General features: G+C 45.8%; 2 protein-coding genes across 3 annotated transcripts; both read right to left on the bottom strand.

Moving 5' to 3' along the window:
- Positions 1-65,540: 65,540 nt before the first annotated feature.
- On the bottom strand, positions 65,541-93,833 carry mdm4 (MDM4 regulator of p53). Of its 2 annotated transcripts, none has more exons than XM_072461881.1 (11): positions 93,703-93,833; positions 86,127-86,212; positions 84,788-84,862; positions 81,118-81,251; positions 79,171-79,211; positions 73,986-74,047; positions 70,201-70,279; positions 69,389-69,549; positions 66,988-67,164; positions 66,609-66,677; positions 65,541-66,259 (listed from the first exon to the last, which is right to left on the bottom strand). In XM_072461881.1, exons 2-11 carry the CDS (start codon positions 86,199-86,201, stop codon positions 65,687-65,689), a joined length of 1,446 nt encoding a protein of 481 aa, XP_072317982.1. In that variant the 5' UTR covers positions 86,202-86,212; positions 93,703-93,833; the 3' UTR covers positions 65,541-65,686. The 2 variants fall into 2 exon arrangements, with proteins under 2 accessions (XP_072317982.1, XP_072317981.1); XM_072461880.1 differs by having other exon boundaries at positions 65,549-66,259; positions 66,988-67,179; positions 93,703-93,831.
- Positions 93,834-108,244: 14,411 nt separating this feature from the next.
- Positions 108,245-138,001, bottom strand: LOC140375599 (sortilin-like). The gene is made up of 15 exons (XM_072461876.1): positions 137,996-138,001; positions 137,876-137,954; positions 137,685-137,812; positions 136,034-136,178; positions 131,603-131,758; positions 130,316-130,422; positions 128,369-128,471; positions 121,142-121,310; positions 119,505-119,689; positions 116,780-116,981; positions 115,246-115,362; positions 111,959-112,067; positions 111,445-111,557; positions 110,547-110,682; positions 108,245-108,934 (listed from the first exon to the last, which is right to left on the bottom strand). Exons 1-15 carry the CDS (start codon positions 137,999-138,001, stop codon positions 108,920-108,922), a joined length of 1,770 nt encoding a protein of 589 aa, XP_072317977.1. The 3' UTR covers positions 108,245-108,919.
- Between the last annotated feature and the right edge of the window lie 6,178 nt (positions 138,002-144,179).

Here is a 144,179-nt window from a genome sequence, read left to right as displayed (position 1 = left end):
TACCCATGTGCAATACTGTCATACCCATGTGCAATACTGTCATACACATGTGCAATACTGTCACACCCATGTGCAATACTGACATACCCATGTGCAATACTGACATAACCATGTGCAATACTGTCATACACATGTGCAATACTGTCACACCCATGTGTAATACTGTCATACCCATGTGCAATACTGTCATACCCATGTGCAATACTGTCATACCCATGTGCAATACTGTCATACACATGTGCAATACTGTCACACCCATGTGCAATACTGACATACCCATGTGCAATACTGACATAACCATGTGCAATACTGTCATACACATGTGCAATACTGTCACACCCATGTGTAATACTGTCATACCCATGTGCAATACTGTCATACCCATGTGCAATACTGTCATACCCATGTACAATACTGTCATACCCATGTGTAATACTGTCATACCCATGTGCAATACTGTCATACCCATGTGCAATACTGACATACCCATGTGCAATACTGTCATACCCATGTGCAATACTGTCATACCCATGTGCAATACTGACATACCCATGTGCAATACTGTCATACCCATGTGCAATACTGTCATACCCATGTGCAATACTGTCACACCCATGTGCAATACTGTCATACCCATGTGCATTACTGTCATACCCATGTGCAATACTGTCATACCCATGTGCAATACTGTCATACCCATGTGCAATACTGACATACCCATGTGCAATACTGTCATACACATGTGCAATACTGTCACACCCATGTGTAATACTGTCATACCCATGTGCAATACTGTCATACCCATGTGCAATACTGACATAACCATGTGCAATACTGTCATACACATGTGCAATACTGTCACACCTATGTGTAATACTGTCATACCCATGTGCAATACTGTCATACCCATGTACAATACTGTCACACCCATGTGTAATACTGTCATACCCATGTACAATACTGTCATACCCATGTACAATACTGTCATACCCATGTGTAATACTGTCATACCCATGTGCAATACTGTCATACCCATGTGCAATACTGACATACCCATGTGCAATACTGTCATACCCATGTGCAATACTGTCATACCCATGTGAAATACTGACATACCCATGTGCAATACTGTCATACCCATGTGCAATACTGACATACCCATGTGCAATACTGTCATACCCATGTGCAATACTGTCATACCCATGTGCAATACTGACATACCCATGTGCAATACTGTCATACCCATGTGCAATACTGACATACCCATGTGCAATACTGTCATACCCATGTGCCATACTGTCACACTCATGTGTAATACTGTCATACCCATGTGCAATACTGTCATACCCATGTGCAATACTGACATAACCATGTGCAATACTGTTATACACATGTGCAATACTGTCACACCCATGTGTAAGACTGTCATACCCATGTGCAATACTGTCATACCCATGTACAATACTGTCACACCCATGTGTAATACTGTCATAACCATGTGCAATACTGTCTTACCCATGTACAATACTGTCATACCCATGTGGAATACTGTCATGTGCACAACTGTCATACTCATGTGCAATACTGTCATACCCATGTGCAATACTGTCATACCCATGTGCAATACTGTCATACCCATGTGCAATACTGTCACACCCATGTGCAATACTGTCATACCCATGTGCAATACTGTCATACACATGTGCAATACTGTCACACCCATGTGCAATACTGTCATACCCATGTGCAATACTGTCATACCCATGTGCAATACTGTCATACCCATTTGCAATACTGTCATACCCATGTACAATACTGTCATACCCATGTGCAATACTGTCATACCCATGTGAAATACTGACATACCCATGTGCAATACTGTCATACCCATGTGCAATACTGACATACCCATGTGCAATACTGTCATACCCATGTGCAATACTGTCATACCCATGTGCAATACTGACATACCCATGTGCAATACTGTCATACCCATGTGCAATACTGACATACCCATGTGCAATACTGTCATACCCATGTGCAATACTGTCACACCCATGTGTAATACTGTCATACCCATGTGCAATACTGTCATACCCATGTGCAATACTGACATAACCATGTGCAATACTGTCATACACATGTGCAATACTGTCACACCCATGTGTAATACTGTCATACCCATGTGCAATACTGTCATACCCATGTATCATCAAATCAAATCAAATCAATTTATTTTTGTAAGGCCCAAAATCACAACAACAGTTGCCTCTGAGGGCCACAGGGAGAAATTAATCAACAATGTCTGTGGTGGCGATGAAGTCAGACAATGTCTGTGGTGGCGAGGGACGATGTCCCAGGGTCCTCTGTCCTTAGACTCTCCTTCTGCAGGAAAAACTACAAAAAAAACCTCTTTGGGAAAAAAGCGTAGAAACCTGGAGGAGTTCCAGTGAAGGAGAGATCCCACTCTCACAGACGGACAGACGGACACGAGGAGACTGGAGCTGGAGCCACTCTTCAGGCAGATGAGGGACCGTCGGAGGCGAGCTGGACCCACTCTTCAGGCAGATGAGGGACCGTCTGAGGCGAGCTGGACCCACTCTTCAGGCAGAAGAGGGACCGTCTGAGGCGAGCTGGACCCACTCTTCAGGCAGATGAGGGACCGTCGGAGGCGAGCTGGAGCCACTCTTCAGGCAGATGAGGGACCGTCCACACAGGGCAGGGACCACTTCACCAGGGGAGGGGCATCTGGGTCCACAGGTCCTCAGAAGTGAGAGAAAGAAAAGAAGGCGGTGAACAGTTTGCAAGTGGAATCAAAAAATAAATATTGTTTGATAGCATAAGTAGTCAGAAGAAGAGGATAGTGCTCAAGCTGTCATACTTCCCCCAGCATAGTTACTCCTAGGGCAGCGTAGCTGAAGCTGTGGGTTTATCTTTATGTTCCTAACTACTCTGACCATAAGCGATTTCGAAGAGGAACGTTTTAAGCCTGGACTTAAATGAAGAGACTGTGTCAGCATATTTAACATGGGTCGGGAGCTGATTCCATAACACAGGAGCTTGGTAGCTAAACGCTCTACCTCCTACAGTACTTTTAGAGACTCTTGGCACCACCAGAAGGCTCTACCTCCTACAGTACTTTTAGAGACTCTTGGCACCACCAGAAGGCTCTACCTCCTACAGTACTTTTAGAGACTCTTGGCACCACCAGAAGGCTCTACCTCCTACAGTACTTTTAGAGACTCTTGGCACCACCAGAAGGCCAGCATTCTGAGAGTGAAGAGCTCTGTTTGGATGATATGGTTCTATAGCATCTTTGAGGTAGGATGGGGCCATGTCATTTATGGCTTTGTAGGTCAAGAGTAGAATTTTGAATTTGATTCTAGACTCGACGGGGAGCCAGTGAAGAGACTTCAGCACCGGCGTAATGTGCTCTCTTCTTTTTGTTCCTGTTAGTAATCTTGCTGCTGCATTTTGAACCAGTTGAAAGCTTTTTATGGAGCTTTTAGGACACGCTGCAAGCAGGGAGTTACAGTAGTCTAATCTAGTCGTTACAAATGCATGGATAAGTTTTTCGGCATCACTTTTAGGCAGGATTCTTCTGATTTTGGCTCTTGTTGCGCAAATGGAAATAGTCTGTTTTACAAGCTTGATTGATATGAGCTTTAAATGAGAGCTCCTGGTCAAATAAGACTCCAAGATTTCTTACAGTAGAACTGGAGGCTACACTGACATTGTCCAGTGTGAATGTGCAATACTGTCGTACCCATGTACAATACTGTCATACCCATGTGGAATACTGTCATGTGCAATACTGTCATACTCATGTGCAATACTGTCATACCCATGTGCAATACTGTCATACCCATGTGGAATACTGTCATACCCATGTGCAATACTGTCACACCCATGTGCAATACTGTCATACCCATGTGCAATACTGTCATACACATGTGCAATACTGTCACACCCATGTGCAATACTGTCATACCCATGTGCAATACTGTCGTACCCATGTACAATACTGTCATACCCATGTGGAATACTGTCATGTGCAATACTGTCATACTCATGTGCAATACTGTCATACCCATGTGCAATACTGTCATACCCATGTGCAATACTGTCATACACATGTGCAATACTGTCACACCCATGTGCAATACTGACATACCCATGTGCAATACTGACATAACCATGTGCAATACTGTCATACACATGTGCAATACTGTCACACCCATGTGTAATACTGTCATACCCATGTGCAATACTGTCATACCCATGTGCAATACTGTCATACCCATGTACAATACTGTCATACCCATGTGTAATACTGTCATACCCATGTGCAATACTGTCATACCCATGTGCAATACTGACATACCCATGTGCAATACTGTCATACCCATGTGCAATACTGACATACCCATGTGCAATACTGTCATACCCATGTGCAATACTGTAATACCCATGTGCAATACTGTCACACCCATGTGCAATACTGTCATACCCATGTGCATTACTGTCATACCCATGTGCAATACTGTCATACCCATGTGCAATACTGACATACCCATGTGCAATACTGTCATACCCATGTGCAATACTGTCATACCCATGTGCAATACTGACATACCCATGTGCAATACTGTCATACACATGTGCAATACTGTCACACCCATGTGTAATACTGTCATACCCATGTGCAATACTGTCATACCCATGTGCAATACTGACATAACCATGTGCAATACTGTCATACACATGTGCAATACTGTCACACCTATGTGTAATACTGTCATACCCATGTGCAATACTGTCATACCCATGTACAATACTGTCACACCCATGTGTAATACTGTCATACCCATGTACAATACTGTCATACCCATGTACAATACTGTCATACCCATGTGTAATACTGTCATACCCATGTGCAATACTGTCATACCCATGTGCAATACTGACATACCCATGTGCAATACTGTCATACCCATGTGCAATACTGTCATACCCATGTGAAATACTGACATACCCATGTGCAATACTGTCATACCCATGTGCAATACTGACATACCCATGTGCAATACTGTCATACCCATGTGCAATACTGTCATACCCATGTGCAATACTGACATACCCATGTGCAATACTGTCATACCCATGTGCAATACTGACATACCCATGTGCAATACTGTCATACCCATGTGCAATACTGTCACACTCATGTGTAATACTGTCATACCCATGTGCAATACTGTCATACCCATGTGCAATACTGACATAACCATGTGCAATACTGTTATACACATGTGCAATACTGTCACACCCATGTGTAAGACTGTCATACCCATGTGCAATACTGTCATACCCATGTACAATACTGTCACACCCATGTGTAATACTGTCATAACCATGTGCAATACTGTCATACCCATGTGCAATACTGTCACACCCATGTGCAATACTGTCATACCCATGTGCAATACTGTCACACCCATGTGCAATACTGTCATACCCATGTGCAATACTGTCATACCCATGTGCAATACTGTCATACCCATTTGCAATACTGTCATACCCATGTACAATACTGTCATACCCATGTGCAATACTGTCATACCCATGTGAAATACTGACATACCCATGTGCAATACTGTCATACCCATGTGCAATACTGACATACCCATGTGCAATACTGTCATACCCATGTGCAATACTGTCATACCCATGTGCAATACTGACATACCCATGTGCAATACTGTCATACCCATGTGCAATACTGACATACCCATGTGCAATACTGTCATACCCATGTGCAATACTGTCACACCCATGTGTAATACTGTCATACCCATGTGCAATACTGTCATACCCATGTGCAATACTGACATAACCATGTGCAATACTGTCATACACATGTGCAATACTGTCACACCCATGTGTAATACTGTCATACCCATGTGCAATACTGTCATACCCATGTATCATCAAATCAAATCAAATCAATTTATTTTTGTAAGGCCCAAAATCACAACAACAGTTGCCTCTGAGGGCCACAGGGAGAAATGAATCAACAATGTCTGTGGTGGCGATGAAGTCAGACAATGTCTGTGGTGGCGATGAAGTCAGACAATGTCTGTGGTGGCGAGGGACGATGTCCCAGGGTCCTCTGTCCTTAGACTCTCCTTCTGCAGGAAAAACTACAAAAAAAACCTCTTTGGGAAAAAAGCGTAGAAACCTGGAGGAGTTCCAGTGAAGGAGAGATCCCACTCTCACAGACGTGAGGGAGACTGGAGCTGGAGCCACTCTTCAGGCAGATGAGGGACCGTCTGAGTCGAGCTGGACCCACTCTTCAGGCAGAAGAGGGACCGTCTGAGGCGAGCTGGACCCACTCTTCAGGCATAAGAGGGACCGTCTGAGGCGAGTTGGACCCACTCTTCAGGCAGATGAGGGACCGTCCACACAGGGCAGGGACCACTTCACCAGGGGAGGGGCATCTGGGTCCACAGGTCCTCAGAAGTGAGAGAAAGAAAAGAAGGCGGTGAACAGTTTGCAAGTGGAATCAAAAAATAAATATTGTTTGATAGCATAAGTAGTCAGAAGAAGAGGATAGTGCTCAAGCTGTCATACTTCCCCCAGCATTGTTACTCCTAGGGCAGCGTAGCTGAAGCTGTGGGTTTATCTTTATGTTCCTAACTACTCTGACCATAAGCGATTTCGAAGAGGAACGTTTTAAGCCTGGACTTAAATGAAGAAACTGTGTCAGCATATTTAACATGGGTCGGGAGCTGATTCCATAACACAGGAGCTTGGTAGCTAAACGCTCTACCTCCTACAGTACTTTTAGAGACTCTTGGCACCACCAGAAGGCTCTACCTCCTACAGTACTTTTAGAGACTCTTGGCACCACCAGAAGGCCAGCATTCTGAGAGTGAAGAGCTCTGTTTGGATGATATGGTTCTATAGCATCTTTGAGGTAGGATGGGGCCATGTCATTTATGGCTTTGTAGGTCAAGAGTAGAATTTTGAATTTGATTCTAGACTCGACGGGGAGCCAGTGAAGAGACTTCAGCACCGGCGTAATGTGCTCTCTTCTTTTTGTTCCTGTTAGTAATCTTGCTGCTGCATTTTGAACCAGTTGAAAGCTTTTTATGGAGCTTTTAGGACACGCTGCAAGCAGGGAGTTACAGTAGTCTAATCTAGTCGTTACAAATGCATGGATAAGTTTTTCGGCATCACTTTTAGGCAGGATTCTTCTGATTTTGGCGATGTTGCGCAAATGGAAATAGTCTGTTTTACAAGCTTGATTTATATGAGCTTTAAATGAGAGCTCCTGGTCAAATAAGACTCCAAGATTTCTTACAGTAGAACTGGAGGCTACACTGACATTGTCCAGTGTGAATGTGCAATACTGTCGTACCCATGTACAATACTGTCATACCCATGTGGAATACTGTCATGTGCAATACTGTCATACTCATGTGCAATACTGTCATACCCATGTGCAATACTGTCATACCCATGTGCAATACTGTCATACCCATGTGCAATACTGTCACACCCATGTGCAATACTGTCATACCCATGTGCAATACTGTCATACACATGTGCAATACTGTCACACCCATGTGCAATACTGTCATACCCATGTGCAATACTGTCATACCCATGTGCAATACTGTCATACCCGTTTGCAATACTGTCATACCCATGTACAATACTGTCATACCCATGTGTAATACTGTCATACCCATGTGCAATACTGTCATACCCATGTGCAATACTGTCATACCCATGTGCAATACTGACATACCCATGTGCAATACTGTCACACCCATGTTCAATACTGTCATACCCATGTGCAATACTGACATACCCATGTGCAATACTGTCACACCCATGTGCAATACTGACATACCCATGTGCAATACTGTCATACCCATGTGCAATACTGTCACACCCATGTGTAATACTGTCATACCCATGTGCAATACTGACATACCCATGTGCAATACTGTCACACCCATGTGCAATACTGTCATACCCATGTGCAATACTGACATACCCAAGTGCAATACTGTCACACCCATGTGCAATACTGACATACCCATGTGCAATACTGTCATACCCATGTGCAATACTGTCACACCCATGTGTAATACTGTCATACCCATGTGCAATACTGTCATACCCATGTGCAATACTGACATAACCATGTGCAATACTGTCATAAACATGTGCAATACTGTCACACCCATGTGTAACACTGTCATACCCATGTGCAATACTGTCATACCCATGTACAATACTGTCACACCCATGTGTAATACTGTCATACCCATGTGCAATACTGTCATACCCATGTACAATACTGTCATACCCATGTGGAATACTGTCATGTGCAATACTGTCATACTCATGTGCAATACTGTCATACCCATGTGCAATACTGTCATACCCATGTGCAATACTGTCATACCCATGTGCAATACTGTCACACCCATGTGCAATACTGTCATACCCATGTGCAATACTGTCATACTCATGTGCAATACTGTCATACCCTTGTGCAATACTGACATACCCATGTGCAATACTGTCACACCCATGTACAATACTGCCATGTGCAATACTGACATACTCATGTGCAATACTGTCATACCCATGTGCAATACTGCCATACCCATGTACAATACTGCCATGTGCAATACTGACATACTCATGTGCAATACTGTCATACCCATGTACAATACTGTCATACCCATGTGCAATACTGTCATATTCATGTGCAATACTAAATTAACCATGGGCAATACTGTCATATTCATGTGCAATACTGTCATACCCATGTGCAATACTGTCATACCCATGTGCAATACTGTCATATTCATGTGCAATACTAAATTAACCATGTGCAATATTGTCATACCCATGTGCAATACTGCCATACCCATGTACAATACTGCCATGTGCAATACTGACATACTCATGTGCAATACTGTCATACCCATGTACAATACTGTCATACCCATGTGCAATACTGTCATATTCATGTGCAATACTAAATTAACCATGTGCAATACTGTCATATTCATGTGCAATACTGTCATACCCATGTGCAATACTGTCATACCCATGTGCAATACTGTCATATTCATGTGCAATACTAAATTAACCATGTGCAATACTGTCATATTCATGTGCAATACTGTCATACTCACAAGCAATTAAGGCCATATTCATGTGCAATACAACTGATGTAAATAAGAGTGTTCTATTTTGTTCTATTTTGTTTACTTACTTACTATTTGCATTACCTAGTCTTATGCTAGCTTTTTTACTTTATTTTATTCTATAATCATTATTTTATTATCTTATTTTTATCTTTTTCTTTTTATTATCTATTTTATTCCCCCTCCATTTCCTGTTGAGATATGAGAGGAGTTTTGTTCATAAGAGTTTTTCTTCTATTAAGAGTGTTTTTCTTAAACTTCCTATAATTTGTCCTTTTCCTCTGTTTCTACTGCAACAACCACATGTCCCTGTGGGACAATAAAGGATCTTATATTATCTTCTCTTATATCGGGAACCTTATATTTATGTTACAGAATACCTACCTGATAAAACAAATTTAAAAAAAGTGATTTAAGACGACCTCAGCAGTTGTGTTTTATTTGTTCTTATAAAGACAGTGCAGTTTGAAGTGAACGTTGAATAATGAAATACCACAAAGTTTTCCTTTGATAGAGTTTAACGACTGCTCAGATCAAACTACAGTGAGAGTCACAGAGAAGGCTCCTTTAAGACACCTTTAAATCCTTAAATTAGACCTTTAAATTCTTTGTCTTTTAGTGTAATTCTTCCTCATAAAGTCATAAAAATCATAAAACATCTTCTCACATGTTCTGGGAGTCTATATATTGTATTATTACTCCAGATGATCTCATCTCCAAACTAGTTGACAATTATTTTAAAAAATACATTCGTTGCAATGAATCGACGAACTTGCAATATTATAATTATAATTGCAACTATTAACTATTCACATTTTGTGCAACACTTTCCTGTTGAGTCTGAATATTATTATTGAGATAATGAAAAAAACAAAACAAGATATTAGTTTTTGTCATTATGGCCCAAACCTGTGCTGTATTATGCAGTTTTATTGTATGACTTACTTTATCACACTCCGTTTCTCCTTTAGAACCAGACATGACATCACACGTATGATTGACATCACACGTATGATTGACATCACACACGTATGATTGACATCACACGTATGATTGACATCACACGTATGATTGACATCACACACGTATGATTGACATCACACGTATGATTGACATCACACGTATGTTTGACATCACACACGTTCACTTCAAACAGGCAGAACAAAGAAAAAGCTTCATCTTTTGTAGAAAAAGAGTCCGTTGTTTCATCTCATCCAAGAGTCATTGTCAATCTGTGAATCAAGACTGGGAACTCAGATATTTATCCTCTTCTGAGTTAGCCCCGCCCACCGGCCGCCCTGTTGAAACCAACAACACCTGATGAAAAGGTGTTGTTGGTTTCAACACAAACTTCAATGGTAAATGGTCACATTTATATAGCGCTTTTCTACCGTCAAGGTACGACTGCAGTATTCACATGAGGCAGCACCGCCAACCTGCGGGTCAGTGGATCTGACCGCTCTGACCGAGCGAGGAGTCGAACGGCCGACCTTTGGATCAGAAGACGAGCACTCACTCTGCGCTACCACGCCCTTAAACTTAGACCTCTTTGTTTTCTATCAGTCCTTTAATGGGCCACCAGCCTCCTATTGTCCCTGTCTCACTCTCTCTCTCTTCCTTGAGGACCTGATGACATCAGAATGCTCTGGGCGTCGACCTCTCCAGAGATTCAAAATTCCATTGTAAACAACAGGAAGGTTGAATCTTAACCCTCCTGTTTGAAGAAGGTCTTTCTTTCTTTTTGAACAAAAATAGCCGCTTTTTTAACTCTTTCTCTTCATCTTTTGTCCTGCTCAGAATCTTCTCTCTGTCTTTGATCCAGTGTTTTGTGTCTTTAAGATGAAGCTGCACGAGGCTCTGTGGTCCTGAACTCTAGTGTCTGACGTGTGAGAGAGCCTCTTGTACAGTGGCTCTATAGTCTCACTATGTGGCTCTTTAGTCTCACCATGTGGCTCTTTAGTCTCACTATGTGGCTCTCTTTAGTCTCACTATGTGGCTCTTTAGTCTCACCATGTGGCTCTTTAGTCTCACTATGTGGCTCTCTTTAGTCTCACTATGTGGCTCTCTTTAGTCTCACTATGTGGCTCTTTAGTCTCACTATGTGACTCTTTAGTCTCACTATGTGGCTCTTTAGTCTCACTATGTGGCTCTCTTTAGTCTCACTATGTGGCTCTTTAGTCTCACTATGTGACTCTTTAGTCTCGCTATGCGGCTCTATAGTCTCACTATGTGGCTCTCTTTAGTCTCACTATGTGGCTCTCTTTAGTCTCACTATGTGGCTCTTTAGTCTCACTATGTGGCTCTTTAGTCTCACCATGTGGCTCTCTTTAGTCTCACTATGTGGCTCTCTTTAGTCTCACTATGTGGCTCTCTTTAGTCTCACCATGTGTCTCTCTTTAGTCTCACCATGTGTCTCTCTTTAGTCTCACTATGTGGCTCTCTTTAGTCTCACTATGTGGCTCTTTAGTCTCACTATGTGGCTCTTTAGTCTCACCATGTGGCTCTCTTTAGTCTCACTATGCGGCTCTTTAGTCTCACTATGTGGCTCTCTTTAGTCTCACCATGTGTCTCTCTTTAGTCTCACCATGTGTCTCTCTTTAGTCTCACTATGTGGCTCTCTTTAGTCTCACTATGTGGCTCTTTAGTCTCACTATGTGGCTCTCTTTAGTCTCACTATGTGGCTCTTTTGTCTCACTATGTGTCTCTCTTTAGTCTCACTATGTGGCTCTCTTTAGTCTCACCATGTGTCTCTCTTTAGTCTCACCATGTGGCTCTCTTTAGTCTCACTATGTGGCTCTCTTTAGTCTCACTATGTGTCTCTCTTTAGTCTCACTATGTGGCTCTTTTGTCCCACTATGTGGCTCTCTTTAGTCTCACTATGTGGCTCTTTTGTCTCACTATGTGGCTCTTTTGTCTCACTATGTGTCTCTCTTTAGTCTCACTATGTGGCTCTTTTGTCTCACTATGTGTCTCTCTTTAGTCTCACTATGTGGCTCTTTAGTCTCACTATGTGTCTCTCTTTAGTCTCACTATGTGGCTCTTTAGTCTCACTATGTGGCTCTCTTTAGTCTCACTATGTGGCTCTTTAGTCTCACTATGTGGCTCTCTAGTCTCACTATGTGGCTCTCACTATGTGGCTCTTTAGTCTCACCATGTGTCTCTCTTTAGTCTCACTATGTGGCTCTTTAGTCTCACTATGTGGCTCTCTTTAGTCTCACTATGTGGCTCTTTAGTCTCACTATGTGGCTCTTTTGTCTCACTATGTGGCTCTCTTTAGTCTCACTATGTGGCTCTCTTTAGTCTCACCATGTGTCTCTCTTTAGTCTCACTATGTGGCTCTTTAGTCTCACTATGTGGCTCTTTAGTCTCACTATTTGGCTCTTTAGTCTCACTATGTGTCTCTCTTTAGTCTCACTATGTGGCTCTTTTGTCTCACTATGTGGCTCTCTTTAGTCTCACTATGTGGCTCTTTAGTCTCACTATGTGGCTCTCTAGTCTCACTATGTGTCTCTCTTTAGTCTCACTATGTGGCTCTTTAGTCTCACTATGTGGCTCTCTTTAGTCTCACTATGTGGCTCTTTAGTCTCACTATGTGGCTCTTTTGTCTCACTATGTGTCTCTCTTTAGTCTCACTATGTGGCTCTTTAGTCTCACTATGTGGCTCTTTAGTCTCACTATGTGGCTCTCTAGTCTCACTATGTGGCTCTCACTATGTGGCTCTTTAGTCTCACCATGTGTCTCTCTTTAGTCTCACTATGTGGCTCTTTATTCTCACTATGTGGCTCTCTTTAGTCTCACTATGTGGCTCTTTAGTCTCACTATGTGGCTCTTTAGTCTCACTATGTGGCTCTTTAGTCTCACTATGTGGCTCTTTAGTCTCACTATGTGGCTCTTTAGTCTCACTATGTGGCTCTCTTTAGTCTCACTATGTGGCTCTCTTTAGTCTCACTATGCGGCTCTTTAGTCTCACTATGTGGCTCTCTTTAGTCTCACCATGTGTCTCTCTTTAGTCTCACCATGTGGCTCTCTTTAGTCTCACTATGTGGCTCTCTAGTCTCACTATGTGGCTCTCTTTAGTCTCACCATGTGTCTCTCTTTAGTCTCACTATGTGTCTCTCTTTAGTGTCACTATGTGGCTCTCTTTAGTCTCACTATGTGGCTCTCTTTAGTCTCACCATGTGTCTCTCTTTAGTCTCACCATGTGTCTCTCTTTAGTCTCACTATGTGGCTCTCTTTAGTCTCACCATGTGGCTCTCTTTAGTCTCACTATGTGGCTCTTTAGTCTCACTATGTGGCTCTCTTTAGTCTCACTATGTGGCTCTCTTTAGTCTCACTATGTGGCTCTCTTTAGTCTCACTATGTGTCTCTCTTTAGTCTCACCATGTGTCTCTCTTTAGTCTCACTATGTGGCTCTTTTGTCTCACTATGTGGCTCTTTTGTCCCACTATGTGGCTCTTTAGTCTCACTATGTGGCTCTTTAGTCTCACTATGTGGCTCTCTTTAGTCTCACTATGTGGCTCTTTTGTCTCACTATGTGGCTCTTTTGTCCCACTATGTGGCTCTTTAGTCTCACTATGTGGCTCTTTAGTCTCACTATGTGGCTCTCTTTAGTCTCACTATGTGGCTCTTTAGTCTCACTATGTGGCTCTTTAGTCTCACTATGTGGCTCTTTAGTCTCACCATGTGTCTCTCTTTAGTCTCACTATGTGGCTCTTTTGTCTCACTATGTGGCTCTTTTGTCCCACTATGTGGCTCTCTTTAGTCTCACTATGTGGCTCTTTAGTCTCACCATGTGTCTCTCTTTAGTCTCACTATGTGGCTCTTTTGTCTCACTATGTGGCTCTTTAGTCTCACTATGTGGCTCTCTTTAGTCTCACTATGTGGCTCTCTTTAGTCTCACTATGTGTCTCTTTAGTCTCACCATGTGTCTCTCTTTAGTCTCACCATGTGTCTCTCTTTAGTCTCACTATGTGGCTCTCTTTAGTCTCACCATGTGGCTCTCTTTAGTCTCACCATGTGGCTCTCTTTAGTCTCACTATGTGGCTCTCTTTAGTCTCACTATGTGGCTCTTTTGTCCCACTATGTGGCTCTTTAGTCTCACTATGTGGCTCTTTTGTCTCACTATGTGGCTCTTTTGTCTCACTATGTGGCTCTTTAGTCTCACTATGTGGCTCTCTTTAGTCTCACTATGTGTCTCTCTTTAGTCTCACTATGTGGCTCTTTTGTCTCACTATGTGTCCCTCTTTAGTCTCACTATGTGGCTCTTTTGTCTCACTATGTGGCTCTTTAGTCTCACTATGTGGCTCTCTTTAGTCTCACTATGTGTCTCTCTTTAGTCTCACTATGTGGCTCTTTTGTCTCACTATGTGTCTCTCTTTAGTCTCACTATGTGGCTCTTTAGTCTCACTATGTGGCTCTTTAGTCTCACTATGTGGCTCTCTAGTCTCACTATGTGGCTCTCACTATGTGGCTCTTTAGTCTCACTATGTGGCTCTTTAGTCTCACTATGTGGCTCTCTAGTCTCACTATGTGGCTCTCACTATGTGGCTCTTTAGTCTCACTATGTGGCTCTTTAGTCTCACTATGTGGCTCTCTTTAGTCTCACTATGTGGCTCTTTAGTCTCACTATGTGGCTCTTTAGTCTCACTATGTGTCTCTCTTTAGTCTCACTATGCGGCTCTTTAGTCTCACTATGTGGCTCTCTTTAGTCTTACCATGTGGCTCTCTTTAGTCTCACTATGTGGCTCTCTTTAGTCTCACCATGTGGCTCTTTTGTCCCACTATGTGGCTCTTTAGTCTCACTATGTGGCTCTTTTGTCTCACTATGTGGCTCTTTTGTCTCACTATGTGGCTCTTTAGTCTCACTATGTGGCTCTCTTTAGTCTCACTATGTGGCTCTCTTTAGTCTCACTATGTGTCTCTCTTTAGTCTCACTATGTGGCTCTTTTGTCTCGCTATGTGGCTCTTTTGTCTCACTATGTGGCTCTCTTTAGTCTCACTATGTGTCTCTCTTTAGTCTCACTATGTGGCTCTTTTGTCTCACTATGTGTCTTTCTTTAGTCTCACTATGTGGCTCTTTAGTCTCACTATGTGGCTCTCTTTAGTCTCACTATGTGGCTCTTTAGTCTCACTATGTGGCTCTTTAGTCTCACTATGTGGCTCTTTAGTCTCACTATGTGGCTCTTTAGTCTCACTATGTGGCTCTTTAGTCTCACTATGTGGCTCTTTAGTCTCACTATGTGGCTCTCACTATGTGGCTCTTTAGTCTCACTATGTGGCTCTTTAGTCTCACTATGTGGCTCTCTTTAGTCTCACTATGTGGCTCTCTTTAGTCTCACTATGCGGCTCTTTAGTCTCACTATGTGGCTCTCTTTAGTCTCACCATGTGTCTCTCTTTAGTCTCACCATGTGGCTCTCTTTAGTCTCACTATGTGGCTCTCTAGTCTCACTATGTGGCTCTCTTTAGTCTCACCATGTGTCTCTCTTTAGTCTCACTATGTGTCTCTCTTTAGTGTCACTATGTGGCTCTCTTTAGTCTCACTATGTGGCTCTCTTTAGTCTCACCATGTGTCTCTCTTTAGTCTCACCATGTGTCTCTCTTTAGTCTCACTATGTGGCTCTCTTTAGTCTCACCATGTGGCTCTCTTTAGTCTCACTATGTGGCTCTTTAGTCTCACTATGTGGCTCTCTTTAGTCTCACTATGTGGCTCTCTTTAGTCTCACTATGTGGCTCTCTTTAGTCTCACTATGTGTCTCTCTTTAGTCTCACCATGTGTCTCTCTTTAGTCTCACTATGTGGCTCTTTTGTCTCACTATGTGGCTCTTTTGTCCCACTATGTGGCTCTTTAGTCTCACTATGTGGCTCTTTAGTCTCACTATGTGGCTCTCTTTAGTCTCACTATGTGGCTCTTTTGTCTCACTATGTGGCTCTTTTGTCCCACTATGTGGCTCTTTAGTCTCACTATGTGGCTCTTTAGTCTCACTATGTGGCTCTCTTTAGTCTCACTATGTGGCTCTTTAGTCTCACTATGTGGCTCTTTAGTCTCACTATGTGGCTCTTTAGTCTCACCATGTGTCTCTCTTTAGTCTCACTATGTGGCTCTTTTGTCTCACTATGTGGCTCTTTTGTCCCACTATGTGGCTCTCTTTAGTCTCACTATGTGGCTCTTTAGTCTCACCATGTGTCTCTCTTTAGTCTCACTATGTGGCTCTTTTGTCTCACTATGTGGCTCTTTAGTCTCACTATGTGGCTCTCTTTAGTCTCACTATGTGGCTCTCTTTAGTCTCACTATGTGTCTCTTTAGTCTCACCATGTGTCTCTCTTTAGTCTCACCATGTGTCTCTCTTTAGTCTCACTATGTGGCTCTCTTTAGTCTCACCATGTGGCTCTCTTTAGTCTCACCATGTGGCTCTCTTTAGTCTCACTATGTGGCTCTCTTTAGTCTCACTATGTGGCTCTTTTGTCCCACTATGTGGCTCTTTAGTCTCACTATGTGGCTCTTTTGTCTCACTATGTGGCTCTTTTGTCTCACTATGTGGCTCTTTAGTCTCACTATGTGGCTCTCTTTAGTCTCACTATGTGTCTCTCTTTAGTCTCACTATGTGGCTCTTTTGTCTCACTATGTGTCCCTCTTTAGTCTCACTATGTGGCTCTTTTGTCTCACTATGTGGCTCTTTAGTCTCACTATGTGGCTCTCTTTAGTCTCACTATGTGTCTCTCTTTAGTCTCACTATGTGGCTCTTTTGTCTCACTATGTGTCTCTCTTTAGTCTCACTATGTGGCTCTTTAGTCTCACTATGTGGCTCTTTAGTCTCACTATGTGGCTCTCTAGTCTCACTATGTGGCTCTCACTATGTGGCTCTTTAGTCTCACTATGTGGCTCTTTAGTCTCACTATGTGGCTCTCTAGTCTCACTATGTGGCTCTCACTATGTGGCTCTTTAGTCTCACTATGTGGCTCTTTAGTCTCACTATGTGGCTCTCTTTAGTCTCACTATGTGGCTCTTTAGTCTCACTATGTGGCTCTTTAGTCTCACTATGTGTCTCTCTTTAGTCTCACTATGCGGCTCTTTAGTCTCACTATGTGGCTCTCTTTAGTCTTACCATGTGGCTCTCTTTAGTCTCACTATGTGGCTCTCTTTAGTCTCACCATGTGGCTCTTTTGTCCCACTATGTGGCTCTTTAGTCTCACTATGTGGCTCTTTTGTCTCACTATGTGGCTCTTTTGTCTCACTATGTGGCTCTTTAGTCTCACTATGTGGCTCTCTTTAGTCTCACTATGTGGCTCTCTTTAGTCTCACTATGTGTCTCTCTTTAGTCTCACTATGTGGCTCTTTTGTCTCGCTATGTGGCTCTTTTGTCTCACTATGTGGCTCTCTTTAGTCTCACTATGTGTCTCTCTTTAGTCTCACTATGTGGCTCTTTTGTCTCACTATGTGTCTTTCTTTAGTCTCACTATGTGGCTCTTTAGTCTCACTATGTGGCTCTCTTTAGTCTCACTATGTGGCTCTTTAGTCTCACTATGTGGCTCTTTAGTCTCACTATGTGGCTCTTTAGTCTCACTATGTGGCTCTTTAGTCTCACTATGTGGCTCTTTAGTCTCACTATGTGGCTCTTTAGTCTCACTATGTGGCTCTCACTATGTGGCTCTTTAGTCTCACTATGTGGCTCTTTAGTCTCACTATGTGGCTCTCTTTAGTCTCACTATGTGGCTCTTTAGTCTCACTATGTGGCTCTTTAGTCTCACTATGTGGCTCTTTAGTCTCACTATGTGGCTCTCTTTAGTCTCACCATGTGTCTCTCTTTAGTCTCACTATGTGGCTCTCTTTAGTCTCACTATGTGGCTCTCTTTAGTCTCACCATGTGTCTCTCTTTAGTCTCACCATGTGTCTCTCTTTAGTCTCACTATGTGGCTCTCTTTAGTCTCACCATGTGTCTCTCTTTAGTCTCACTATGTGGCTCTTTAGTCTCACTATGCGGCTCTTTAGTCTCACTATGTGGCTCTTTAGTCTCACTATGTTTCTCTTTAGTCTCACTATGTGGCTCTTTAGTCTCACTATGTGGCTCTTTAGTCTCACTATGTGGCTCTTTAGTCTCACTATGTGGCTCTTTAGTCTCACTATGTGGCTCTTTAGTCTCACTATGTCTCTCTTTAGTCTCACTATGTGGCTCTCTTTAGTCTCACCATGTGTCTCTCTTTAGTCTCGCTATGTGGCTCTTTTGTCTCACTATGTGGCTCTTTTGTCTCACTATGTGTCTCTCTTTAGTCTCACTATGTGGCTCTTTTGTCTCACTATGTGTCTCTCTTTAGTCTCACTATGTGTCTCTCTTTAGTCTCGCTATGTGGCTCTTTTGTCTCACTATGTGGCTCTTTTGTCTCACTATGTGTCTCTCTTTAGTCTCACTATGTGGCTCTTTTGTCTCACTATGTGTCTCTCTTTAGTCTCACAATGTGGCTCTTTAGTCTCACTATGTGTCTCTCTTTAGTCTCACTATGTGGCTCTTTTGTCTCACTATGTGTCTCTCTTTAGTCTCACTATGTGGCTCTTTAGTCTCACTATGTGGCTCTTTTGTCTCACTATGTGGCTCTTTTGTCTCACTATGTGGCTCTTTTGTCTCACTATGTGGCTCTTTAGTCTCACTATGTGTCTCTCTTTAGTCTCACTATGTGGCTCTTTTGTCTCACTATGTGTCTCTCTTTAGTCTCACTATGTGGCTCTTTAGTCTCACTATGTGTCTCTCTTTAGTCTCACTATGTGGCTCTCTTTAGTCTCACTATGTGGCTCTTTAGTCTCACTATGTGGCTCTATAGTCTCACTATGTGGCTCTCTAGTCTCACTATGTGGCTCTCTTTAGTCTCACTATGTGGCTCTTTAGTCTCACTATGTGGCTCTCTAGTCTCACTATGTGGCTCTCTTTAGTCTCACTATGTGGCTCTTTAGTCTCACTATGTGGCTCTCTAGTCTCACTATGTGGCTCTCTTTAGTCTCACTATGCGGCTCTTTAGTCTCACTATGCGGCTCTTTAGTCTCACTATGTGGCTCTCTTTAGTCTCACTATGTGGCTCTTTAGTCTCACTATGTGGCTCTTTAGTCTCACTATGTGGCTCTCTTTAGTCTCACTATGCGGCTCTTTAGTGTCACTATGTGGCTCTTTAGTCTCACTATGTGGCTCTTTAGTCTCACCATGTGTCTCTCTTTAGTCTCACTACGTGGCTCTCTTTAGTCTCACCATGTGGCTGTCTTTAGTCTCACCATGTGGCTCTCTTTAGTCTCACTATGTGGCTCTTTAGTCTCACTATGTGGCTCTTTAGTCTCACCATGTGGCTCTCTTTAGTCTCACTATGTGGCTCTTTTGTCCCACTATGTGGCTCTTTAGTCTCACTATGTGGCTCTTTTGTCTCACTATGTGGCTCTTTTGTCTCACTATGTGGCTCTTTAGTCTCACTATGTGGCTCTCTTTAGTCTCACTATGTGTCTCTCTTTAGTCTCACTATGTGGCTCTTTTTTCTCACTATGTGTCTCTCTTTAGTCTCACTATGTGGCTCTTTAGTCTCACTATGTGTCTCTCTTTAGTCTCACTATGTGGCTCTTTAGTCTCACTATGTGGCTCTCTTTAGTCTCACTATGTGGCTCTTTAGTCTCACTATGTGGCTCTCTAGTCTCACTATGTGGCTCTCACTATGTGGCTCTTTAGTCTCACTATGTGGCTCTTTAGTCTCACTATGTGGCTCTTTTGTCCCACTATGTGTCTCTTTAGTCTCACTATGTGGCTCTTTTGTCTCACTATGTGGCTCTTTTGTCTCACTATGTGGCTCTCTTTAGTCTCACTATGTGGCTCTTTTGTCTCACTATGTGTCTCTCTTTAGTCTCACTATGTGGCTCTTTAGTCTCACTATGTGGCTCTTTAGTCTCACTATGTGTCTCTCTTTAGTCTCACTATGTGGCTCTTTAGTCTCACTATGTGGCTCTCTTTAGTCTCACTATGTGGCTCTTTAGTCTCACTATGTGGCTCTCTAGTCTCACTATGTGGCTCTCACTATGTGGCTCTTTAGTCTCACTATGTGGCTCTTTAGTCTCACTATGTGGCTCTCTTTAGTCTCACTATGTGGCTCTTTAGTCTCACTATGTGGCTCTTTAGTCTCACTATGTGGCTCTTTAGTCTCACTATGTGGCTCTTTAGTCTCACTATGTGGCTCTTTAGTCTCACTATGTGGCTCTCTTTAGTCTCACCATGTGTCTCTCTTTAGTCTCACTATGTGTCTCTCTTTAGTCTCACTATGTGGCTCTCTTTAGTCTCACTATGCGGCTCTTTAGTCTCACTATGTGGCTCTCTTTAGTCTCACCATGTGTCTCTCTTTAGTCTCACCATGTGGCTCTCTTTAGTCTCACTATGTGGCTCTTTAGTCTCACTATGTGGCTCTTTAGTCTCACTATGTGTCTCTCTTTAGTCTCACTATGTGGCTCTTTAGTCTCACTATGTGGCTCTTTAGTCTCACTATGTGTCTCTCTTTAGTCTCACTATGTGGCTCTTTAGTCTCACCATGTGGCTCTCTTTAGTCTCACTATGTGGCTCTCTTTAGTCTCACTATGTGTCTCTCTTTAGTCTCACTATGTGTCTCTCTTTAGTCTCACTATGTGGCTCTTTAGTCTCACTATGTGGCTCTCTTTAGTCTCACTATGTGTCTCTCTTTAGTCTCACTATGTGGCTCTTTAGTCTCACTATGTGGCTCTCTTTAGTCTCACCATGTGTCTCTCTTTAGTCTCACTATTTGGCTCTCTTTAGTCTCACCATGTGTCTCTCTTTAGTCTCACTATGTGGCTCTTTAGTCTCACTATGTGGCTCTCTTTAGTCTCACCATGTGGCTCTCTTTAGTCTCACTATGTGGCTCTTTAGTCTCACTATGTGGCTCTTTTGTCTCACTATGTGGCTCTTTAGTCTCACCATGTGGCTCTCTTTAGTCTCACTATGTGGCTCTCTTTAGTCTCAATATGTGGCTCTTTTGTCCCACTATGTGGCTCTTTAGTCTCACTATGTGGCTCTTTTGTCTCACTATGTGGCTCTTTTGTCTCACTATGTGGCTCTTTAGTCTCACTATGTGGCTCTCTTTAGTCTCACTATGTGTCTCTCTTTAGTCTCACTATGTGGCTCTTTTGTCTCACTATGTGTCTCTCTTTAGTCTCACTATGTCTCTCTTTAGTCTCACTATGTGGCTCTTTAGTCTCACTATGTGGCTCTCTTTAGTCTCACTATGTGGCTCTTTAGTCTCACTATGTGGCTCTCTTTAGTCTCACTATGTGGCTCTTTAGTCTCACTATGTGGCTCTCTAGTCTCACTATGTGTCTCTCTTTAGTCTCACTATGTGGCTCTTTAGTCTCACTATGTGGCTCTTTAGTCTCACTATGTGGCTCTTTAGTCTCACTATGTGGCTCTTTAGTCTCACTATGTGTCTCTCTTTAGTCTCACTATGTGGCTCTCTTTAGTCTCACTATGTGGCTCTTTAGTCTCACTATGTGGCTCTCTAGTCTCACTATGTGTCTCTCTTTAGTCTCACTATGTGGCTCTTTAGTCTCACTATGTGGCTCTTTAGTCTCACTATGTGGCTCTTTAGTCTCACCATGTGTCTCTCTTTAGTCTCACCATGTGTCTCTCTTTAGTCTCACTATGCGGCTCTTTAGTCTCACTATGTGGCTCTCTTTAGTCTCACCATGTGTCTCTCTTTAGTCTCACTATGTGGCTCTTTAGTCTCACTATGTGGCTCTTTAGTCTCACTATGTGGCTCTTTAGTCTCACTATGTGGCTCTTTAGTCTCACTATGTGGCTCTCTTTAGTCTCACTATGTGGCTCTTTTGTCTCACTATGTGGCTCTTTTGTCCCACTATGTGGCTCTTTAGTCTCACTATGTGGCTCTTTAGTCTCACTATGTGGCTCTCTTTAGTCTCACTATGTGGCTCTTTAGTCTCACTATGTGGCTCTTTAGTCTCACTATGTGGCTCTTTAGTCTCACCATGTGTCTCTCTTTAGTCTCACTATGTGGCTCTTTTGTCTCACTATGTGGCTCTTTTGTCCCACTATGTGGCTCTCTTTAGTCTCACTATGTGGCTCTTTAGTCTCACCATGTGTCTCTCTTTAGTCTCACTATGTGGCTCTTTTGTCTCACTATGTGGCTCTTTAGTCTCACTATGTGGCTCTCTTTAGTCTCACTATGTGGCTCTCTTTAGTCTCACTATGTGTCTCTTTAGTCTCACCATGTGTCTCTCTTTAGTCTCACCATGTGTCTCTCTTTAGTCTCACTATGTGGCTCTCTTTAGTCTCACCATGTGGCTCTCTTTAGTCTCACCATGTGGCTCTCTTTAGTCTCACTATGTGGCTCTCTTTAGTCTCACTATGTGGCTCTTTTGTCCCACTATGTGGCTCTTTAGTCTCACTATGTGGCTCTTTTGTCTCACTATGTGGCTCTTTTGTCTCACTATGTGGCTCTTTAGTCTCACTATGTGGCTCTCTTTAGTCTCACTATGTGTCTCTCTTTAGTCTCACTATGTGGCTCTTTTGTCTCACTATGTGTCCCTCTTTAGTCTCACTATGTGGCTCTTTTGTCTCACTATGTGGCTCTTTAGTCTCACTATGTGGCTCTCTTTAGTCTCACTATGTGTCTCTCTTTAGTCTCACTATGTGGCTCTTTTGTCTCACTATGTGTCTCTCTTTAGTCTCACTATGTGGCTCTCTTTAGTCTCACTATGTGGCTCTTTAGTCTCACTATGTGGCTCTCTAGTCTCACTATGTGGCTCTTTAGTCTCACTATGTGGCTCTTTAGTCTCACTATGTGGCTCTCTAGTCTCACTATGTGGCTCTCACTATGTGGCTCTTTAGTCTCACTATGTGGCTCTTTAGTCTCACTATGTGGCTCTCTAGTCTCACTATGTGGCTCTCACTATGTGGCTCTTTAGTCTCACTATGTGGCTCTTTAGTCTCACTATGTGGCTCTCTTTAGTCTCACTATGTGGCTCTTTAGTCTCACTATGTGGCTCTTTAGTCTCACTATGTGTCTCTCTTTAGTCTCACTATGCGGCTCTTTAGTCTCACTATGTGGCTCTCTTTAGTCTTACCATGTGGCTCTCTTTAGTCTCACTATGTGGCTCTCTTTAGTCTCACCATGTGGCTCTTTTGTCCCACTATGTGGCTCTTTAGTCTCACTATGTGGCTCTTTTGTCTCACTATGTGGCTCTTTTGTCTCACTATGTGGCTCTTTAGTCTCACTATGTGGCTCTCTTTAGTCTCACTATGTGGCTCTCTTTAGTCTCACTATGTGTCTCTCTTTAGTCTCACTATGTGGCTCTTTTGTCTCGCTATGTGGCTCTTTTGTCTCACTATGTGGCTCTCTTTAGTCTCACTATGTGTCTCTCTTTAGTCTCACTATGTGGCTCTTTTGTCTCACTATGTGTCTTTCTTTAGTCTCACTATGTGGCTCTTTAGTCTCACTATGTGGCTCTCTTTAGTCTCACTATGTGGCTCTTTAGTCTCACTATGTGGCTCTTTAGTCTCACTATGTGGCTCTTTAGTCTCACTATGTGGCTCTTTAGTCTCACTATGTGGCTCTTTAGTCTCACTATGTGGCTCTTTAGTCTCACTATGTGGCTCTCACTATGTGGCTCTTTAGTCTCACTATGTGGCTCTTTAGTCTCACTATGTGGCTCTCTTTAGTCTCACTATGTGGCTCTTTAGTCTCACTATGTGGCTCTTTAGTCTCACTATGTGGCTCTTTAGTCTCACTATGTGGCTCTCTTTAGTCTCACCATGTGTCTCTCTTTAGTCTCACTATGTGGCTCTCTTTAGTCTCACTATGTGGCTCTCTTTAGTCTCACCATGTGTCTCTCTTTAGTCTCACCATGTGTCTCTCTTTAGTCTCACTATGTGGCTCTCTTTAGTCTCACCATGTGTCTCTCTTTAGTCTCACTATGTGGCTCTTTAGTCTCACTATGCGGCTCTTTAGTCTCACTATGTGGCTCTTTAGTCTCACTATGTTTCTCTTTAGTCTCACTATGTGGCTCTTTAGTCTCACTATGTGGCTCTTTAGTCTCACTATGTGGCTCTTTAGTCTCACTATGTGGCTCTTTAGTCTCACTATGTGGCTCTTTAGTCTCACTATGTCTCTCTTTAGTCTCACTATGTGGCTCTCTTTAGTCTCACCATGTGTCTCTCTTTAGTCTCGCTATGTGGCTCTTTTGTCTCACTATGTGGCTCTTTTGTCTCACTATGTGTCTCTCTTTAGTCTCACTATGTGGCTCTTTTGTCTCACTATGTGTCTCTCTTTAGTCTCACTATGTGTCTCTCTTTAGTCTCGCTATGTGGCTCTTTTGTCTCACTATGTGGCTCTTTTGTCTCACTATGTGTCTCTCTTTAGTCTCACTATGTGGCTCTTTTGTCTCACTATGTGTCTCTCTTTAGTCTCACAATGTGGCTCTTTAGTCTCACTATGTGTCTCTCTTTAGTCTCACTATGTGGCTCTTTTGTCTCACTATGTGTCTCTCTTTAGTCTCACTATGTGGCTCTTTAGTCTCACTATGTGGCTCTTTTGTCTCACTATGTGGCTCTTTTGTCTCACTATGTGGCTCTTTTGTCTCACTATGTGGCTCTTTAGTCTCACTATGTGTCTCTCTTTAGTCTCACTATGTGGCTCTTTTGTCTCACTATGTGTCTCTCTTTAGTCTCACTATGTGGCTCTTTAGTCTCACTATGTGTCTCTCTTTAGTCTCACTATGTGGCTCTCTTTAGTCTCACTATGTGGCTCTTTAGTCTCACTATGTGGCTCTATAGTCTCACTATGTGGCTCTCTAGTCTCACTATGTGGCTCTCTTTAGTCTCACTATGTGGCTCTTTAGTCTCACTATGTGGCTCTCTAGTCTCACTATGTGGCTCTCTTTAGTCTCACTATGTGGCTCTTTAGTCTCACTATGTGGCTCTCTAGTCTCACTATGTGGCTCTCTTTAGTCTCACTATGCGGCTCTTTAGTCTCACTATGCGGCTCTTTAGTCTCACTATGTGGCTCTCTTTAGTCTCACTATGTGGCTCTTTAGTCTCACTATGTGGCTCTTTAGTCTCACTATGTGGCTCTCTTTAGTCTCACTATGCGGCTCTTTAGTGTCACTATGTGGCTCTTTAGTCTCACTATGTGGCTCTTTAGTCTCACCATGTGTCTCTCTTTAGTCTCACTACGTGGCTCTCTTTAGTCTCACCATGTGGCTGTCTTTAGTCTCACCATGTGGCTCTCTTTAGTCTCACTATGTGGCTCTTTAGTCTCACTATGTGGCTCTTTAGTCTCACCATGTGGCTCTCTTTAGTCTCACTATGTGGCTCTTTTGTCCCACTATGTGGCTCTTTAGTCTCACTATGTGGCTCTTTTGTCTCACTATGTGGCTCTTTTGTCTCACTATGTGGCTCTTTAGTCTCACTATGTGGCTCTCTTTAGTCTCACTATGTGTCTCTCTTTAGTCTCACTATGTGGCTCTTTTTTCTCACTATGTGTCTCTCTTTAGTCTCACTATGTGGCTCTTTAGTCTCACTATGTGTCTCTCTTTAGTCTCACTATGTGGCTCTTTAGTCTCACTATGTGGCTCTCTTTAGTCTCACTATGTGGCTCTTTAGTCTCACTATGTGGCTCTCTAGTCTCACTATGTGGCTCTCACTATGTGGCTCTTTAGTCTCACTATGTGGCTCTTTAGTCTCACTATGTGGCTCTTTTGTCCCACTATGTGTCTCTTTAGTCTCACTATGTGGCTCTTTTGTCTCACTATGTGGCTCTTTTGTCTCACTATGTGGCTCTCTTTAGTCTCACTATGTGGCTCTTTTGTCTCACTATGTGTCTCTCTTTAGTCTCACTATGTGGCTCTTTAGTCTCACTATGTGGCTCTTTAGTCTCACTATGTGTCTCTCTTTAGTCTCACTATGTGGCTCTTTAGTCTCACTATGTGGCTCTCTTTAGTCTCACTATGTGGCTCTTTAGTCTCACTATGTGGCTCTCTAGTCTCACTATGTGGCTCTCACTATGTGGCTCTTTAGTCTCACTATGTGGCTCTTTAGTCTCACTATGTGGCTCTCTTTAGTCTCACTATGTGGCTCTTTAGTCTCACTATGTGGCTCTTTAGTCTCACTATGTGGCTCTTTAGTCTCACTATGTGGCTCTTTAGTCTCACTATGTGGCTCTTTAGTCTCACTATGTGGCTCTCTTTAGTCTCACCATGTGTCTCTCTTTAGTCTCACTATGTGTCTCTCTTTAGTCTCACTATGTGGCTCTCTTTAGTCTCACTATGCGGCTCTTTAGTCTCACTATGTGGCTCTCTTTAGTCTCACCATGTGTCTCTCTTTAGTCTCACCATGTGGCTCTCTTTAGTCTCACTATGTGGCTCTTTAGTCTCACTATGTGGCTCTTTAGTCTCACTATGTGTCTCTCTTTAGTCTCACTATGTGGCTCTTTAGTCTCACTATGTGGCTCTTTAGTCTCACTATGTGTCTCTCTTTAGTCTCACTATGTGGCTCTTTAGTCTCACCATGTGGCTCTCTTTAGTCTCACTATGTGGCTCTCTTTAGTCTCACTATGTGTCTCTCTTTAGTCTCACTATGTGTCTCTCTTTAGTCTCACTATGTGGCTCTTTAGTCTCACTATGTGGCTCTCTTTAGTCTCACTATGTGTCTCTCTTTAGTCTCACTATGTGGCTCTTTAGTCTCACTATGTGGCTCTCTTTAGTCTCACCATGTGTCTCTCTTTAGTCTCACTATTTGGCTCTCTTTAGTCTCACCATGTGTCTCTCTTTAGTCTCACTATGTGGCTCTTTAGTCTCACTATGTGGCTCTCTTTAGTCTCACCATGTGGCTCTCTTTAGTCTCACTATGTGGCTCTTTAGTCTCACTATGTGGCTCTTTTGTCTCACTATGTGGCTCTTTAGTCTCACCATGTGGCTCTCTTTAGTCTCACTATGTGGCTCTCTTTAGTCTCAATATGTGGCTCTTTTGTCCCACTATGTGGCTCTTTAGTCTCACTATGTGGCTCTTTTGTCTCACTATGTGGCTCTTTTGTCTCACTATGTGGCTCTTTAGTCTCACTATGTGGCTCTCTTTAGTCTCACTATGTGTCTCTCTTTAGTCTCACTATGTGGCTCTTTTGTCTCACTATGTGTCTCTCTTTAGTCTCACTATGTCTCTCTTTAGTCTCACTATGTGGCTCTTTAGTCTCACTATGTGGCTCTCTTTAGTCTCACTATGTGGCTCTTTAGTCTCACTATGTGGCTCTCTTTAGTCTCACTATGTGGCTCTTTAGTCTCACTATGTGGCTCTCTAGTCTCACTATGTGTCTCTCTTTAGTCTCACTATGTGGCTCTTTAGTCTCACTATGTGGCTCTTTAGTCTCACTATGTGGCTCTTTAGTCTCACTATGTGGCTCTTTAGTCTCACTATGTGTCTCTCTTTAGTCTCACTATGTGGCTCTCTTTAGTCTCACTATGTGGCTCTTTAGTCTCACTATGTGGCTCTCTAGTCTCACTATGTGTCTCTCTTTAGTCTCACTATGTGGCTCTTTAGTCTCACTATGTGGCTCTTTAGTCTCACTATGTGGCTCTTTAGTCTCACCATGTGTCTCTCTTTAGTCTCACCATGTGTCTCTCTTTAGTCTCACTATGCGGCTCTTTAGTCTCACTATGTGGCTCTCTTTAGTCTCACCATGTGTCTCTCTTTAGTCTCACTATGTGGCTCTTTAGTCTCACTATGTGGCTCTTTAGTCTCACTATGTGGCTCTTTAGTCTCACTATGTGGCTCTCTTTAGTCTCACTATGTGGCTCTTTAGTCTCACTATGTGTCTCTCTTTAGTCTCACTATGTGTCTCTCTTTAGTCTCACTATGTGGCTCTTTAGTCTCACTATGTGTCTCTCTTTAGTCTCACTATGTGGCTCTCTTTAGTCTCACCATGTGTCTCTCTTTAGTCTCACTATGTGGCTCTTTAGTCTCACTATGTGGCTCTTTAGTCTCACCATGTGGCTCTCTTTAGTCTCACTATGTGGCTCTCTTTAGTCTCACTATGTGGCTCTTTAGTCTCACTATGTGGCTCTTTAGTCTCACTATGTGGCTCTTTAGTCTCACCATGTGGCTCTCTTTAGTCTCACTATGTGTCTCTCTTTAGTCTCACTATGTGTCTCTCTTTAGTCTCACCATGTGGCTCTCTTTAGTCTCACTATGTGTCTCTCTTTAGTCTCACTATGTGGCTCTTTAGTCTCACTATGTGGCTCTTTAGTCTCACTATGTGGCTCTTTAGTCTCACTATGTGGCTCTTTAGTCTCACCATGTGGCTCTCTTTAGTCTCACTATGTGTCTCTCTTTAGTCTCACTATGTGGCTCTTTTGTCTCACTATGTGGCTCTTTTGTCTCACTATGTGGCTCTTTAGTCTCACTATGTGTCTCTCTTTAGTCTCACTATGTGTCTCTCTTTAGTCTCACCATGTGGCTCTCTTTAGTCTCACTATGTGTCTCTCTTTAGTCTCACTATGTGGCTCTTTAGTCTCACTATGTGGCTCTTTAGTCTCACTATGTGGCTCTTTAGTCTCACTATGTGGCTCTTTAGTCTCACCATGTGGCTCTCTTTAGTCTCACTATGTGGCTCTTTAGTCTCACTATGTGGCTCTTTAGTCTCACTATGTCTCTCTTTAGTCTCACTATGTGGCTCTCTTTAGTCTCACTATGTGTCTCTCTTTAGTCTCGCTATGTGGCTCTTTTGTCTCACTATGTGGCTCTTTTGTCTCACTATGTGTCTCTCTTTAGTCTCACTATGTCGCTCTCTTTAGTCTCACTATGTGTCTCTCTTTAGTCTCACTATGTGGCTCTTTTGTCTCACTATGTGGCTCTTTTGTCTCACTATGTGGCTCTTTTGTCTCACTATGTGGCTCTTTAGTCTCACTATGTGTCTCTCTTTAGTCTCACTATGTGGCTCTTTTGTCTCACTATGTGTCTCTCTTTAGTCTCACTATGTGGCTCTTTAGTCTCACTATGTGGCTCTTTAGTCTCACTATGTGGCTCTCTTTAGTCTCACCATGTGTCTCTCTTTAGTCTCACTATGTGGCTCTTTAGTCTCACTATGTGGCTCTTTAGTCTCACTATGTGGCTCTTTAGTCTCACTATGTGGCTCTCTTTAGTCTCACTATGTGGCTCTTTAGTCTCACTATGTGTCTCTCTTTAGTCTCACTATGTGTCTCTCTTTAGTCTCACTATGTGGCTCTTTAGTCTCACTATGTGGCTCTTTAGTCTCACCATGTGGCTCTCTTTAGTCTCACTATGTGGCTCTCTTTAGTCTCACTATGTGGCTCTTTAGTCTCACTATGTGGCTCTTTAGTCTCACTATGTGGCTCTTTAGTCTCACCATGTGGCTCTCTTTAGTCTCACTATGTGTCTCTCTTTAGTCTCACTATGTGTCTCTCTTTAGTCTCACCATGTGGCTCTCTTTAGTCTCACTATGTGTCTCTCTTTAGTCTCACTATGTGGCTCTTTAGTCTCACTATGTGGCTCTTTAGTCTCACTATGTGGCTCTTTAGTCTCACTATGTGGCTCTTTAGTCTCACCATGTGGCTCTCTTTAGTCTCACTATGTGTCTCTCTTTAGTCTCACTATGTGGCTCTTTTGTCTCACTATGTGGCTCTTTTGTCTCACTATGTGGCTCTTTAGTCTCACTATGTGTCTCTCTTTAGTCTCACTATGTGTCTCTCTTTAGTCTCACCATGTGGCTCTCTTTAGTCTCACTATGTGTCTCTCTTTAGTCTCACTATGTGGCTCTTTAGTCTCACTATGTGGCTCTTTAGTCTCACTATGTGGCTCTTTAGTCTCACTATGTGGCTCTTTAGTCTCACCATGTGGCTCTCTTTAGTCTCACTATGTGGCTCTTTAGTCTCACTATGTGGCTCTTTAGTCTCACTATGTCTCTCTTTAGTCTCACTATGTGGCTCTCTTTAGTCTCACTATGTGTCTCTCTTTAGTCTCGCTATGTGGCTCTTTTGTCTCACTATGTGGCTCTTTTGTCTCACTATGTGTCTCTCTTTAGTCTCACTATGTCGCTCTCTTTAGTCTCACTATGTGTCTCTCTTTAGTCTCACTATGTGGCTCTTTTGTCTCACTATGTGGCTCTTTTGTCTCACTATGTGGCTCTTTTGTCTCACTATGTGGCTCTTTAGTCTCACTATGTGTCTCTCTTTAGTCTCACTATGTGGCTCTTTTGTCTCACTATGTGTCTCTCTTTAGTCTCACTATGTGGCTCTTTAGTCTCACTATGTGGCTCTTTAGTCTCACTATGTGGCTCTCTTTAGTCTCACTATGTGGCTCTTTAGTCTCACTATGTGGCTCTCTAGTCTCACTATGTGGCTCTCTAGTCTCACTATGTGGCTCTCTTTAGTCTCACTATGTGGCTCTTTAGTCTCACTATGTGGCTCTCTAGTCTCACTATGTGGCTCTCTTTAGTCTCACCATGTGGCTCTCTTTAGTCTCACTATGTGCCTCTTTAGTCTCACTATGTGGCTCTCTTTAGTCTCACCATGTGGCTCTCTTTAGTCTCACTATGTGTCTCTCTTTAGTCTCACTATGTGTCTCTCTTTAGTCTCACTATGCGGCTCTTTAGTCTCACTATGTGGCTCTTTAGTCTCACTATGTGGCTCTCTAGTCTCACTATGTGGCTCTCTTTAGTCTCACTATGTGGCTCTTTAGTCTCACTATGTGGCTCTCTAGTCTCACTATGTGGCTCTCTTTAGTCTCACCATGTGGCTCTCTTTAGTCTCACTATGTGGCTCTTTAGTCTCACCATGTGGCTCTTTTGTCCCACTATGTGGCTCTTTAGTCTCACTATGTGGCTCTTTTGTCTCACTATGTGGCTCTCTTTAGTCTCACTATGTGTCTCTCTTTAGTCTCACTATGTGGCTCTTTTGTCTCACTATGTGGCTCTTTAGTCTCACTATGTGGCTCTCTTTAGTCTCACTATGTGGCTCTTTTGTCTCACTATGTGTCTCTCTTTAGTCTCACTATGTGGCTCTTTTGTCTCACTATGTGGCTCTTTAGTCTCACTATGTCTCTCTTTAGTCTCACTATGTGGCTCTTTAGTCTCACGATGTGGCTCTCTAGTCTCACTATGTGTCTCTCTTTAGTCTCACTATGTGGCTCTTTAGTCTCACTATGTGGCTCTTTAGTCTCACTATGTGGCTCTTTAGTCTCACTATGTGGCTCTTTTGTCTCACTATGTGGCTCTCTTTAGTCTCACCATGTGTCTCTCTTTAGTCTCACTATGTGGCTCTTTAGTCTCACTATGTGGCTCTCTTTAGTCTCACCATGTGTCTCTCTTTAGTCTCACCATGTGTCTCTCTTTAGTCTCACTATGTGGCTCTCTTTAGTCTCACTATGCGGCTCTTTAGTCTCACTATGTGGCTCTCTTTAGTCTCACCATGTGTCTCTCTTTAGTCTCACTATGTGGCTCTTTAGTCTCACTATGTGGCTCTCTTTAGTCTCACTATGTGGCTCTTTAGTCTCACTATGTGGCTCTCTTTAGTCTCACTATGTGGCTCTTTAGTCTCACTATGTGTCTCTCTTTAGTCTCACTATGTGGCTCTCTTTAGTCTCACTATGTGGCTCTTTAGTCTCACTATGTGTCTCTCTTTAGTCTCACTATGTGGCTCTTTAGTCTCACTATGTGTCTCTCTTTAGTCTCACTATGTGGCTCTCTTTAGTCTCACCATGTGTCTCTCTTTAGTCTCGCTATGTGGCTCTTTTGTCTCACTATGTGGCTCTTTTGTCTCACCATGTGGCTCTCTTTAGTCTCACTATGTGGCTCTCTTTAGTCTCACTATGTGGCTCTTTTGTCCCACTATGTGGCTCTTTAGTCTCACTATGTGTCTCTCTTTAGTCTCACTATGTGGCTCTTTTGTCTCACTATGTGGCTCTTTTGTCTCACTATGTGGCTCTTTTGTCTCACTATGTGGCTCTTTAGTCTCACTATGTGGCTCTCTAGTCTCACTATGTGGCTCTCTAGTCTCACTATGTGGCTCTCTTTAGTCTCACTATGTGGCTCTCTTTAGTCTCACTATGTGGCTCTTTAGTCTCACTATGTGGCTCTTTAGTCTCACTATGTGGCTCTCTTTAGTCTCACTATGCGGCTCTTTAGTCTCACTATGTGGCTCTTTTGTCCCACTATGTGGCTCTTTAGTCTCACTATGTGGCTCTCTTTAGTCTCACTATGTGGCTCTTTTGTCTCACTATGTGGCTCTTTAGTCTCACTATGTGGCTCTCTTTAGTCTCACTATGTGGCTCTCTTTAGTCTCACTATGCGGCTCTTTAGTCTCACTATGTGGCTCTTTAGTCTCACTATGTGGCTCTCTTTAGTCTCACTATGTGTCTCTCTTTAGTCTCACTATGTGGCTCTCTTTAGTCTCACCATGTGTCTCTCTTTAGTCTCACCATGTGTCTCTCTTTAGTCTCACTATGTGGCTCTCTTTAGTCTCACCATGTGTCTCTCTTTAGTCTCACTATGTGGCTCTCTTTAGTCTCACTATGTGGCTCTTTAGTCTCACTATGTGGCTCTTTAGTCTCACCATGTGGCTCTCTTTAGTCTCACTATGTGGCTCTCTTTAGTCTCACTATGTGGCTCTTTTGTCCCACTATGTGGCTCTTTAGTCTCACTATGTGGCTCTTTTGTCTCACTATGTGGCTCTTTTGTCTCACTATGTGGCTCTTTAGTCTCACTATGTGGCTCTCTTTAGTCTCACTATGTGTCCCTCTTTAGTCTCACTATGTGGCTCTTTAGTCTCACTATGTGGCTCTTTAGTCTCACTATGTGTCTCTCTTTAGTCTCACTATGTGGCTCTTTAGTCTCACTATGTGGCTCTCACTATGTGGCTCTTTAGTCTCACTATGTGGCTCTTTAGTCTCACTATGTGGCTCTCTTTAGTCTCACTATGTGGCTCTTTAGTCTCACTATGTGGCTCTTTAGTCTCACTATGTGGCTCTTTAGTCTCACTATGTGTCTCTCTTTAGTCTCACTATGTGTCTCTCTTTAGTCTCACTATGTGGCTCTTTAGTCTCACTATGTGGCTCTTTAGTCTCACTATGTGGCTCTTTAGTCTCACTATGTGTCTCTCTTTAGTCTCACTATGTGGCTCTTTAGTCTCACCATGTGGCTCTCTTTAGTCTCACTATGTGGCTCTCTTTAGTCTCACTATGTGTCTCTCTTTAGTCTCACTATGTGGCTCTTTAGTCTCACTATGTGGCTCTCTTTAGTCTCACCATGTGTCTCTCTTTAGTCTCACTATGCGGCTCTTTAGTCTCACTATGTGGCTCTCTTTAGTCTCACCATGTGGCTCTCTTTAGTCTCACTATGTGGCTCTCTTTAGTCTCACTATGTGGCTCTTTTGTCCCACTATGTGGCTCTTTAGTCTCACTATGTGGCTCTTTTGTCTCACTATGTGGCTCTTTAGTCTCACCATGTGGCTCTCTTTAGTCTCACTATGTGGCTCTCTTTAGTCTCACTATGTGGCTCTTTTGTCCCACTATGTGGCTCTTTAGTCTCACTATGTGGCTCTTTTGTCTCACTATGTGGCTCTCTTTAGTCTCACTATGTGGCTCTTTTGTCCCACTATGTGGCTCTTTAGTCTCACTATGTGGCTCTTTTGTCTCACTATGTGGCTCTTTAGTCTCACTATTTGTCTCTCTTTAGTCTCACTATGTGGCTCTTTAGTCTCACTATGTGTCTCTCTTTAGTCTCACTATGTGTCTCTCTTTAGTCTCACTATGTGGCTCTTTAGTCTCACTATGTGGCTCTCTAGTCTCACTATGTGGCTCTCTAGTCTCACTATGTGGCTCTCTTTAGTCTCACTATGTGGCTCTTTAGTCTCACTATGTGGCTCTCTAGTCTCACTATGTGGCTCTCTTTAGTCTCACTATGTGGCTCTTTAGTCTCACTATGTGGCTCTCTAGTCTCACTATGTGGCTCTCTTTAGTCTCACTATGTGTCTCTCTTTAGTCTCACTATGCGGCTCTTTAGTCTCACTATGTGGCTCTCTTTAGTCTCACTATGTGGCTCTTTAGTCTCACTATGTGGCTCTTTAGTCTCACTATGTGGCTCTCTTTAGTCTCACTATGCGGCTCTTTAGTCTCACTATGTGGCTCTTTAGTCTCACTATGTGGCTCTTTAGTCTCACCATGTGTCTCTCTTTAGTCTCACTATGTGTCTCTCTTTAGTCTCACTATGTGGCTCTCTTTAGTCTCACTATGTGGCTCTCTTTAGTCTCACCATGTGGCTCTCTTTAGTCTCACTATGTGGCTCTTTAGTCTCACTATGTGGCTCTTTAGTCTCACTATGTGGCTCTTTAGTCTCACCATGTGTCTCTCTTTAGTCTCACTATGTGTCTCTCTTTAGTCTCACTATGTGGCTCTTTAGTCTCACTATGTGGCTCTTTAGTCTCACTATGTGGCTCTTTAGTCTCACCATGTGTCTCTCTTTAGTCTCACTATGTGGCTCTTTAGTCTCACTATGTGTCTCTCTTTAGTCTCACTATGTGTCTCTCTTTAGTCTCACTATGTGGCTCTTTAGTCTCACTATGTGGCTCTCTAGTCTCACTATGTGGCTCTCTTTAGTCTCACTATGTGTCTCTCTTTAGTCTCACTATGTGTCTCTCTTTAGTCTCACTATGTGTCTCTCTTTAGTCTCACTATGTGTCTCTCTTTAGTCTCACTATGTGGCTCTTTAGTCTCACTATGTGGCTCTCTAGTCTCACTATGTGGCTCTCTAGTCTCACTATGTGGCTCTCTTTAGTCTCACTATGTGGCTCTTTAGTCTCACTATGTGGCTCTCTAGTCTCACTATGTGGCTCTCTTTAGTCTCACTATGTGGCTCTTTAGTCTCACTATGTGGCTCTCTAGTCTCACTATGTGGCTCTCTTTAGTCTCACTATGTGTCTCTCTTTAGTCTCACTATGCGGCTCTTTAGTCTCACTATGTGGCTCTCTTTAGTCTCACTATGTGGCTCTTTAGTCTCACTATGTGGCTCTTTAGTCTCACTATGTGGCTCTCTTTAGTCTCACTATGTGGCTCTTTAGTCTCACTATGTGGCTCTTTAGTCTCACTATGTGGCTCTTTAGTCTCACCATGTGTCTCTCTTTAGTCTCACTATGTGTCTCTCTTTAGTCTCACTATGTGGCTCTCTTTAGTCTCACTATGTGGCTCTCTTTAGTCTCACCATGTGGCTCTCTTTAGTCTCACTATGTGGCTCTTTAGTCTCACTATGTGGCTCTTTAGTCTCACTATGTGGCTCTTTAGTCTCACCATGTGTCTCTCTTTAGTCTCACTATGTGTCTCTCTTTAGTCTCACTATGTGGCTCTTTAGTCTCACTATGTGGCTCTTTAGTCTCACTATGTGGCTCTTTAGTCTCACCATGTGTCTCTCTTTAGTCTCACTATGTGTCTCTCTTTAGTCTCACTATGTGGCTCTCTTTAGTCTCACCATGTGGCTCTCTTTAGTCTCACTATGTGGCTCTTTTGTCCCACTATGTGGCTCTTTAGTCTCACTATGTGGCTCTTTTGTCTCACTATGTGGCTCTTTTGTCTCACTATGTGGCTCTTTAGTCTCACTATGTGGCTCTCTTTAGTCTCACTATGTGTCTCTCTTTAGTCTCACTATGTGGCTCTTTTGTCTCACTATGTGTCTCTCTTTAGTCTCACTATGTGGCTCTTTAGTCTCACTATGTGTCTCTCTTTAGTCTCACTATGTGGCTCTTTAGTCTCACTATGTGGCTCTTTAGTCTCACTATGTGTCTCTCTTTAGTCTCACTATGTGGCTCTTTAGTCTCACTATGTGGCTCTCTTTAGTCTCACTATGTGGCTCTTTAGTCTCACTATGTGGCTCTTTAGTCTCACTATGTGGCTCTTTAGTCTCACTATGTGGCTCTTTTGTCCCACTATGTGTCTCTTTAGTCTCACTATGTGGCTCTTTTGTCTCACTATGTGGCTCTTTTGTCTCACTATGTGTCTCTCTTTAGTCTCACTATGTGGCTCTTTAGTCTCACTATGTGGCTCTTTAGTCTCACTATGTGGCTCTTTTGTCCCACTATGTGTCTCTTTAGTCTCACTATGTGGCTCTTTTGTCTCACTATGTGGCTCTTTTGTCTCACTATGTGTCTCTCTCTAGTCTCACTATGTGGCTCTCACTATGTGGCTCTTTAGTCTCACTATGTGGCTCTTTAGTCTCACTATGTGGCTCTTTTGTCCCACTATGTGTCTCTTTAGTCTCACTATGTGGCTCTTTTGTCCCACTATGTGGCTCTTTTGTCTCACTATGTGTCTCTCTTTAGTCTCACTATGTGGCTCTTTAGTCTCACTATGTGGCTCTCTTTAGTCTCACTATGTGGCTCTTTAGTCTCACTATGTGGCTCTCTAGTCTCACTATGTGGCTCTCACTATGTGGCTCTTTAGTCTCACTATGTGGCTCTTTAGTCTCACTATGTGGCTCTTTAGTCTCACTATGTGGCTCTTTAGTCTCACTATGTGGCTCTCTTTAGTCTCACTATGTGGCTCTTTAGTCTCACTATGTGGCTCTTTAGTCTCACTATGTGGCTCTTTAGTCTCACTATGTGTCTCTCTTTAGTCTCACTATGTGGCTCTTTAGTCTCACTATGCGGCTCTTTAGTCTCACTATGTGTCTCTCTTTAGTCTCACCATGTGGCTCTCTTTAGTCTCACTATGTGGCTCTTTAGTCTCACTATGTGGCTCTTTAGTCTCACTATGTGTCTCTCTTTAGTCTCACTATGTGGCTCTTTAGTCTCACTATGTGGCTCTTTAGTCTCACTATGTGTCTCTCTTTAGTCTCACTATGTGGCTCTTTAGTCTCACCATGTGGCTCTCTTTAGTCTCACTATGTGGCTCTCTTTAGTCTCACTATGTGTCTCTCTTTAGTCCCACTATGTGGCTCTTTAGTCTCACTATGTGGCTCTCTTTAGTCTCACCATGTGGCTCTCTTTAGTCTCACTATGTGGCTCTTTAGTCTCACTATGTGGCTCTTTAGTCTCACCATGTGGCTCTCTTTAGTCTCACTATGTGGCTCTCTTTAGTCTCACTATGTGGCTCTTTTGTCCCACTATGTGGCTCTTTAGTCTCACTATGTGGCTCTTTTGTCTCACTATGTGGCTCTTTTGTCTCACTATGTGGCTCTTTAGTCTCACTATGTGGCTCTCTTTAGTCTCACTATGTGTCTCTCTTTAGTCTCACTATGTGGCTCTTTAGTCTCACTATGTGGCTCTTTAGTCTCACTATGTGGCTCTCTTTAGTCTCACTATGTGGCTCTTTAGTCTCACTATGTGGCTCTCTTTAGTCTCACTATGTGGCTCTTTAGTCTCACTATGTGGCTCTCTTTAGTCTCACTATGTGGCTCTTTAGTCTCACTATGTGGCTCTCTAGTCTCACTATGTGTCTCTCTTTAGTCTCACTATGTGGCTCTTTAGTCTCACTATGTGTCTCTCTTTAGTCTCACTATGTCTCTCTTTAGTCTCACTATGTGGCTCTTTAGTCTCACTATGTGGCTCTCTTTAGTCTCACTATGTGGCTCTTTAGTCTCACTATTTGGCTCTCTTTAGTCTCACTATGTGGCTCTTTAGTCTCACTATGTGGCTCTCTAGTCTCACTATGTGTCTCTCTTTAGTCTCACTATGTGGCTCTTTAGTCTCACTATGTGGCTCTTTAGTCTCACTATGTGGCTCTTTAGTCTCACTATGTGGCTCTTTAGTCTCACTATGTGTCTCTCTTTAGTCTCACTATGTGGCTCTTTAGTCTCACTATGTGGCTCTCTTTAGTCTCACCATGTGTCTCTCTTTAGTCTCACCATGTGTCTCTCTTTAGTCTCACTATGTGGCTCTCTTTAGTCTCACTATGCGGCTCTTTAGTCTCACTATGTGGCTCTCTTTAGTCTCACCATGTGTCTCTCTTTAGTCTCACTATGTGGCTCTTTAGTCTCACTATGTGGCTCTTTAGTCTCACTATGTGGCTCTCTTTAGTCTCACTATGTGGCTCTTTAGTCTCACTATGTGGCTCTCTTTAGTCTCACTATGTGGCTCTTTAGTCTCACTATGTGTCTCTCTTTAGTCTCACTATGTGGCTCTCTTTAGTCTCACTATGTGGCTCTTTAGTCTCACTATGTGTCTCTCTTTAGTCTCACTATGTGGCTCTTTAGTCTCACTATGTGGCTCTCTTTAGTCTCACCATGTGTCTCTCTTTAGTCTCACCATGTGTCTCTCTTTAGTCTCACTATGTGGCTCTTTAGTCTCACTATGTGGCTCTCTTTAGTCTCACCATGTGTCTCTCTTTAGTCTCACTATGTGGCTCTTTAGTCTCACTATGTGGCTCTTTAGTCTCACTATGTGTCTCTCTTTAGTCTCACTATGTGGCTCTTTAGTCTCACTATGTGGCTCTTTAGTCTCACTATGTGTCTCTCTTTAGTCTCACTATGTGGCTCTTTAGTCTCACTATGTGTCTCTCTTTAGTCTCACTATGTGGCTCTTTAGTCTCACTATGTGGCTCTTTAGTCTCACCATGTGGCTCTCTTTATTCTCACTATGTGGCTCTCTTTAGTCTCACTATGTGGCTCTTTAGTCTCACTATGTGGCTCTTTAGTCTCACTATGTGGCTCTTTAGTCTCACCATGTGGCTCTCTTTAGTCTCTCTATGTGTCTCTCTTTAGTCTCACTATGTGTCTCTCTTTAGTCTCACCATGTGTCTCTCTTTAGTCTCACTATGTGTCTCTCTTTAGTCTCACTATGTGGCTCTTTAGTCTCACTATGTGGCTCTTTAGTCTCACTATGTGGCTCTTTAGTCTCACCATGTGGCTCTCTTTAGTCTCACTATGTGGCTCTTTAGTCTCACTATGTGGCTCTTTAGTCTCACTATGTGGCTCTTTAGTCTCACTATGTGGCTCTTTAGTCTCACTATGTGGCTCTCTTTAGTCTCACTATGTCTCTCTTTAGTCTCACTATGTGGCTCTCTTTAGTCTCACTATGTGTCTCTCTTTAGTCTCGCTATGTGGCTCTTTTGTCTCACTATGTGTCTCTCTTTAGTCTCACTATGTCGCTCTCTTTAGTCTCACTATGTGTCTCTCTTTAGTCTCACTATGTGGCTCTTTTGTCTCACTATGTGGCTCTTTTGTCTCACTATGTGGCTCTTTTGTCTCACTATGTGGCTCTTTAGTCTCACTATGTGTCTCCTTTTAGTCTCACTATGTAGCTCTTTTGTCTCACTATGTGTCTCTCTTTAGTCTCACTATGTGGCTCTTTAGTCTCACTATGTGGCTCTTTAGTCTCACTATGTGGCTCTCTTTAGTCTCACTATGTGGCTCTTTAGTCTCACTATGTGGCTCTCTAGTCTCACTATGTGGCTCTCTAGTCTCACTATGTGGCTCTCTTTAGTCTCACTATGTGGCTCTTTAGTCTCACTATGTGGCTCTCTAGTCTCACTATGTGGCTCTCTAGTCACACTATGTGGCTCTCTTTAGTCTCACCATGTGGCTCTCTTTAGTCTCACTATGTGGCTCTTTAGTCTCACTATGTGGCTCTCTTTAGTCTCACCATGTGGCTCTCTTTAGTCTCACTATGTGTCTCTCTTTAGTCTCACTATGCGGCTCTTTAGTCTCACTATTTGGCTCTTTAGTCTCACCATGTGGCTCTCTTTAGTCTCACTATGTGGCTCTTTAGTCTCACTATGTGGCTCTTTAGTCTCACCATGTGGCTCTTTTGTCCCACTATGTGGCTCTTTAGTCTCACTATGTGGCTCTTTTGTCTCACTATGTGGCTCTTTTGTCTCACTATGTGGCTCTCTTTAGTCTCACTATGTGTCTCTCTTTAGTCTCACTATGTGTCTCTCTTTAGTCTCACTATGTGGCTCTTTTGTCTCACTATGTGGCTCTTTAGTCTCACTATGTGGCTCTCTTTAGTCTCACTATGTGGCTCTTTAGTCTCACTATGTGGCTCTCTTTAGTCTCACTATGTGGCTCTTTTGTCTCACTATGTGTCTCTCTTTAGTCTCACTATGTGGCTCTTTAGTCTCACTATGTGGCTCTCTTTAGTCTCACTATGTCTCTCTTTAGTCTCACTATGTGGCTCTCTTTAGTCTCACTATGTGTCTCTCTTTAGTCTCGCTATGTGGCTCTTTTGTCTCACTATGTGGCTCTTTTGTCTCACTATGTGTCTCTCTTTAGTCTCACTATGTCGCTCTCTTTAGTCTCACTATGTGTCTCTCTTTAGTCTCACTATGTGGCTCTTTTGTCTCACTATGTGGCTCTTTTGTCTCACTATGTGGCTCTTTTGTCTCACTATGTGGCTCTTTAGTCTCACTATGTGGCTCTTTAGTCTCACTATGTGGCTCTCTTTAGTCTCACTATGTGGCTCTTTAGTCTCACTATGTGGCTCTCTAGTCTCACTATGTGGCTCTCTAGTCTCACTATGTGGCTCTCTTTAGTCTCACTATGTGGCTCTTTAGTCTCACTATGTGGCTCTCTAGTCTCACTATGTGGCTCTCTTTAGTCTCACCATGTGGCTCTCTTTAGTCTCACTATGTGGCTCTTTAGTCTCACTATGTGGCTCTCTTTAGTCTCACCATGTGGCTCTCTTTAGTCTCACTATGTGTCTCTCTTTAGTCTCACTATGCGGCTCTTTAGTCTCACTATTTGGCTCTTTAGTCTCACCATGTGGCTCTCTTTAGTCTCACTATGTGGCTCTTTAGTCTCACTATGTGGCTCTTTAGTCTCACCATGTGGCTCTTTTGTCCCACTATGTGGCTCTTTAGTCTCACTATGTGGCTCTTTTGTCTCACTATGTGGCTCTTTTGTCTCACTATGTGGCTCTCTTTAGTCTCACTATGTGTCTCTCTTTAGTCTCACTATGTGTCTCTCTTTAGTCTCACTATGTGGCTCTTTTGTCTCACTATGTGGCTCTTTAGTCTCACTATGTGGCTCTCTTTAGTCTCACTATGTGGCTCTTTTGTCTCACTATGTGTCTCTCTTTAGTCTCACTATGTGGCTCTTTTGTCTCACTATGTGTCTCTCTTTAGTCTCACTATGTCTCTCTTTAGTCTCACTATGTGGCTCTTTAGTCTCACTATGTGGCTCTCTTTAGTCTCACTATGTGGCTCTTTAGTCTCACTATGTGGCTCTCTTTAGTCTCACTATGTGGCTCTTTAGTCTCACTATGTGGCTCTCTAGTCTCACTATGTGTCTCTCTTTAGTCTCACTATGTGGCTCTTTAGTCTCACTATGTGGCTCTTTAGTCTCACTATGTGGCTCTTTAGTCTCACTATGTGGCTCTTTAGTCTCACTATGTGGCTCTCTTTAGTCTCACTATGTGGCTCTTTAGTCTCACTATGTGGCTCTCTTTAGTCTCACCATGTGTCTCTCTTTAGTCTCACCATGTGTCTCTCTTTAGTCTCACTATGTGGCTCTTTAGTCTCACTATGTGGCTCTCTTTAGTCTCACTATGTGGCTCTCTAGTCTCACTATGTGTCTCTCTTTAGTCTCACTATGTGGCTCTTTAGTCTCACTATGTGGCTCTTTAGTCTCACTATGTGTCTCTCTTTAGTCTCACTATGTGGCTCTTTAGTCTCACTATGTGGCTCTTTAGTCTCACTATGTGGCTCTCTTTAGTCTCACTATGTGGCTCTTTAGTCTCACTATGTGTCTCTCTTTAGTCTCACTATGTGGCTCTCTTTAGTCTCACCATGTGTCTCTCTTTAGTCTCACTATGTGGCTCTTTAGTCTCACTATGTGGCTCTTTAGTCTCACTATGTGGCTCTTTAGTCTCACTATGTGGCTCTTTAGTCTCACTATGTGGCTCTTTAGTCTCACTATGTGGCTCTTTAGTCTCACCATGTGGCTCTCTTTAGTCTCACTATGTGGCTCTTTAGTCTCACTATGTGGCTCTTTAGTCTCACTATGTCTCTCTTTAGTCTCACTATGTGGCTCTCTTTAGTCTCACTATGTGTCTCTCTTTAGTCTCGCTATGTGGCTCTTTTGTCTCACTATGTGGCTCTTTAGTCTCACTATGTGGCTCTTTAGTCTCACTATGTGGCTCTCTTTAGTCTCACTATGTGTCTCTCTTTAGTCTCACTATGTGGCTCTTTTGTCTCACTATGTGTCTCTCTTTAGTCTCACTATGTGGCTCTTTTGTCTCACTATGTGTCTCTCTTTAGTCTCACTATGTCTCTCTTTAGTCTCACTATGTGGCTCTTTAGTCTCACTATGTGGCTCTCTTTAGTCTCACTATGTGGCTCTTTAGTCTCACTATGTGGCTCTCTTTAGTCTCACTATGTGGCTCTTTAGTCTCACTATGTGGCTCTCTAGTCTCACTATGTGTCTCTCTTTAGTCTCACTATGTGGCTCTTTAGTCTCACTATGTGGCTCTTTAGTCTCACTATGTGGCTCTTTAGTCTCACTATGTGTCTCTCTTTAGTCTCACTATGTGGCTCTTTAGTCTCACTATGTGGCTCTCTTTAGTCTCACCATGTGTCTCTCTTTAGTCTCACCATGTGTCTCTCTTTAGTCTCACTATGTGGCTCTCTTTAGTCTCACTATGCGGCTCTTTAGTCTCACTATGTGGCTCTCTTTAGTCTCACTATGTGGCTCTTTAGTCTCACTATGTGGCTCTCTAGTCTCACTATGTGTCTCTCTTTAGTCTCACTATGTGGCTCTTTAGTCTCACTATGTGGCTCTTTAGTCTCACTATGTGGCTCTTTAGTCTCACTATGTGTCTCTCTTTAGTCTCACTATGTGGCTCTTTAGTCTCACTATGTGGCTCTTTAGTCTCACTATGTGTCTCTCTTTAGTCTCACTATGTGGCTCTTTAGTCTCACTATGTGGCTCTCTTTAGTCTCACTATGTGGCTCTTTAGTCTCACTATGTGTCTCTCTTTAGTCTCACTATGTGGCTCTTTAGTCTCACTATGTGTCTCTCTTTAGTCTCACTATGTGGCTCTCTTTAGTCTCACCATGTGCCTCTCTTTAGTCTCACTATGTGGCTCTTTAGTCTCACTATGTGGCTCTTTAGTCTCACTATGTGGCTCTTTAGTCTCACTATGTGGCTCTTTAGTCTCACTATGTGGCTCTTTAGTCTCACCATGTGGCTCTCTTTAGTCTCACTATGTGGCTCTTTAGTCTCACTATGTCTCTCTTTAGTCTCACTATGTGTCTCTCTTTAGTCTCGCTATGTGGCTCTTTTGTCTCACTATGTGGCTCTTTTGTCTCACTATGTGGCTCTTTAGTCTCACTATGTGTCTCTCTTTAGTCTCACTATGTGTCTCTCTTTAGTCTCACTATGTGGCTCTTTTGTCTCACTATGTGGCTCTTTTGTCTCACTATGTGGCTCTTTTGTCTCACTATGTGGCTCTTTAGTCTCACTATGTGGCTCTCTAGTCTCACTATGTGGCTCTCTAGTCTCACTATGTGGCTCTCTTTAGTCTCACTATGTGGCTCTTTAGTCTCACTATGTGGCTCTCTAGTCTCACTATGTGGCTCTCTTTAGTCTCACCATGTGGCTCTCTTTAGTCTCACTATGTGTCTCTCTTTAGTCTCACTATGTGGCTCTTTAGTCTCACTATGTGGCTCTTTAGTCTCACTATGTGGCTCTCTAGTCTCACTATGTGGCTCTCTTTAGTCTCACCATGTGGCTCTCTTTAGTCTCACTATGTGGCTCTTTTGTCTCACTATGTGGCTCTTTTGTCTCACTATGTGGCTCTTTAGTCTCACTATGTGGCTCTCTAGTCTCACTATGTGGCTCTCTAGTCTCACTATGTGGCTCTCTTTAGTCTCACTATGTGGCTCTTTAGTCTCACTATGTGGCTCTCTAGTCTCACTATGTGGCTCTCTTTAGTCTCACTATGTGGCTCTTTAGTCTCACTATGTGGCTCTCTAGTCTCACTATGTGGCTCTCTTTAGTCTCACCATGTGGCTCTCTTTAGTCTCACTATGTGTCTCTCTTTAGTCTCACTATGTGGCTCTTTTGTCTCACTATGTGGCTCTTTTGTCTGACTATGTGGCTCTTTAGTCTCACTATGTGGCTCTCTAGTCTCACTATGTGGCTCTTTAGTCTCACTATGTGGCTCTTTAGTCTCACTATGTGGCTCTCTAGTCTCACTATGTGGCTCTCTTTAGTCTCACCATGTGGCTCTCTTTAGTCTCACCATGTGGCTCTCTTTAGTCTCACTATGTGGCTCTTTAGTCTCACTATGTGGCTCTCTAGTCTCACTATGTGGCTCTTTAGTCTCACTATGTGGCTCTTTTTAGTCTCACCATGTGTCTCTCTTTAGTCTCACCATGTGTCTCTCTTTAGTCTCACTATGTGGCTCTCTTTAGTCTCACTATGTGGCTCTTTAGTCTCACTATGTGGCTCTCTTTAGTCTCACTATGTGGCTCTCTTTAGTCTCACCATGTGTCTCTCTTTAGTCTCACCATGTGTCTCTCTTTAGTCTCACTATGTGGCTCTCTTTAGTCTCACTATGTGGCTCTTTAGTCTCACTATGTGGCTCTCTAGTCTCACTATGTGTCTCTCTTTAGTCTCACCATGTGTCTCTCTTTAGTCTCACTATGTGGCTCTCTTTAGTCTCACTATGCGGCTCTTTAGTCTCACTATGTGGCTCTCTTTAGTCTCACTATGTGGCTCTTTAGTCTCACTATGTGGCTCTTTAGTCTCACTATGTGTCTCTTTAGTCTCACTATGTGTCTCTCTTTAGTCTCACTATGTGGCTCTTTAGTCTCACTATGTGGCTCTCTTTAGTCTCACTATGTGTCTCTCTTTAGTCTCACTATGTGTCTCTCTTTAGTCTCACTATGTGGCTCTTTAGTCTCACTATGTGGCTCTTTAGTCTCACTATGTGGCTCTTTAGTCTCACTATGTGGCTCTTTAGTCTCACTATGTGGCTCTTTAGTCTCACCATGTGGCTCTCTTTAGTCTCACTATGTGGCTCTTTAGTCTCACTATGTGGCTCTTTAGTCTCACTATGTCTCTCTTTAGTCTCGCTATGTGGCTCTTTAGTCTCACTATGTGGCTCTCTAGTCTCACTATGTGGCTCTCTAGTCTCACTATGTGGCTCTTTAGTCTCACTATGTGGCTCTTTTGTCTCACTATGTGGCTCTTTTGTCTCACTATGTGTCTCTCTTTAGTCTCACTATGTGTCTCTCTTTAGTCTCACTATGTGGCTCTTTTGTCTCACTATGTGGCTCTTTAGTCTCACTATGTGGCTCTCTTTAGTCTCACTATGTGGCTCTTTTGTCTCACTATGTGTCTCTCTTTAGTCTCACTATGTGGCTCTTTTGTCTCACTATGTGTCTCTCTTTAGTCTCACTATGTCTCTCTTTAGTCTCACTATGTGGCTCTTTAGTCTCACTATGTGGCTCTCTTTAGTCTCACTATGTGGCTCTTTAGTCTCACTATGTGGCTCTCTTTAGTCTCACTATGTGGCTCTTTAGTCTCACTATGTGGCTCTCTAGTCTCACTATGTGTCTCTCTTTAGTCTCACTATGTGGCTCTTTAGTCTCACTATGTGGCTCTTTAGTCTCACTATGTGGCTCTTTAGTCTCACTATGTGTCTCTCTTTAGTCTCACTATGTGGCTCTTTAGTCTCACTATGTGGCTCTCTTTAGTCTCACCATGTGTCTCTCTTTAGTCTCACTATGTGGCTCTCTTTAGTCTCACTATGCGGCTCTTTAGTCTCACTATGTGGCTCTCTTTAGTCTCACTATGTGGCTCTTTAGTCTCACTATGTGGCTCTTTAGTCTCACTATGTGGCTCTTTAGTCTCACTATGTGGCTCTTTAGTCTCACTATGTGTCTCTCTTTAGTCTCACTATGTGGCTCTTTAGTCTCACTATGTGGCTCTTTAGTCTCACTATGTGTCTCTCTTTAGTCTCACTATGTGGCTCTTTAGTCTCACTATGTGGCTCTCTTTAGTCTCACTATGTGGCTCTTTAGTCTCACTATGTGTCTCTCTTTAGTCTCACTATGTGGCTCTCTTTAGTCTCACTATGTGGCTCTTTAGTCTCACTATGTGTCTCTCTTTAGTCTCACTATGTGGCTCTCTTTAGTCTCACTATGTGGCTCTTTAGTCTCACTATGTGGCTCTTTAGTCTCACTATGTGGCTCTTTAGTCTCACTATGTGGCTCTTTAGTCTCACTATGTGGCTCTTTAGTCTCACTATGTGGCTCTTTAGTCTCACCATGTGGCTCTCTTTAGTCTCACTATGTGGCTCTTTAGTCTCACTATGTGGCTCTTTAGTCTCACTATGTGGCTCTTTAGTCTCACCATGTGTCTCTCTTTAGTCTCACTATGTGGCTCTTTAGTCTCACTATGTGGCTCTCTTTAGTCTCACTATGTGTCTCTCTTTAGTCTCGCTATGTGGCTCTTTTGTCTCACTATGTGGCTCTTTTGTCTCACTATGTGTCTCTCTTTAGTCTCACTATGTCGCTCTCTTTAGTCTCACTATGTGTCTCTCTTTAGTCTCACTATGTGGCTCTTTTGTCTCACTATGTGGCTCTTTTGTCTCACTATGTGGCTCTTTTGTCTCACTATGTGGCTCTTTAGTCTCACTATGTGGCTCTCTAGTCTCACTATGTGGCTCTCTAGTCTCACTATGTGGCTCTCTTTAGTCTCACTATGTGGCTCTCTAGTCTCACCATGTGGCTCTCTTTAGTCTCACCATGTGGCTCTCTTTAGTCTCACTATGTGTCTCTCTTTAGTCTCACTATGTGGCTCTTTTGTCTCACTATGTGGCTCTTTTGTCTCACTATGTGGCTCTTTAGTCTCACTATGTGGCTCTCTAGTCTCACTATGTGGCTCTCTAGTCTCACTATGTGGCTCTCTTTAGTCTCACTATGTGGCTCTTTAGTCTCACTATGTGGCTCTCTAGTCTCACTATGTGGCTCTCTTTAGTCTCACTATGTGGCTCTCTCTAGTCTCACTATGTGGCTCTCTAGTCTCACTATGTGGCTCTCTAGTCTCACTATGTGGCTCTCTTTAGTCTCACTATGTGGCTCTCTCTAGTCTCACTATGTGGCTCTCTAGTCTCACTATGTGGCTCTCTTTAGTCTCACTATGTGGCTCTCTAGTCTCACTATGTGGCTCTCTTTAGTCTCACTATGTGGCTCTTTAGTCTCACTATGTGGCTCTCTAGTCTCACTATGTGGCTCTCTTTAGTCTCACTATGTGGCTCTCTAGTCTCACTATGTGGCTCTCTTTAGTCTCACCATGTGGCTCTCTTTAGTCTCACTATGTGTCTCTCTTTAGTCTCACTATGTGGCTCTTTTGTCTCACTATGTGGCTCTTTTGTCTCACTATGTGGCTCTTTAGTCTCACTATGTGGCTCTCTAGTCTCACTATGTGGCTCTTTAGTCTCACTATGTGGCTCTTTTGTCTCACTATGTGGCTCTTTAGTCTCACTATGTGGCTCTCTAGTCTCACTATGTGGCTCTATTTAGTCTCACTATGTGGCTCTCTTTAGTCTCACCATGTGGCTCTCTTTAGTCTCACTATGTGGCTCTATTTAGTCTCACTATGTGGCTCTTTAGTCTCACTATGTGGCTCTCTTTAGTCTCACCATGTGGCTCTCTTTAGTCTCACTATGTGTCTCTCTTTAGTCTCACTATGCGGCTCTTTAGTCTCACTATTTGGCTCTTTAGTCTCACTATGTGGCTCTCTTTAGTCTCACCATGTGGCTCTCTTTAGTCTCACCATGTGGCTCTCTTTAGTCTCACTATGTGGCTCTTTAGTCTCACTATGTGGCTCTTTAGTCTCACTATGTGGCTCTCTTTAGTCTCACTATGTGTCTCTCTTTAGTCTCACTATGCGGCTCTTTAGTCTCACTATTTGGCTCTTTAGTCTCACCATGTGGCTCTCTTTAGTCTCACTATGTGGCTCTTTAGTCTCACTATGTGGCTCTTTAGTCTCACCATGTGGCTCTTTTGTCCCACTATGTGGCTCTTTAGTCTCACTATGTGGCTCTTTTGTCTCACTATGTGGCTCTTTTGTCTCACTATGTGTCTCTCTTTAGTCTCACTATGTGTCTCTCTTTAGTCTCACTATGTGGCTCTTTTGTCTCACTATGTGGCTCTTTAGTCTCACTATGTGGCTCTCTTTAGTCTCACTATGTGGCTCTTTTGTCTCACTATGTGTCTCTCTTTAGTCTCACTATGTGGCTCTTTTGTCTCACTATGTGTCTCTCTTTAGTCTCACTATGTCTCTCTTTAGTCTCACTATGTGGCTCTTTAGTCTCACTATGTGGCTCTCTTTAGTCTCACTATGTGGCTCTTTAGTCTCACTATGTGGCTCTCTTTAGTCTCACTATGTGGCTCTTTAGTCTCACTATGTGGCTCTCTAGTCTCACTATGTGTCTCTCTTTAGTCTCACTATGTGGCTCTTTAGTCTCACTATGTGGCTCTTTAGTCTCACTATGTGGCTCTTTAGTCTCACTATGTGTCTCTCTTTAGTCTCACTATGTGGCTCTTTAGTCTCACTATGTGGCTCTCTTTAGTCTCACCATGTGTCTCTCTTTAGTCTCACTATGTGGCTCTCTTTAGTCTCACTATGCGGCTCTTTAGTCTCACTATGTGGCTCTCTTTAGTCTCACTATGTGGCTCTTTAGTCTCACTATGTGGCTCTTTAGTCTCACTATGTGGCTCTTTAGTCTCACTATGTGGCTCTTTAGTCTCACTATGTGTCTCTCTTTAGTCTCACTATGTGGCTCTTTAGTCTCACTATGTGGCTCTTTAGTCTCACTATGTGTCTCTCTTTAGTCTCACTATGTGGCTCTTTAGTCTCACTATGTGGCTCTCTTTAGTCTCACTATGTGGCTCTTTAGTCTCACTATGTGTCTCTCTTTAGTCTCACTATGTGGCTCTCTTTAGTCTCACTATGTGGCTCTTTAGTCTCACTATGTGTCTCTCTTTAGTCTCACTATGTGGCTCTCTTTAGTCTCACTATGTGGCTCTTTAGTCTCACTATGTGGCTCTTTAGTCTCACTATGTGGCTCTTTAGTCTCACTATGTGGCTCTTTAGTCTCACTATGTGGCTCTTTAGTCTCACTATGTGGCTCTTTAGTCTCACCATGTGGCTCTCTTTAGTCTCACTATGTGGCTCTTTAGTCTCACTATGTGGCTCTTTAGTCTCACTATGTGGCTCTTTAGTCTCACCATGTGTCTCTCTTTAGTCTCACTATGTGGCTCTTTAGTCTCACTATGTGGCTCTCTTTAGTCTCACTATGTGTCTCTCTTTAGTCTCGCTATGTGGCTCTTTTGTCTCACTATGTGGCTCTTTTGTCTCACTATGTGTCTCTCTTTAGTCTCACTATGTCGCTCTCTTTAGTCTCACTATGTGTCTCTCTTTAGTCTCACTATGTGGCTCTTTTGTCTCACTATGTGGCTCTTTTGTCTCACTATGTGGCTCTTTTGTCTCACTATGTGGCTCTTTAGTCTCACTATGTGGCTCTCTAGTCTCACTATGTGGCTCTCTAGTCTCACTATGTGGCTCTCTTTAGTCTCACTATGTGGCTCTCTAGTCTCACCATGTGGCTCTCTTTAGTCTCACCATGTGGCTCTCTTTAGTCTCACTATGTGTCTCTCTTTAGTCTCACTATGTGGCTCTTTTGTCTCACTATGTGGCTCTTTTGTCTCACTATGTGGCTCTTTAGTCTCACTATGTGGCTCTCTAGTCTCACTATGTGGCTCTCTAGTCTCACTATGTGGCTCTCTTTAGTCTCACTATGTGGCTCTTTAGTCTCACTATGTGGCTCTCTAGTCTCACTATGTGGCTCTCTTTAGTCTCACTATGTGGCTCTCTCTAGTCTCACTATGTGGCTCTCTAGTCTCACTATGTGGCTCTCTAGTCTCACTATGTGGCTCTCTTTAGTCTCACTATGTGGCTCTCTCTAGTCTCACTATGTGGCTCTCTAGTCTCACTATGTGGCTCTCTTTAGTCTCACTATGTGGCTCTCTAGTCTCACTATGTGGCTCTCTTTAGTCTCACTATGTGGCTCTTTAGTCTCACTATGTGGCTCTCTAGTCTCACTATGTGGCTCTCTTTAGTCTCACTATGTGGCTCTCTAGTCTCACTATGTGGCTCTCTTTAGTCTCACCATGTGGCTCTCTTTAGTCTCACTATGTGTCTCTCTTTAGTCTCACTATGTGGCTCTTTTGTCTCACTATGTGGCTCTTTTGTCTCACTATGTGGCTCTTTAGTCTCACTATGTGGCTCTCTAGTCTCACTATGTGGCTCTTTAGTCTCACTATGTGGCTCTTTTGTCTCACTATGTGGCTCTTTAGTCTCACTATGTGGCTCTCTAGTCTCACTATGTGGCTCTATTTAGTCTCACTATGTGGCTCTCTTTAGTCTCACCATGTGGCTCTCTTTAGTCTCACTATGTGGCTCTATTTAGTCTCACTATGTGGCTCTTTAGTCTCACTATGTGGCTCTCTTTAGTCTCACCATGTGGCTCTCTTTAGTCTCACTATGTGTCTCTCTTTAGTCTCACTATGCGGCTCTTTAGTCTCACTATTTGGCTCTTTAGTCTCACTATGTGGCTCTCTTTAGTCTCACCATGTGGCTCTCTTTAGTCTCACCATGTGGCTCTCTTTAGTCTCACTATGTGGCTCTTTAGTCTCACTATGTGGCTCTTTAGTCTCACTATGTGGCTCTCTTTAGTCTCACTATGTGTCTCTCTTTAGTCTCACTATGCGGCTCTTTAGTCTCACTATTTGGCTCTTTAGTCTCACCATGTGGCTCTCTTTAGTCTCACTATGTGGCTCTTTAGTCTCACTATGTGGCTCTTTAGTCTCACCATGTGGCTCTTTTGTCCCACTATGTGGCTCTTTAGTCTCACTATGTGGCTCTTTTGTCTCACTATGTGGCTCTTTTGTCTCACTATGTGTCTCTCTTTAGTCTCACTATGTGTCTCTCTTTAGTCTCACTATGTGGCTCTTTTGTCTCACTATGTGGCTCTTTAGTCTCACTATGTGGCTCTCTTTAGTCTCACTATGTGGCTCTTTTGTCTCACTATGTGTCTCTCTTTAGTCTCACTATGTGGCTCTTTTGTCTCACTATGTGTCTCTCTTTAGTCTCACTATGTCTCTCTTTAGTCTCACTATGTGGCTCTTTAGTCTCACTATGTGGCTCTCTTTAGTCTCACTATGTGGCTCTTTAGTCTCACTATGTGGCTCTCTTTAGTCTCACTATGTGGCTCTTTAGTCTCACTATGTGGCTCTCTAGTCTCACTATGTGTCTCTCTTTAGTCTCACTATGTGGCTCTTTAGTCTCACTATGTGGCTCTTTAGTCTCACTATGTGGCTCTTTAGTCTCACTATGTGTCTCTCTTTAGTCTCACTATGTGGCTCTTTAGTCTCACTATGTGGCTCTCTTTAGTCTCACCATGTGTCTCTCTTTAGTCTCACTATGTGGCTCTCTTTAGTCTCACTATGCGGCTCTTTAGTCTCACTATGTGGCTCTCTTTAGTCTCACTATGTGGCTCTTTAGTCTCACTATGTGGCTCTTTAGTCTCACTATGTGGCTCTTTAGTCTCACTATGTGGCTCTTTAGTCTCACTATGTGTCTCTCTTTAGTCTCACTATGTGGCTCTTTAGTCTCACTATGTGGCTCTTTAGTCTCACTATGTGTCTCTCTTTAGTCTCACTATGTGGCTCTTTAGTCTCACTATGTGGCTCTCTTTAGTCTCACTATGTGGCTCTTTAGTCTCACTATGTGTCTCTCTTTAGTCTCACTATGTGGCTCTCTTTAGTCTCACTATGTGGCTCTTTAGTCTCACTATGTGTCTCTCTTTAGTCTCACTATGTGGCTCTCTTTAGTCTCACTATGTGGCTCTTTAGTCTCACTATGTGGCTCTTTAGTCTCACTATGTGGCTCTTTAGTCTCACTATGTGGCTCTTTAGTCTCACTATGTGGCTCTTTAGTCTCACTATGTGGCTCTTTAGTCTCACCATGTGGCTCTCTTTAGTCTCACTATGTGGCTCTTTAGTCTCACTATGTGGCTCTTTAGTCTCACCATGTGTCTCTCTTTAGTCTCACTATGTGGCTCTTTAGTCTCACTATGTGGCTCTCTTTAGTCTCACTATGTGTCTCTCTTTAGTCTCACTATGTCGCTCTCTTTAGTCTCACTATGTGTCTCTCTTTAGTCTCACTATGTGGCTCTTTTGTCTCACTATGTGGCTCTTTTGTCTCACTATGTGGCTCTTTTGTCTCACTATGTGGCTCTTTAGTCTCACTATGTGGCTCTCTAGTCTCACTATGTGGCTCTCTAGTCTCACTATGTGGCTCTCTTTAGTCTCACTATGTGGCTCTCTAGTCTCACCATGTGGCTCTCTTTAGTCTCACCATGTGGCTCTCTTTAGTCTCACTATGTGTCTCTCTTTAGTCTCACTATGTGGCTCTTTTGTCTCACTATGTGGCTCTTTTGTCTCACTATGTGGCTCTTTAGTCTCACTATGTGGCTCTCTAGTCTCACTATGTGGCTCTCTAGTCTCACTATGTGGCTCTCTTTAGTCTCACTATGTGGCTCTTTAGTCTCACTATGTGGCTCTCTAGTCTCACTATGTGGCTCTCTTTAGTCTCACTATGTGGCTCTCTCTAGTCTCACTATGTGGCTCTCTAGTCTCACTATGTGGCTCTCTAGTCTCACTATGTGGCTCTCTTTAGTCTCACTATGTGGCTCTCTCTAGTCTCACTATGTGGCTCTCTAGTCTCACTATGTGGCTCTCTTTAGTCTCACTATGTGGCTCTCTAGTCTCACTATGTGGCTCTCTTTAGTCTCACTATGTGGCTCTTTAGTCTCACTATGTGGCTCTCTAGTCTCACTATGTGGCTCTCTTTAGTCTCACTATGTGGCTCTCTCTAGTCTCACTATGTGGCTCTCTAGTCTCACTATGTGGCTCTCTTTAGTCTCACCATGTTGCTCTCTTTAGTCTCACTATGTGGCTCTTTTGTCTCACTATGTGGCTCTTTTGTCTCACTATGTGGCTCTTTAGTCTCACTATGTGGCTCTCTAGTCTCACTATGTGGCTCTCTAGTCTCACTATGTGGCTCTCTTTAGTCTCACTATGTGGCTCTCTAGTCTCACTATGTGGCTCTCTTTAGTCTCACTATGTGGCTCTCTCTAGTCTCACTATGTGGCTCTCTAGTCTCACTATGTGGCTCTCTAGTCTCACTATGTGGCTCTCTTTAGTCTCACTATGTGGCTCTCTCTAGTCTCACTATGTGGCTCTCTAGTCTCACTATGTGGCTCTCTTTAGTCTCACTATGTGGCTCTCTAGTCTCACTATGTGGCTCTCTTTAGTCTCACTATGTGGCTCTTTAGTCTCACTATGTGGCTCTCTAGTCTCACTATGTGGCTCTCTTTAGTCTCACTATGTGGCTCTCTCTAGTCTCACTATGTGGCTCTCTAGTCTCACTATGTGGCTCTCTTTAGTCTCACCATGTTGCTCTCTTTAGTCTCACTATGTGGCTCTCTTTAGTCTCACCATGTGGCTCTCTTTAGTCTCACTATGTGTCTCTCTTTAGGCAAGGCAAGGCAAGTATATTTGTAGAGCACATTTCATACACAAGGCAATTCAAAGTGCTTCACAGCAGGAAAAATGCATTCAAATCACAAAGAAATTACAGAAACAGAAATACAATAAAATTAACTAAATTAAAAATTATCAATCCAACTGATTTTCTAAACTAATAAAATCACAAACAAAAGAGAAGAGTGCAAAGAAAAAATCCCTTCAGTCATATGCGCAGCTAAACAAAACTGTTTTTAGCTTAGATTTGAACATTGTCAGAGTAGAACCTGTCTCACATCTTCAGGAAGACTGTTCCAGATTTTAGCTGCATAAAACTGAAACGCAGATTCCCCATGTTTAGTCCTGACTCTGGCACCAGCAGGAGGCCGGTCCATGTTTAGTCCTGACTCTGGGCACCAGCAGGAGGCCGGTCCATGTTTAGTCCTGACTCTGGGCACCAGCAGGAGGCCGGTCCCTGAGGTCCTCAGAGTCCGAGATGGTTCATATGGCACTAACATATCCAAGATGTACTTTGGTGCTAGGCCATGGAGAGACTTGTACACAAGCAGAGCTGCTTTAAAGTCTCTTCTCTGAGCCACAGGGGGCAGTGCAGAGACCTGAGAACAGGACTAATGTGATCATACTTCCTGGTTCTAGTCAGGACCCGAGCAGCAGCGTTCTGGATGTACTGCAGCTGTTTTACAGCTCGTTTGGAGAGACCAGTGAGCAGGCCGTTACAGTCTAATCTACTGGAGACAAACGCGTGGATAAGTCTCTCTAAATCTGGTTTTGACACTATATTTTTGATTTTGGTAATGTTTTTTAGATGGTAAAAAGCTGCTGATGTTATTGATTTGACGTGGCTATTAAAGTTCAAGTCTGAGTCCATTATTACCCCCAGATTTCTAATTTGGTTTGTAGGTTTTAGAGCGAGACTCTGGAGGTGACAGCTAACACTTTCTCTTTGTTTCTTTGGGCCAAAAACGATTATTTCAGTCTTGTCTGAGTTCAGCTGGAGAAAGTTGTTTTGCATCCACACACTGATCTGTTTGATGCAGTGACAGAGTGAATCTACTGGTCCATAGTCACCTGCCGATAGTGAAACATAGATCTGAGTGTCGTCTGCATAATTGTGATAGGACACATTTTCACTGCGTATCAACTGACCCAACGGCAGCATGTAGAGGTTGAACAGAAGGGGACCCAGGACTGACCCTTGGGGCACTCCACAGGTCAGGGTCATGTGGTCTGAGACACAGATACCAATTTCAACAAAGTACTTCCTGTCTTCCAGATAGGACCTTAACCAGTTTAGGGCAGTGCCAGTGATGCCCACCCAGTCCTCTAGTCTCTGTAAGAGGATCCCATGATCGACAGTGTCAAAAGCAGCACTCAGATCCAACAGAATTAAGACTGAGGCTTTGCCCGTGTCAGTGTTCAGGCGGATGTCATTTGTCACCTTGACAAGAGCAGTCTCAGTGCTGTGATGAGGTCTAAAACCTGACTGAAAAACATCAAATGAGTTGTTTATTAAGAATAAATCTGTGAGCTGTTGGTAAACAACCTTTTCAAGGACTTTGCCCAAAAATGGCAGATTAGAGATGGGCCGGTAATGACTCAGTACTGCGGCATCAAGACTGCTCTTCTTTAGGAGAGGCTTTATGACCGCAGTTTTCAAAGGCATTGGGAATGTTCCAGATTGAAGCGACATGTTAACTATGTGAGTGAATGGTGCTAACAAACTGTTCAGCACAGACTTTAGAAATCTGGTGGGTAACACATCAAGGCAGCATGTAGATGAACTCAGACTGGTGATGATCTCATGGACAGTTTTGTCAGTTACTGGTGCAAAGTGAGTTAGCTCTAAGTGTCTTGGTGGTTTTAGGGTAATTTTTTGCATTGTGGGATTTATAGCATTTTTAATGCCCTGAACTTTGTCATTAAAGAATAATGCAAAGTCATTACACTTGGATGTGGAAATGAGTTCTAACGGCAGCTGAGCTGGAGGGTTTGTTAATCTGTTTACTGTGGCAAACAGGACACGCGAGTTGTTACTGCAGCTTCCAATTATTTCAGAAAAAATATCTTTCCCTAGTTCTACATAAGATTAGGTTGTACATGTTCAGCTTTTCTTTGTAAATCTCTTTTTGAACCTGGAGCTTTGACTTGCGCCATTTCCGTTCGGCCCTGCGGCACTCCCTTTTCTGTGCCCTGACCGAATCATCATTTCTCCACGGCGCCTTCTGCTTATTTTTAACCATTTTAGCCTTTATAGGGGCGATGGTGTCCAGAACATTCAAAACACTAGATGTAACAGAGTTCAACAAATCATTTACATTAGAACATGAGACATTTTCAAAGTTTATCATTTCCATAAACAGTGCACCTGTGCCATCACTTATGTGTCTCCTCTGAACAACTGCAGGACCAACCGGAGGTTTGGGAGAAACAGACAGGTCAAAGAAGACACAGAAATGATCAGACAGAGCAACATCGATCACATTAACATTTGAAATATTTACCCCCTTTGTAATTATGAGATCTAGAGTGTGTCCTTTGCTGTGGGTGGGGCCTCTCACATGCTGAGTAAGACTGAAGGTTTCAAGGACAGCATCAAGCTCTTTAGCGTTTCTGTCACAAACATTATCAACATGCACGTTGAAATCACCTGTAATGACCAAACCATCAAAGTCTGTGCATACGACTGAAAGCATCTCAGTAAAATCATCAATAAAACTTTGGCAGTGCTGGGGAGGCTTGTATAAAACAATGAAGAGAATGGATGGAGACCGTTTTAGCTCCATTTTAAAGGATACATACTCAAATGATGAAAACACCCCAAAAGACAACCTGCGGGTAATTATTTCATCTCTAAAGACAGCACAGACTCCACCCCCTTTTTTGTTTTCTCGTGTTTCAGATTCAAACTTAAAGTTGGGTGGAGCAGATTCTATCAGAACTACATTTCCTGTGTTTTTGTCAAGCCATGTTTCAGTTAAAAACATAAAATCAAGATTATAAGAATAAATAAAATTATTAATTAAGAGAGATTTGTTACATAAGGATCTGACATTTAGCACAGTAAGTTTCAGACTAGTTTCAGTGGGACTGGGCTTTATCTTTTCACAGGGAATATGAATCACATTTCTCAGATTGGGCCTGACTCGCATTTTGTTTTTCCATCTGTGTGATGATGTGACTACAGAAATAGCACTAGGGGGGGCTCTTTTTACATAGGGCCCCGGGTTGGTTTGATTTTTAATGTGACAATAAGTTCCGGCAACGCTGAGACCCAGTGCATCCTAGCTATGGGAGATACCAGGTGAAAGGCGAGGTTGGATGGGTGGTGGGGCTTTTGTAGCCAAGGAGAGTTTGGGACCAGGTGAGAGGCGAGGGGGGATGGGTGGTATAGCCCTTGCTATATTGGGCGTGAGTGGAGCCATCTTAATGCCTGATTTGATCAGACTTTCAAAATGGCTGGGAAGGCCCATGGGTGAGAGTGGAGATGAGAAGGAGAATGATGAATCTTTAGTGGGAGTAGATGTTGCAGGGGGAACCCAGGGCTGGTGTGAAGGCAGGGGCGATGACAGGGATGTTGTTGGGCTTGTCACAGATGGGTCCAAGGCCTTTGAAGATTGTTCCTTTGCTGGAGGCGGTGGAGGTGAATGTGGAGCAGCTGGAGCTGAATCCTTTGCTGGTGGTGGTGGAGCAGCTGCTGATGAATCCTTTGGTGCAGGCTGAGGTTGTGGTGCTTTTGATGTTGAAACATTGGCTCGGTCTCTGGCTGATGGAGCAGGAATTCTTCTCTCTTTCCTCTCTTCTCTAACTATCTGCTCAGGACCCTGTCCAGGCCCAGTCCAATGCCTCAGAGCGTGGAGCAGGTTCTCTGTCAGCACCCTCACTCCACCTCTGCATAGGTGGGGGCCATTTCTCTTAAACAGGTCCTCTCGTTTCCAGAATAGATAGAAGTTCTCAATGTAGTGTAGTCCTCTCGGGGAACACTCTTTGGACAGCCATGTGTTCAGCTGAAGAAGCCGGCTAAACTTGTTCCTCCTGTCGATGTTTGGAAGAGATCCACTTATGAAAGTTTTGATTTCCATTTTATCAAGCACGTCGAATAACTTCAAGAAGTCTTTTTTCAAAACTTCAGTCTGTTCCCGCCGCATGTCCACTGCACCCACGTGCACAATCAGCTGTTTAGCTCCTCCATGCTTAGCCATAATATTTGGAAGGAGTGGCGTTATCTCAGAAACAGTGGCGCTTGGAAAAGAATGTGTGTTTATCTTTTCATGCGTCACGTGACTTATCGCGCCGTCCCCAACTAAAACAATCTGCGTGACCTTGGAAGATCCTCCTCGCTGTATTTTGGCCACGTCATCTTTCCTTTTTTCATTTAATTACATCTCTGAAAGTGGTAAAAATCTGTTGGTGAGCTGTATTTTAGGTGACTTCACGTTATCTTTGTATCGTTTAGGCTTTGCTCCAAGTTTGTTCCAAGAAACAGCCTGGTCTTTCTGGTTTCTAGACAGTTTTGGAAACGACACAGAGTCACTGCGGTTTAGGTTGAAAGTAGCAGTTTTTCTTGTAAAAAGTGTGCTCTTCTTACCATCGGTTGACACAGGAATGGTATCGTGAAGAACTTTTTCAGATTCCAAAACAAATATCCGTGTTTTCAGCTCATTAATTTCTTGTTGATATTTCCGACAGCGTTCACAGTCTTTCTCCCTTCTTCTCCCGGACATGTCGCTGGCGTCAGATATGTCGTTAAAACTGGAAAAAATGTTCTTAAAATCCTTGGTTTACTTGAAAAAGTCTAAAGCAAAAATGTTTGGAAGACAAAAACTGATTAAAAAGCAAAATAAATAAGGAAAACAGCGATAGCAAGCGGAGCGAGCAAAAAAGCGTGTGCACTCTTCGGATGCAGGAAGTAACAAACCCCTCACTATGTGGCTCTTTAGTCTCACTATGTGGCTCTTTAGTCTCACTATGTGGCTCTCTTTAGTCTCACTATGTGGCTCTCTTTAGTCTCACAATGTGGCTCTTTAGTCTCACTATGTGGCTCTTTTGTCTCACTAAGTGGCTCTTTTGTCTCACTATGTGGCCCTTTAGTCTCACTATGTGGCTCTTTAGTCTCACTATGTGGCTCTTTAGTCTCACTATGTGGCTCAGTTTGTGTCTTAAAGTGTTTCCTGGTTTAAAATAAACAGGGACTTCATGTTGTCTAAAGATTCTCTGCAGTTTTCTGGACAGTCCAGAGACATAAGGGACAGAAACACCCATCTCTGTTCTGTTTCCCTTTTGTCCTGCTTTTTGGTTCTCTTCACCTCTTGCCCTCTGAGCTGGTGGACACCTCTTGTCCTCTGAAGTGCTGTAGTACTTCTATCTGGAGCTTCCTCTCCTCTGATGGTGGAACAATCTAGAAAGGCCAAGTGGTTCTCCTTAGGGTCTTAGGGCTTTAGGATCTTAGGGTCTTAGGGCTTTAGGGTCTTAGGGCCTTAGGGCTTTAGGGTCTTAGGGCTTTAGGGCTTTAGGGTCTTAGGGTCTTAGGGCTTTAGTGTCTTAGGGCTTTAGGGTCTTAGGGCCTTAGGGCTTTAGGGCCTTAGGGTCTTAGGGCTTTAGGGTCTTAGGGCTTTAGGGTCTTAGGGCCTTAGGGCCTTAGGGTCTTAGGGCCTTAGGGCTTTAGGGTCTTAGGGCTTTAGGGTCTTAGGGCTTTAGGGTCTTAGGGCCTTAGGGCTTTAGGGTCTTAGGGTCTTAGGGCTTTAGGGTCTTAGGGCTTTAGGGTCTTAGGGCCTTAGGGTCTTAGGGCTTTAGGGTCTTAGGGCTTTAGGGTCTTAGGGCCTTAGGGCTTTAGGGTCTTAGGGCTTTAGGGTCTTAGGGCCTTAGGGCTTTAGGGCTTTAGGGCCTTAGGGCTTTAGGGTCTTAGGGTCTCTTGTGAACCAGCATTAGGGACGACTCACACTTGTTCAGACATTATACTTTTCAATCCAGTTAAAAAAATCAATTGAAATTAGAGTAAAAATAAAACATGTTAAATCTACTTAAACACACATTTACTCGAGTACAGTTACTTTAGTGGCTCCTGTTTCCAAATGAATTGCGAGTCGGAGAGAAAGAGTGCGGCAGGTGCAACCCTGACGACAGGGAGCAGCTGCTCAGAGACACAAAGACACTGTATTCAGAGGACGCAACTGTCCACGTCAGTTACACACGTGTGTTCAGGAGGAGGACCAATCACAGCGCAGTCAAGCCACAGGAGGACCAATCACAGCGCAGTTAAGCCACTACTACGACTTAAGCTCGTCATTAAAACATGACTTTAAAACTTCATCTACAGATCCTTGTGCACAAAACAAATATTGTATTAGTGCTTATGATTATATATATCTATATATATATATATCTATATGTATATCTATATATATATATCTATATATATATATATATATATCTATCTATATATATATATATATCTATATATATATATCTATATATATATATCTATATATATATATATATATAGATATAAAAACTTCACCATTTCACAAATATTCAGGATGATCAACACCGTAACGCAACAATAGAATAATCTTTCATTTACGTTCACTAGATTTATGAAAACTATTATATACAGCTCTTTGACCGCTGTCCATGGTCCTTATATTTCTCTTTGGATCAGACGATGACGTTACTAGAGGATTTATAAAGTATTTTGTGGTTTTCTTATCCAGACTAAAAACATGACACATTTGGAACATTAAGACCTTTTCAGAAAAGTATGTGGATTCTATCAGAATATACAAGTACGTGTAAGTACTGGGATACGTGTGGTATCACGAGGGTCTTAGCGATATCCAGCCCTAATTCATAATAATACAACATTCATTTAATTCCAACAATATTTATTTCTTGGCAAAAAGAAAACAACTGCAGTGTGTACTTTTAATACACTGTGTACTTTTAAAACACTGTGTACTTTTAATACACCAGGTTTGAACAATAAAGATATTTCTCAGGCATTTGTCTTGATCCAAATAGAACTTCAAACACTTCAAGTGAAAACATGCGTGACGTGAGAACAGCGCCACCTGGTGGTGAAAACAATGAAAGACTTCTAAAAAAACGTTTGGTCAAAGATGAATTTAAAAACAAAAGCAGGATTCATGACGTGGCAGTGAAACGCTCAAATCAACTCCAAAGATGAAGCTCTGCAAAGGCTAAAACAAGAACATTATAAATAAATTAAATAAACACAAATGTTCCGCTTACATTTCAATCACTAGTTGCATTTTGAGGCAGTTTTTACAAGACAAAAAGACTTCAACACTTTAACCCTTTAACGCTGTACAAACATTCACTTTATCATTAAGATATGAAGATATGAAGCGTCCTGTGACAGTCACGACAGCAGCTGGACATTAGTGCCTCACATCGCCCCCTATGGGCCTGAAGTGGCGGCGCTGCATAAACCTTTGTAAGCTTCATTACCATTTATGACTTATTATTATCACGTTTCATTCAATATTTCATTAATAACAATAATTGTATGTACAGGAAATGCATCTGTTGGTTTTCTAATGGCTGAACGGCCCGACACGAGCGGGTGAAGCGCTCTGAGCGGGTGAAGCGCTCTGAGCGGGTGAAGCGCTCTGAGCGGGTGAAGCGCTCTGAGCGGGTGAAACGCTGAGAAACTTGTTTTGCCAGGAACGTTCCACAAAACAGCATCAAATTGTAGCAATAAAAACAGGGCTGAAGCTGAATAAATTAAAAATGTGGGTTTATCCAGGCAAAGCATTTTCAGGAGACAAAAAGGTGACGTAGTTGCACCTTTAACCAAGAACAAGGGCAAAAATATGATCTACATGAGTTTAAATATTTTTTTTTTTTACCCCTGGCAGATAATTTGGCTTGAAATAAAGAAAATATAATCCGATGAGTCATAAAATAAATTGAATATATTAGGATTAAGTCCTTTTTAACTGGTGTAGACATTATGTCAGCAATAGATCTATGTACAAGGATCACAGCAAAATACTCTGCAATATATAAATAAATACGTGTTATTTGAATCCCTTTAACTGTGGAAAGTACACACTTCAATTAGGCACAAACTGCCACAGGAAACGAGACAAACGAGAAGATGAAACGAGCGTCAGAACGAAGAACGCCCAGTTCAATGTCGCTTCAACTTTTGTAACTTGAGTCTTTTTAATGTCATTTAATGCTCAAATTGAACTTCTGACCGTTTTGTTTGTTTTCACGCCCGAATATTCACCATTTATTCATTTCTAGAGCAGCTGAACCTAAATGAAGTGTCTCGTCTCACGTGGCACTGCAGTCGTTACGTTTGGCTTCTTCCACCAGAAAACTGAGCGGCTTCAAGTGCTGAGCGTCCTGCAGCGAGCGTCCTGCAGCGAGCGTCCTGCAGCGCGGGGTTAGAGCGAGCGTCCTGCAGCGAGCGTCCTGCAGCGCGGGGTTAGAGCGAGCGTCCTGCAGCGAGCGTCCTGCAGCGCGGGGTTAGAGCGAGCGTCCTGCAGCGAGCGTCCTGCAGCGAGCGTCCTGCAGCGAGCGTCCTGCAGCGAGCGTCCTGCAGCGAACGTCCTGCAGCGAGGAGTTAGAGCGAGCGTCCTGCAGCGAGCGTCCTGCAGCGAGTGTCCTGCAGCGAGCGTCCTGCAACGAGGAGTTGCAGCGAGCGTCCTGCAGCGAGCGTCCTGCAGCAAGCGTCCTGCAGCGAGCGTCCTGCAGCGCGGGGTTAGAGCGAGCGTCCTGCAGCGAGCGTCCTGCAGCGAGCGTCCTGCAGCGAGCGTCCTGCAGCGAGCGTCCTGCAGCGAGCGTCCTGCAGCGAGCGTCCTGCAGCGCGGGGTTAGAGCGAGCGTCCTGCAGCGAGCGTCTTGCAGCGCGGGGTTAGAGCGAGCGTCCTGCAGCGAGCGTCCTGCAGCGAGGAGTTAGAGCGAGCGTCCTGCAGCGAGCGTCCTGCAGCGAGGAGTTAGAGCGAGCGTCCTGCAGCGCGGGGTTAGAGCGAGCGTCCTGCAGAATCATGTGCCCGTTGCTTGGTTTTCGGAGCCGTTGAAATGTTCCTTCTCTGGAGCAGTGTTTCTCAAACTGTGGTGTGCGTACTTTCAGTGGAACACAGATGTTGCAAGTCCAGATTTAGTCTTGAAATAGTCTTTAAGTGCAAATTTGGACTTGTTATTCCTGGTTTAGTGCCAGTTTACAGTCGTTTAGTCCTGGTTTAGACCTGGTTTAGACCTGCTTTAGTCCTGGTTTAGTCCTGGTTTAAACCTGGTTTAGTCCTGGTTTAGTCCTGGTTTAGTCCTGGTTTAGTCCTGGTTTAGACCTGGTTTAGTCCTGGTTTAGTCCTGGTTTAGTCCTGGTTTAGACCTGGTTTAGTCCTGGTTTAGTCCTGGTTTAGACCTTGTTTGGACCTGGTTTAGACCTGGTTTAGTCCTGGTTTAGTCCTGGTTTAGTCCTGGTTTAGACCTGGTTTAGTCCTGGTTTAGTCCTGGTTTAGACCTTGTTTGGACCTGGTTTAGACCTGGTTTAGTCCTGGTTTAGTCCTGGTTTAGTCCTGGTTTAGACCTGGTTTAGTCCTGGTTTAGTCCTGGTTTAGTCCTGGTTTAGACCTTGTTTGGACCTGGTTTAGACCTGGTTTAGTCCTGGTTTAGTCCTGGTTTAGTCCTGGTTTAGACCTGGTTTAGACCTGGTTTAGACCTGGTTTAGACCTGGTTTAGTCCTGGTTTAGTCCTGGTTTAGTCCTGGTTTAGTCCTGGTTTAGTCCTGGTTTAGTCCTGGTTTAGACCTGGTTTAGTCCTGGTTTAGTCCTGGTTTAGACCTTGTTTGGACCTGGTTTAGTCCTGGTTTAGTCCTGGTTTAGACCTGGTTTAGTCCTGGTTTAGTCCTGGTTTAGACCTTGTTTGGACCTGGTTTAGTCCTGGTTTAGTCCTGGTTTAGACCTTGTTTGGACCTGGTTTAGACCTGGTTTAGTCCTGGTTTAGTCCTGGTTTAGTCCTGGTTTAGACCTGGTTTAGACCTGGTTTAGACCTGGTTTAGACCTGGTTTAGACCTGGTTTAGTCCTGGTTTAGTCCTGGTTTAGTCCTGGTTTAGACCTGGTTTAGACCTGGTTTAGACCTGGTTTAGTCCTGGTTTAGTCCTGGTTTAGACCTTGTTTGGACCTGGTTTAGTCCTGGTTTAGTCCTGGTTTAGACCTGGTTTAGTCCTGGTTTAGTCCTGGTTTAGACCTGCTTTAGTCCTGGTTTAGACCTGCTTTAGTCCTGGTTTAGTCCTGGTTTAAACCTGGTTTAGTCCTGGTTTAGTCCTGGTTTAGTCCTGGTTTAGTCCTGGTTTAGACCTGGTTTTGTCCAGCTCGAGCTCCAGTTTGGGCAAAGTCCGGGTTTAGAACCCATTTAGCACAACTTTCATTCTGAGTTAGTCGTGGTTTAGTCCTTTTCTTTAAGAGTCAAACCCAGTTCCAAACCAGAGACAGTGGATCTAAACTAGGACAAGTCTTGGAAATCTGAAGGTGCAAGTGAAGAATAAGGTCATATATGTCCTTGCCGAGTCTAAACTGGTTTATTCTAGGTTTGGACCTGGTTTAGTCCTGGTTTAGTCCTGGTTTAGACCTGCTTTAGTCCTGGTTTAGTCCTGGTTTAGTCCTGGTTTAGTCCTGGTTTAGACCTGGTTTAGTCCTGGTTTAGTCCTGGTTTAGTCCTGGTTTAGACCTGGTTTAGTCCTGGTTTAGTCCTGGTTTAGACCTTGTTTGGACCTGGTTTAGACCTGGTTTAGTCCTGGTTTAGTCCTGGTTTAGACCTGGTTTAGTCCTGGTTTAGTCCTGGTTTAGTCCTGGTTTAGACCTTGTTTGGACCTGGTTTAGACCTGGTTTAGTCCTGGTTTAGTCCTGGTTTAGACCTGGTTTAGTCCTGGTTTAGTCCTGGTTTAGTCCTGGTTTAGACCTTGTTTGGACCTGGTTTAGACCTGGTTTAGTCCTGGTTTAGTCCTGGTTTAGACCTGGTTTAGACCTGGTTTAGACCTGGTTTAGACCTGGTTTAGTCCTGGTTTAGTCCTGGTTTAGTCCTGGTTTAGTCCTGGTTTAGACCTGGTTTAGTCCTGGTTTAGTCCTGGTTTAGTCCTGGTTTAGACCTTGTTTGGACCTGGTTTAGACCTGGTTTAGTCCTGGTTTAGTCCTGGTTTAGACCTGGTTTAGTCCTGGTTTAGTCCTGGTTTAGACCTTGTTTGGACCTGGTTTAGACCTGGTTTAGTCCTGGTTTAGTCCTGGTTTAGTCCTGGTTTAGACCTGGTTTAGTCCTGGTTTAGTCCTGGTTTAGTCCTGGTTTAGACCTGGTTTAGTCCTGGTTTAGTCCTGGTTTAGTCCTGGTTTAGACCTTGTTTGGACCTGGTTTAGACCTGGTTTAGTCCTGGTTTAGTCCTGGTTTAGTCCTGGTTTAGACCTGGTTTAGACCTGGTTTAGACCTGGTTTAGACCTGGTTTAGACCTGGTTTAGTCCTGGTTTAGTCCTGGTTTAGTCCTGGTTTAGACCTGGTTTAGACCTGGTTTAGACCTGGTTTAGACCTGGTTTAGTCCTGGTTTAGTCCTGGTTTAGTCCTGGTTTAGACCTGGTTTAGACCTGGTTTAGACCTGGTTTAGACCTGGTTTAGACCTGGTTTAGTCCTGGTTTAGTCCTGGTTTAGTCCTGGTTTAGACCTGGTTTAGACCTGGTTTAGACCTGGTTTAGACCTGGTTTAGACCTGGCTCAGTCTTAAGTTAGTGAAGTTAGTCCTGGATGAGTCCTAGACACTTAGGAGTTGACTTCGGTGCTAGTCTTGTGTAGCACTTACTTGACTTGACTTACTTTAGCCGTAGAGCTAGATACTTCCACAGGCGCTCTACAGTTCTAGACCACATATATCTTGATGACTTTCTGGATGATCTTGCCACACCCTGGACACGGGGCGTGGCACTTGTGTAAGCGTTTGGCGCAGTTGAAACACGTTAAGAGATGCGCCGTTTTCCCGTGGATGATGTTCCCGTTCCGCGGCCGAACCCTGCAGAGCTTACACGGCTCCAGCAGCGCTTCAGGCTTCACCTCCACGTCCATGTCCAGGCTCTCCTGACCGTCTCCGCCCGCCGACCCCTGCTGGCCCCTGGGGAGAGCGCACGGGCGCGGCCCCTTACCCTTGGAGCCCGGCGGCGGCAGAGGACGGTCGGCGGTGGAGTGAGACGGGAGGATCACCGGATCGGAGACGGTGCGGCTGCAGTCCGGTACGTCGATTCCCGCGTCGCTGTCGTAATCCTCGTTGTCGTGGGCGGAGAGAGAAGAGGTGCATGCTGGGATGTCGGGCACGGAGAGCGAATGGGCAAGGCGCGGCACGTCCTTGTACCAGTTTTTGCGGAGAGCCCAGCAGCGCACACAGTATTTCTGATGAGGCGTGTTGAACTTACGGCATTCGGAGCACTGCCAAGCATCCTGCGACAAAGGGGAGGGACCAGGGGAGGGACCAGGGGAGGGTAGGGACCAAGGGAGGGGAGGGACCAGGGGGCGGGACCAAGAAATGAAATATTAACTTCATTGTAAAACTGAGCAGCAGCCGACCATCAGTCCAGTCGACATGTCAGCCATTAGAAAAAACAATTTTTTTTTTCAATACATTGAAACCTGTTCCAGAGCCTGTTCCAGAGCCTGTTCCAGAGCCTGTTCCAGAGCCTGTTCCAGAGCCTGTTCCAGAGCCTGTTCCAGAGCCTGTTCCAGAGCCTGTTCCAGAGCCTGTTCCAGAGCCTGTTCCAGAGCCTGTTCCAGAGCCTGTTCCAGGACAAACCTGTGTGGAGACCTCTGTGTCCGTGTCATCGCTCAGACACTGGGATTCGTCCTCTGGCTCCGCCTCCATCTGTGGATGTCAGGATCAAATATGTCAAATCACAAACAAAAGGAACAAAAATGATGAGTTTGATTCAGAGGTGAAACAACGGTCAGGCAGGTTTACGCATGTATAAATCTAGAGATTTGCACCTGACTTGACACAACTTTTGCTATTTGTCTTTTTGTAATATATTGTAATTGTAGGTGTAATTTCCCTTGTGAATCTATCAAATGGTGTTAAGGTTTTAAATCAGTGAATGCTGCCACATGTTCTTGAAGCACGCTCAGCAGACACCATGTCCCTCCGGTTGTTTGGATCATTGTCCTGACTTGGGTACCTGCTTGTGGTCCTTGTCGTCCCGGGCGATGTCCTCATCGTCTGGAGGCGGGTCTGTGTCAGCGCTGTTCTCCTCCAGCGCCGCCTCCTTCATCTCCACACTGCGCTGCTCGCTCTCCGCCTCCGTCAGGAACCACAGGTCGTCGGTGGTGTCAGAGATGATGGCCGTGTCCTCCTCCTGAGCAGGAGACAGCTACAAGTCAAACAACAGTCAGTCATTTGGATTCTTTCATTAGTCTAACATCAACTTTTAAATCAGAGCTGGTTCATATTCAAATGTATTTCTCTAAAGCCTCGTGCTCAGGCCGCACCGGTTTTTAAATGAAATATATTGAACAGGCGAGCGAAATACAAATATAATTTCAATTTTTTTCTCCCAGGTTTTCCCAGAAGGCACCACAGGAGGGGGGGGCACGCTGGAGAAAATGTGCTAAACGGGTTTAAAATGTGCATTTGCGATATAAAGGAGTTGGCGCTGCACGTCACAGTCACGGAAACGGGCGCGTGCGTCTTCTCATGCTCCTCCTCCCGGGGCCCCGCCCAGGGACGGCCCCGCCCGTCACAGACTCCAGCAGGATTTTGAGGAAAAATTGCTTCACGCGCTCTTATCTTTTGACTTAATACCGCCATTTATATTTCATTTAAAGCTATTTTGCGTTGACGGCGGAACTTTATAAAAAAAATGATAATAATTTATTGTATTTATATTGTAGAAATCAATAATCTAAGTGCGGCAGATCCGTAAACCAAGTCATAAAATAACTAAGGCTTAAACACGAATTAAGGCCAAATAAAATAGTGTGTTTCCGGAAACATTCAGGTCGGATTCTTTCTTTTTTAAATCCTGGCACAGGTTTTGCAGTTTTCTTTTGTCAGAAGTTTCGCTTCACATTGAAGTGGCCTTATTGGTGCAGATATGGAATCAAATAGTTCTCTACATCTTTAAACAAATCCAACCACAGGAAAAGAGGAAAAGAGCCACGAGCAGACGACCACAGAGCGGTCAGTCGTACTTGGTTGACCACATGCATCACTTGCTAAAGGCATTTCCAGCAGTAGTTGGAACTTTGAAAGTGGCGATCGAACCCATGACCGGCGCCAGTGTCGGCGCCGCACTATTTTTATTATAGTCACTGCGTGATGTGAGCACTTCGACCGTCACACCAACATGTTTTTCCTACCTAACTTCAGACACGATGCAGATTTCTCAGCCAATTAGAAGGCGAGCAGCTTCTGGGTGGGCGTTGACCTAAAATCTGGTCTACTCCCATTGGCTCCCAGATCACGTGAGGTCATTTATCGTCTCGCAGAGGAAAATGTCAGCTTTGTTGGTCCTGTGGTTAAAGACACGGTGTGGGGCCCTCGAGATCCCGAGTTCCTGTGTTTTCGTACGCTCTCGGCGCTTTGAGCGCGTACGAGGCGCCCGAGGCGCGACATGTTCAGCTTTGGTTAACTTTCTGCTGCAGATGCGCAGCAGCCAATCAGAGATGACGTGCTGCACGACCCGGAAAAAGACCCAAAACAAACCCACAAGATAAAAAAAAAACCTTAAGCTCTTGGAGCAAATAATGATATGGACTAAACTCTGCTCAGCTCTGAAGTATCTGCGGGTCCCAGACGGGCCCCGGGGCCCATCGCCTCCGCTTCTGGACTTTGTAAAGTTAATAAACCAAAGCCATGGTCCTCCATTTACACCTCTGCTGTCGAGTGTATTTACGAACGTGAGTCCGGGGCGTTTGTCTTCAAATGTACAGGCGTCTAACTTCTGCGTCGGGCGTGAATTGGCCGCCGCGGTGTGAACGAGGCTGTATAGTGGTTCTAGTTGACTTTTTTTTATGCTAGTTTTTGTAACACTCTTATTTTACACTGTTAAATAATTATTTACACTAGTTTATTGTCTGTTTGAAGGTTTTTACCAGACTTTTGATGTCGATGGATCGGAGACTGACAGTCAACAATACTCCACATGCTCTTGTTCAGTGTGTTAACTGATAAGCTATAGATTAGCTGCTAGCTCGTAGCTAGTAACTTATGATTTGTAAGTTGTAACTTCTGTTAAAAACGGTGAATAAACCAGACAAGTTGAGTTTATTTCAATCTTCAGTTAAGCCTCATGTTTGATCCTTGTTCAAGTGTCTTGTATTATTTATTTATTTATTTATTTATAGGAGATCTTCTACTGAAAGTGTTTTTCAGACTTCCTATAAGTGATCTGTTCTTCTGTATCTACCTGCGTTGCACCAATGAAATTACCCCATGTGGGACAATAAAGGAATATCTTATCTTATGTCGTTATAACATGATGCAAATATGACATGTGTCATTAGGACCTGAAGGCGGGTTTAGGTCTGCAGTCCTCATCTCAACTAAAGGAGGATGTTACATAACTCAACACCTCTCACCTGGTTAGTGTGAATGTCCGTGGACCCGTTGCTCCGTCTGCTGTAGTTGTTCCTGAGATTACCCAGAAACCACCAGGGCAGGCCGGACAGGTCCCACTCGTCCAGAGACACGTCCAGTTTGGGCCGTTTACAGGCGGAGCGTGGGAGGCCGTCACACGAGTCTGTGGAGAGGGTTTAAGATGTGATCACAGGAATAATGACTGGACCTTGAGTTTATTGTGACACTGGAGAAGAAAGAGAAGAGACTCTGACACCAGAGAATATGCTCCATACCACAAATACATACTGTTTTTACACAATAGACCTTTATGTTACGGATGTGATAAAGCTGAAAAGAATCAAACATCTGATATTGATACTTGTTCAAATGAGTATCTATTTGATACTAGGCCTCGTATGGATTAGTTTGATTTTCAATACTCTTGACAAACTGAAATGTGCATCTACCAAGTCATTTATTAAGTCACTTATTGGAAGTAATCGTTTTTTGTTTACTACTCTTCTTTTTAATCTTGTATCATAATTGCATTCAAAATATATTTTCAGATTGAAGTCAAGTCTAATAGTCCTTTATCTTTATTTTTATTGCATATTCTTTATTCTCCTGCAGTTCTTGTAGCTTGAATTGACAAATACCAAAAAGTAGCCGTGTTACAGAAGGTGTTTATTTCCTTTATGTTACGGCAGGTGAAACGGCAGGTGAAACGGCAGGTGAAACACTTGACAATCTTCTCAAAGTTGCAGTCGTTCTTTTCGTTCTCCACTCTTAATCACGACTTAGACTGTGGCAAGAAACACAAACACGAGCTCACCATCGTCTGGGTCCCGCGGGCGCCGCTGGGAGGGGGTCTGCAGGGGAGGAGCCTCTGCTTTGACCACGCCCCCACAACCCTAAAGAAGAAGTGAGGAGGAAGTAAAGAAAAAGGATCAGGATCTGAGCCAGAACTGGGCACTCGGACCAAACACTGCTCCTCTTACAGACCCACTCATTCTGATCATAGTCCTGGGATAAGAGGGGAGGGGCTGGAGGGGTGGAGCCACAGGGAGGAGCTGGAGGGGTGGAGCCACAGGGAGGAGCTGGAGGGGTGGAGCCACAGGGAGGGGCTGGAGGGGTGGAGCCACAGGGCGGGGGTGGAGGGGTGGAGCCACAGGGAGGAGCTGGAGGGGTGGAGCCACAGGGAGGGGCTGGAGGGGTGGAGCCACAGGGCGGGGGTGGAGGGGTGGAGCCACAGGGAGGAGCTGGAGGGGTGGAGCCACAGGGAGGGGCTGGAGGGGTGGAGCCACAGGGCGGGGGTGGAGGGGTGGAGCCACAGGAGGAGCCACAGGGAGGGGCTGGAGGGGTGGAGCCACAGGGAGGAGCTGGAGGGGTGGAGCCACAGGGAGGGGCTGGAGGGGTGGAGCCACAGGGCGGGGGTGGAGGGGTGGAGCCACAGGGAGGAGCTGGAGGGGTGGAGCCACAGGGAGGGGCTGGAGGGGTGGAGCCACAGGGCGGGGGTGGAGGGGTGGAGCCACAGGGAGGAGCCACAGGGAGGGGCTGGAGGGGTGGAGCCACAGGGAGGAGCCACAGGGAGGGGCTGGAGGGGTGGAGCCACAGGGAGGGGCTGGAGGGGTGGAGCCACAGGGAGGGGCTGGAGGGGTGGAGCCACAGGGCGGGGGTGGAGGGGTGGAGCCACAGGGAGGAGCCACAGGGAGGGGCTGGAGGGGTGGAGCCACAGGGAGGAGCCACAGGGAGGGGCTGGAGGGGTGGAGCCACAGGGAAGAGCCACAGGGAGGGGCTGGAGGGGTGGAGCCACAGGGAGGAGCCACAGGGAGGGGCTGGAGGGAGGGGCTGGAGCCACAGGGAGGGGCTGGAGGGGTGGAGCCACAGGGAGGAGCCACAGGGAGGAGCCACAGGGAGGGACTGGAGGGGTGGAGCCACAGGGAGGGGCTGGAGGGGTGGAGCCACAGGGAGGAGCTGGAGGGGTGGAGCCACAGGGAGGAGCTGGAGGGGTGGAGCCACAGGGAGGGGCTGGAGGGGTGGAGCCACAGGGCGGGGGTGGAGGGGTGGAGCCACAGGAGGAGCCACAGGGAGGGGCTGGAGGGGTGGAGCCACAGGGAGGAGCCACAGGGAGGGGCTGGAGGGGTGGAGCCACAGGGAGGAGCCACAGGGAGGGGCTGGAGGGGTGGAGCCACAGGGAGGGGCTGGAGGGGTGGAGCCACAGGGCGGGGGTGGAGGGGTGGAGCCACAGGAGGAGCCACAGGGAGGGGCTGGAGGGGTGGAGCCACAGGGAGGAGCCACAGGGAGGGACTGGAGGGGTGGAGCCACAGGGAGGAGCCACAGGGAGGGGCTGGAGGGGTGGAGCCACAGGGAGGAGCCACAGGGAGGGGCTGGAGGGGTGGAGCCACAGGGAGGAGCCACAGGGAGGGACTGGAGGGGTGGAGCCACAGGGAGGGGCTGGAGGGGGTGGAGCCACAGGGAGGAACTGGAGGGGTGGGACCACGGGCTGAATGTGCCCACTACTACACACTATAATAACTACTGCTTGAACTTAATAAAGCATGAAGTAAGACTTCATTCATAATGAACAATTAGTTTAAGACGATTGATGATGATAGAAGTATTGAAGTTATTAATAAGCTTGAATCATTAATTCTGTTCATTAGGCATTATGTTTGTGATGAAGCTTTTAAGTTGTTAAGCTGTTCAAGGTGTAGTTATTATAATTATAAAGTGTTTTAAAAATGTGTCGAGTTATTTCTGTGCATAAAAAACAAGGACGACAATTGAAAGCAGATTTTACGCAATATGAAAACTTCAAATTTTGAGGTAAATCAGTCAAAAATAGATTTGATATTGTAATTTCATGAAGGCAACCAGATTGAAAATACTTTCATGAGTTCTGTCAGTTTGAGAAGATGGGACAGGACCACAGGGGCAGGACCACAGGGGCAGGACCACAGGGGCAGGACCACAGGGGCAGGTGAGGGAGGTTTGGGGTCAGTTAGTTCTTTTGCAATCTTGAGACTTGGACCTGAAGCTGAAGCAGTGGATGGTCCGGCTCAATCAGAGAAGGAGACTCTGCCCCCCGACCCGCCTGGGCAGGACGGGGCTGTACAGAGACGGTGCAGCTCTGTACGAGACACAAGAGACAGCAGCCCGCGGCCTCCAGCTCCACACACAAGAGGTCCTACACTTACACTGCACCACAAACCAGGACCAGCCACTGCTCGTCTCTGCTGCTCTGACAAGAATGTTCCACAGTTTTGCATTAAACTCATCTTCATCGTGACACAATCAAGACAAGTTGGAGATCAGAAGATTGTGTTTGTGTAAAAGCATCGAAAGATAAAGCCTTGTTGTGTAGCTTGTGTAGCTTGTGTAGCATGTGTAGCATGTGTAGCATGTGTAGTATGTGTAGCATGTGTAGCTTGTGTAGCATGTGTAGCATGTGTAGCATGTGTAGCATGTGTAGCTTGTGTAGCTTGTGTAGCTTGTGTAGCATGTGTAGCATGTGTAGCATGTGTAGCATGTGTAGCTTGTGTAGCTTGTGTAGCATGTGTAGCATGTGTAGCATGTGTAGCATGTGTAGCATGCTAGTTGTGGTTAGCCTGATGACAGAACTTGCTTATAAACCATGACAAACAGAATAAAGGCCTCTGGGGTATTTTTGAGCAATATAAAACATAATAGCCTTAATATTCATGGCAGAGTAAGGACATGTCCAGAGTAAGGACATGTCCAGAGTAAGGACATGTCCAGAGTAAGGACATGTCCAGAGTAAGGACATGTCCAGAGTAAGGACATGTCCAGAGAGACGAGCAGGTGGCACAGCCTCCACTGGAATGTTACACCTTTAAAGAGGAACGTCTGATTCTGATGGAAGTCGTTTGAACAAATCTGTCTGGACAAATATCTGATATATTCTCATCCATGATTGTCAACTTCATTTCCTTCCAACTAAAACGCTCCGAAGGTAAAAAGCTCAAGTTGATGTAAAAAGATAAAGCGACTCTTGTACAAATGATGCTAAATGTAAATCTCATCTTAAATCTGTTTCCTTTATACATTTGTTGAGAACTTGTGACAGCGTTAAGACTATCGTTTAAAAAGAGTTTAATTATATTTGCAATGTTTTCTATATAAGAATGGATAAAGAATGTCCATTGGCCGCAATCTGTCAAGTTTACATTACGTTATACTTTATGTTGTAAAAAATACAAATAAAGACTTCTCATGATGAAAGTGAAAGTAAAACTACTTTGGACTTTGACCTCACATAAACCTGGATAAAAATACTTCAGGTCAAGCACCAGTCGTGAACAGCACAGCTCTGAGCCCAGGCTGAAGTCTACAGTTCTACAGTTCTACAGTTCTACAGTTCTATAGTTCTATAGTTCTACAGTTCTACAGTTCTATAGTTCTATAGTTCTATAGTTCTATAGTTCTATAGTTCTACAGTTCTACAGTTCTACAGTTCTACAGTTCTATAGTTCTATAGTTCTATAGTTCTATAGTTCTACAGTTCTACAGTTCTACAGTTCTACAGTTCCTCTCGTGTGTCAGAGGCAGAGGAGGCTCTTGAGGGCTCTGTTTCTCCAAGCACCATGATGGTTTTACCTGACCGCGGTCCTCCACTCCTCCTACACACTCGCGCCGCACAGACTCATTCTCAGCAGCGTCTGCATTTAGGACGAGACAGTAACAGAAAGAGCACAACCCTCCCCTTTAATACATGACACTCTGGACTACCTGTCCCCTCCCCTTTAATACATGACACTCTGGACTACCTGTCCCCTCCCCTTTAATACATGACACTCTGGACTACCTGTCCCCTCCCCTTTAATACATGACACTCTGGACTACCTGTCCCCTCCCCTTTAATACATGACACTCTGGACTACCTGTCCCCTCCCCTTTAATACATGACACTCTGGACTACCTGTCCCCTCCCCTTTAATACATGACACTCTGGACTACCTGTCCCCTCCCCTTTAATACATGACACTCTGGACTACCTGTCCCCTCCCCTTTAATACATGACACTCTGGACTACCTGTCCCCTCCCCTTTAATACATGACACTCTGGACTACCTGTCCCCTCCCCTTTAATACATGACACTCTGGACTACCTGTCCCCTCCCCTTTAATACATGACACTCTGGACTACCTGTCCCCTCCCCTTTAATACGACACTCTGGACTACCTCTCCCCTCCCCTTTAATACATGACACTCTGGGATACCTGTCCCCTCCCCTTTAATACATGACACTCTGGACTACCTGTCCCCTCCCCTTTAATACATGACACTCTGGACTACCTGTCCCCTCCCCTTTAATACATGACACTCTGGACTACCTGTCCCCTCCCCTTTAATACATGACACTCTGGACTACCTGTCCCCTCCCCTTTAATACATGACACTCTGGGCTACCTGTCCCCTCCCCTTTAATACGACACTCTGGACTACCTGTCCCCTCCCCTTTAATACGACACTCTGGACTACCTGTCCCCTCCCCTTTAATACATGACACTCTGGACTACCTGTCCCCTCCCCTTTAATACATGACACTCTGGACTACCTGTCCCCTCCCCTTTAATACATGACACTCTGGACTACCTGTCCCCTCCCCTTTAATACGACACTCTGGACTACCTGTCCCCTCCCCTTTAATACATGACACTCTGGACTACCTGTCCCCTCCCCTTTAATACATGACACTCTGGACTACCTGTCCCCTCCCCTTTAATACATGACACTCTGGACTACCTGTCCCCTCCCCTTTAATACATGACACTCTGGACTACCTGTCCCCTCCCCTTTAATACATGACACTCTGGAGTACCTGTCCCCTCCCCTTTAATACATGACACTCTGGGCTACCTGTCCCCTCCCCTTTAATACATGACACTCTGGACTACCTGTCCCCTCCCCTTTAATACATGACACTCTGGAGTACCTGTCCCCTCCCCTTTAATACATGACACTCTGGACTACCTGTCCCCTCCCCTTTAATACATGACACTCTGGACTACCTGTCCCCTCCCCTTTAATACATGACACTCTGGACTACCTGTCCCCTCCCCTTTAATACATGACACTCTGGGATACCTGTCCCCTCCCCTTTAATACATGACACTCTGGACTACCTGTCCCCTCCCCTTTAATACATGACACTCTGGACTACCTGTCCCCTCCCCTTTAATACATGACACTCTGGGATACCTGTCCCCTCCCCTTTAATACATGACACTCTGGACTACCTGTCCCCTCCCCTTTAATACATGACACTCTGGACTACCTGTCCCCTCCCCTTTAATACATGACACTCTGGACTACCTGTCCCCTCCCCTTTAATACGACACTCTGGACTACCTGTCCCCTCCCCTTTAATACATGACACTCTGGACTACCTGTCCCCTCCCCTTTAATACATGACACTCTGGACTACCTGTCCCCTCCCCTTTAATACATGACACTCTGGACTACCTGTCCCCTCCCCTTTAATACATGACACTCTGGACTACCTGTCCTCTCCCCTTTAATACATGACACTCTGGACTACCTGTCCCCTCCCCTTTAATACATGACACTCTGGACTACCTGTCCCCTCCCCTTTAATACATGACACTCTGGGCTACCTGTCCCCTCCCCTTTAATACATGACACTCTGGACTACCTGTCCCCTCCCCTTTAATACATGACACTCTGGACTACCTGTCCCCTCCCCTTTAATACATGACACTCTGGGATACCTGTCCCCTCCCCTTTAATACATGACACTCTGGACTACCTGTCCCCTCCCCTTTAATACATGACACTCTGGACTACCTGTCCCCTCCCCTTTAATACATGACACTCTGGACTACCTGTCCCCTCCCCTTTAATACATGACACTCTGGACTACCTGTCCCCTCCCCTTTAATACATGACACTCTGGACTACCTGTCCCCTCCCCTTTAATACGACACTCTGGAGTACCTGTCCCCTCCCCTTTAATACGACACTCTGGACTACCTGTCCCCTCCCCTTTAATACATGACACTCTGGAGTACCTGTCCCCTCCCCTTTAATACATGACACTCTGGAGTACCTGTCCCCTCCCCTTTAATACATGACACTCTGGACTACCTGTCCCCTCCCCTTTAATACATGACACTCTGGACTACCTGTCCCCTCCCCTTTAATACATGACACTCTGGACTACCTGTCCCCTCCCCTTTAATACATGACACTCTGGACTACCTGTCCCTCCCCTTTAATACATGACACTCTGGACTACCTGTCCCCTCCCCTTTAATACGACACTCTGGACTACCTGTCCCCTCCCCTTTAATACGACACTCTGGACTACCTCTCCCCTCCCCTTTAATACATGACACTCTGGACTACCTGTCCCCTCCCCTTTAATACATGACACTCTGGACTACCTGTCCCCTCCCCTTTAATACATGACACTCTGGAGTACCTGTCCCCTCCCCTTTAATACATGACACTCTGGAGTACCTGTCCCCTCCCCTTTAATACATGACACTCTGGACTACCTGTCCCCTCCCCTTTAATACATGACACTCTGGGCTACCTGTCCCCTCCCCTTTAATACATGACACTCTGGACTACCTGTCCCCTCCCCTTTAATACATGACACTCTGGAGTACCTGTCCCCTCCCCTTTAATACATGACACTCTGGACTACCTGTCCCCTCCCCTTTAATACATGACACTCTGGGCTACCTGTCCCCTCCCCTTTAATACATGACACTCTGGGCTACCTGTCCCCTCCCCTTTAATACGACACTCTGGACTACCTGTCCCCTCCCCTTTAATACATGACACTCTGGACTACCTGTCCCCTCCCCTTTAATACATGACACTCTGGACTACCTGTCCCCTCCCCTTTAATACATGACACTCTGGACTACCTGTCCCCTCCCCTTTAATACGACACTCTGGACTACCTCTCCCCTCCCCTTTAATATGACACTCTGGGATACCTGTCCCCTCCCCTTTAATACATGACACTCTGGGATACCTGTCCCCTCCCCTTTAATACGACACTCTGGACTACCTCTCCCCTCCCCTTTAATACATGACACTCTGGGATACCTGTCCCCTCCCCTTTAATACATGACACTCTGGGATACCTGTCCCCTCCCCTTTAATACATGACACTCTGGACTACCTGTCCCCTCCCCTTTAATACATGACACTCTGGACTACCTGTCCCCTCCCCTTTAATACATGACACTCTGGACTACCTGTCCCCTCCCCTTTAATACATGACACTCTGGACTACCTGTCCCCTCCCCTTTAATACATGACACTCTGGACTACCTGTCCCCTCCCCTTTAATACGACACTCTGGAGTACCTGTCCCCTCCCCTTTAATACATGACACTCTGGACTACCTGTCCCCTCCCCTTTAATACATGACACTCTGGACTACCTGTCCCCTCCCCTTTAATACATGACACTCTGGACTACCTGTCCCCTCCCCTTTAATACATGACACTCTGGACTACCTGTCCCCTCCCCTTTAATACATGACACTCTGGACTACCTGTCCCCTCCCCTTTAATACATGACACTCTGGACTACCTGTCCCCTCCCCTTTAATACATGACACTCTGGACTACCTGTCCCCTCCCCTTTAATACATGACACTCTGGACTACCTGTCCCCTCCCCTTTAATACATGACACTCTGGACTACCTGTCCCCTCCCCTTTAATACATGACACTCTGGACTACCTGTCCCCTCCCCTTTAATACATGACACTCTGGACTACCTGTCCCCTCCCCTTTAATACATGACACTCTGGACTACCTGTCCCCTCCCCTTTAATACATGACACTCTGGGATACCTGTCCCCTCCCCTTTAATACATGACACTCTGGACTACCTGTCCCCTCCCCTTTAATACATGACACTCTGGACTACCTGTCCCCTCCCCTTTAATACATGACACTCTGGACTACCTGTCCCCTCCCCTTTAATACGACACTCTGGACTACCTGTCCCCTCCCCTTTAATACATGACACTCTGGACTACCTGTCCCCTCCCCTTTAATACATGACACTCTGGACTACCTGTCCCCTCCCCTTTAATACATGACACTCTGGACTACCTGTCCCCTCCCCTTTAATACATGACACTCTGGACTACCTGTCCCCTCCCCTTTAATACATGACACTCTGGACTACCTGTCCCCTCCCCTTTAATACATGACACTCTGGACTACCTGTCCCCTCCCCTTTAATACATGACACTCTGGACTACCTGTCCCCTCCCCTTTAATACATGACACTCTGGACTACCTGTCCCCTCCCCTTTAATACATGACACTCTGGACTACCTGTCCCCTCCCCTTTAATACATGACACTCTGGACTACCTGTCCCCTCCCCTTTAATACATGACACTCTGGACTACCTGTCCCCTCCCCTTTAATACATGACACTCTGGACTACCTGTCCCCTCCCCTTTAATACATGACACTCTGGACTACCTGTCCCCTCCCCTTTAATACATGACACTCTGGACTACCTGTCCCCTCCCCTTTAATACATGACACTCTGGACTACCTGTCCCCTCCCCTTTAATACATGACACTCTGGAGTACCTGTCCCCTCCCCTTTAATACATCTGAGCAGGAAAAGCATTAGAAACAATATCCACTGTGACTGTGACTTACTGTGATCATGTTAAAGGGGTTTTCACGTCTTCGACCCTTTAATCCATCTCACCCGTATCAAAAGAGTGGTTAATATGACATTTAAGAAATGAGAGTTAAAGGGTACATACCTAACACAACCAAGTACTTCTTCAGCATTTCGTAAACAGGGCTGGAAATGAAAAGGTTTGACATTAGAACAATTCTCAGTTTGAATCTTGAATTGATCGTTTACTGTGAACTTCAGTCGTGTCTTGAATATAAATCAAATACTTGACATGTTTTAACCTGTTCCCATCCACCTATTTTGGCCCTGTGCACAATGGTTGGACCCAAATGGCATTGCTTATTAAAAGAGGATCTTATGTTCCACATGTGAGTGTGATGCATCATTAGAAAGCTTAGGCCTTCTAGTTTCTGCAGATGTGCACATGTCACACTGTCAGGGCTTCAGAACTTACACTACAGAGGCCCAAACATAAACAAAACATCCTTTTTTAGTCTCGCCTGAATATTGTCAATTTGTAATGGTCCTGAGCATGACATACTTCATTGTGTGCATATGCTGTTCACTGTACATGATGTTTATCTTGTTGACAACAACTGTGTCAAGTTTCAGATCTCTAGGAACAGGCATTTTGGTGCTGTTGACCTTTTTGTATCAAAAAGTATATTCAAGTGATCCAAATATGTGCCAACTGTGCCAAACAGTTTTATTACAATTTTAGCTCCTCTATGATCATAAAACATACATTTTGATGTTTTGTAGGCCACTAATTCCAATTATAACCGCTAAAAACAATATATGTGAAAATGTGTAAATATGAGTTTACCCATGAATTTCCCAGATAGAGGTTAAAAAAAAAAAAAAAAATTATAATATTTTAATTTTATTTTTGTATTGGTATAATAATACATATATCTAACAAAATGCACGTCCAAAAGGCGAATAAAATCAAAAAACGTTATGCGCAAAATCCTGCCGAGAAATCTGGCTCTTTAGAGCCTTCCCGGAGCCTTACGCACGAGAACAGGGAGAATTCTGTGTAAATAAACCCTTTGTCCCGCCTATCAGGAAAAAGGTCTCCTGATTGGCTAGAATAATATGTCACTCAAAGTCTCCTGCGTGCCTGTTAGCAGAAGCTAAGGGCTAAAAACAAAGATGGACGCGCAATTCGGAAGCGCCGAATTTTTTTCCTCCGGAGGCTGTAGCAAACAAACCCGGTGACAGAACGTGGATGGTCTCATTCTGTAGGAAACAGTCTAAGGAAGAGATCGATGTCAAACATTATCTTATAGGTCAAACAGGTCATTTGTTATGGACGGAGAAATGCGCCGGACAAGCGCATTCTCGTCCGGCGAGAAACGAAGAAAAGTTTGTTTACTTGACAATATCTCGAAATCGGGAAAACTTCAGTAAAAATACAAGTGGATATTGTTTTTCAATGATTCCTTATGGACAGACTGAGCACAAGGATGAACAGAATTAAAGCCGTTTCGTCCGTCATAAACACAAACAGGACATGCGTTTGTAAAAGTTGAGACTTTCTCACAAACTATTGGCAATTGCTTCTTGGGGCATATTATTCAATGTAAATCAATGACATATTCGTTTTGTTGAGAAAATAAGCTTTAAAATGATGTATAACTGATGGTATTGACCACGGAAATAAAAGTGATGATGTAAGAGAATATTTGAGATATAGAAAATGTTCGCCGGCCACAGGTGGGTGGGAACAGGTTAAAAATCTATGGCAAGTGTAATTTATTCCAGAGGAGAGCAATATATTGTAGTGTGACAATTTCTGATTTTCAAAATAGTTCAAAGTGAAAACCCTAATTCAATGTTACCACGTTTAGAATGATTCATGAATCAAACTTTGAAATGTAAGAATTTCTTGGTGTGTTTGTTTTGTTGTTGGCTCCATTTATTATGTTTTACACTAAACGCTTCAAAAATGCTTTCTTAATGGTGACATTTACAGGATGGTAATAACAGGCCAAATACACTAAATATGAAAGTACCACGTGGAGCACAATGTTTCCATCTTTACCATGAACTACAGTCAGTTTTGCACCTTGGGTTTTTGACGGAGAAGCTCTCGACCTCCAGCAGCTCCCCCAGAGGATCGTCCTGGCAGTGCACGATGTGCTGACGCTGTTTGTCGTACAACTGTTTCCCCATAATGTACTGGCCCAGGTAATGCATCACCTGCACACGCCACATGACACCGTCATGTACTGCACACGCACACGCCACATGACACCGTCATGTACTGCACACGCCACATGACACCGTCATGTACTGCACACGCACACGCCACATGACACCGTCATGTACTGCACACGCACATGACACAGTCATGTACTGCACACGCACATGACACAGTCATGTACTGCACACGCACATGACACCGTCATGTACTGCACACGCACATGACACCGTCATGTACTGCACACGCACACGCCACATGACACCGTCATGTACTGCACACGCCACATGACGCCGTCATGTACTGCACACGCCACATGACGCCGTCATGTACTGCACATGTACTGCACATCATATTGCACATGTACTGCACATGTACTGCACATGTACTGCACATGTACTGCACATCATACTGCACATGTACTGCACATCATACTGCACATCATACTGCACATCATACTGCACATCATACTGCACATCATACTGCACATGTACTGCACATCATACTGCACATGTACTGCACATGTACTGCACATCATACTGCACATGTACTGCACATCATACTGCACATGTACTGCACATCATACTGCACATGTACTGCACATCATACTGCACATCATACTGCACATGTACTGCACATGTACTGCACATGTACTGCACATGTACTGCACATGTACTGCACATGTACTGCACATGTACTGCACATGTACTGCACATCATACTGCACATCATACTGCACATCATACTGCACATGTACTGCACATGTACTGCACATGTACTGCACATCATACTGCACATGTACTGCACATCATACTGCACATGTACTGCACATGTACTGCACATGTACTGCACATCATACTGCACATCATACTGCACATGTACTGCACATCATACTGCACATGTACTGCACATCATACTGCACATCATACTGCACATGTACTGCACATGTACTGCACATGTACTGCACATGTACTGCACATGTACTGCACATGTACTGCACATGTACTGCACATCATACTGCACATCATACTGCACATCATACTGCACATGTACTGCACATGTACTGCACATGTACTGCACATGTACTGCACATGTACTGCACATGTACTGCACATGTACTGCACATGTACTGCACATGTACTGCACATGTACTGCACATGTACTGCACATGTACTGCACATCATACTGCACATCATACTGCACATCATACTGCACATGTACTGCACATGTACTGCACATGTACTGCACATGTACTGCACATGTACTGCACATCATACTGCACATCATACTGCACATGTACTGCACATGTACTGCACATGTACTGCACATGTACTGCACATGTACTGCACATGTACTGCACATCATACTGCACATCATACTGCACATCATACTGCACATGTACTGCACATGTACTGCACATGTACTGCACATGTACTGCACATGTACTGCACATGTACTGCACATCATACTGCACATGTACTGCACATGTACTGCACATGTACTGCACATGTACTGCACATCATACTGCACATGTACTGCACATGTACTGCACATCATACTGCACATCATACTGCACATGTACTGCACATGTACTGCACATGTACTGCACATGTACTGCACATGTACTGCACATGTACTGCACATGTACTGCACATGTACTGCACATGTACTGCACACGCCACAGGGATTTTACTTTCATCGACACATTTAAGAAACTCGATCAATCGACATGAATAAAATGCATCAAAAATAATGGAATAAAGTTCACTTCAAACTTGAAATGAACAATCAACAAAGTCATTACAATATCCAGTTCAATACTTTAAGGGTTTGGTAAATCCTTCATTAGCTCATGCTGCTGTCCCGCTCATGCCAACGTCCCCGCTCTGCTCATGCTGTTGTTCTGCTCATGCTGTTCTGCTCATGCTGTTCTGCTCATGCTGTTCTGCTCATGCTGTTCTGCTCATGCTGTTCTGCTCATGCTGTTCTGCTCGTGCTGTTGTTCTGCTCATGCTGTTCTGCTCGTGCTGTTCTGCTCGTGCTGTTGTTCTGCTGTCCCGCTCATGCCAACGTCCCCGCTCTGCTCATGCTGTTCTGCTCATGCTGTTGTTCTGCTCATGCTGTTGTTCTGCTCATGCTGTTGTTCTGCTCATGCTGTTCTTCTGCTCATGCTGTTCTTCTGCTCGTGCTGTTCTTCTGCTCGTGCTGTTCTTCTGCTCATGCTGTTGTTCTGCTCATGCTGTTGTTCTGCTCATGCTGTTCTTCTGCTCGTGCTGTTCTTCTGCTCGTGCTGTTCTTCTGCTCATGCTGTTCTTCTGCTCATGCTGTTCTTCTGCTCGTGCTGTTCTTCTGCTCGTGCTGTTCTTCTGCTCGTGCTGTTCTGCTCGTGCTGTTCTGCTCGTGCTGTTCTGCTCGTGCTGTTCTGCTCGTGCTGTTCTGCTCGTGCTGTTCTGCTCGTGCTGTTGTTCTGCTCGTGCTGTTCTGCTCGTGCTGTTCTGCTCGTGCTGTTCTGCTCGTGCTGTTCTGCTCGTGCTGTTCTGCTCGTGCTGTTCTGCTCGTGCTGTTTTGCTCGTGCTGTTCTGCTCGTGCTGTTGTTCTGCTGTTCTGCTCGTGCTGTTGTTCTGCTCGTGCTGCTGTTCTGCTCGTGCTGCTGTTCTGCTCGTGCTGTTGTTCTGCTCGTGCTGTTGTTCTGCTCGTGCTGTTGTTCTGCTCGTGCTGTTGTTCTGCTCGTGCTGTTGTTCTGCTCGTGCTGTTGTTCTGCTCGTGCTGTTTTGCTCGTGCTGTTTTGCTCGTGCTGTTCTGCTCGTGCTGTTGTTCTGCTCGTGCTGTTGTTCTGCTGTTCTGCTCGTGCTGTTGTTCTGCTCGTGCTGCTGTTCTGCTCGTGCTGCTGTTCTGCTCGTGCTGTTGTTCTGCTCGTGCTGTTGTTCTGCTCGTGCTGTTGTTCTGCTCGTGCTGTTGTTCTGCTCGTGCTGTTGTTCTGCTCGTGCTGTTGTTCTGCTCGTGCTGTTGTTCTGCTCGTGCTGTTGTTCTGCTCGTGCTGTTGTTCTGCTCGTGCTGTTGTTCTGCTCGTGCTGTTGTTCTGCTCGTGCTGTTGTTCTGCTCGTGCTGTTGTTCTGCTCGTGCTGTTGTTCTGCTCGTGCTGTTGTTCTGCTCGTGCTGTTGTTCTGCTCGTGCTGTTGTTCTGCTCGTGCTGTTGTTCTGCTCGTGCTGTTGTTCTGCTCGTGCTGTTGTTCTGCCCATGCTGTACATTTACTATTTCAGATGCATTTAACACCTTCAGAATCAGAAGCTTCATGGTCATGCACAGGATTCACAAACAAAGGAAGTTATATTTTTGGTGAAGCAACAATTAAAATCTGCAATAGGATAAAAAATAACCTCAGCCTTATTTTATTCATATTTAATTTGATTTAATTCAATAACATGTATGTGATAAAAGAGAAGAGTTCAGCCATTGCAGTAGAAATAGTACAGTACATGTGTTTGACAGAAAAACAAACAAAATCAAACTTATATTTGTATTATATTTGTCTGACCTTTTTCAAAGTGAAGATTTCCTCCTGAGCTCCAGCGACTCGTAGGATCTGGAGCAGCGGCGCTTTAGGCTGCACCTGCACGTGTACAAGTATGAGCCCCCCGTGTGTACAAGTATGAGCCCCCCGTGTGTACAAGTATGAGCCCCCCGTGTGTACAAGTATGAGCCCCCCGTGTACAAGTATGAGCCCCCCGTGTGTACAAGTATGAGCCCCCCGTGTGTACAAGTATGAGCCCCCCGTGTGTACAAGTATGAGCCCCCCGTGTGTACAAGTATGAGCCCCCCGTGTGTACAAGTATGAGCCCCCCCGTGTACAAGTATGAGCCCCCCGTGTACAAGTATGAGCCCCCCGTGTGTACAAGTATGAGCCCCCCGTGTGTACAAGTATGAGCCCCCCGTGTGTACAAGTATGAGCCCCCCGTGTGTACAAGTATGAGCCCCCCGTGTGTACAAGTATGAGCCCCCCGTGTGTACAAGTATGAGCCCCCCGTGTGTACAAGTATGAGCCCCCCGTGTGTACAAGTATGAGCCCCCCGTGTGTACAAGTATGAGCCCCCCGTGTGTACAAGTATGAGCCCCCCGTGTGTACAAGTATGAGCCCCCCGTGTGTACAAGTATGAGCCCCCCGTGTGTACAAGTATGAGCCCCCCGTGTGTACAAGTATGAGCCCCCCGTGTGTACAAGTATGAGCCCCCCGTGTGTACAAGTATGAGCCCCCCCGTGTACAAGTATGAGCCCCCCGTGTGTACAAGTATGAGCCCCCCCGTGTACAAGTATGAGCCCCCCGTGTACAAGTATGAGCCCCCCGTGTGTACAAGTATGAGCCCCCCGTGTACAAGTATGAGCCCCCCGTGTACAAGTATGAGCCCCCCGTGTACAAGTATGAGCCCCCCCGTGTACAAGTATGAGCTCCCCGTGTACAAGTATGAGCCCCCCCGTGTGTACAAGTATGAGCCCCCCGTGTACAAGTATGAGCCCCCCCGTGTACAAGTATGAGCCCCCCGTGTACAAGTATGAGCCCCCCGTGTACAAGTATGAGCCCCCCGTGTGTACAAGTATGAGCCCCCCCGTGTGTACAAGTATGAGCCCCCCGTGTACAAGTATGAGCCCCCCCGTGTGTACAAGTATGAGCCCCCTGTGTACAAGTATGAGCCCCCCGTGTACAAGTATGAGCCCCCCGTGTACAAGTATGAGCCCCCCCGTGTGTACAAGTATGAGCCCCCCCGTGTACAAGTATGAGCCCCCCCGTGTACAAGTATGAGCCCCCCGTGTACAAGTATGAGCCCCCCGTGTACAAGTATGAGCCCCCCGTGTACAAGTATGAGCCCCGTGTACTGCACCTGATGCCCTTCCCCGGGTAACGTCCTGCAGACTGAGGCTGGAGCTGGAGCGAGAAGCGCCGGTTCAGAATTCATCCTCCAAAGTTCTGGAACAGAACCACGTGTCCATGATTTACATATTCATGACATATTCTGACATATTCATGACATATTCTGACATATTCTGACATATTCATGACATATTCATGACATATTCTGACATATTCTGACATATTCATGACATATTCTGACATATTCATGACATATTCATGACATATTCATGACATATTCTGACATATTCTGACATATTCATGACATATTCTGACATATTCTGACATATTCATGACATATTCATGACATATTCTGACATATTTATGACATATTCATGACATATTCATGACATATTCATGACATATTCATGACATATTCATGACATATTCTGACATATTCTGACATATTCATGACATATTCATGACATATTCTGACATATTCTGACATATTCATGACATATTCATGACATATTCTGACATATTCATGACATATTCATGACATATTCATGACATATTCATGACATATTCATGACATATTCATGACATATTCATGACGCAATTAACACTAAAACTGCATACATTACGTCATTAAGTTCACGTGTTTGTGCAATAGAAACAAAACGAGGAGCAGTATTTTCATATCTTCATCAGAGCTCACGTAATAAAGAACTAAACACGTAATAAAGAACTAAACACGTAATAAAGAACTAAACACGTAATAAAGAACTAAACACGTAATAAAGAACTAAACACGTAATGAAGACTAAACACGTAATAAAGAACTAAACACGTAATAAAGAACTAAACACGTAATAAAGAACTAAACACGTAATAAAGAACTAAACACGTAATGAAGACTAAACACGTAATAAAGAACTAAACACGTAATAAAGAACTAAACACGTAATAAAGAACTAAACACGTAATAAAGAACTAAACACGTAATAAAGAACTAAACACGTAATAAAGAACTAAACACGTAATAAAGAACTAAACACGTAATGAAGAACTAAACACGTAATAAAGAACTAAACACGTAATAAAGAACTAAACACGTAATAAAGAACTAAACACGTAATAAAGAACTAAACACGTAATAAAGAACTAAACACGTAATAAAGAACTAAACACGTAATAAAGAACTAAACACGTAATAAAGAACTAAACACGTAATAAAGAACTAAACACGTAATAAAGAACGTAATAAAGAACGTAATAAAGAACTAAACACGTAATAAAGAACTAAACACGTAATAAAGAACTAAACACGTAATAAAGAACTAAACACGTAATAAAGAACTAAACACGTAATGAAGACTAAACACATAATAAAGAACTAAACACGTAATAAAGAACTAAACACGTAATAAAGAACTAAACACGTAATAAAGAACTAAACACGTAATAAAGAACTAAACACGTAATGAAGACTAAACACGTAATAAAGAACTAAACACGTAATAAAGAACTAAACACGTAATAAAGAACTAAACACGTAATAAAGAACTAAACACGTAATAAAGAACTAAACACGTAATAAAGAACTAAACACGTAATAAAGAACTAAACACGTAATAAAGAACTAAACACGTAATGAAGACTAAACACGTAATAAAGAACTAAACACGTAATGAAGACTAAACACGTAATAAAGAACTAAACACGTAATAAAGAACTAAACACGTAATAAAGAACTAAACACGTAATAAAGAACTAAACACGTAATGAAGACTAAACACGTAATAAAGAACTAAACACGTAATAAAGAACTAAACACGTAATAAAGAACTAAACACGTAATAAAGAACTAAACACGTAATGAAGACTAAACACGTAATAAAGAACTAAACACGTAATAAAGAACTAAACACGTAATAAAGAACTAAACACGTAATAAAGAACTAAACACGTAATAAAGAACTAAACACGTAATAAAGAACTAAACACGTAATAAAGAACTAAACACGTAATAAAGAACGTAATAAAGAACTAAACACGTAATAAAGAACTAAACACGTAATGAAGACTAAACACGTAATAAAGAACTAAACACGTAATAAAGAACTAAACACGTAATAAAGAACTAAACACGTAATGAAGACTAAACACGTAATAAAGAACTAAACACGTAATAAAGAACTAAACACGTAATAAAGAACTAAACACGTAATAAAGAACTAAACACGTAATAAAGAACTAAACACGTAATGAAGACTAAACACGTAATAAAGAACTAAACACGTAATAAAGAACTAAACACGTAATAAAGAACTAAACACGTAATAAAGAACTAAACACGTAATAAAGAACTAAACACGTAATGAAGACTAAACACGTAATAAAGAACTAAACACGTAATAAAGAACTAAACACGTAATGAAGACTAAACACGTAATAAAGAACTAAACACGTAATGAAGACTAAACACGTAATAAAGAACTAAACACGTAATAAAGAACTAAACACGTAATAAAGAACTAAACACGTAATAAAGAACTAAACACGTAATGAAGACTAAACACGTAATAAAGAACTAAACACGTAATAAAGAACTAAACACGTAATAAAGAACTAAACACGTAATGAAGACTAAACACGTAATAAAGAACTAAACACGTAATAAAGAACTAAACACGTAATAAAGAACTAAACACGTAATAAAGAACTAAACACGTAATGAAGACTAAACACGTAATAAAGAACTAAACACGTAATAAAGAACTAAACACGTAATAAAGAACTAAACACGTAATAAAGAACTAAACACGTAATGAAGAACTAAACACGTAATAAAGAACTAAACACGTAATAAAGAACTAAACACGTAATAAAGAACTAAACACGTAATAAAGAACTAAACACGTAATAAAGAACTAAACACGTAATAAAGAACTAAACACGTAATGAAGACTAAACACGTAATAAAGAACTAAACACGTAATAAAGAACTAAAGAACTAAACACGTAATAAAGAACTAAACACGTAATGAAGACTAAACACGTAATAAAGAACTAAACACGTAATAAAGAACTAAACACGTAATAAAGAACTAAACACGTAATAAAGAACTAAACACGTAATAAAGAACTAAACACGTAATAAAGAACTAAACACGTAATAAAGAACGTAATAAAGAACTAAACACGTAATAAAGAACTAAACACGTAATGAAGACTAAACACGTAATAAAGAACTAAACACGTAATAAAGAACTAAACACGTAATAAAGAACTAAACACGTAATAAAGAACTAAACACGTAATGAAGACTAAACACGTAATAAAGAACTAAACACGTAATAAAGAACTAAACACGTAATAAAGAACTAAACACGTAATAAAGAACTAAACACGTAATAAAGAACTAAACACGTAATAAAGAACTAAACACGTAATAAAGAACTAAACACGTAATAAAGAACTAAACACGTAATAAAGAACTAAACACGTAATGAAGACTAAACACGTAATAAAGAACTAAACACGTAATAAAGAACTAAACACGTAATGAAGACTAAACACGTAATAAAGAACTAAACACGTAATAAAGAACTAAACACGTAATAAAGAACTAAACACGTAATAAAGAACTAAACACGTAATAAAGAACTAAACACGTAATGAAGACTAAACACGTAATAAAGAACTAAACACGTAATAAAGAACTAAACACGTAATAAAGAACTAAACACGTAATAAAGAACTAAACACGTAATAAAGAACTAAACACGTAATAAAGAACTAAACACGTAATAAAGAACTAAACACGTAATAAAGAACTAAACACGTAATAAAGAACTAAACACGTAATGAAGACTAAACACGTAATAAAGAACTAAACACGTAATGAAGACTAAACACGTAATAAAGAACTAAACACGTAATAAAGAACTAAACACGTAATAAAGAACTAAACACGTAATAAAGAACTAAACACGTAATGAAGACTAAACACGTAATAAAGAACTAAACACGTAATGAAGACTAAACACGTAATAAAGAACTAAACACGTAATGAAGAACTAAACACGTAATAAAGAACTAAACACGTAATAAAGAACTAAACACGTAATGAAGACTAAACACGTAATAAAGAACTAAACACGTAATAAAGAACTAAACACGTAATGAAGACTAAACACGTAATAAAGAACTAAACACGTAATAAAGAACTAAACACGTAATGAAGACTAAACACGTAATGAAGACTAAACACGTAATAAAGAACTAAACACGTAATAAAGAACTAAACACGTAATAAAGAACTAAACACGTAATGAAGACTAAACACGTAATAAAGAACTAAACACGTAATAAAGAACTAAACACGTAATGAAGACTAAACACGTAATGAAGACTAAACACGTAATAAAGAACTAAACACGTAATAAAGAACTAAACACGTAATAAAGAACTAAACACGTAATAAAGAACTAAACACGTAATGAAGACTAAACACGTAATAAAGAACTAAACACGTAATGAAGACTAAACACGTAATAAAGAACTAAACACGTAATAAAGAACTAAACACGTAATAAAGAACTAAACACGTAATAAAGAACTAAACACGTAATAAAGAACTAAACACGTAATAAAGAACTAAACACGTAATAAAGAACTAAACACGTAATGAAGACTAAACACGTAATAAAGAACTAAACACGTAATAAAGAACTAAACACGTAATAAAGAACTAAACACGTAATGAAGACTAAACACGTAATAAAGAACTAAACACGTAATAAAGAACTAAACACGTAATGAAGACTAAACACGTAATAAAGAACTAAACACGTAATAAAGAACTAAACACGTAATAAAGAACTAAACACGTAATAAAGAACTAAACACGTAATGAAGACTAAACACGTAATAAAGAACTAAACACGTAATAAAGAACTAAACACGTAATAAAGAACTAAACACGTAATAAAGAACTAAACACGTAATAAAGAACTAAACACGTAATAAAGAACTAAACACGTAATGAAGACTAAACACGTAATAAAGAACTAAACACGTAATAAAGAACTAAACACGTAATGAAGAACTAAACACGTAATAAAGAACTAAACACGTAATAAAGAACTAAACACGTAATAAAGAACTAAACACGTAATAAAGAACTAAACACGTAATAAAGAACTAAACACGTAATAAAGAACTAAACACGTAATGAAGACTAAACACGTAATAAAGAACTAAACACGTAATAAAGAACTAAACACGTAATGAAGACTAAACACGTAATAAAGAACTAAACACGTAATGAAGACTAAACACGTAATAAAGAACTAAACACGTAATAAAGAACTAAACACGTAATAAAGAACTAAACACGTAATGAAGACTAAACACGTAATGAAGACTAAACACGTAATGAAGACTAAACACGTAATAAAGAACTAAACACGTAATAAAGAACTAAACACGTAATAAAGAACTAAACACGTAATAAAGAACTAAACACGTAATAAAGAACTAAACACGTAATGAAGACTAAACACGTAATAAAGAACTAAACACGTAATAAAGAACTAAACACGTAATAAAGAACTAAACACGTAATAAAGAACTAAACACGTAATGAAGACTAAACACGTAATAAAGAACTAAACACGTAATAAAGAACTAAACACGTAATGAAGACTAAACACGTAATAAAGAACTAAACACGTAATAAAGAACTAAACACGTAATAAAGAACTAAACACGTAATAAAGAACTAAACACGTAATGAAGACTAAACACGTAATAAAGAACTAAACACGTAATAAAGAACTAAACACGTAATAAAGAACTAAACACGTAATAAAGAACTAAACACGTAATAAAGAACTAAACACGTAATAAAGAACTAAACACGTAATGAAGACTAAACACGTAATGAAGACTAAACACGTAATAAAGAACTAAACACGTAATAAAGAACTAAACACGTAATAAAGAACTAAACACGTAATAAAGAACTAAACACGTAATGAAGACTAAACACGTAATAAAGAACTAAACACGTAATAAAGAACTAAACACGTAATAAAGAACTAAACACGTAATAAAGAACTAAACACGTAATGAAGACTAAACACGTAATAAAGAACTAAACACGTAATAAAGAACTAAACACGTAATAAAGAACTAAACACGTAATAAAGAACTAAACACGTAATAAAGAACTAAACACGTAATGAAGACTAAACACGTAATAAAGAACTAAACACGTAATAAAGAACTAAACACGTAATAAAGAACTAAACACGTAATAAAGAACTAAACACGTAATGAAGACTAAACACGTAATAAAGAACTAAACACGTAATAAAGAACTAAACACGTAATGAAGACTAAACACGTAATAAAGAACTAAACACGTAATAAAGAACTAAACACGTAATAAAGAACTAAACACGTAATAAAGAACTAAACACATAATGAAGACTAAACACGTAATGAAGACTAAACACGTAATAAAGAACTAAACATGTAATAAAGAACTAAACACGTAATAAAGAACTAAACATGTAATGAAGACTAAACACGTAATAAAGAACTAAACACGTAATGAAGACTAAACACGTAATAAAGAACTAAACACGTAATAAAGAACTAAACACGTAATAAAGAACTAAACACGTAATGAAGACTAAACACGTAATAAAGAACTAAACACGTAATAAAGAACTAAACACGTAATAAAGAACTAAACATGTAATGAAGACTAAACACGTAATAAAGAACTAAACACGTAATAAAGAACTAAACACGTAATAAAGAACTAAACACGTAATAAAGAACTAAACACGTAATAAAGAACTAAACACGTAATGAAGACTAAACACGTAATAAAGAACTAAACACGTAATGAAGACTAAACACGTAATAAAGAACTAAACACGTAATAAAGAACTAAACACGTAATGAAGACTAAACACGTAATAAAGAACTAAACACGTAATGAAGACTAAACACGTAATAAAGAACTAAACATGTAATGAAGACTAAACACGTAATAAAGAACTAAACACGTAATGAAGAACTAAACACGTAATAAAGAACTAAACACGTAATAAAGAACTAAACACGTAATAAAGAACTAAACACGTAATGAAGACTAAACACGTAATAAAGAACTAAACACGTAATGAAGACTAAACACGTAATAAAGAACTAAACACGTAATAAAGAACTAAACACGTAATAAAGAACTAAACACGTAATGAAGACTAAACACGTAATAAAGAACTAAACACGTAATAAAGAACTAAACACGTAATAAAGAACTAAACACGTAATGAAGAACTAAACACGTAATGAAGACTAAACACGTAATAAAGAACTAAACACGTAATAAAGAACTAAACACATAAACCTCGTTATGAGAACACTTGTGTGACAGTTTTTAGGTCATGAATAAAGAATAAGATGCTAAAGTATCAAACGTGTCAAGTGGAAAAGGCTAACGGGTTAGCATGGTTAGCATCACCAAAGACGAACAGAAATGACACTAAAGAAAACGTTTGTCTTTAATGGACACGTGACCTCACCGTAATGTCGTGATGCGCTACATCGTTGCCCTGATGAATATAGCAAAGGCTAAATATTACATAAAAAAGTGTAAAAGACAAACTATTGACATTTGCAGTCACGTAGTGCTAATAACAGCTAGCCATGCAGCTAGCTTCAGATTCAAAAAGAAACTTCCGGAAGAAGTTAGAGAGCAGCGCCACCTGCTGGTCACGTGCAGCAGGTCACGTGACAACAGAACTCACGGAGACAGGACAAAAGCAGCATAAAAACATGATTAAAACATGATTAAAGAAACTATGACAGAAGCAGCATTTAAACATTAAACTATGACTGAAGCAGCATTTAAACATTATTAAACTATGACAGAAGCAGCATTTAAACATTAAACTATGACTGAAGCAGCATTTAAACATTAAACTATGACTGAAGCAGCATTTAAACATTATTAAACTATGACAGAAGCAGCATTTAAACATTATTAAACTATGACTGAAGCAGCATTTAAACATTAAACTATGACTGAAGCAGCATTTAAACATTATTAAACTATGACAGAAGCAGCATTTAAACATTATTAAACTATGACAGAAGCAGCATTTAAACATTAAACTATGACTGAAGCAGCATTTAAACATTATTAAACTATGACAGAAGCAGCATTTAAACATTATTAAACTATGACAGAAGCAGCATTTAAACATTATTAAACTATGACTGAAGCAGCATTTAAACATTATTAAACTATGACAGAAGCAGCATTTAAACATTATTAAACTATGACTGAAGCAGCATTTAAACATTATTAAACTATGACTGAAGCAGCATTTAAACATTAAACTATGACTGAAGCAGCATTTAAACATTATTAAACTATGACAGAAGCAGCATTTAAACATTATTAAACTATGACTGAAGCAGCATTTAAACATTATTAAACTATGACAGAAGCAGCATTTAAACATTAAACTATGACTGAAGCAGCATTTAAACATTATTAAACTATGACTGAAGCAGCATTTAAACATTATTAAACTATGACAGAAGCAGCATTTAAACATTATTAAACTATGACTGAAGCAGCATTTAAACATTATTAAACTATGACAGAAGCAGCATTTAAACATTATTAAACTATGACTGAAGCAGCATTTAAACATTATTAAACTATGACAGAAGCAGCATTTAAACATTATTAAACTATGACTGAAGCAGCATTTAAACATTATTAAACTATGACAGAAGCAGCATTTAAACATTATTAAACTATGACTGAAGCAGCATTTAAACATTATTAAACTATGACAGAAGCAGCATTTAAACATTATTAAACTATGACAGAAGCAGCATTTAAACATTATTAAACTATGACAGAAGCAGCATTTAAACATTATTAAACTATGACAGAAGCAGCATTTAAACATTAAACTATGACTGAAGCAGCATTTAAACATTAAACTATGACTGAAGCAGCATTTAAACATTATTAAACTATGACAGAAGCAGCATTTAAACATTATTAAACTATGACTGAAGCAGCATTTAAACATTAAACTATGACTGAAGCAGCATTTAAACATTATTAAACTATGACAGAAGCAGCATTTAAACATTATTAAACTATGACAGAAGCAGCATTTAAACATTAAACTATGACTGAAGCAGCATTTAAACATTATTAAACTATGACAGAAGCAGCATTTAAACATTATTAAACTATGACTGAAGCAGCATTTAAACATTATTAAACTATGACAGAAGCAGCATTTAAACATTATTAAACTATGACTGAAGCAGCATTTAAACATTATTAAACTATGACAGAAGCAGCATTTAAACATTATTAAACTATGACTGAAGCAGCATTTAAACATTATTAAACTATGACAGAAGCAGCATTTAAACATTATTAAACTATGACTGAAGCAGCATTTAAACATTATTAAACTATGACTGAAGCAGCATTTAAACATTATTAAACTATGACAGAAGCAGCATTTAAACATTATTAAACTATGACAGAAGCAGCATTTAAACATTAAACTATGACTGAAGCAGCATTTAAACATTATTAAACTATGACTGAAGCAGCATTTAAACATTATTAAACTATGACTGAAGCAGCATTTAAACATTATTAAACTATGACTGAAGCAGCATTTAAACATTATTAAACTATGACAGAAGCAGCATTTAAACATTATTAAACTATGACAGAAGCAGCATTTAAACATTATTAAACTATGACAGAAGCAGCATTTAAACATTATTAAACTATGACTGAAGCAGCATTTAAACATTATTAAACTATGACAGAAGCAGCATTTAAACATTATTAAACTATGACTGAAGCAGCATTTAAACATTATTAAACTATGACAGAAGCAGCATTTAAACATTATTAAACTATGACAGAAGCAGCATTTAAACATTAAACTATGACTGAAGCAGCATTTAAACATTATTAAACTATGACAGAAGCAGCATTTAAACATTATTAAACTATGACAGAAGCAGCATTTAAACATTATTAAACTATGACTGAAGCAGCATTTAAACATTATTAAACTATGACTGAAGCAGCATTTAAACATTATTAAACTATGACTGAAGCAGCATTTAAACATTATTAAACTATGACTGAAGCAGCATTTAAACATTATTAAACTATGACAGAAGCAGCATTTAAACATTATTAAACTATGACAGAAGCAGCATTTAAACATTATTAAACTATGACAGAAGCAGCATTTAAACATTATTAAACTATGACTGAAGCAGCATTTAAACATTATTAAACTATGACAGAAGCAGCATTTAAACATTATTAAACTATGACTGAAGCAGCATTTAAACATTATTAAACTATGACTGAAGCAGCATTTAAACATTATTAAACTATGACTGAAGCAGCATTTAAACATTATTAAACTATGACAGAAGCAGCATTTAAACATTATTAAACTATGACTGAAGCAGCATTTAAACATTATTAAACTATGACTGAAGCAGCATTTAAACATTATTAAACTATGACTGAAGCAGCATTTAAACATTATTAAACTATGACTGAAGCAGCATTATGAACAGATTTAAACATTATTTAAGGCCACGTTAGCTAAAATGCGGCTGTTTTAGATCTACTGCGGTGTTTCATAGATCTAAGGTGATCCTTAGAATACTGTTAGTAAATTGAGTTAAAAATATAATTGATCCCAAGTCTCCTTTGGGAAACTTGACATCTATTAAGTATTGTTTTTGTTCAATAAAGTGTTCAAAATAATACTTTCAGCTATGAGTAATTGTCAGAAACGCTAAAGTTATAAAATATGAAACACTTTTTGCACGATTGGTTTGGGGCACGTCTTAAATGACTCGCACACTTTGGTTGTAAAAGAGAAGTTTTAATTCTGATGAAATATTTCCATTCAATAACATGTTACAAAACTATTTAATGCAGAGAAGTTCACCTCAGGTCCAACTTTTTACAACAAACGAGTGAAACAAGAACAAATGGAAAGTCAAAAACTCATGGCCCCAACTTTTCAGAATAAAAGCTTAACATAATGTCTAAGATAAGAATTGACAGAAACTCTTCACAGATCTGTAGTTACAGTGCAAACGTCCTTCACACGTCCTGCACACGACCTTCACACGTCCTGCACACGACCTGCACACGACCTTCACACGTCCTGCACACGACCTTCACGTCCTGCACACGACCTTCACGTCCTGCACACGACCTTCACACGTCCTGCACACGACCTTCACACGTCCTTGCACACGACCTTCACATGTCCTGCACACGACCTTCACACGTCCTGCACAGGACCTGCACACGTCCTGCACACAACCTTCACACGCACTGCACACGACCTTCACACGTCCTGCACATGACCTTCACACGTCCTGCACAGGACCTGCACACGTCCTGCACACGACCTTCACGTCCTGCACACGACCTTCACACGTCCTTGCACACGACCTTCACATGTCCTGCACACGACCTTCACACGTCCTGCACAGGACCTGCACACGTCCTGCACACAACCTTCACACGCCCTTCACACGTCCTGCACATGACCTTCACACGTCCTGCACAGGACCTGCACACGTCCTGCACACGACCTTCACACGTCCTGCACACGACCTTCACACGTCCTGCACACGACCTTCACACGTCCTGCACACGACCTTCACACGTCCTTGCACACGACCTTCACACGTCCTTGCACACGACCTTCACACGTCCTTGCACACAACCTTCAAACATCCTGCACACGACCTTCAAACATCCTGCACACGTCCTGCACACGACCTTCACACGTCCTGCACAAGACCAGCTTCTCACAGGACTGGCGCAGGACTTTGTGGACTGGTGTCAGCGGAACCACCTCCTCATCAACGCGGGGAAGACCAAGGAGATGGTGGTGGATTTCCGCAGACGCCACCCCATTGCCCCCTCACCAGTGAACATCCAGGGACGGGACATTCAGAGAGTGACTCATACAAGTACCTGGTGTTCATCTGAACCACAAACTGGACTGGACTCATAACACAGACGCACTGTACAGGAGGAGCCAGAGTCGGCTCTACCTCCTGAGGAGACTCAGGTCTTTTGGAGTGACAGGGCTGCTCCTGAAGACCTTCTCTGACTCTGTGGTGGCATCAGCTCCTGTAGGTGTGGCCTGCTGGAGCAGCAGCATCACAGAGAGGGAGAGGAAGAGGCTGGACAGAGTCATCAAGAAGTCCAGCTCCGTCCTGGGCTGTGCTCTGGACTCGGTGCAGGAGGTGGGGGACAGGAGGGTCCTGGCTAGATTCACATCTATGCTGGACCATGAGTGTCACCCCCTGCAGGACACTCTGTCCCCTGCAGGACACTCTGTCCCCTGCAGGACACTCTGTCCGCTCTGGAGAGCAGCTTCAGTGAGAGACTGATCCACCCTCGATGTGTGAAGGAAAGGTTCCGTAGGTCTTTCCTTCCTGCTGCTGTCAGACTTAATAACAAAAACTGTTAGTACTGAACACTCGTAATACTGACCTAACCTAATACTGATGTGCAATTCTGTCATATGTGCAATTGCTGTTGGAATTACTGTGCAATTCATGTGCAATCTATGTGCTGTCGTGACACATATTCATGTGCAATTACTGTCATGATCACATGCAATGGTATTTATTTATTTATTTATTTGTCTATGGGAGTTTTTATTTATTTATAGGAGATCTTCTACTGAAAGTGTTTTTCAGACTTCCTATAAGTGATCTGTTCTTCTGGATCTACCTCTGGATCTACCTGTGTTGCAACAATGAAATTTCCCCATGTGGGACAATAAAGGAATATCTTATCTTATAGAGTATCGTCTTCAAAGGAGCCGTTCTCACCTGAAGAGCACAAGAGGACTTTATGGGAGCAGGTCCGTCGCCTCTTTAGCCCCTCCCCTCACGCTTCTTTAGCCCCGCCCCTCACGCCTCTTTGGCCCCGCCCCTCACGCCTCTTTGGCCCCTCCCCTCACGCCTCTTTAGCCCCGCCCCTCACGCCTCTTTAGCCCCGCCCCTCACGCCTCTTTAGCCCCGCCCCTCACGCCTCTTTGGCCCCGCCCCTCACGCCTCTTTGGCCCCTCCCCTCACGCCTCTTTAGCCCCGCCCCTCACGTTTGAAACAGAAAACAAAGGCCACACATCAGTGAGAGATCGACACACTTCTGTTCTAATGGTTCTTGATGCAAATATCAGTGTAATTAAAATAATATTTGACACATGAATACGACTTTAGTCTGATACTTAAACGCCAATGAATCCTACACAAGTATTTAGCACAAGATTCCAATTAGCTACATTTTCCCACCTAAATTTGTGCGTTTTAATCCTAAATATGTATTTGAGATGCAAATCGTCTGAATTAATGATTATACACAACACAGTACTTGATACAAATGTCATTAGTGGATCTGATATTTGCATTTAGAAGCATCAGAAGTATAAGTTACAGGACTTTTCATGTACAGCATTGAACAATCCTGATGTTTTAACACTTTCTGAAAGGAATATTGCACATAATTGTGTATTTATCAGTGATTTATCCAAATATAATGAGTCCCATCGCGCGATACAATATGTTATTGTCTGGTTATCATTTTGAGAACATTCAAATAGTTCTAATAATCACACTTTCTTTGTGATTGTACATATTCTCACTGCTATGGGCCGGAACACGAGAACACGGGCCGGAACACGAGAACACGGGCCGGAACACGAGAACACGGGCCGGAACACGAGAACACGGGCCGGAACACGAGAACACGGGCCGGAACACGGGCCAGAACACGGGCCGGAACACGAGAACACGGGCCGGAACACGAGAACACGGGCCGGAACACGAGAACACGGGCCGGAACACGAGAACACGGGCCGGAACACGGGCCGGAACACGAGAACACGGGCCGGAACACGAGAACACGGGCCGGAACACGGGCCGGAACACGAGAACACGGGCCGGAACACGAGAACACGGGCCGGAACACGAGAACACAGGCCGGAACACGAGAACACGGGCCGGAACACGAGAACACGGGCCGGAACACGAGAACACGGGCCGGAACACGGGCCGGAACACGAGAACACGGGCCGGAACACGAGAACACGGGCCGGAACACGGGCCGGAACACGAGAACACGGGCCGGAACACGAGAACACGGGCCGGAACACGAGAACACGGGCCGGAACACGAGAACACGGGCCGGAACACGAGAACACGGGCCGGAACACGAGAACACGGGCCAGAACACGGGCCGGAACACGAGAACACGGGCCGGAACACGAGAACACGGGCCGGAACACGGGCCGGAACACGAGAACACGGGCCGGAACACGAGAACACGGGCCGGAACACGAGAACACGGGCCGGAACACGAGAACACGGGCCGGAACACGAGAACACGGGCCGGAACACGAGAACACGGGCCGGAACACGGGCCAGAACACGGGCCGGAACACGAGAACACGGGCCGGAACACGAGAACACGGGCCGGAACACGAGAACACGGGCCGGAACACGAGAACACGGGCCGGAACACGAGAACACGGGCCAGAACACGGGCCAGAACACGGGCCGGAACACGAGAACACGGGCCGGAACACGAGAACACGGGCCAGAACACGAGAACACGGGCCGGAACACGAGAACACGGGCCGGAACACGAGAACACGGGCCGGAACACGAGAACACGGGCCGGAACACGAGAACACGGGCCGGAACACGAGAACACGGGCCGGAACACGAGAACACGGGCCAGAACACGGGCCGGAACACGAGAACACGGGCCGGAACACGAGAACACGGGCCGGAACACGGGCCGGAACACGAGAACACGGGCCGGAACACGAGAACACAGGCCGGAACACGAGAACACGGGCCGGAACACGAGAACACGGGCCGGAACACGAGAACACGGGCCGGAACACGGGCCGGAACACGAGAACACGGGCCGGAACACGAGAACACGGGCCGGAACACGGGCCAGAACACGGGCCGGAACACGAGAACACGGGCCGGAACACGAGAACACGGGCCGGAACACGAGAACACGGGCCGGAACACGAGAACACGGGCCGGAACACGAGAACACGGGCCAGAACACGGGCCAGAACACGGGCCGGAACACGAGAACACGGGCCGGAACACGAGAACACGGGCCAGAACACGAGAACACGGGCCGGAACACGAGAACACGGGCCGGAACACGGGCCGGAACACGAGAACACGGGCCGGAACACGAGAACACGGGCCGGAACACGAGAACACGGGCCGGAACACGGGCCGGAACACGAGAACACGGGCCGGAACACGAGAACACGGGCCGGAACACGAGAACACGGGCCGGAACACGAGAACACGGGCCGGAACACGAGAACACGGGCCGGAACACGAGAACACGGGCCAGAACACGGGCCGGAACACGAGAACACGGGCCGGAACACGAGAACACGGGCCGGAACACGGGCCGGAACACGAGAACACGGGCCGGAACACGAGAACACGGGCCGGAACACGAGAACACGGGCCGGAACACGAGAACACGGGCCGGAACACGAGAACACGGGCCGGAACACGGGCCAGAACACGGGCCGGAACACGAGAACACGGGCCGGAACACGAGAACACGGGCCGGAACACGAGAACACGGGCCGGAACACGGGCCGGAACACGAGAACACGGGCCAGAACACGGGCCAGAACACGGGCCGGAACACGAGAACACGGGCCGGAACACGGGCCAGAACACGGGCCGGAACACGAGAACACGGGCCGGAACACGAGAACACGGGCCGGAACACGAGAACACGGGCCGGAACACGAGAACACGGGCCGGAACACGAGAACACGGGTCATTTGAAAAGCAGGAGGTTGAACTCGACGTGAAGTCACTCTGAAAATAAGAAACAATAAAAGTGTTTGGCAAAAATTCAAGTGTTTCAAGTTCACACTCTCTAAAAAGAGAGACGGGACGAGATGAGACGGGACGAGACGGGACGTGACGAGACGGGACGAGACGGGACGTGACGAGACGGGACGAGACGGGACGAGACGGGACGAGACGTGACGAGACGAAACGGGACGTGACGAGACGAGACGGGACGTGACGAGACGGGACGGGACGTGACGGGACGAGACGGGACGTGACGAGACGGGACGAGACGTGACGAGACGAAACGGGACGTGACGAGACGGGACGTGACGAGACGAAACGGGACGTGACGGGACGAGACGGGACGTGACGAGACGGGACGGGACGTGACGGGACGAGACGGGACGTGACGAGACGGGACGAGACGGGACGTGACGAGACGGGACGAGACGGGACGAGACGGGACGTGACGGGACGGGACGAGACGGGACGTGATGAGACGGGACGAGACGGGACGTGACGGGACGAGACGGGACGAGATGGGACGTGACGAAACGTGACGGGACGTGACGGGACGAGACGGGACGTGACGAGACGGGACGAGACGGGACGTGACGAGACGGGACGAGACGGGACGAGACGTGACGAGACGTGACGAGACGAAACGGGACGTGACGAGACGAGACGGGACGTGACGAGACGGGACGGGACGTGACGGGACGAGACGGGACGTGACGAGACGAGACGGGACGAGACGGGACGGGACGTGACGAGACGGGACAAGACGGGACGAGACGGGACGTGACGAGACGGGACGGGACGTGATGAGACGGGACGAGACGGGACGTGACGGGACGAGACGGGACGAGATGGGACGTGACGTGACAAAACGTGACGGGACGGGATGAGACGGGACGTGACGAAACGTGACGGGACGAGATGAGACGAGATGAGACGGGACGAGACGGGACGAGATGAGACGGGACGAGACGAGACGTGACGAAACGGGACGAAACGGGACGAGACGAAACGGGACGTGACGAGACGAGACGGGACGTGACGAAACGTGACGGGACGAGATGGGACGAGACGGGACGGGACGAGACGGGACGGGACGAGACGTGACGAGACGTGACGAGACGAAACGGGACATGACGAGACGGGACGAGACGGGACGTGACGAGACGGGACGAGACGGGACGTGACGAGACGGGACGAGACGGGACGTGACGGGACGAGACGGGACGAGATGGGACGTGACGTGACGAAACGTGACGGGACGTGACGGGATGAGACGGGACGTGACGAAACGTGACGAGACGGGACGAGATGAGACGGGACGAGACGTGACGAAACGTGACGAAACGGGACGAGACGGGACGAGATGGGACGAGACGGGACGGGACGAGACGGGACGTGACGGGACGAGATGGGACGAGACGGGACGAGACGGGACGAGACGGGACGAGACGGGACGTGACGAGACGGGACGGGACGTGACGAGACGGGACGAGACGGGACGTGACGAGACGGGACGAGACGGGACGTGACGAGACGGGACGAGACGGGACGTGACGAGACGGGACGAGACGAAACGTGACGGGACGTGACGAAACGTGACGGGACGTGACGGGATGAGACGGGACGGGACGAGATGAGACGGGACGAGATGAGACGGGACGAGATGAGACGGGACGAGACGTGACGAAACGGGACGAGACGGGACGTGACGGGACGAGACGGGACGAGATGGGACGTGACGTGACGAAACGTGACGGGACGGGATGAGACGGGACGTGACGAAACGTGACGAGACGGGACGAGATGAGACGAGATGAGACGGGACGGGACGGGACGTGACGAGACGAAACGGGACGTGACGAGACGAGACGGGACGTGACGAGACGGGACGTGACGGGACGAGACGGGACGAGATGAGACGGGACGAGACGGGACGTGACGAGACGGGACGAGACGGGACGTGACGAGACGGGACGAGACGGGACGAGACGGGACGAGACGTGACGAGACGAAACGGGACGTGACGAGACGAGACGGGACGTGACGAGACGGGACGGGACGTGACGGGACGAGACGGGACGTGACGAGACGGGACGAGACGGGACGTGACGAGACGGGACGAGACGGGACGAGACGGGACGTGACGGGACGGGACGAGACGGGACGTGATGAGACGGGACGAGACGGGACATGACGGGACGAGACGGGACGAGATGGGACGTGACGAAACGTGACGGGACGTGACGGGACGAGACGGGACGTGACGAGACGGGACGAGACGGGACGTGACGAGACGGGACGAGACGGGACGAGACGTGACGAGACGTGACGAGACGAAACGGGACGTGACGAGACGAGACGGGACGTGACGAGACGGGACGGGACGTGACGGGACGAGACGGGACGTGACGAGACGGGACGAGACGGGACGGGACGTGACGAGACGGGACAAGACGGGACGAGACGGGACGTGACGAGACGGGACGGGACGTGATGAGACGGGACGAGACGGGACGTGACGGGACGAGACGGGACGAGATGGGACGTGACGTGACAAAACGTGACGGGACGGGATGAGACGGGACGTGACGAAACGTGACGGGACGAGATGAGACGAGATGAGACGGGACGAGACGGGACGAGATGAGACGGGACGAGACGAGACGTGACGAAACGGGACGAAACGGGACGAGACGAAACGGGACGTGACGAGACGAGACGGGACGTGACGAAACGTGACGGGACGAGATGGGACGAGACGGGACGGGACGAGACGAGACGGGACGGGACGAGACGTGACGAGACGTGACGAGACGAAACGGGACATGACGAGACGGGACGAGACGGGACGTGACGAGACGGGACGAGACGGGACGGGACGAGACGGGACGTGACGAGACGAAACGGGACGTGACGAGACGAGACGGGACGTGACGAGACGGGACGGGACGTGACGGGACGAGACGGGACGAGATGAGACGGGACGAGACGGGACGTGACGAGACGGGACGAGACGGGACGTGACGAGACGGGACGAGACGGGACGAGACGGGACGAGACGTGACGAGACGAAACGGGACGTGACGAGACGAGACGGGACGTGACGAGACGGGACGGGACGTGACGGGACGAGACGGGACGTGACGAGACGGGACGAGACGGGACGTGACGAGACGGGACGAGACGGGACGAGACGGGACGTGACGGGACGGGACGAGACGGGACGTGATGAGACGGGACGAGACGGGACGTGACGGGACGAGACGGGACGAGATGGGACGTGACGAAACGTGACGGGACGTGACGGGACGAGACGGGACGTGACGAGACGGGACGAGACGGGACGTGACGAGACGGGACGGGACGTGATGAGACGGGACGAGACGGGACGTGACGGGACGAGACGGGACGAGATGGGACGTGACGTGACAAAACGTGACGGGACGGGATGAGACGGGACGTGACGAAACGTGACGGGACGAGATGAGACGAGATGAGACGGGACGAGACGGGACGAGATGAGACGGGACGAGACGAGACGTGACGAAACGGGACGAAACGGGACGAGACGAAACGGGACGTGACGAGACGGGACGTGACGAAACGTGACGGGACGAGATGGGACGAGACGGGACGGGACGAGACGAGACGGGACGGGACGAGACGTGACGAGACGTGACGAGACGAAACGGGACATGACGAGACGGGACGAGACGGGACGTGACGAGACGGGACGAGACGGGACGTGACGAGACGGGACGAGACGGGACGTGACGGGACGAGACGGGACGAGATGGGACGTGACGTGACGAAACGTGACGGGACGTGACGGGATGAGACGGGACGTGACGAAACGTGACGAGACGGGACGAGATGAGACGGGACGAGACGTGACGAAACGTGACGAAACGGGACGAGACGAAACGGGACGTGACGGGACGGGACGAGATGGGACGAGACGGGACGGGACGAGACGGGACGTGACGGGACGAGATGGGACGAGACGGGACGAGACGGGACGAGACGGGACGAGACGGGACGTGACGAGACGGGACGGGACGTGACGAGACGGGACGAGACGGGACGTGACGAGACGAGACGGGACGTGACGAGACGGGACGAGACGGGACGTGACGAGACGGGACGAGACGAAACGTGACGGGACGTGACGAAACGTGACGGGACGTGACGGGATGAGACGGGACGGGACGAGATGAGACGGGACGAGATGAGACGGGACGAGATGAGACGGGACGAGACGTGACGAAACGGGACGAGACGGGACGTGACGGGACGAGACGGGACGAGATGGGACGTGACGTGACGAAACGTGACGGGACGGGATGAGACGGGACGTGACGAAACGTGACGAGACGGGACGAGATGAGACGAGATGAGACGGGACGGGACGAGATGAGACGGGACGAGACGAGACGTGACGAAACGGGACGAAACGGGACGAGACGAAACGGGACGTGACGAGACGGGACGTGACGAAACGTGACGGGACGAGATGGGACGAGACGGGACGGGACGAGACGAGACGGGACGGGACGAGACGGGACGAGACGTGACGAGACGAAACGGGACATGACGAGACGGGACGAGACGGGACGTGACGAGACGGGACGAGACGGGACGTGACGAGACGGGACGTGACGAGACGGGACGAGACGGGACGAGACGGGACGTGACGAAACGTGACGGGACGTGACGGGATGAGACGGGACGTGACGAAACGTGACGAGACGGGACGAGATGAGACGGGACGAGACGAGACGTGACGAAACGTGACGAAACGGGACGAGACGAAACGGGACGTGACGAGACGAGACGGGACGTGACGAGACGGGACGGGACGTGACGGGACGTGACGAGACGGGACGAGACGGGACGTGACGAGACGGGACGAGACGGGACGTGACGAGACGGGACGTGACGAGACGGGACGAGACGGGACGAGATGGGACGTGACGTGACGGGACGTGACGAGACGGGACGTGACGAAACGTGACGGGACGGGACGAGATGGGACGAGACGGGACGGGACGAGACGGGACGGGACGTGACGGGACGAGATGGGACGAGACGGGACGAGACGGGACGGGACGAGACGGGACGAGACGGGACGTGACGGGACGGGACGTGACGAGACGGGACGAGACGGGACGTGACGAGACGGGACGAGACGGGACGTGACGAAACGTGACGGGACGTGACGGGATGAGACGGGACGGGACGAGATGAGACGGGACGAGATGAGACGGGACGGGACGAGATGAGACGGGACGAGACGTGACGAAACGTGACGAAACGGGACGAGACGAAACGGGACGTGACGAGACGTGACGGGACGAGATGAGACGGGACGAGACGGGACGAGACGAGACGAGACGAGATGGGACGTGACGAAACATGACGTGACGAGACGGGACGAGATGAGACGGGACGAGATGAGACGGGACGGGACGAGATGAGACGGGACGAGACGGGACGAAACGTGACGAAACGGGACGAGACGAAACGGGACGTGACGGGACGTGACGAAACGTGACGGGACGTGACGGGACGGGACGAGATGAGACGGGACGAGATGAGACGGGACGGGACGAGATGAGACGGGACGAGACGTGACGAAACGTGACGAAACGGGACGAGACGAAACGGGACGTGACGAGACGGGACGTGACGTGACGAAACGTGACGGGACGTGACGGGACGAGATGAGACGGGACGAGACGGGACGAGACGAGACGGGACGAGACGGGACGTGACGAAACATGACGTGACGAGACGGGACGAGATGAGACGGGACGAGATGAGACGGGACGGGACGAGATGAGACGGGACGAGACGTGACGAAACGGGACGAGACGAAACGGGACGTGACGGGACGTGACGTGACGAAACGTGACGTGACGTGACGGGACGAGATGAGACGGGACGAGACGGGACGAGACGAGACGAAACATGACGTGACGGGACGAGATGAGACGGGACGTGACGGGACGTGACGAAACGTGACGAGACGGGACGGGACGAGACGGGACGTGACGAGACGTGACGTGACGAAACGTGACGGGACGTGACGGGACGAGATGAGACGTGACGAGACGGGACGAGATGAGACGGGACGTGACGGGACGGGACGTGACGAAACGTGACGAGACGGGACGGGACGAGACGGGACGGGACGAGACGGGACGAGACGGCCAGAGCTGAGGACTACTGGAAACGAATGAGGATTTTAAAAATGATTTGAAGTGAATTAAAATAGTTCAAACGTCTGAATAAAACATCTGAAGTTTATTCATCATCACAGGGAATTTCACCCTTGAACCACCAGAGCCTCTGGGGTCAAACCCGTCCTGAGGACAGGGCAGGGCAGGACAGGGCAGGGCAGGACCTGGAGCTCGGCCTGGTCAGGACCACCGAGCTGGGGGACTGACTTTTGACAGGTCCAAAAAAAGTTAAAATATATCCATGAAATCAATGAAAACCTCAGAAAACTGTGAAAGCAAAAGTTCTAATATAATAACCATATTTCTGACCAATATCTCAGGTCAATGACACGCTGTGTTTCCATCATAATTCTGCCTCAATATTCCACACAAAGATTTCATCTGTTCTTCTGCTCCTCTTCCTCCTTCTCTTGTTCTTCATCTCCTTTGGACGATCATTCCATTCCTCTCAGACGCAGACGTTCATGTGCAGGAGCTGGAGCACCGGGGTTAGCTTCTGTTAGCTTCTGTTAGCTTCTGTTAGCTTCTGTTAGCTTCTGTTAGCTTCTGTTAGCTTCTGTTAGCATCGCTACACCAGCAGATCCTGCCAAGAGCGGGAGAAACACAGAAAATACATGGAACGATTCAATGTTACAATGTGCGTGACATGAAGACAATAATAAACATGTTTGTGGAGCAGTCACGGCATAAAGCCACTCCCCCCTGCACATGCCACTCCCCCCTGCACATGCCACTCCCCCCTGCACATGCCACTCCTGCACATGCCACTCCCCCGTGCTCATGCCACTCCCCCGTGCTCATGCCACTCCCCCGTGCTCATGCCACTCCCCCGTGCTCATGCCACTCCCCCGTGCTCATGCCACTCCCCCGTGCACATGCCACTCCCCCGTGCACATGCCACTCCCCCGTGCTCATGCCACTCCCCCCTGCTCATGCCACTCCCCCCTGCTCATGCCACTCCCCCCTGCACATGCCACTCCCCCCTGCACATGCCACTCCCCCGTGCTCATGCCACTCCCCCGTGCTCATGCCACTCCCCCGTGCTCATGCCACTCCCCCGTGCTCATGCCACTCCCCCGTGCTCATGCCACTCCCCCGTGCACATGCCACTCCCCCGTGCTCATGCCACTCCCCCGTGCACATGCCACTCCCCCGTGCACATGCCACTCCCCCGTGCACATGCCACTCCCCCGTGCTCATGCCACTCCCCCGTGCACATGCCACTCCCCCGTGCACATGCCACTCCCCCGTGCACATGCCACTCCCCCGTGCTCATGCCACTCCCCCGTGCACATGCCACTCCCCCGAGCACATGCCACTCCCCCGTGCTCATGCCACTCCCCCGTGCGGACTGATACAACACACACGTGCGTTTGTTTATTGGCCGTGGCCGGAGAGCCGCGGCACGGTCAAATGGCCGCGCAGTTTCAGGGACCGCGGCATTTCCCTTATAGCCCGTTATAGCCTCATGGCTAACCCCAACCTTAACCTTAACCTGGCGCGGTCTAAAACGGCGCTAAAACGCGGTCAAATAGCGGCGCAGTTTCCGGAGCCCCGCGGCGCGCGGCCGGAACAAAAATAACATGGCTTTTTCTGCCGCGCGCCGCGGCTCTGCAGACACTCCCTTGTTTATTAGCGCGTGGATCACATCGCATCTCTCATCTCCCGTAGATTTCCGTCTCTTCTGAGTCAGCTCCAACTGTCTTTCTCCGTCTTCATTTTGTCCCGTCACTGAGGGAACTATATTATGATAGATCCATGCGCTTAGACACGCGGAAACGTGGGGACGAGCCTGACGCGGCTGCAGGTGAGCGACAGGTGCGTTTTATGATTGATACGTGGCAGGACAAATGGGTCGTCCACGCCACGAGGAAATATGATGAAAAAAAATTGCTGAAAAAAATCGTCCATTCCACCTTTAAATATGAAGAATTCCTCCGTCCTTCATCCTCACAGAGCTGTCAATCAAAGCTCTGTCCTGGCACAAGTGCACTGTCCCCCGCCTCACCCTGACCCTTCAGCTCTGTGAGGGCAGAGGAGGGTGTGACCTCCTGACCCTTCAGCTCTGTGAGGGCAGAGGAGGGTGTGACCTCCTGACCCTTCAGCTCTGTGAGGGCAGAGGAGGGTGTGACCTCCTGACCCTTCAGCCTCGTGTGGTCAGTGACCTCATCACACACGTGTCATGTATGAAATACCTGATCTGAGTTTTCATTGTAGCGCGCTTTCCCCGTCTCCAAGTAGTTTGTGTCCACATCGTCCACATCGTCCACTCCCTCGATCTGATTTGCTTCTACGTTGTCCCTCATCTCAGAGTATCTGTGCACCAGGAACCTGCCACAGACCAGAGTCACAGACGAGTCACAGACGAGTCACAGACGAGCCACAGACGAGCCACAGACGAGCCACAGACGAGTCACAGAAGAACCACAGACGAGCCACAGACGAGTCACAGACGAGCCACAGACGAGTCACAGAAGAACCACAGACGAGCCACAGACGAGTCACAGACGAGCCACAGACGAGTCACAGACGAGCCACAGACGAGCCACAGACGAGTCACAGAAGAACCACAGACGAGCCACAGACGAGTCACAGACGAGCCACAGACGAGCCACAGACGAGCCACAGACGAACCACAGACGAGCCACAGACGAGCCACAGACGAGCCACAGACGAGTCACAGACGAGCCACAGACGAGTCACAGACGAACCACAGACGAGCCACAGACGAGCCACAGACGAGTCACAGACGAGCCACAGACGAGCCACAGACGAGCCACAGACGAGTCACAGACGAACCACAGACGAGCCACAGACGAGTCACAGAAGAACCACAGACGGGCCACAGACGAGTCAGACAAGCCACAGACGAGTCACAGACGAACCACAGACGAGTCACAGATGAGCCACAGACGAGCCACAGACGAGTCAGACAAGCCACAGACGAGTCACAGACGAACCACAGACGAGTCACAGATGAGCCACAGACGGGCCACAGACGAGTCAGACAAGCCACAGACGAGTCACAGACGAGCCACAGACGGGCCACACCAGAGTCACAGACACAGGACACAGCTGAGGACAGTCGCTCACCGTCCTCCACAAATGTACTTTTTGACGAGCCAAACTCCAGCGACGGCGCTGGACAGAAGGATCGCTATGACAACCAGGACGATGAGGGCAGTGCTGGTGGAGTTGGAGACCGGCTGTGCACAGAAGACATGAAGAAGACATGAAGAAGACATGAAGAAGACATGAAGAAGACATGAAGAAGACATGAAGAAGACATGAAGAAGACATGAAGAAGACATGAAGAAGACATGAAGAAGACATGAAGAAGACATGAAGAAGGTCAGTCTCATTCAGAGCGTTCTGGGTCATGATGTATTTATTATGACGCGTCGCTTTCATTTTCTCATCTTGACTTCACCCGTTTGAGAACTTTCAGAGCTGCTCCGTGTGGTCAGCCAACGTCCAGTTCTGTGACCACAACAACCACATGTGAGGCTTACAAAGATCCTTTAGTGGACACAGTGTGTTTGTTTGCTCGGGAGAACACATCCTGCAAATTCACAGCGTGTTTCTTGAATTGTCAATAAGATCTGACCGTGGCACTGGGCGTTTGGGCGTCGCTGAGGCACTTCCTCCTCAGGTCAGTCTCCTTCCTGACCGGCTGGAACCCTCCAACACAACGATCCCCAGGAATCTTCCGGTAGCTTCAAAGTACATTTAGAAAAGTACACAAATATGACTATAGGAGGTTTCGGGGGAGAGTTAAGACCCTTGGAGATGAATTGAGGCACAAAAGAGGTAAAGGTCAGATGTAATAAAAGAGGTAAAGGTCAGATGTAATAAAAGAGGTAAAGGTCAGATGTAATAAAAGAGGTAAAGGTCAGATGTAATAAAAGAGGTAAAGGTCAGATGTAATAAAAGAGGTAAAGGTCAGATGTAATAAAAGAGGTAAAGGTCAGATGTAATAAAAGAGGTAAAGGTCAGATGTAATAAAAGAGGTAAAGGTCAGATGTAATAACGGTCAGATGTAATAAAGGGCCCTCTCCTGCTGTGATGCCACCGGCTCGCACGCTTCATTAAAGTGGCATTAGCCTCTTGGAGCCCATTTGATTTCTCTTGGTACATTTCTTTGTTCCTACTCCAGACAATAGATTATGATGATTAAAAGAAAGAGTTGAGACATTCAGCAAACTGTGGAGGCGGAGCCACAAGTGTGATTACTATAGCCATAAAATAAAAGATGGAACAATAGTGAGGTTTATACTTTTTGTAATATAATAAGATTTGCTGCTGGGTTGAATAAGTAACTTAAAAATGACCTTTTTAATACTGGACATCTGACATTTTGTTTCATATTACTGCATCTGACCTTTATCTGACCTTTATCTGACCTTTATCTGACCTGCATCTGACCTGCATCTGACCTGCGTCTGTACTGCGTCTGTACTGCATCTGTACTGCGTCTGTACTGCGTATGTACTGCGTCTGTACTGCATTTGTACTGCATTTGTACTGCATTTGTACTGCGTCTGTACTGCGTCTGTACTGCGTCTGTACTGCGTCTGTACTGCATTTGTACTGCATTTGTACTGCGTCTGTACTGCATCTGTACTGCGTCTGTACTGCGTATGTACTGCGTATGTACTGCGTCTGTACTGCATTTGTACTGCATTTGTACTGCATTTGTACTGCGTCTGTACTGCGTCTGTACTGCGTCTGTACTGCGTCTGTACTGCATTTGTACTGCATTTGTACTGCGTCTGTACTGCATCTGTACTGCGTCTGTACTGCGTCTGTACTGCATTTGTACTGCATTTGTACTGCGTCTGTACTGCATCTGTACTGCGTCTGTACTGCGTCTGTACTGCATTTGTACTGCATTTGTACTGCGTCTGTACTGCGTCTGTACTGCGTCTGTACTGCGTCTGTACTGCGCCTGTACTGCGCCTGTACTGCATCTGTACTGCATCTGTACTGCGTCTGTACTGCATCTGTACTGCATCTGTACTGCGTCTGTACTGCATCTGTACTGCATCTGTACTGCGTCTGTACTGCGTCTGTACTGCGTCTGTACTGCATTTGTACTGCGTCTGTACTGCGTCTGTACTGCGTCTGTACTGCGCCTGTACTGCGTCTGTACTGCGTCTGTACTGCATCTGTACTGCATCTGTACTGCGTCTGTACTGCGTATGTACTGCGTCTGTACTGCGTTTGTACTGCGTCTGTACTGCATCTGTACTGCGTCTGTACTGCGTCTGTACTGCATTTGTACTGCATTTGTACTGCGTCTGTACTGCATCTGTACTGCGTCTGTACTGCGTCTGTACTGCATTTGTACTGCATTTGTACTGCGTCTGTACTGCGTCTGTACTGCGTCTGTACTGCGCCTGTACTGCGTCTGTACTGCGTCTGTACTGCATCTGTACTGCATCTGTACTGCGTCTGTACTGCATCTGTACTGCATCTGTACTGCATCTGTACTGCATCTGTACTGCGCCTGTACTGCATCTGTACTGCATCTGTACTGCATCTGTACTGCATCTGTACTGCGTCTGTACTGCGTCTGTACTGCATCTGTACTGCATCTGTACTGCATCTGTACTGCGCCTGTACTGCATCTGTACTGCATCTGTACTGCATCTGTACTGCATCTGTACTGCGTCTGTACTGCGTCTGTACTGCATCTGTACTGCATCTGTACTGCATATTACGTGGAATAAGAACTTAAACTATCACTGATCGCAGATGTTTGAACAGATGGAGCTCAATGGAGATGTATGAATATTGGTTACCATGGTGATCCTGAGCCTCTGTGGGCCCAGGACCCTCTGTGGGCCCAGGACCCTCTGTGAGCCCAGGACCCTCTGTGGGCCCAGGACCCTCTGTGAGCCCAGGACCCTCTGTGGGCCCAGGACCCTCTGTGGGCCCAGGACCCTCTGTGAGCCCAGGACCCTCTGTGGGCCCAGGACCCTCTGTGGGCCCAGGACCCTCTGTGGGCCCAGGACCCTCCTCTGTGAGCCCAGGACCCTCTGTGGGCCCAGGACCCTCTGTGGGCCCAGGACCCTCCTCTGTGAGCCCAGGACCCTCTGTGGGCCCAGGACCCTCTGTGGGCCAAGGACCCTCTGTGGGCCCAGGACCCTCTGTGGGCCCAGGACCCTCCTCTGTGAGCCCAGGACCCTCTGTGAGCCCAGGACCCTCTGTGGGCCCAGGACCCTCTGTGAGCCCAGGACCCTCTGTGGGCCCAGGACCCTCTGTGGGCCCAGGACCCTCTGTGAGCCCAGGACCCTCTGGGCCCAGGACCCTCCTCTGGGCGCCCAGGACCCTCTGTGAGCCCAGGACCCTCTGTGGGCCCAGGACCCTCTGTGGGCCCAGGACCCTCCTCTGTGAGCCCAGGACCCTCTGTGGGCCCAGGACCCTCTGTGGGCCCAGGACCCTCCTCTGTGAGCCCAGGACCCTCTGTGGGCCCAGGACCCTCTGTGGGCCCAGGACCCTCTGTGGGCCCAGGACCCTCCTCTGTGAGCCCAGGACCCTCTGTGGGCCCAGGACCCTCTGTGGGCCCAGGACCCTCTGTGAGCCCAGGACCCTCTGTGGGCCCAGGACCCTCCTCTGTGAGCCCAGGACCCTCTGTGGGCCCAGGACCCTCTGTGAGCCCAGGACCCTCTGTGGGCCCAGGACCCTCTGTGGGCCCAGGACCCTCTGTGAGCCCAGGACCCTCTGGGCCCAGGACCCTCCTCTGGGCGCCCAGGACCCTCTGTGAGCCCAGGACCCTCTGTGGGCCCAGGACCCTCTGTGGGCGTGGTTGTGTGGAGGACCCTCTGTGGGCGTGGCTGTGTGGAGGACCCTCTGTGGGCGTGGCTGTGTGGAGGAGGGGGTGTGGCTCACCCGCTGCTCTGGAGCTGCTCGGTGCTGCCGTTCAGACAGAAGTGCAGCGCTCGTCCCTTCAGCTCCTCCTGCTCCTCACACTCAGAGCTGTTCTCCGGACGGTAAAAACCAAAGTCACTGAGGAAAAGAACGTGAACGGACTTTAAAAACAAGACGAGTCATTGTGATCGAGACGGACACACCCAAAGTACAAATAATGTATAATAAACACACTACAGGCAAAATGTCATTGTTTTCATCTTTTTATGGTCCGTCTGCTCCTTTCATCTGGAAACCCAGAAAACGGTAAAATCTGCGTGAGACATAATGTGTGAGACATAATGTGTGAGACATAATGTATGAGACATAAATGTGAGACATAAATGTATGAGACATAATGTGTGAGACATAATGTGTGAGACATAATGTGTGAGACATAATGTGTGAGACATAATGTGTGAGACATAATGTGTGAGACATAAATGTGAGACATAAATGTGAGACATAATGTATGAGACATAATGTGTGAGACATAATGTGTGAGACATAAATGTATGAGACATAATGTGTGAGACATAATGTGTGAGACATAATGTGTGAGACATAATGTGTGAGACATCATGTGTGAGACATAAATGTGAGACATAAATGTGAGACATAATGTGTGAGACATAATGTGTGAGACATAATGTATGAGACTTAAGTGTGAGACTTAAGTGTGAGACATAAATGTGAGACATAATGTGTGAGACATAAATGTGAGACATAATGTGAGACATAATGTGTGAGACATAAATGTGTGAGACATAAATGTGTGAGACATAAATGTGTGAGACATAATGTGTGAGACATAATGTGTGAGACATAAATGTGAGACATAAATGTGAGACATAAATGTGAGACATAATGTGAGACATAATGTGTGAGACATAATGTGAGACATAATGTGAGACATAATGTGTGAGACATAATGTGTGAGACATAATGTGTGAGACATAATGTGTGAGACATAATGTGTGAGACATAATGTGTGAGACATAAATGTGTGAGACATAAATTTTCCTGATTTATTTCAGTTTTAACTCAAATGAGGAAAAATCTGAATTTTTACACATTTTCAGTCAAAAACGATCCAAAATCTTTATTTCTTTCATTTATGGAAAAATCTTCGAATTAATGTTGCTTCATATATATACATATATATATATATACATATATATACATATATATACATATATATATATATATATACATATATATATATATGTATATATATATATGTATGTATGTATGTATATATATATATATGTATATATATATATATATATATATATATATATATATATACATATATATATATATACATATATATATACATATATATACATATATATACATATATATATATATATATATATATATACATATATACGTATATATATACATACATACATACATACATATATATATATACATATACATACTGCATATGTCCCCTGACCGTGGCCCCTGTGCTGCACATGTCCCCTGACCGTGGCCCCTGTGCTGCACATACCAGTGATAGTCGTCGGCGGTGCAGAGACACGGGGCCACATCAGTCTCACTCTTGAAGTCTTTGCCTTTATAACAAACAGCTCCTTTCCTCAGACGAAGGAACGTCTCCATAAACCCTAGAACACATCCGTCTGAGGGGCCCAAGGGGCCCGAGGCCGAGGGGCCCAAGTGAGAGAGCCACTGCACAAAGTCCTCCTCTGCACCTGCACAGACAGAAGAGGCTCGTGTTTCAAATGTAACGTCATGTTGTTCAGAGCCACAGCAGAATCTGTGTTAGAGCAATAATGGAATGAATTAAGAAGTCATTTTTTGTTTAAGTATAAATAAGTATTAAATTAATGTAATTACAATCTGAATCCTTAGTATAAATTCCTAATTTTCTAATTATGAACAAAGTCTAATCCTTAAGTTAAATGTATAATTTATGTCATGCTTCAGTCTGGAGCGGGAGAGGGCGGGGCCAGAGCGGGAGAGGGCGGGGCCAGAGAAGAGGGCCAAACTTCATTGGTCAAATGGAACAGGTGAGACGGGTCGAGATGGAAGTCAGAGGGCGACCAACACGTCTCTGACCGACACGGTCTTTGAGCGCGCACATCCCGCACATGGCAGAACATGGCAGCGTCTTTTGATTGTGCAGAAAAGAAAAGAAATAAACGCATCACAGACGACGAGTTTTTGTTCGTGAGGATTTTGTGAGACACTCCTGACCCGGGACACTCCTGACCCGGGACACTCCTGACCCGGGACACTCCTGACCCGAGACACTCCTGACCCGGGACACTCCTGACCCGAGACACTCCTGACCCGGGACACTCCTGACCCGGGACACTCCTGACCCGGGACACTCCTGACCCGAGACACTCCTGACCCGGGACACTCCTGACCCGGGACACTCCTGACCCGGGACACTCCTGACCCGGGACACTCCTGACCCGAGACACTCCTGACCCGGGACACTCCTGACCCGGGACACTCCTGACCCGGGACACTCCTGACCCGGGACACTCCTGACCCGAGACACTCCTGACCCGGGACACTCCTGACCCGGGACACTCCTGACCCGAGACACTCCTGACCCGGGACACTCCTGACCCGAGACACTCCTGACCCGGGACACTCCTGACCCGAGACACTCCTGACCCGGGACACTCCTGACCCGGGACACTCCTGACCCGGGACACTCCTGACCCGGGACACTCCTGACCCGAGACACTCCTGACCCGGGACACTCCTGACCCGAGACACTCCTGACCCGGACACTCCTGACCCGGGACACTCCTGACCCGAGACACTCCTGACCCGGAACACTCCTGACCCGGGACACTCCTGACCCGAGACACTCCTGACCCGGGACACTCCTGACCCGGGACACTCCTGACCCGGGACACTCCTGACCCGGGACACTCCTGACCCGGGACACTCCTGACCGGAGGCTTTGATGTTTGATCCATTGATCCGTTTCCGTGACTTCCTGCTCCGTTTCCGTTACTTCCTGCTCCGCCTCCGTGACTTCCTGCTCCGCCTCCGTGACTTCCTGCTCCGCCTCCGTGACTTCCTGCTCCGTTTCCGTGACTTCCTGCTCCGTTTCCGTTTCCGTGACTTCCTGCTCCGTTTCCGTTTCCGTGACTTCCTGCTCCGTTTCCGTGACTTCCTGCTCCGTTTCCGTGACTTCCTGCTCCGTTTCCGTTTCCGTGACTTCCTGCTCCGTTTCCGTTTCCGTGACTTCCTGCTCCGTTTCCGTTACTTCCTGCTCCGCCTCCGTGACTTCCTGCTCCGCCTCCGTGACTTCCTGCTCCGCCTCCGTGACTTCCTGCTCCGCCTCCGTGACTTCCTGCTCCGCCTCCGTTACTTCCTGCTCCGCCTCCGCTAATGTTTTTAGAACTGATTCTTGGACAGAGATTATTACGACTGGGACAAAATATCTAAATGTTTACTTGACTCTTTACTTCGTATATGGTTTATATCGTGGACTGTGACATGTTTTGCAATTTGAATATAAAGTATATAATTTCGAGCAAAAATGAATTGTAAAAAATGAGTTGATTACAAGTGAAAATGAAAAAGAAGTTGTAAACTTATATAAAAGGTAAAAGGTGATGTTTTTGCACTTTTGAGATTTATTTGACCAGACGTTTCATATTTGTTCAATAATTGAAGATCTGTTTTAACATATTTCTGTTGAATTGACATAATATTGTTGTTATGGGAATAAAAAACAATATTAATGCATATATATATATATATATATATATATATATATATATATATATATATATATATATATATATATATATATATATATATATATAAAATTATCAATATCGCCCATAGCTCATTTCACAAAGTAATTGGCAGAATTATCATTTGGTTGCTTATTTTGTGAAAGGAAAGATGTTCAAATGGACAAATGATGAAGTGATTATTAAAACAAAAATAAAAGCCGGCCTTTTCTGTGTAAAAGAGTTCTACATGGTGAACTATAATGCATTTCTGTGTAAAAGAGTTCTACATGGTGAACTATAATGCATTTCTGTGTAAAAGAGTTCTACATGGTGAACTATAATGCATTTCTGTGTAAAAGAGTTCTACATGGTGAACTATAATGCATTTCTGTGTAAAAGAGTTCTACATGGTGAACTATAATGCATTTCTGTGTAAAAGAGTTCTACATGGTGAACTATAATGCATTTCTGTGTAAAAGAGCGTGTGGTGACGTCATGACTCACAGTCTCGGTGGAGGACCTTCTGCAGGTCGATGGTGATGACGACCCAGCGGCTGTAGTCGCTCCTGTAGCCCCAAAGACTCAGGTTCATGGACCTGGAGCCGGGCTCAGAGTCCAGACCGCTGAAGTGAAAGGGCTCCGACGTGAAGTTATACGAGCGCCAACACTGACCCTCATCCACGGAGTACCTGAGAGGAGGAACAACACTAGAACCTGAGAGGAGGAGCAACACTAGAACCTGAGAGGAGGAGCAACACTAGAACCTGAGAGGAGGAGCAACACTAGAACCTGAGAGGAGGAGCAACACTAGAACCTGAGAGGAGCAACACTAGAACCTGAGAGGAGGAGCAACACTAGAACCTGAGAGGAGCAACACTAGAACCTGAGAGGAGGAGCAACACTAGAACCTGAGAGGAGGAGCAACACTAGAACCTGAGAGGAGCAACACTAGAACCTGAGAGGAGGAGCAACACTAGAACCTGAGAGGAGGAGCAACACTAGAACCTGAGAGGAGGAGCAACACTAGAACCTGAGAGGAGCAACACTAGAACCTGAGAGGAGGAGCAACACTAGAACCTGAGAGGAGGAGCAACACTAGAACCTGAGAGGAGGAGCAACACTAGAACCTGAGAGGAGGAGCAACACTAGAACCTGAGAGGAGGAGCAACACTAGAACCTGAGAGGAGGAGCAACACTAGAACCTGAGAGGAGGAGCAACACTAGAACCTGAGAGGAGGAGCAACACTAGAACCTGAGAGGAGGAGCAACACTAGAACCTGAGAGGAGGAGCAACACTAGAACCTGAGAGGAGCAACACTAGAACCTGAGAGGAGGAGCAACACTAGAACCTTCTCTTTTGCTTTATTCCTACAGTTACACCAGGTATGTGGTTCACAAAAACATATATATATATATATATATATATATATATATATATATATATATATATATATATATATATATATATATATATATATATATATATATATATATATATATATATATATATATATATATATATATATATATATATATATATATATATATATATATATATATATATATATATATAATAAAAGCAGTGACACAAACATCACATTATGACAAAACATTTAGTCCAAAGTTGATCAAATATGTTTTCAAATGAAGTCTGAAAGTCATTTTTACATTTGTCTCACGTCTGTTCCTCTCATGGACGATCGTTGGTGTGGTTTGTGTTATATTATTATATATATATTATAAACCTTATTCGGATTCTTTCTGCTGTCAAAAGTTCATTCCAAATGTATTCTGTATGTGATGTGTCCATGAGGAGTCTGAAGTACAGTCTGCAGTGCCTCGTTATCATAGCATTTTAACAAGGCTGTGATTGGTTGAATTCACCCGTCACTCACATGAGCATGACAGAGGAGTGGGTGGAGCTCTCATCATCGTGTCAAATGAATGCTGAACACTAGATAAATGCATCACTTGAAGACTCGTCTTAACAATAAAGTTAATGTTCACGTCCTCCAAAGTGGACGTTTTTCCTGTGCATTTGACCCATATTTCAACACCGCCGGGGCAAGTGTCAGACACAGCAAGAACATGCAAACTTCATAGAAAAGGCCACATCCAGCCATGGCACTTGAAGCACTCACTTGATGAGGTGGACGGGTGAGTTGGTGTGTTCCACTGCCACGATGAGGCCTCCAGAGTCCAGGATGGCGTAATGATGAGGTCCTTTCAGGGCCAGAAACCAGGAGTATCCTCCATCATCAGAGACGTAAACGTCAGGAGTCAAGACGGACTCTCCTTCTCCAATAGTTCCTACAAAGAAAGAGTCGGCAAAAGAACTGACAATAGTGATTTTGAATCGATACAAAACTAGAATCAAAAGCAGATTTTCAAGTGGCCAAACAGAAACAAACCCTTTTCCTGAACAGTTTTGGAATGGAATTATCTAAGAACACAAGGAAACATCAATTATTTTGAGTCAAATATTTCATTCTATTCTGTTTTTTACCATCATTGTGGTATTGGAGTCGCCCTTCCTTAGTATCAAAATCAATCGTGACAAAACTAATACAAATTATTAGGGCTGCAACGATTATTCGAGTTAATCGAATAATTCGATTACAAAAAAGCTTTGATTATTATTTTATTGCTTCGATGCGTCGTTTAATTTACATATTTTATTAAAAACAGGTGAATCTGTGGCGCGCGGAACGACTTATGGCGCTTTTGTTTCCCACGGAGCTTCTTCCTGAAGCAAAACAGAGAGAGCGGCGTGTTTTAAACTCATGAGTGCGACACATGGATCTATTACAGGTGCGACACATGGATCTATTACAGGTGCGACACATGGATCTATTACAGGTGCGACACATGGATCTATTACAGGTGCGACACATGGATCTATTACAGGTGCGACACATGGATCTATTACAGGTGCGACACATGGATCTATTACAGGTGCGACACATGGATCTATTACAGGTGCGACACATGGATCTATTACAGGTGCGACACATGGATCTATTACAGGTGCGACACATGGATCTATTACAGGTGCGACACATGGATCTATTACAGGTGCGACACATGGATCTATTACAGGTGCGACACATGGATCTATTACAGGTGCGATACATGGATCTATTACAGGTGCGACACATGGATCTATTACAGGTGCGACACATGGATCTATTACAGGTGCGACACATGGATCTATTACAGGTGCGACACATGGATCTATTACAGGTGCGACACATGGATCTATTACAGGTGCGACACATGGATCTATTACAGGTGCGACACATGGATCTATTACAGGTGCGACACATGGATCTATTACAGGTGCGACACATGGATCTATTACAGGTGCGACACATGGATCTGATACAGGTGCGACACATGGATCTATTACAGGTGCGACACATGGATATATTACAGGTGCGACACATGGATCTATTACAGGTGCGACACATGGATCTATTACAGGTGCGACACATGGATCTATTACAGATGCGACACATGGATCTATTACAGGTGCGACACATGGATCTATTACAGATGCGACACATGGATCTATTACAGGTGCGACACATGGATCTATTACAGGTGCGACACATGGATCTATTACAGGTGCGACACATGGATCTATTACAGGTGCGACACATGGATCTATTACAGGTGCGACACATGGATCTATTACAGGTGCGACACATGGATCTATTACAGGTGCGACACATGGATCTATTACAGGTGCGACACATGGATCTATTACAGATGCGACACATGGATCTATTACAGGTGCGACACATGGATCTATTACAGATGCGACACATGGATCTATTACAGGTGCGACACATGGATCTATTACAGGTGCGACACATGGATCTATTACAGGTGCGACACATGGATCTATTACAGGTGCGACACATGGATCTATTACAGGTGCGACACATGGATCTATTACAGGTGCGACACATGGATCTATTACAGGTGCGATACATGGATCTATTACAGGTGCGACACATGGATCTATTACAGGTGCGACACATGGATCTATTACAGGTGCGACACATGGATCTATTACAGGTGCGACACATGGATCTATTACAGGTGCGACACATGGATCTATTACAGGTGCGACACATGGATCTATTACAGGTGCGACACATGGATCTATTACAGGTGCGACACATGGATCTATTACAGGTGCGACACATGGATCTATTACAGGTGCGACACATGGATCTATTACAGGTGCGACACATGGATCTATTACAGGTGCGACACATGGATCTATTACAGGTGCGACACATGGATCTATTACAGGTGCGACACATGGATCTATTACAGGTGCGACACATGGATCTATTACAGGTGCGACACATGGATCTATTACAGGTGCGACACATGGATCTGATACAGGTGCGACACATGGATCTATTACAGGTGCGACACATGGATATATTACAGGTGCGACACATGGATCTATTACAGGTGCGACACATGGATCTATTACAGGTGCGACACATGGATCTATTACAGGTGCGACACATGGATATATTACAGGTGCGACACATGGATCTATTACAGGTGCGACACATGGATATATTACAGGTGCGACACATGGATCTATTACAGGTGCGACACATGGATCTGATACAGGTGCGACACATGGATCTATTACAGGTGCGACACATGGATATATTACAGGTGCGACACATGGATCTATTACAGGTGCGACACATGGATCTATTACAGGTGCGACACATGGATCTATTACAGGTGCGACACATGGATCTATTACAGATGCGACACATGGATCTATTACAGGTGCGACACATGGATCTATTACAGGTGCGACACATGGATCTATTACAGGTGCGACACATGGATCTATTAGTTAAAGTGCACTAGTTAAAGTCACAAATGATTTGTTATTAGCCGCTGACGATGGACTGGTCTCAATCCTGGTTCTGTTGGACCTCAGCGCAGCGTTTGACACCATCGACCACAACATTCTACTGCAGAGGTTAGAATGTGATGTAGGTGTTGGAGGAACAGCCCTCAGCTGGTTTAAATCCTATCTATCTGATAGGTTCCAATTTGTTAATGTAAACCAGAGCTCCTCACCAAGCTCTAAAGTAATTTACGGTGTGCCACAGGGTTCGGTACTCGGTCCAATTCTGTTTACTCTTTATATGCTACCATTAGGCAACATTATCAGGTCACATGACATTAACTTCCACTGCTATGCAGACGACACTCAGCTGTATTTATCAATGAAACCTGATCAGAGCGATCAAGTAGACAGACCTAGTACTTGTGTGAAGGAGATAAAAACCTGGATGACACTAAACTACCTGCTTCTTAACCCTGAAAAAACCGAGGTCATTGTGCTTGGCCCTAAGCATCTACGAGACGCTCTATCTGAGCAGATAGTCACACTGGACAATGTCAGTGTAGCCTCCAGTTCTACTGTAAGAAATCTTGGAGTCTTATTTGACCAGGAGCTCTCATTTAAAGCTCATATAAATCAAGCTTGTAAAACAGACTATTTCCATTTGCGCAACAAGAGCCAAAATCAGAAGAATCCTGCCTAAAAGTGATGCCGAAAAACTTATCCATGCATTTGTAACGACTAGATTAGACTACTGTAACTCCCTGCTTGCAGCGTGTCCTAAAAGCTCCATAAAAAGCTTTCAACTGGTTCAAAATGCAGCAGCAAGATTACTAACAGGAACAAAAAGAAGAGAGCACATTACGCTGGTGCTGAAGTCTCTTCACTGGCTCCCCGTCGAGTCTAGAATCAAATTCAAAATTCTACTCTTGACCTACAAAGCCATAAATGACATGGCCCCATCCTACCTCAAAGATGCTATAGAACCATATCATCCAAACAGAGCTCTTCGCTCTCAGAATGCTGGCCTTCTGGTGGTGCCAAGAGTCTCTAAAAGTACTGTAGGAGGTAGAGCCTTCTGGTGGTGCCAAGAGTCTCTAAAAGTACTGTAGGAGGTAGAGCGTTTAGCTACCAAGCTCCTGTGTTATGGAATCAGCTCCCGACCCATGTTAAATATGCTGACACAGTCTCTTCATTTAAGTCCAGGCTTAAAACGTTCCTCTTCGAAATCGCTTATGGTCAGAGTAGTTAGGAACATAAAGATAAACCCACAGCTTCAGCTACGCTGCCCTAGGAGTAACTATGCTGGGGGAAGTATGACAGCTTGAGCACTATCCTCTTCTTCTTCTGACTACTTATGCTATCAAACAATATTTATTTTTTGATTCCACTTGCAAACTGTTCACCGCCTTCTTTTCTTTCTCTCACTCCTGAGGACCTGTGGACCCAGATGCCCCTCCCCTGGTGAAGTGGTCCCTGCCCTGTGTGGACGGTCCCTCATCTGCCTGAAGAGTGGCTCCAGTTCGCCTCAGACGGTCCCTCATCTGCCTGAAGAGTGGCTCCAGCTCCAGTCTCCTCGTGTCCGTCTGTCCGTCTGTGAGAGTGGGATCTCTCCTTCACTGGAACTCCTCCAGGTTTCTACGCTTTTTTCCCAAAGAGGTTTTTTTTTGTAGTTTTTCCTGCAGAAGGAGAGTCTAAGGACAGAGGACCCTGGGACATCGTCCCTCGCCACCACAGACATTGTCTGACTTCATCGCCACCACAGACATTGTTGATTCATTTCTCCCTGTGGCCCTCAGAGGCAACTGTTGTTGTGATTTTGGGCCTTACAAAAATAAATTGATTTGATTTGATTTGATTTGATTACAGGTGCGACACATGGATCTATTATAGATGCGACACATGGATCTATTACAGGTGCGACACATGGATCTATTACAGGTGCGACACATGGATCTATTACAGGTGCGACACATGGATCTATTACAGGTGCGACACATGGATCTATTACAGGTGCGACACATGGATCTATTACAGGTGCGACACATGGATCTATTACAGGTGCGACACATGGATCTATTACAGGTGCGACACATGGATCTATTACAGGTGCGACACATGGATCTATTACAGGTGCGACACATGGATCTATTACAGGTGCGACACATGGATGTATTACAGGTGCGACACATGGATCCATTACAGGTGCGACACATGGATCTATTACAGGTGCGACACATGGATCTATTACAGGTGCGACACATGGATCTATTATAGGTGCGACACATGGATCTATTACAGGTGCGACACATGGATCTATTACAGGTGCGACACATGGATCTATTACAGGTGCGACACATGGATCTATTACAGGTGCGACACATGGATCTGATACAGGTGCGACACATGGATCTATCACAGGTGCGACACATGGATGTATTACAGGTGCGACACATGGATCTATTACAGGTGCGACACATGGATCTATTACAGGTGCGACACATGGATCTATTACAGGTGCGACACATGGATCTATTACAGGTGCGACACATGGATCTATTACAGGTGCGACACATGGATCTATTACAGGTGCGACACATGGATCTATTACAGGTGCGACACATGGATGTATTACAGGTGCGACACATGGATCCATTACAGGTGCGACACATGGATCTATTACAGGTGCGACACATGGATCTATTACAGGTGCGACACATGGATCTATTATAGGTGCGACACATGGATCTATTACAGGTGCGACACATGGATCTATTACAGGTGCGACACATGGATCTATTACAGGTGCGACACATGGATCTATTACAGGTGCGACACATGGATCTGATACAGGTGCGACACATGGATCTATCACAGGTGCGACACATGGATGTATTACAGGTGCGACACATGGATCTATTACAGGTGCGACACATGGATCTATTACAGGTGCGACACATGGATCTATTACAGGTGCGACACATGGATGTATTACAGGTGCGACACATGGATCTATTACAGGTGCGACACATGGATCTATTACAGGTGCGACACATGGATCTATTACAGGTGCGACACATGGATCTATTACAGGTGCGACACATGGATCTATTACAGGTGCGACACATGGATCTATTACAGGTGCGACACATGGATCTATTACAGGTGCGACACATGGATCTATTACAGGTGCGACACATGGATCTATTACAGGTGCGACACATGGATCTATTACAGGTGCGACACATGGATCTATTACAGGTGCGACACATGGATCTATTACAGGTGCGACACATGGATCTATTACAGGTGCGACACATGGATCTATTACAGGTGCGACACATGGATCTATTACAGGTGCGACTCATGGATCTATTACAGGTGCGACACATGGATCTATTACAGGTGCGACACATGGATCTATTACAGGTGCGACACATGGATCTATTACAGGTGCGACACATGGATCTATTACAGGTGCGACACATGGATCTATTACAGGTGCGACACATGGATCTATTACAGGTGCGACACATGGATCTATTACAGGTGCGACACATGGATCTATTACAGGTGCGACACATGGATCTATTACAGGTGCGACACATGGATCTATTATAGATGCGACACATGGATCTATTACAGGTGCGACACATGGATCTATTACAGGTGCGACACATGGATCTATTACAGGTGCGACACATGGATCTATTACAGGTGCGACACATGGATCTATTATAGATGCGACACATGGATCTATTATAGATGCGACACATGGATCTATTACAGGTGCGACACATGGATCTATTACAGGTGCGACCGGGAAGAGTTTTGTTGTGTAAAAGAGCAGGTGCCGCGAGCAACCACAACGAGCTCCGCGTCCCGCCCGCCCCAGCCTCCACGTCCTCACTGCGCCACCGCGGACCCGCGCTCCACACTCCCGCTCCACACTCGCTCCACACTCTGCTTCCCAGTCACACTCGTACGTTTCAAACATGCCACGCCCTCCTCTGCGGTGCCTTGAAACAGCCGTTACATCCATGGAAACATCAGGACCACGACCGTGTTATAATAATCTGATGTGAAACAGAAAGTCCGCGATGACGCGGAGCCAACGCCGTAAAGTGACAAAATGTAGAGCCACCGCTCAAACACCAGCATCACTGTCACAAACACAATGTTTTACAAACAAATGTCTTATTTTAAATTATGTGACAGAAACGCAAATGAATTCAGACTGTAACTGTTACAAACAGTCTGAGATATATCTTCACCCAGAGCTTTCTGTTCATACATTTAGACTTTCTCCAGTGAAATAGAAGAATAGAAGAGTCAGTTCCACAAGAGAAGTCAATGCACATTCAATTATTGACGTGAGATCAATATTACGGCTCACAATGAACCAACTACAGCTTATTAAAGACAATAAAGCACAACACATCTTCTTCTTCTACATTTTTTCCTGTGGTTTTACCGTGTGCGATGATGAGTCCCACGGCGTTGGCCTGTGACAGCGGCAGCATCGGCACGTTGAGCTTCAGACTCGTGCTGTAGGTGGAGTGGATGTGGAGCCTGCACTGTAAACAAAGGCGTGGTCACGGTAACGAATGCTGCAGTCAAGCGGGGGGAGGGCAGTGTGGAGGTGTGTGGAGGACGGTGTGGAGGACGGTGTGGAGGTCGGTGTGGAGGTGTGGAGGTGTGGAGGAGTGGAGGAGTGGAGGAGTGGAGGAGTGGAGATGTGGAGGTGTGGAGGAGCGAGGAGTGGAGGTGTGGAGGAGTGGAGGAGTGGAGGAGTGGAGGTGTGGAGGAGTGGAGTGGAGGAGTGGAGGTGTGGAGGAGTGGAGGAGTGGAGGAGTGGAGGTGTGGAGGAGTGGAGGAGTGGAGGTGTGGAGGAGCGAGGAGTGGAGGTGTGGAGGAGTGGAGGTGTGGAGGTGTGGAGGTGTGGAGGAGTGGAGGAGTGGAGGAGTGGAGGTGTGGAGGAGTGGAGGTGTGGAGGAGCGAGGAGTGGAGGTGTGGAGGTGTGGAGTGGAGGAGTGGAGGAGCGAGGAGTGGAGGTGTGGAGGAGTGGAGGTGTGGAGTGGAGGAGTGGAGGAGTGGAGGAGTGGAGGTGTGGAGGTGTGGAGGAGTGGAGGAGTGGAGGTGTGGAGGAGTGGAGGTGTGGAGGAGTGGAGTGGAGGTGTGGAGTGGAGGTGTGGAGGAGTGGAGGTGTGGAGGAGTGGAGTGGAGGAGTGGAGGTGTGGAGGAGTGGAGGAGTGGAGGTGTGGAGGAGTGGAGGTGTGGAGGAGTGGAGGAGTGGAGGTGCGGAGTGGAGGAGTGGAGGTGTGGAGGAGTGGAGTGGAGGAGTGGAGGTGTGGAGGAGTGGAGGTGTGGAGGAGTGGAGGAGTGGAGGTGTGGAGGAGTGGAGTGGAGGAGTGGAGGTGCGGAGTGGAGGAGTGGAGGACTGGAGGAGCGAGGAGTGGAGGAGTGGAGGTGTGGAGGAGTGGAGGTGTGGAGGAGTGGAGGAGTGGAGGTGTGGAGGAGTGGAGGAGTGGAGGTGTGGAGTGGAGGTGTGGAGGTGTGGAGGAGTGGAGGTGTGGAGGAGTGGAGGTGTGGAGGAGTGGAGGAGTGGAGGAGTGGAGGTGTGGAGGAGTGGAGGAGTGGAGGTGTGGAGGAGTGGAGGTGTGGAGGAGTGGAGGAGTGGAGGAGTGGAGGTGTGGAGGAGTGGAGGAGTGGAGGTGTGGAGGAGTGGAGGAGTGGAGGTGTGGAGGAGTGGAGGTGTGGAGGTGTGGAGGAGTGGAGTGGAGGAGTGGAGGTGTGGAGGTGTGGAGGAGTGGAGGAGTGGAGGAGTGGAGGTGTGGAGTGGAGGTGTGGAGGAGTGGAGGAGTGGAGGAGTGGAGGTGTGGAGTGGAGGTGTGGAGGTGTGGAGGAGTGGAGGAGTGGAGGTGTGGAGTGGAGGTGTGGAGGAGTGGAGGTGTGGAGGAGTGGAGGAGTGGAGGAGTGGAGGAGTGGAGGTGTGGAGGAGTGGAGGAGTGGAGGTGTGGAGGTGTGGAGGTGTGGAGGAGTGGAGGTGTGGAGGAGTGGAGGAGTGGAGGAGTGGAGGTGTGGAGGAGTGGAGGTGTGGAGGTGTGGAGGTGTGGAGGTGTGGAGGTGTGGAGGAGTGGAGGAGTGGAGGTGTGGAGGAGTGGAGGAGTGGAGGAGTGGAGGTGTGGAGGAGTGGAGGTGCGGAGTGGAGGTGTGGAGGAGTGGAGGAGTGGAGGAGTGGAGGAGTGGAGGAGTGGAGGAGTGGAGGTGTGGAGTGGAGGTGTGGAGTGGAGGTGTGGAGGTGTGGAGGAGTGGAGTGGAGGTGTGGAGGAGTGGAGGAGTGGAGGAGTGGAGGAGTGGAGGAGTGGAGGTGTGGAGTGGAGGTGTGGAGGTGTGGAGGAGTGGAGGAGTGGAGGAGTACCCTGTGGGCTCTGTTAGCAGATGCTTCAGGGTCACAGGTCTCCGGGCCCCTCAGCGTCTGCCATCTGGCCCCCTGGTTAAACGTGATGACCGTCTGAACTGCTCCATCTGGAAAAGACGATCTGTCTGAAACATTCTCAAAAAAGTGAGGTTTAGTTGTTCACTTTTGTTTTATGCTTTTATTTGCAGGCTGCGAAATAGACGGGGGCCCGTAGGCCCTCAAATCGCCGGCGGGCCCGGGGTTTGAATTAGGAGGGGCCCCGGGCCCCTGTATCTAAATTCCTCGAAAAAAATCTAGATTTAACTAGTAATTTGTCCATATTCAGGGCATTTTCATCGCTTAAGTTTCATTTTGACAGACATGCCACTTCGCAGTATTCTCGCATCTCATTGGCCGAGTGGTGTCCGTGATCTAATTTCGATGAAAGCGGGCATCTGATTGGCCGCTGCGTTCGTGTCACGTTCGGGTGTATTCGGAAATGCTCGCTCTAATTTTGCACAATAAGTGATCTCTAGGTTGGCGGGCGTCAATCAGTCCAACAATTCAGTCTTTTTAAAGCTGTTTGCAACAAAAGCTGTGTCAATGTGGAAGCGTCTGGAAGAGGGAAACCCACCACCAAAAATACACAAAGTGACAGACAGTATATAGAGTGAGACAGACAGTATATAGAGTGAGACAGACAGTATATAGAGTGAGACAGACAGTATATAGAGTGAGACAGACAGTATATAGAGTGAGACAGACAGTATATAGAGTGAGACAGACAGTATATAGAGTGAGACAGACAGTATATAGAGTGAGACAGACAGTATATAGAGTGGGACAGACAGTATATAGAGTGAGACAGACAGTATATAGAGTGAGACAGACAGTATATAGAGTGAGACAGACAGTATATAGAGTGAGACAGACAGTATATAGAGTGGGACAGACAGTATATAGAGTGAGACAGACAGTATATAGAGTGAGACAGACAGTATATAGAGTGAGACAGACAGTATATAGAGTGGGACAGACAGTATATAGAGTGAGACAGACAGTATATAGAGTGGGACAGACAGTATATAGAGTGAGACAGACAGTATATAGAGTGAGACAGACAGTATATAGAGTGGGACAGACAGTATATAGAGTGAGACAGACAGTATATAGAGTGAGACAGACAGTATATAGAGTGAGACAGACAGTATATAGAGTGAGACAGACAGTATATAGAGTGAGACAGACAGTATATGGAGTGAGACAGACAGTATATGGAGCTGACCTTCAGTGAGGACAGAGTCTGACCTTCAGTGAGGACGCTGGTCATGAAGACGCCCCTCAGGGACGAGACCACCGTGAAGTCTGTGTCACTTCCTGTGGTCGCGTACAGGTGGCGCTCTAGAGACCTGGAGAACACGGTCCCTCTGTCGTCCGATACGTACACCGTCCCCACGCCAGAGTCTGCAACAAGGGTCAGGGGTCAAACAAGGGTCAGGGGTCAAACAAGGGTCAGGGGTCAAACAAGGGTCAGGAGCCACAGTCACAACGAGATGAAGCAGCATTATTAGACAGTTTCAGAAGCACATTACAGGTGCTTCACTTCAGTCCAGACTCTGACCTCACTGAAGGTCAGACTCTGACCTCACTGACCCGAGGTTAAAGTTCAACAAGTTTCATGTCTTTTATTTCACATTAAGAAAAAAAATGAGTGAGGTGAGATTTTACTTTGTTTTGTCAATCATCCAGAAAACACTTGACCCTCACAGCGGCCTGTACCTCCACACACTTGACCCTCACAGCGGCCTGTACCTCCGCACACTTGACCCTCACAGCGGCCTGTACCTCCGCACACTTGACCCTCACAGCGGCCTGTACCTCCGCACACTTGACCCTCACAGCGGCCTGTACCTCCACACACTTGACCCTCACAGCGGCCTGTACCTCCACACACTTGACCCTCACAGCGGCCTGTACCTCCGCACACTTGACCCTCACAGCGGCCTGTACCTCCGCACACTTGACCCTCACAGCGGCCTGTACCTCCGCACACTTGACCCTCACAGCGGCCTGTACCTCCACACACTTGACCCTCACAGCGGCCTGTACCTCCGCACACTTGACCCTCACAGCGGCCTGTACCTCCACACACTTGACCCTCACAGCGGCCTGTACCTCCGCACACTTGACCCTCACAGCGGCCTGTACCTCCGCACACTTGACCCTCACAGCGGCCTGTACCTCCACACACTTGACCCTCACAGCGGCCTGTACCTCCACACACTTGACCCTCACAGCGGCCTGTACCTCCGCACACTTGACCCTCACAGCGGCCTGTACCTCCGCACACTTGAACCTCACAGCGGCCTGTACCTCCACACACTTGACCCTCACAGCGGCCTGTACCTCCGCACACTTGACCCTCACAGCGGCCTGTACCTCCGCACACTTGACCCTCACAGCGGCCTGTACCTCCACACACTTGACCCTCACAGCGGCCTGTACCTCCGCACACTTGACCCTCACAGCGGCCTGTACCTCCACACACTTGACCCTCACAGCGGCCTGTACCTCCGCACACTTGACCCTCACAGCGGCCTGTACCTCCGCACACTTGACCCTCACAGCGGCCTGTACCTCCGCACACTTGACCCTCACAGCGGCCTGTACCTCCACACACTTGACCCTCACAGCGGCCTGTACCTCCACACACTTGACCCTCACAGCGGCCTGTACCTCCACACACTTGACCCTCACAGCGGCCTGTACCTCCGCACACTTGACCCTCACAGCGGCCTGTACCTCCACACACTTGACCCTCACAGCGGCCTGTACCTCCACACACTTGACCCTCACAGCGGCCTGTACCTCCGCACACTTGACCCTCACAGCGGCCTGTACCTCCACACACTTGACCCTCACAGCGGCCTGTACCTCCACACACTTGACCCTCACAGCGGCCTGTACCTCCGCACACTTGACCCTCACAGCGGCCTGTACCTCCGCACACTTGACCCTCACAGCGGCCTGTACCTCCGCACACTTGACCCTCACAGCGGCCTGTACCTCCGCACACTTGACCCTCACAGCGGCCTGTACCTCCGCACACTTGACCCTCACAGCGGCCTGTACCTCCACACACTTGACCCTCACAGCGGCCTGTACCTCCGCACACTTGACCCTCACAGCGGCCTGTACCTCCACACACTTGACCCTCACAGCGGCCTGTACCTCCGCACACTTGACCCTCACAGCGGCCTGTACCTCCGCACACTTGACCCTCACAGCGGCCTGTACCTCCGCACACTTGACCCTCACAGCGGCCTGTACCTCCACACACTTGACCCTCACAGCGGCCTGTACCTCCACACACTTGACCCTCACAGCGGCCTGTACCTCCACACACTTGACCCTCACAGCGGCCTGTACCTCCGCACACTTGACCCTCACAGCGGCCTGTACCTCCACACACTTGACCCTCACAGCGGCCTGTACCTCCACACACTTGACCCTCACAGCGGCCTGTACCTCCACACACTTGACCCTCACAGCGGCCTGTACCTCCACACACTTGACCCTCACAGCGGCCTGTACCTCCGCACACTTGACCCTCACAGCGGCCTGTACCTCCGCACACTTGACCCTCACAGCGGCCTGTACCTCCGCACACTTGACCCTCACAGCGGCCTGTACCTCCGCACACTTGACCCTCACAGCGGCCTGTACCTCCACACACTTGACCCTCACAGCGGCCTGTACCTCCACACACTTGACCCTCACAGCGGCCTGTACCTCCGCACACTTGACCCTCACAGCGGCCTGTACCTCCGCACACTTGACCCTCACAGCGGCCTGTACCTCCGCACACTTGACCCTCACAGCGGCCTGTACCTCCACACACTTGACCCTCACAGCGGCCTGTACCTCCGCACACTTGACCCTCACAGCGGCCTGTACCTCCGCACACTTGACCCTCACAGCGGCCTGTACCTCCGCACACTTGACCCTCACAGCGGCCTGTACCTCCGCACACTTGACCCTCACAGCGGCCTGTACCTCCACACACTTGACCCTCACAGCGGCCTGTACCTCCGCACACTTGACCCTCACAGCGGCCTGTACCTCCACACACTTGACCCTCACAGCGGCCTGTACCTCCGCACACTTGACCCTCACAGCGGCCTGTACCTCCGCACACTTGACCCTCACAGCGGCCTGTACCTCCGCACACTTGACCCTCACAGCGGCCTGTACCTCCACACACTTGACCCTCACAGCGGCCTGTACCTCCACACACTTGACCCTCACAGCGGCCTGTACCTCCACACACTTGACCCTCACAGCGGCCTGTACCTCCGCACACTTGACCCTCACAGCGGCCTGTACCTCCACACACTTGACCCTCACAGCGGCCTGTACCTCCACACACTTGACCCTCACAGCGGCCTGTACCTCCGCACACTTGACCCTCACAGCGGCCTGTACCTCCACACACTTGACCCTCACAGCGGCCTGTACCTCCACACACTTGACCCTCACAGCGGCCTGTACCTCCGCACACTTGACCCTCACAGCGGCCTGTACCTCCGCACACTTGACCCTCACAGCGGCCTGTACCTCCGCACACTTGACCCTCACAGCGGCCTGTACCTCCACACACTTGACCCTCACAGCGGCCTGTACCTCCGCACACTTGACCCTCACAGCGGCCTGTACCTCCGCACACTTGACCCTCACAGCGGCCTGTACCTCCGCACACTTGACCCTCACAGCGGCCTGTACCTCCACACACTTGACCCTCACAGCGGCCTGTACCTCCACACACTTGACCCTCACAGCGGCCTGTACCTCCACACACTTGACCCTCACAGCGGCCTGTACCTCCGCACACTTGACCCTCACAGCGGCCTGTACCTCCACACACTTGACCCTCACAGCGGCCTGTACCTCCACACACTTGACCCTCACAGCGGCCTGTACCTCCGCACACTTGACCCTCACAGCGGCCTGTACCTCCACACACTTGACCCTCACAGCGGCCTGTACCTCCACACACTTGACCCTCACAGCGGCCTGTACCTCCGCACACTTGACCCTCACAGCGGCCTGTACCTCCGCACACTTGACCCTCACAGCGGCCTGTACCTCCACACACTTGACCCTCACAGCGGCCTGTACCTCCGCACACTTGACCCTCACAGCGGCCTGTACCTCCACACACTTGACCCTCACAGCGGCCTGTACCTCCGCACACTTGACCCTCACAGCGGCCTGTACCTCCGCACACTTGACCCTCACAGCGGCCTGTACCTCCGCACACTTGACCCTCACAGCGGCCTGTACCTCCACACACTTGACCCTCACAGCGGCCTGTACCTCCACACACTTGACCCTCACAGCGGCCTGTACCTCCACACACTTGACCCTCACAGCGGCCTGTACCTCCGCACACTTGACCCTCACAGCGGCCTGTACCTCCACACACTTGACCCTCACAGCGGCCTGTACCTCCACACACTTGACCCTCACAGCGGCCTGTACCTCCGCACACTTGACCCTCACAGCGGCCTGTACCTCCACACACTTGACCCTCACAGCGGCCTGTACCTCCACACACTTGACCCTCACAGCGGCCTGTACCTCCGCACACTTGACCCTCACAGCGGCCTGTACCTCCGCACACTTGACCCTCACAGCGGCCTGTACCTCCGCACACTTGACCCTCACAGCGGCCTGTACCTCCGGGGTCATCCACGTGCATGAACACCAGCTCCTGATTGGCCGAGAGGATGGAGTAGAACTGTTCGTGGTTGACCGTTGGCAGCTGAGCAGAGTTCCACAGCTCGCCTCCGTCCACAGACACATGGATGGTCCGCTCTGTGCCCTGACCACACGGAGAGAGAAGTTTAAGTCCGCTCTGTGCCCTGACCACACGGAGAGAGAAGTTTAAGTCCGCTCTGTGCCCTGACCACACGGAGAGAGACGTTTAAGTCCGCTCTGTGCCCTGACCACACGGAGAGAGAAGTTTAAGTCCGCTCTGTGCCCTGACCACACGGAGAGAGACGTTTAAGTCCGCTCTGTGCCCTGACCACACGGAGAGAGAAGTTTAAGTCCGCTCTGTGCCCTGACCACACGGAGAGAGAAGTTTAAGTCCGCTCTGTGCCCTGACCACACGGAGAGAGACGCTTAAGTCCGCTCTGTGCCCTGACCACACGGAGAGAGACGTTTAAGTCCGCTCTGTGCCCTGACCACACGGAGAGAGAAGTTTAAGTCCGCTCTGTGCCCTGACCACACGGAGAGAGAAGTTTAAGTCCGCTCTGTGCCCTGACCACACGGAGAGAGACGTTTAAGTCCGCTCTGTGCCCTGACCACACGGAGAGAGAAGTTTAAGTCCGCTCTGTGCCCTGACCACACGGAGAGAGACGTTTAAGTCCGCTCTGTGCCCTGACCACACGGAGAGAGAAGTTTAAGTCCGCTCTGTGCCCTGACCACACGGAGAGAGAAGTTTAAGTCCGCTCTGTGCCCTGACCACACGGAGAGAGAAGTTTAAGTCCGCTCTGTGCCCTGACCACACGGAGAGAGAAGTTTAAGTCCGCTCTGTGCCCTGACCACACGGAGAGAGAAGTTTAAGTCCGCTCTGTGCCCTGACCACACGGAGAGAGACGTTTAAGTCCGCTCTGTGCCCTGAACACACGGAGAGACGTTTAAGTCCGCTCTGTGCCCTGACCACACGGAGAGAGAAGTTTAAGTACGCTCTGTGCCCTGACCACACGGAGAGAGAAGTTTAAGTCCGCTCTGTGCCCTGACCACACGGAGAGAGAAGTTTAAGTCCGCTCTGTGCCCTGACCACACGGAGAGAGAAGTTTAAGTCCGCTCTGTGCCCTGACCACACAGAGAGAGAAGTTTAAGTCCGCTCTGTGCCCTGACCACACGGAGAGAGACGTTTAAGTCCGCTCTGTGCCCTGACCACACGGAGAGACGTTTAAGTCCGCTCTGTGCCCTGACCACACGGAGAGAGACGTTTAAGTCCGCTCTGTGCCCTGACCACACGGAGAGAGACGTTTAAGTCCGCTCTGTGCCCTGACCACACGGAGAGAGAAGTTTAAGTCCGCTCTGTGCCCTGACCACACGGAGAGAGACGTTTAAGTGCAATGATGAGCATGTCTCAGGTCAAAGTGAAAGATCCGGAGGAAAAACACTAGATCGTGTTATAATCGTTTTATCCATTTGACCTTTAGAGTGATTTATGTTTGACCTTTATTGGCCCCATCGCTCCGAACATTCCCACTGAGAAATGTATAGATATTAAAAATTAAAGATAAAATGAGGCTTTCACTCTTGTTTGCTTGCGGCGTGAATAATGATCAAACCGTGATGTAATAAAACGTACAGAACCCGTCATGATTGAGGCGAATAGAAAGCGTCCGCCCAGAACGAAGGAGTAAACTCTGGAGGCCACGGTCCTGAAGCTCCTGCCGTAATCGCACGACCTCCTGAGCTCCAGCTTCCCTTTGTCGCCTGAAGAGAAGATTATGAAAGTAACGTATGCGCTTCATAATCAGAAGTATGATTATGACTTACTGCACGATCCATTGTAGTTTGTGGTGAAGAAAATGTTGTGGTTTGGACCCCTGAGAATGACAAAGTATTTCAATTCAAACTAAACATTGTACATTTTTATTTACCTATTTTTGTATCTACTTTCATCTTAAAGGACAATTATTATGCATTATCTGTATCGTTATTAAACTTTAAAAATGTTCTCGAGTCCCAGACTTTGTCCTCTCACGGTTTAAAACTATTTTTGTAAAATAAAAAAACTAAAGAACAACTTTATCTCTTCTGTTTCCCGTCAAACAAACTGAGTCTGGCGCCGTCTACTGGCTGTAGAGGGAATTACACAGGTGGAGAACACGTCTATCACAGGTGGAGAAAACGTATATCACAGGTGGAGAAAACGTATATCACAGGTGGAGAAAACGTCTATCACAGGTGGAGAAAACGTCTATCACAGGTGGAGAAAACGTCGTCACAGGTGGAGAAAACGTATATCACAGGTGGAGAAAACGTCTATCACAGGTGGAGAAAACGTCGTCACAGGTGGAGAAAACGTATATCACAGATGGAGAAAACGTCTATCACAGGTGGAGAAAACGTCGTCACAGGTGGAGAAAACGTATATCACAGATGGAGAAAAGTCTATCACAGGTGGAGAAAACGTCTATAACAGGTGGAGAAAACGTCTATCACAGGTGGAGAAAAGTCTATCACAGGTGGAGAAAAGTCTATCACAGGTGGAGAAAACGTCTATCACAGGTGGAGAAAACGTCGTCACAGGTGGAGAAAAGTCTATCACAGGTGGAGAAAAGTCTATCACAGGTGGAGAAAACGTCGTCACAGGTGGAGAAAACGTATATCACAGGTGGAGAAAACGTCTATCACAGGTGGAGAAAAGTCTATCACAGGTGGAGAAAAGTCTATCACAGGTGGAGAAAAGTCTATCACAGGTGGAGAAAAGTCTATCACAGGTGGAGAAAACGTCGTCACAGGTGGAGAAAACGTCTATCACAGGTGGAGAAAACGTCTATCACAGGTGGAGAAAACGTATATCACAGGTGGAGAAAACGTATATCACAGGTGGAGAAAAGTCTATCACAGGTGGAGAAAACGTCTATCACAGGTGGAGAAAACGTCGTCACAGGTGGAGAAAACGTCTATCACAGGTGGAGAAAACGTATATCACAGATGGAGAAAAGTCTATCACAGGTGGAGAAAACGTCTATCACAGGTGGAGAAAACGTCTATCACAGGTGGAGAAAACGTCTATCACAGGTGGAGAAAACGTCTATCACAGGTGGAGAAAAGTCTATCACAGGTGGAGAAAACGTCTATCACAGGTGGAGAAAACGTCGTCACAGGTGGAGAAAAGTCTATCACAGGTGGAGAAAAGTCTATCACAGGTGGAGAAAACGTCGTCACAGGTGGAGAAAACGTATATCACAGGTGGAGAAAACGTCTATCACAGGTGGAGAAAAGTCTATCACAGGTGGAGAAAACGTCTATCACAGGTGGAGAAAACGTCGTCACAGGTGGAGAAAACGTATATCACAGATGGAGAAAAGTCTATCACAGGTGGAGAAAACGTCTATCACAGGTGGAGAAAACGTCTATCACAGGTGGAGAAAAGTCTATCACAGGTGGAGAAAACGTCTATCACAGGTGGAGAAAACGTCGTCACAGGTGGAGAAAAGTCTATCACAGGTGGAGAAAAGTCTATCACAGGTGGAGAAAACGTCGTCACAGGTGGAGAAAACGTCTATCACAGGTGGAGAAAACGTCTATCACAGGTGGAGAAAACGTCGTCACAGGTGGAGAAAACGTATATCACAGGTGGAGAAAACGTCTATCACAGGTGGAGAAAACGTCGTCACAGGTGGAGAAAACGTATATCACAGATGGAGAAAACGTCTATCACAGGTGGAGAAAACGTCGTCACAGGTGGAGAAAACGTATATCACAGATGGAGAAAAGTCTATCACAGGTGGAGAAAAGTCTATCACAGGTGGAGAAAAGTCTATCACAGGTGGAGAAAAGTCTATCACAGGTGGAGAAAAGTCTATCACAGGTGGAGAAAACGTCCATCACAGGTGGAGAAAACGTCTATCACAGGTGGAGAAACGTCTATCACAGGTGGAGAAAACGTCTATCACAGGTGGAGAAACGTCTATCACAGGTGGAGAAAAGTCTATCACAGGTGGAGAAAACGTCCATCACAGGTGGAGAAAACGTCTATCACAGGTGGAGAAAAGTCTATCACAGGTGGAGAAAACGTCGTCACAGGTGGAGAAAACGTCTATCACAGGTGGAGAAAACGTCTATCACAGGTGGAGAAAACGTATATCACAGGTGGAGAAAACGTATATCACAGGTGGAGAAAAGTCTATCACAGGTGGAGAAAACGTCTATCACAGGTGGAGAAAACGTCGTCACAGGTGGAGAAAACGTCTATCACAGGTGGAGAAAACGTATATCACAGATGGAGAAAAGTCTATCACAGGTGGAGAAAACGTCTATCACAGGTGGAGAAAACGTCTATCACAGGTGGAGAAAACGTCTATCACAGGTGGAGAAAACGTCTATCACAGGTGGAGAAAAGTCTATCACAGGTGGAGAAAACGTCTATCACAGGTGGAGAAAACGTCGTCACAGGTGGAGAAAAGTCTATCACAGGTGGAGAAAAGTCTATCACAGGTGGAGAAAACGTCGTCACAGGTGGAGAAAACGTATATCACAGGTGGAGAAAACGTCTATCACAGGTGGAGAAAAGTCTATCACAGGTGGAGAAAACGTCTATCACAGGTGGAGAAAACGTCGTCACAGGTGGAGAAAACGTATATCACAGATGGAGAAAAGTCTATCACAGGTGGAGAAAACGTCTATCACAGGTGGAGAAAACGTCTATCACAGGTGGAGAAAAGTCTATCACAGGTGGAGAAAACGTCTATCACAGGTGGAGAAAACGTCGTCACAGGTGGAGAAAAGTCTATCACAGGTGGAGAAAAGTCTATCACAGGTGGAGAAAACGTCGTCACAGGTGGAGAAAACGTATATCACAGGTGGAGAAAACGTCTATCACAGGTGGAGAAAAGTCTATCACAGGTGGAGAAAAGTCTATCACAGGTGGAGAAAACGTCGTCACAGGTGGAGAAAACGTATATCACAGGTGGAGAAAACGTATATCACAGGTGGAGAAAACGTCTATCACAGGTGGAGAAAACGTCTATCACAGGTGGAGAAAACGTCTATCACAGGTGGAGAAAACGTATATCACAGGTGGAGAAAAGTCTATCACAGGTGGAGAAAACGTCGTCACAGGTGGAGAAAACGTATATCACAGGTGGAGAAAACGTCTATCACAGGTGGAGAAAAGTCTATCACAGGTGGAGAAAACGTCTATCACAGGTGGAGAAAACGTCGTCACAGGTGGAGAAAACGTATATCACAGGTGGAGAAAACGTCTATCACAGGTGGAGAAAAGTCTATCACAGGTGGAGAAAACGTCATCACAGGTGGAGAAAACGTCTATCACAGGTGGAGAAAACGTCTATCACAGGTGGAGAAAACGTCACAGGTGGAGAAAAGTCTATCACAGGTGGAGAAAAGTCTATCACAGGTGGAGAAAACGTCGTCACAGGTGGAGAAAACGTCGTCACAGGTGGAGAAAAGTCTATCACAGGTGGAGAAAACGTATATCAGAGGTGGAGAAAAGTCTATCACAGGTGGAGAAAAGTCTATCACAGGTGGAGAAAACGTCTATCACAGGTGGAGAAAACGTATATCACAGGTGGAGAAAAGTCTATCACAGGTGGAGAAAACGTCTATCACAGGTGGAGAAAACGTCTATCACAGGTGGAGAAAACGTCTATCACAGGTGGAGAAAACGTCTATCACAGGTGGAGAAAAGTCTATCACAGGTGGAGAAAACGTCGTCACAGGTGGAGAAAAGTCTATCACAGGTGGAGAAAAGTCTATCACAGGTGGAGAAAACGTCGTCACAGGTGGAGAAAACGTATATCACAGGTGGAGAAAAGTCTATCACAGGTGGAGAAAAGTCTATCACAGGTGGAGAAAACGTCTATCACAGGTGGAGAAAACGTCGTCACAGGTGGAGAAAAGTCTATCACAGGTGGAGAAAAGTCTATCACAGGTGGAGAAAACGTCGTCACAGGTGGAGAAAAGTCTATCACAGGTGGAGAAAAGTCTATCACAGGTGGAGAAAAGTCTATCACAGGTGGAGAAAACGTCGTCACAGGTGGAGAAAACGTATATCACAGGTGGAGAAAACGTATATCACAGGTGGAGAAAAGTCTATCACAGGTGGAGAAAACGTCATCACAGGTGGAGAAAACGTCTATCACAGGTGGAGAAAACGTCTATCACAGGTGGAGAAAAGTCTATCACAGGTGGAGAAAAGTCTATCACAGGTGGAGAAAAGTCTATCACAGGTGGAGAAAAGTCTATCACAGGTGGAGAAAACGTCCATCACAGGTGGAGAAAACGTCGTCACAGGTGGAGAAAAGTCTATCACAGGTGGAGAAAAGTCTATCACAGGTGGAGAAAACGTCTATCACAGGTGGAGAAAAGTCTATCACAGGTGGAGAAAACGTCTATCACAGGTGGAGAAAACGTCTATCACAGGTGGAGAAAAGTCTATCACAGGTGGAGAAAACGTCGTCACAGGTGGAGAAAACGTATATCACAGGTGGAGAAAACGTCTATCACAGGTGGAGAAAAGTCTATCACAGGTGGAGAAAAGTCTATCACAGGTGGAGAAAACGTCGTCACAGGTGGAGAAAACGTATATCACAGGTGGAGAAAACGTATATCACAGGTGGAGAAAACGTCTATCACAGGTGGAGAAAACGTCTATCACAGGTGGAGAAAACGTCTATCACAGGTGGAGAAAACGTATATCACAGGTGGAGAAAAGTCTATCACAGGTGGAGAAAACGTCGTCACAGGTGGAGAAAACGTATATCACAGGTGGAGAAAACGTCTATCACAGGTGGAGAAAAGTCTATCACAGGTGGAGAAAACGTCTATCACAGGTGGAGAAAACGTCGTCACAGGTGGAGAAAACGTATATCACAGGTGGAGAAAACGTCTATCACAGGTGGAGAAAAGTCTATCACAGGTGGAGAAAACGTCATCACAGGTGGAGAAAACGTCTATCACAGGTGGAGAAAACGTCTATCACAGGTGGAGAAAACGTCACAGGTGGAGAAAAGTCTATCACAGGTGGAGAAAAGTCTATCACAGGTGGAGAAAACGTCGTCACAGGTGGAGAAAACGTCGTCACAGGTGGAGAAAAGTCTATCACAGGTGGAGAAAACGTATATCAGAGGTGGAGAAAAGTCTATCACAGGTGGAGAAAAGTCTATCACAGGTGGAGAAAACGTCTATCACAGGTGGAGAAAACGTATATCACAGGTGGAGAAAAGTCTATCACAGGTGGAGAAAACGTCTATCACAGGTGGAGAAAACGTCTATCACAGGTGGAGAAAACGTCTATCACAGGTGGAGAAAACGTCTATCACAGGTGGAGAAAAGTCTATCACAGGTGGAGAAAACGTCGTCACAGGTGGAGAAAAGTCTATCACAGGTGGAGAAAAGTCTATCACAGGTGGAGAAAACGTCGTCACAGGTGGAGAAAACGTATATCACAGGTGGAGAAAAGTCTATCACAGGTGGAGAAAAGTCTATCACAGGTGGAGAAAACGTCTATCACAGGTGGAGAAAACGTCGTCACAGGTGGAGAAAAGTCTATCACAGGTGGAGAAAAGTCTATCACAGGTGGAGAAAACGTCGTCACAGGTGGAGAAAAGTCTATCACAGGTGGAGAAAAGTCTATCACAGGTGGAGAAAAGTCTATCACAGGTGGAGAAAACGTCGTCACAGGTGGAGAAAACGTATATCACAGGTGGAGAAAACGTATATCACAGGTGGAGAAAACGTCGTCACAGGTGGAGAAAACGTCTATCACAGGTGGAGAAAACGTATATCACAGATGGAGAAAAGTCTATCACAGGTGGAGAAAACGTCTATCACAGGTGGAGAAAACGTCTATCACAGGTGGAGAAAACGTCTATCACAGGTGGAGAAAACGTCTATCACAGGTGGAGAAAAGTCTATCACAGGTGGAGAAAACGTCTATCACAGGTGGAGAAAACGTCGTCACAGGTGGAGAAAAGTCTATCACAGGTGGAGAAAAGTCTATCACAGGTGGAGAAAACGTCGTCACAGGTGGAGAAAACGTATATCACAGGTGGAGAAAACGTCTATCACAGGTGGAGAAAAGTCTATCACAGGTGGAGAAAACGTCTAT

The sequence above is a fragment of the Eucyclogobius newberryi genome, unplaced genomic scaffold (genome assembly GCF_026437365.1).
Source record: "Eucyclogobius newberryi isolate DKJ021-1_F unplaced genomic scaffold, fEucNew1.0.hap1 SCAF_33, whole genome shotgun sequence".
Taxonomy (NCBI): domain Eukaryota; kingdom Metazoa; phylum Chordata; class Actinopteri; order Gobiiformes; family Gobiidae; genus Eucyclogobius; species Eucyclogobius newberryi.
This window is presented reverse-complemented; position numbering and strand designations above follow the sequence as displayed.

Bases quoted from the DNA above. Each gene is read 5' to 3' on its own strand.
- mdm4 (XM_072461880.1), bottom strand. From the start codon at position 86,201: ATGAATTCTGAACCGGCGCTTCTCGCTCCAGCTCCAGCCTCAGTCTGC. The intron at 81,252-84,787 runs GTCAGACAAATA...TGGCGTGTGCAG, and splicing joins AAATCTTCACTTTGAAAAAG to GTGATGCATTACCTGGGCCA. The intron at 70,280-73,985 runs GTAAAACCATCA...CTTCTTCTTTAG, and splicing joins GAGTGGAGGACCGCGGTCAG to GGTTGTGGGGGCGTGGTCAA.
- LOC140375599 (XM_072461876.1), bottom strand. The intron at 131,759-136,033 runs GTACAGGCCGCT...CCCTTGTTGCAG, and splicing joins GCACGTGGATGACCCCGGAG to ACTCTGGCGTGGGGACGGTG. The intron at 110,683-111,444 runs GTGAGCGACTGT...GGTCTGTGGCAG, and splicing joins AAGTACATTTGTGGAGGACG to GTTCCTGGTGCACAGATACT.